At 36.1% G+C, this 144,179-nt stretch overlaps 5 protein-coding genes, 1 long non-coding RNA gene and 1 pseudogene across 10 annotated transcripts; 1 reads left to right on the top strand and 6 right to left on the bottom strand.

Annotated features, from left to right (window-relative positions):
• The first annotated feature begins 31,290 nt into the window (after positions 1–31,290).
• Positions 31,291–44,406, top strand: LOC139134138 (extracellular signal-regulated kinase 2-like; annotated as a pseudogene).
• Positions 44,407–51,146: 6,740 nt separating this feature from the next.
• On the bottom strand, positions 51,147–64,521 carry LOC139134137 (probable thiopurine S-methyltransferase). The gene is made up of 10 exons (XM_070701057.1): positions 64,431–64,521; positions 63,077–63,250; positions 62,738–62,861; positions 60,109–60,201; positions 59,218–59,350; positions 57,934–57,986; positions 55,806–55,880; positions 54,958–55,043; positions 54,247–54,291; positions 51,147–52,644 (listed from the first exon to the last, which is right to left on the bottom strand). Exons 2-10 carry the CDS (start codon positions 63,144–63,146, stop codon positions 52,574–52,576), a joined length of 750 nt encoding a protein of 249 aa, XP_070557158.1. The 5' UTR covers positions 63,147–63,250; positions 64,431–64,521; the 3' UTR covers positions 51,147–52,573.
• Positions 64,522–71,004: 6,483 nt separating this feature from the next.
• Positions 71,005–84,375, bottom strand: LOC139134136 (probable thiopurine S-methyltransferase). Of its 3 annotated transcripts, XM_070701054.1 has the most exons (10): positions 84,279–84,375; positions 80,523–80,698; positions 79,442–79,530; positions 78,931–79,023; positions 78,268–78,400; positions 77,136–77,188; positions 73,804–73,878; positions 73,317–73,402; positions 72,313–72,357; positions 71,005–71,749 (listed from the first exon to the last, which is right to left on the bottom strand). In XM_070701054.1, the coding sequence occupies exons 3-10, from the start codon at positions 79,513–79,515 to the stop codon at positions 71,637–71,639; spliced, it is 672 nt and encodes a 223-aa protein (XP_070557155.1). In that variant the 5' UTR covers positions 79,516–79,530; positions 80,523–80,698; positions 84,279–84,375; the 3' UTR covers positions 71,005–71,636. The 3 variants fall into 3 exon arrangements, with proteins under 3 accessions (XP_070557155.1, XP_070557156.1, XP_070557157.1); XM_070701055.1 differs by lacking the exon at positions 80,523–80,698 and having other exon boundaries at positions 71,553–71,749; positions 84,279–84,346; XM_070701056.1 differs by lacking the exons at positions 73,317–73,402; positions 84,279–84,375 and having other exon boundaries at positions 71,574–71,749; positions 80,523–80,614.
• An 8,744-nt stretch (positions 84,376–93,119) lies between these two features.
• Positions 93,120–108,749, bottom strand: LOC139134134 (thiopurine S-methyltransferase-like). 3 transcript variants are annotated; one of them, XM_070701053.1, is made up of 10 exons: positions 108,618–108,749; positions 102,693–102,744; positions 100,201–100,296; positions 99,218–99,310; positions 98,085–98,217; positions 96,535–96,587; positions 95,126–95,200; positions 94,678–94,763; positions 94,009–94,053; positions 93,536–93,734 (listed from the first exon to the last, which is right to left on the bottom strand). In XM_070701053.1, the coding sequence occupies exons 3-10, from the start codon at positions 100,287–100,289 to the stop codon at positions 93,622–93,624; spliced, it is 687 nt and encodes a 228-aa protein (XP_070557154.1). In that variant the 5' UTR covers positions 100,290–100,296; positions 102,693–102,744; positions 108,618–108,749; the 3' UTR covers positions 93,536–93,621. The 3 variants fall into 3 exon arrangements, with proteins under 3 accessions (XP_070557153.1, XP_070557154.1, XP_070557152.1); XM_070701052.1 differs by lacking the exon at positions 102,693–102,744 and having other exon boundaries at positions 93,120–93,734; positions 100,201–100,300; positions 108,618–108,746; XM_070701051.1 differs by lacking the exon at positions 108,618–108,749 and having other exon boundaries at positions 102,693–102,829.
• Positions 108,750–110,240: 1,491 nt separating this feature from the next.
• LOC139134133 (probable thiopurine S-methyltransferase) lies at positions 110,241–126,011 on the bottom strand. Its single transcript, XM_070701050.1, has 9 exons — positions 125,880–126,011; positions 124,762–124,872; positions 123,900–123,992; positions 114,587–114,719; positions 114,221–114,273; positions 113,609–113,683; positions 112,745–112,830; positions 112,008–112,052; positions 110,241–110,820 (listed from the first exon to the last, which is right to left on the bottom strand). Exons 2-9 carry the CDS (start codon positions 124,866–124,868, stop codon positions 110,705–110,707), a joined length of 708 nt encoding a protein of 235 aa, XP_070557151.1. The 5' UTR covers positions 124,869–124,872; positions 125,880–126,011; the 3' UTR covers positions 110,241–110,704.
• Positions 117,181–118,611, bottom strand: LOC139134132 (uncharacterized). Its single transcript, XR_011552736.1, has 2 exons — positions 117,781–118,611; positions 117,181–117,373 (listed from the first exon to the last, which is right to left on the bottom strand). It is a non-coding gene; the product is annotated as an uncharacterized lncRNA (long non-coding RNA).
• Positions 126,012–128,636: 2,625 nt separating the features above from the next.
• On the bottom strand, positions 128,637–137,587 carry LOC139133782 (probable thiopurine S-methyltransferase). Its single transcript, XM_070700548.1, has 8 exons — positions 137,555–137,587; positions 137,150–137,241; positions 136,482–136,614; positions 134,243–134,295; positions 133,530–133,604; positions 132,656–132,741; positions 131,301–131,345; positions 128,637–130,977 (listed from the first exon to the last, which is right to left on the bottom strand). The coding sequence occupies exons 1-8, from the start codon at positions 137,585–137,587 to the stop codon at positions 130,868–130,870; spliced, it is 627 nt and encodes a 208-aa protein (XP_070556649.1). The 3' UTR covers positions 128,637–130,867.
• Positions 137,588–144,179: the final 6,592 nt, after the last annotated feature.

Here is a 144,179-nt window from a genome sequence, read left to right as displayed (position 1 = left end):
ACGTAACTCAGCACTGCAGCGTATACAGTATTCACGGTACTGTACATATTGCCGGAAGATATGCGATAGAATTTTGCGTTTCACGTCGTTCAATCATTCAGATAGAAATGCCGCCCTTCTCCAAACTTTGAAAAAAACAGGGTGACAGACTTTGGAATGCTACACTACAGTTTTCGAGAACTCATGGACCGTGGTTTTATTCAACAATCGAGAGGGCTAGGGTGTGTCGAACTTTTTCCTATGTCCATGTAGCACTTGTGCAAAAATATGCGAATCCACAGGCCTTTGGCGAATGAATAAATGCGTTTTTCACCAAGCTGAAAGGTTGAAAGATGCGTCCGTCACTTTGGGACGAGCTAGATAAATGCAGTCAAACCAGGCTGGGCACAAAAATTTGCCATAATAATATGACTTTGTTCTGGAAATTACGAAGACAACCGGCCGTGCGGTGGAACTTTGCAACAAAGTTTCAATATCTGAACTGGCATACTTGAATGACAGACACAGGAAACGATGGCCAATAAAAACGCATTCTCGTAGCATTTTGATAATAATGTATCAATCACAATGACACAAAAATTATGCCTCCTCCTGACAGAAGGGCCATGGCCTATTTGTAGCCCTGCTACACTATGTCTTAGTGCTGAAAAGGCCATGTTGTTGTAAGGTTGTCATGGCGACTTTTAAAATTTGCATACAACTCTGAGGGTTGAACGGGTTGTTAATGGGTCACAAAACTTTGGAGTCCCACTGTCGTCCATTATGCCTGTTTCCTTGGGTATCAAAGGTGTGCAAGTATACACATCAAAAGACTAGAAAATTCACTTCATAGGCAGAATCTCGAAAAATAACCTTTTTTTTGTCTGGTTAACGAAAAAAATACCCCTGATCTAAAATATGCATGGGCTACAATCCACTGTCACTGGGCTACCAACTTCAGAAAATGGTAGCCCAAGTGGACTACCAGGAAAAAAAGTTAATTTCGAGCCCTGGGCAGTATTAAACATGAAACATTTAACTTGTAATATTTCCCCCTTGTCTTGGCCTGCTGGGTTTAAAAAAATGTTTAAAGGTATACAGGCACCATGTTCAAATTTAGCCGTTGCTACCATGGAAAGGGGGAGATCTAGCTAATCATAAAGTTTATGGCCAGGCCAGGTCACACAAAAAATAATGCACCACTACATGGTCATAATTTTACTTTAGTTAAACAATCAGAAATAATTTGTCTTCATTATTCTTCCTGGAATGAGGCAAAGAAATCAAAATAAATTATTATAACATGATATTAATACGTTGTTCATTATAATATATAAAATAAATAAGCACCAGTGAATTATGTTTTAAATAAAAAAACTGTGCGCTACTGTAACTGCCTGTGATAAATAATGGTACACTGGGTGATAAGGGGAATTGGGTTCATAAAATTAATTGAGATACTAGTAGAATTAATTTTAAGCACATAAAATTAATTTGAAGGCATAAACATAATTCGATGCATAATGAGTTAGTACTGCACTATATAACACTTAGCCTATTTGGGATGACTGCATTAAACAAAATAAAAAATACTTCAAAAATTATTTCTGGTCTATATAAAATTAATTCTAACACACTAAAATTAACGGAAAATATAATTTTGACCAGAATGGCCCCAATATACATTATGTTTACTATTCATCCTAGAATGAAGGCAAAGAAATTACAATTATTATTATTATTATTATAGAACAAATTTCTTAGTTGTTAAAAAACAGTGAATTATGTTTTAGCATAGATCCTCTCGAGGGGCTATGGTTTTCAAAAAAAAACTGTGGTTCCAAAATGGTTACCAAGGCAACATAAAACAAAAATGAACATGGAGTTCATGCTGTGATAAATACACTAAGGAGAGCATTTGCATATTAACTGGGATTACTTTTAATGGAATTTGGAAAAAAAAATTGAAATTTTAAAATGCAAATAGGTTACTATGGAAACACAGGGCAGTAAAAATTGATATCATATTTTGTCTTTCTAACCCAAAATAACCCTTTGGTATAATATTTCTGTTGATTACTGGATTTTTACACTGGATATTTGGTCTTTCTAACCCAAAATATCACTTTGATATTACACATTCTGTTGATTACTGGATTTTAGGTGAAATCTTTAAAAAACTGGTAATTTTTACTCCTGAATGGTTGCCATGGAAACATCTCACATTAAAATGAGTGTGATATTTTTTGGTGTGCAAACCAGAAAAACCCTTATGATCAAATTTTTACATCAATCAATCGTTCTTTAATAGGAATTAGGGAAAAAGTAACATTTTCAATCCCAAAATAGTTACCATGGCAACTCGAAACATTAAAATAATTCTGGTTTTTGTGTTCTCTGACCCGAACTCCCCCACTAGATAATTTTCATATAAAATCAAAGTAACTTTTCATGGGATATTAGAAAAACTGAAATTTTCAACCCCTAAAATGGTTACCATGGAAACATGGGGCAGTGAAATCGATATCATATTTGGTCTTTTCGACCCAAAATACCCTTATAGTGAAAATTTCACGGAAATTGAACCTATTATTATTCGCGTTATTATTTCTATATAATACTTATATTAATTATTATTATTATTATTATTATTATTATTATTATTATTATTATTGTAATCATCATCACCATCATTTTCATATTTCTTTATTATCATTGATGACTACTGAATCTTCTCTGTCCAGACTTGTTCGTGAACACAGCCTTACAATCTGTTGACTAGCCTTACGTCAGTTGCCTGATCCTCATTGTGCCAATTACATAAATTAGGGTCACTCCCGGTCACACCCATAAAGCCCGGCCCTGTTGGATATGTTTATGTCCAAACACAGTACCATAACCCATAACAGAGCTTTAGTCTTCAGTGTGTAAACATGGCGTCATCTCGTTATAGAGAAACAGAAAATTTTGGCATTCTTTCCTATCACCGCTGAAAATATCCACCTTCTGTGCGACAAGCGATCGACTACTACAACCATTGAGAGATACAGACTATTCACTTCCACCCGATGATACATTGGTAGTCCAGTCAAAATAGGGTTAGACCCACCACAAATTGCAACAGAATTTTTTTCTTCGGAATGCATTTCAGAGAGGTACCCAGAACAACATATTAAAAGTTTACTCGATTCCACCTTGGGGAAATATGTCTAATTTGCATAAATCAAATATGGCGGCCAACCGTCCAACAAAATAACATAATTTGCTATATATCGCATGTTAAACAAGCTATTTCAGTGATTTCAAAGTCTGACACTAGTAATTTGGCCCAGGGAATTATTTTGGAGGTATAATGTTCCTTATAGGTACTTTCCTAATTTGCATAATTCCAATATGGCGGCCAACATTCCTACAAGGGACATTTTCGGTCATATACCACATATTAAACAAACTATTTCAGTGATTTTAAAGTTAAAAGTATATTTCTTTGGCATGGATAAACGATTTTCGAGATGCTATGATTTGCATAGGTAATTTGTTAATTTGCATAAATCCAATATGGTGGCCAACATTCCTACAAAGGACATTGTCGGTCATGCATCACGCATTAAACAAGCTATTTCTTTGATTTTAAAGTTTTAATATTTTTCTTGGGTATGAAGAAACACTTTTAGTGGCTCAATTTTTACAAAGGCCCTTTGATAATTTGCATAAATTAAATATGGCTGCCATATTAATGCCCCGTGGCTTAATAGCTTCTAATATAAATAACGGTTTTGGTATAGTTTTTAGCACTAGGAAACTATCAAGAAGAAACTGTTAAGTCCTTGGACATTCATTTTTAATTTTTTTTTATTTTTCTGTATATGACGACTGTTAATGTTAATGAATGTTAGTCTTCTGAATGATATATTCTCTTTTTAAATATAACATTGAATTCATCTGTGTGTGGCATTTTCGTAATTTGTAAGGGTGTTTAACACTCTACAGTGTCAAAGCATGTAATCTGTAATGTTTACTGTTAAAAAAAGGGGTGTTCAAAATCTTTAGTTTTTAATTTAGACTGAACCCCCTTCTTATGGATGGGTGCATCTTTATAAGATCCCTTAGATGATAGGCAAGAAGTCATCACACATACCAGCAAAATACAATAAACACAACAAAGCTTAAAAAACAGAAAAAATGATATGACCAAAATAAAAAGTGTCGTAATACTCACAAATTGAAACTTAGCACTATTGCAAACAATGTCAGATTCACAAAATTTTTCTGGACACACAAACTCAAAAAAATCTTTAGCAAAGACTTACAATTAATCCAGACACAGAATTCAACTATTACACAATACAATGAAGTACATCTTGAGTCATTTTTCCAAGTGTCATTTTTGCAGATGTACATGTTTGTATCGTGTAACAGTTGGATTCTGTTGGGCTAATGAGTTGTTTGAATTAATTTTAAGTCTTTGCTAAGCATGCAATTTTCAATTTTTGTGAGTTCGTGTGTTGATCAAGTTTTTAAGAGTTTGACATTGTTTGCATCAGCGCTAAGTTTTAATTTGTTTCTATTGTGGCATGTGTTATTTTTGGTCACATTATTTTATTTTTTGCATTGTTATTATCTTTGTTGTGTTTATTGTATTTTTGCTGTTACATGTGATGACTTCTTGCCTATCATCTAGGGGGATGTACCAAAGATGCACTCGTCCATAAGGAAGGGGTTCAGTCTAAATTAGAAACTAAAGATTTTGTCCACGACTTTTTTAAAACAGTAAACATTAAAGATTACATGTTTTAACACTGTAGAGTATAAAGCACCTATAAAAATCACAAATAATGCCGTACACAGATGAATCCAATGTTATATTCAGAAAGAGATTATTATTAGATGACTAACAATCATTAACGGTTGTCATATTTAGAAAAATCACAAATAATTAAAATTGCATGACTTTCTTACAACTCATAGTAAACGCACATCAACATATACGTATTTTAATCCATTCGGAAGTCATATATGTAAGTCTACCAAATTTGCTTTAACATTCTTTTCAAAATACAATATATTCATGGGGTATTTTAACGAATTCAGGTATCACAGACACCTATTAAAATAAACTTTTATTCGTAAATGGATCGTTATTGTATGTAAATTTTCTATATTTTTAAAAATAAATGTTCAAGGCCTTAATGTGGAGCTGCACGTTGCCAACACAGTTTTTTCGAAGGAATATTTCTCATCTAAGATGACAAGGAAACCCTTACAAACTATTTTGTGAAATGTAATATTTCACTTGAAACAAGAGTATATCCTCATTCTAAAATGGCATGGGCTGAACGACTGACACTCAAAAAAGTGCTTAAAATCATGGTTAGCAAAATAAAAATGCCTCTAATTCAAAATGTAAGAATTTTATTGCAAAACAAAATAGTTGTTTTGTTATATAGCATTTAAAAACATAATGTGAAAATTTCAGAAAATATGACCCAGCTAGAACAGAGTTATATTCTTTGGAAATCTTGAAATTCGGATAAAAGGGAAGCAGGAATTCGGGTGATTTGCATACATTTGCATACATTAACCCTTCTATATCATGCTACTTACGACTGCTTGCCAAGCTAAAAGGTGAACCTAACCAATTTTTAATCTTGGGTTAACAAATTAATAAAAATTTGAAGAATATTTTCAAAATACAGTGCGTTGGGTGCTGTGCCCTCTTGACAGTGTTTTCTTGATATTCCTATTCCTAAAAACTCTACCATAACCTTATTTATATTAGAAGCTATTTGGCATCAATTTGGCAGCCATATTTAATTTCTGAAAATCATCAAAGTGTCTTTTAAAAACATGAACCACAAAAGGTGTTTCTTCTCATGCTCAAGAAATATAATTAAACTTCAAAATGGCTGAAATATATTGTTCAATACATTTTATGACAGAAAATTTCTTTTGTATTGGATTTATGCAAATTAACGAAGTGCCAACGCAAATCATTGCACCTCAAACATCATTTGTCCATGCCAAAGAAATATACTTTTAGCTTTGAAATCACAGAAATAGCTTGTTTTAACCCTTTGACTGCTGTAATTTTTTACACCAAAATTTTAATGCAATATTTTACCAATTTCTGTGAACATTTCTGTACGTTTTTTCATAATTTTGGACCAAATGGATATCATTTTTCAGCAGCTACAGATTTTAATCAAAATTTTGGCAAAAAGCAGAAAAATTGACTGTGGTACATTTTATAAAGTTGACAAAAATAGAGTTTGGCGCCAAAGGGTTAATACATGGTATATGATAGAAATGTCTTTTGTAGGTATGTTGGCAACCCTATTGGAGTTATGCAAATTAACGAAGTACCTAAGCAAATCATTGCATCTCGAAAATTGTTTGTCCATGCCAAAGATATACACTTTTAACTTCGAAATCACAGAAATGGCTTGTTTACCCTTTGACTGCTGTAATTTTTTACACCAAAATTTTAATGCAATATTTTACCAATTTCTGTGAACTTTTCTGTACGGTTTTTTCATAATTTTGGACCAAATGGATATCATTTTTCAGCAGCTACATATTTTTATCAAAATTTTGGCAAAAAGCAGAAAAAATTGACTGTGGTACATTTTATAAAGTTGACAAAAATAGACTTTGGCGCCAAAAGGGTTAATACGTGGTATATGACAGAAAATGTCTTTTGTAGGTATGTTGGCCACCATATTGGAATTATGCAAATTAACAAATTACCTATGCAAATCATAGTATCTCGAAAATCGTTTGTCCATGCCTAAGAAATATACTTTTAACTTTAAAATCACTGAAATAGCTTGTTTAGTACGTGGTATATGACCGAAAATGTCTTTTGTAGGAATGTTGGCCGCCATATTGGAATTATGCAAATTAACGAGGTGCCTATATGAAACATTATACCTCTAAAATGATTCCCTGAGCCAAATAACTAGTGTCAGTCTTTGAAATATCTGAAATAGCTTGTTTAATATGTGATATATAGCCAATTATGTTATTTTGTTGGATGGTTGGCCGCCATATTTGATTTATGCAAATTAGACATATTTCCCCAAGGTGGATTCGAGTAAACTTTTAATATGTTGTTCTGGGTACCTCATTAAAATGCATTCTGAAGAAAAAAATTCTGTTGCAATTTGTGGTGGGTTAGGTGCCAAAATCTCGTAGATTGACTGGACTATGGCGAGGCGTTTCATCAACGAAGTTGAGGAACCGAAAATAATGGCCGCCAACCTGTCAAAGAAACCTAAAACGCCCCGTTCTGGAGGTGAAGGGATCACAGCTGGAGATGGTGAGAGCGCTACCCCGTCCACCAGTGGCACACAAACTCTTACTGTAGACGATTCGTGTAATTTTGATTACGTTGAAAGGGACGAGACGTTATATGCATGGGCGAATATATCGGTAATGTAAAATTGGTTCGCCGGGAGTCCACAGATATTGGTGAGGCCCCAGCAAATCTGCCGGTTGCATATCATGATGACGAAAGAACCGATGACCCCACGCATGTAACAGGTAACGGCCGAGGCGAAAGGTCAGATGAGCGAAAATTTTCATCTCCCAAGAAGGCAACATCGAAAAGCGAGGACGACTCATCAAAACGCGAACGACAACGTAAACATGGCAACGAAATAACAAAGCCACGTCTTCAGAGCGAAAGTTCCATTGAAATCGAAAATATGTCGGTAAAAGAAAGAGTATCTGCATTGTCGAAGGGCAAGAAGACTCCTCGCAAGCGAAGTCTGGACAAGTTTGACATAGACAAACCCGCTTCCCAATGGACGCTTGATATGATTGCTAACTATTTTGGGGAAGACGATGTCTTTCACAGTTGCTTTTCTCCGAGACCACTGGAAATGAGTAGTCATGGAAATACTTTTGATGAGGTCAAGACGCGACTTAGTGAGGTTAGAGACGTCCTTGGCGTTCAACTTGATGACAGCGATTCAAGCACCACTGGGTTAGAGCTTATGTACAGTAATAAACTAAGCGAAGCAGACTGTAGGCTCATTTTAAATTCCATCATTTTTCTGTTGTGTAAATTTAATGATGTCAGAATCGCTACAGAACAAGGGCTTGATAGTAGTCTGGGTCCAAAGTGTAAGTATGATTACTGTTTCTATAAGGGAGATCGCTGCATTGGTATCATGGAGGCTAAATCCACTTCAGCGACAGGTATGGTTCCCAAAGCTGTAGCTCAGGTAATTATCCAGTTGTTTGGCCTAACATTGCAAGTTCAAAAGGGAGAAAACGAAAGTGAAAGAGAATGGTCCCATTCTCCTTTTGCTATACTGTCTAATGGTTTCCAATATGTGTTTATGCGTTTGTCAGAAAATTATCTACGATTTGAGTGTTCATCACCTAATGGAAGTTCAACGCGAAAAATACTAGTTAATGAGGCTAAAACGTGGGAGAATTTGAAAGAGATTGTTGAGAAAATCAACCATCTTTTGCAGATTGCTAATTTTTTAACAACAATTAACAGAGTTAACTTTGAATAACACCTGATTGCCATTTGATTGCCATGGTAGGGTCACAACTTCAGACTTTTTTCTTCACACACTGACAAAGGATTGCATCTGCATGAGGCTAAAACGTGGGAGAGTTTGAAAGAGATTGTGTTGAAAATCAACTATGTTTTTGCAGATTGTTAACGGCCTATTACCATTGGGGTCATCCTATGTTCACGACTTCCACAGCAGGTATTGAGTCTCTCATCGCACACTGACAAAAGGTTGCATCCGGAACGTCTGTTTTATTGATCCAAACTTCATGTTTTATCTCGATTTTAAGGTTTTCATCCAGAAAACCCAGTTTCTGTTTTCTTTTGCAGTAGTGCAGTGTTTTCACACCCTTTTAAGAGTGCTTCATTGTGTGATTTGAAAACTTAGCTACATCTATGTGATTTACAAGATGTATCAGATTACCAGGATGTTGTTGGTGAGAGCATGTTGATCATTTTTTCAGAGATACAGATACAGATACAAAATTAAGAAATGGTGTACATCAACTGATATGTTTGCTCCGCGATAGAAACGAGGTTGAAAATGAATATTGCTTTGTTTTACTGTGTACTATTTTTTCGATAGTTTAATCATAGACAGTAGAGAAACGACTCTCAAGTAAACCAAAATTTTCTGTTTGGGATGTCGGTAATTGGCAAAGATCACTCAAAACACTAAACTTGTAGTTTAATGAAAAATTAACTAACGAATTGAAAATAAAATGCCAGTTATCACAACGGCTTTAAACTAAGCGTGACCAGGTAACTAGAAGTGAACAAAAAAGGAGAGCACAGACCCGTCAGACATGTTCTCTGTTCTTGGATCGAGTTGAGGTTCTCTACGGCACGAGTCGAACAGACTAGACACAGTTCAGTTCTTGTACGACATTTGACGGAGAACTCGACGGCCGAGGGAGTACGCCGACCTCACGTGAGCGACAGTAAGGGTTTACAGTGATTGCCAAGTCCAAACATCTATCGTGTACGTTTACCACTTGATGTCCTACGATAATTTGAAAAGCGGTGCTGTTCAATAATTATAATATTTCTCCTTAACTGGTACCCAGCTGGCAAAAATACAGCTAGCTGCCGGATTCTAATGAAAACAATGAATGGCAGTAAGCGTACTTTCAGATGAATTTGGCTTTGGAATCAAGATAGTTAAGGTTGTAAACACCCTGAGAGTTAAAGACTTAAACTTCAGCTGAAACATTCCTCTAAACTTTCTCCCAGTCTCTTTCAAAATCACCGGTACCAGAGAAACAAATTTATTTTAACGTTACCGATATTTGAACTTCAAAATGGCTAAATCCGTCTGGTAAATCTATAAGGAAATCACATTTCTAATAAGCTAAAAATTTCACTTGGATAAAGAGCTTTGAAAAGATAATCTACAAGCGACTGATAAGAAAAGTACTGGAAAATTTGAGAGTCCGGATATCTGTCCAAGAGGCTTGTAAAAATAAAGAATCTGCTACTTTACCATTTGAAATTCAACCAGCTTTGTACTGAATAACGAGACAAAAAATCAAAAAAGACATTTATAAGATTCTAGTTTTCAATATAACAATGAAGTGCATTTCGATTTGGGAAATTTCTCCTATAATTATCTGTTCGACCCGGTCAAAAAATAATTGAAAAAGATTTGCGACCTAATGACTCTATTTCTTATAGGGGTGTTACAGGTTACAAACAATTACAGTTTTGAGCTGCTGGAATTTTAAGTTTTAGGACATAAGTTCATGGGATCGGAAGTTAGGTCCGAATTCGAAGTAGGTCAACTTTCGAGGATGTCAAGTTGTGAATGGAAGTTTCGAAGTAGGGCCAAAATCCTCGGTCAAATATTCAGGGGCATCGTCAGTCCAAGATTCTCAGCTCACTCTATCATTACATACAGTCCTGTGATTCCTTCATAAATGTCAATTATAGAGCTGTTCGTTGAACCGAACGCCTGTTCTTGCAGTAGCTTTCAACGCGTGGGCCTATTGCATCAAATATATAAACCTGTCAATTATGACGGCCACGGACCAAAGATGTTGACGCACGAAACCACAAAAAAATGACACGATTAGCTAAATTGCACTACTCGGACGCAGGAGAAAAAGGAATTCAACTTCCTTTATCACAATGCAGTATCACAATTTCCTTTATCACAATGCAGTATCACAATTGAGTACCTCTTATCACACTATAAATACAACCTGTAACCTAACATCTTCATTACCTATGCCACACTCGGCTGGTCTGATAAATGACACAAAAATTGAATACAGAGATAAGGCATTCGCCTTCGAACAGCTAACAAGAGAAGCAAAGACCAGGTAAGCTTTTAACGATGGACAAGCCGCCATCTCTACAGACGTCAGATTAAGTGTCTCTGTGTCCCTGGCAACCCATGCCGAAGGTTAGAGGTGAGGCTGAATTAAGCCACATGTTCGCACAAGTTAAAATTTTTAATCGGGGCTTGACAGTTGCCAAAAAGGGTCGTCTAATTTTTTAACAACAATAATGGTATCATACCAGATCAGCAAACATTTTGAAATACACCGATATTTCAAAACCTTAGTGGATGTGGTTGAGTCGCTGATATACGGTGACATCTTGATCCTACGATAATTAACGAAATCGGGTCGGTGATAATGGTACACTAAACCTAAAGTCGATCATACTAAAATTCGCTGTTCGTAAATTTTAACACAGTGACAAAATCAAAAAAGGCCATATAAACTTATCCAAGCAAGTGATGTGTTGGAAAAATTAAAGTGCGATCAACAATTAGTTTTCAAAAAGTTGGTAAACTATTTTATCAATACCTCCGAGTAACATAACACTTCTTGGTCTTCTAGCCAGAGGTCCATATATCTTTCTTTCATGAATATGACTTTGTTTGTGTACCGTCTATTTACTGTCTGTTCTGTGCTGTTTTTTGTCTATGTTTACAACTATTGTCTTACGAATTCTGACCTACTGTCATTGGATTATGGATTGGTATGATTGCGATTATTATAATAAATTTGTGTTGAATATGGAATGCTAATTATTCGCTTCAACTGGCCGTCACTATGAGCACTGGAGGGACCGTGATATGAACAAAACAACATACATTGAGATGGAGTAAAACCATGGATTCATTTCTTCTCAGCTTGGTATTATGTCATTATTCCAGCCAGCTCGACGTGTGCAGGACACATTGTTAGTCAGCGGTTCTATAATGTGTGTATTTCTCATCCAAATACTCTCAAAAGAGGTTACAGACTGGATTGAATATGAAGTCAAAATGTTGGCCTGTGATTGGGCGCATGAAAAATACTGAGCTCTAGGTGCTGCAAAATCTGATCTCTACTTAATTTAGAGTGAAACTTGTTATCTGCACACTAATTTTTCATAAAATACTTATTTGTCATGTTTTCATGGGTGTAGGCCCTAGTTGCTCTTTGTTCACTATCTCTTTTGGACAACTTCAATCAATTGGACCAAATCACGTGTTAAAACCCCAGTATTTCTAACTTTTAACAATTTTTTCATATTTTTGATTAAAATTGCATCCTCAGTATGTGAAAGTAGACCATAATTAATACTGAATCGCATAGTTTGCATACCCTGCCCGCCTCACAAACGTGTACGATTAACAGTAAAAGGAGTGTATGTATGTATGTATGTATGTATGTATGTATGTATGTATTGTAGGAAAAGTTACATTTACATCATTATCTTTCACAATGTTGACCAACCCATAAAACCCTTGATAAGTCCACGGATTAGCCTAGTTAGTTGTGTCGACTAACTAATTACAAGACGTGTATATGAGAGAAAAACGTCCTTGTAATGGGATGTAAAATAAAAAAAGAGTCAAGATACTATGTTAGGTTATATCATTATTTATTTTATTTACTTCAATCAGTCAGCGCATGAAGAAGAGGAGAGGAACTGATGCAGAAAACAGTAAAAAAAACTCAATACGTCTGGGCCGCCTGTGTTGTGAGGAGACGCATCGACAGTGATATGTTTTGTATTTCAAAAGCTTGGCGAGCTGCAAACTTTCTTTGCGCCCTCGCAAGACATATATGAGCGAACAGCATTTGTTTGCTTAGGCTGCGTTCGTGAAATGTGGAACGTTTTATTTTCTTTTCTCATATTAAACATCCCATCTGAAAGCCTCAAACCCGCAAGTATCCCCTTCAAAATCATAATTATGTTGAACATCCCCCCCCCCCCCCCCGCAATCGTTTCTGGTCCGCAAAGGTGACTTCCCCTTCGCTTGCCGAAATACTTTAAGCTTACATGCTTAAGCTTAAATGCACCTAAAACAAACATACATCTTTATTGAACTGGTAATATCTGTGAATGACAGAATGTCTAAATTCGATTTTGGACTGTCACCGTGAGTTACCTATTTGAGACGTCATAGAATTGTTTCGGGTTAGGGAGCCTTCAGAAATTACAGGGGGGTTGGGCCGGGGGGAATGGGGGGGATCACTTTTTAGAAAACAGTTCAAGGGGGAGGGTCACTTTTTATAAACCTATCTTGGGGGGAGGGTCAATTTTGACAGAAGCTGATTTTATGGCCAAAACTTTGATTGTCAGTGTGATATTTCCTGAATAGGAAATCACCAACAAAATACGTACATATTATTCACAAGTTTCACAAGCAAAGAAGATGCAGTGGTCTCCTACATTAAACACCTTGAACAGTTAAAACTGATAAAAGACAAGAGACAAAAACATATGCAACAGGTGGAAAAGTGTATACCAATTATCAAATGTACATAAATGCAAAGATATTGTCAGTTTTATATCGGAAAAAATTGTTCATAGTTCTCTCATAGACTACCATGTATAGTATATCAACTTTTCAATGAAATTCCAAAATTAAATTTCTTGCACAACCATGGACTTATAACCACTCTAGTTTAATCAAAAACATTAATATAAATAATCAAGCGCACATACATGCACATATTTACCTAGTTTTGTATTGGAAAAAAATTATTCATAGTTTCATCATAGACTGCAATGCATAGTGAATCAACATTTCAGTGAAATTCCAAAATCAAATTTCTTGCACAACCATGGACTTATAACCACTCTAGTTTAATCAAAAAACATTGATATAAATAATCAAGCGCACATAAATGAACAGATTTACCTAGTTTTGTATTGGAAAAAAAATATTCATACTTTCATCATAGACCGCCATGCATGGTGAATCAACATTTCGGTGAAATTCCTAAATCAAATTTCTTGCACAACCATAGACTTGTAACCACTGTAGTCTAATCAAGAACAATAATGTAAATAATCAAGCATACATAAATGCACAGATTTATCTAATTTGGTTCTGAAAATTTTTTTTCATAGTTTCATCATAGACTGCCATGCATAGTGAATAAACATTTCTGTGAAATTCCTAAATCAAATTTCTTGCACAACCATGGACTTGTAACCACTCTAGTCTAATCAAGTATACATAAATGCACAGATTTGTCTAATTTTGTACTAAAAAAAAAATTCATTGTTTCATCTAGACTGCCATGCATAGTGAATCAACATTTCGGTGAAATTCCAAACTCAAATTCTTACACAACCATAGACTTTAACCACTCTAGTCTACTCAAGAACATTAATATCAGTAATCAAGACTACACAAATGCAAAGATTTACTTATTTTTTGTATTGGAAAAAGCTATTCATAGTTTCATCATAGGCACCATGGATAGTGAACCAACTTTTTAGATTAAATTCAGAAATCAATTTCTTGTACACAAATGCACATTTCACTCCCCAATTCAAGCAAAGTACATTTAAATGCATTATCAAACATATATAATATACAGATATAGCATGTTTTGTGGGGGAAAATTGTCAATAATTTGCCTGATAGACTCCATGTATAATGATTTGATATTTTTGGATGAAGCACTAAATCAGCCATATCTTGCCTTTTTATATTTGCAAAAAAATATGGTGACCCTCCCTCAAATTATGGAATACCATATCTCTTCAAAAATTCTTGCATGATAAATTGCGACTGTCCCTCCAAAAACACCAGCCCTCCCCTCTGTAATTTGTCCCTAACATAACAATTGAACAAATTGTTATGAAAATTAGCTGATACTGTTTCAGTTATTCCTGGGGAGAATACCGCAGTGGTTGGGGGGATGGTCAAGTTTTCGAATGTCGGACAAGGGGAGGGTCACATTGAAGACAGGAGGATATGGGGAGGGTCACATTTTACGGTACAGGTGTGCCCAAAATTCCCCAGGCCCACCCCTCTGTAATTACTGAAGGCTCCCTTGCTCAGGCCTATGGGGAAGTATATATTCAGTTGATACATCATGGTAGTCAATTATAATGTGCATTAGCTCTGCGTGGCAGGGCTGTGTGTTACCGGCTTTATACGGCCTCTAACAACGCCGGTAAGACACAGGTCTGCCATACAGAGCTATATGTTACTGTTTCACTTTTCTGTCATCAAGTATGGATGTATAGCAATGGTGTCCTACGAGGTTTTTCAGTACCTACATGGTATTATGATCAGTCTTGTAAATTAACACGCGCTTTTGGTTCCATGTCTCTGCTGAAGAATATTGCAAAATATCTTGGTGTAAACTGTGAAATGAATTCCCAGACATTCTACACTCAGATTGGTCGAGAGGATACTATTTTGATTTAGATCACGACCTTTGTACCAACTGCTCTATTAAAAAATCAGAGTTTCTGTTGAACCCTAAAAATGAAGTTGTAGCAGTGCCATGTGATTTGTGCAAAGCTGTATCAGTGTCAGAAAGTATCTGTTTTTAATGAATATTTGAATAAATATAGATGTAAAAGCTTTTTCGTGACTCTAATTTTTACATGATATTTTGTTTAATAGTTATCCATTTCAAGTTCACATTCTGTCCTAATGTTTGCAAGTCCACGGTGCAAATGTGCCTTCAGTGTTTCAGGCCCCTCTGCAATTCTCCCCTCCAGACGTATTCGTGAACACAGCCTTACAGTCTGTTGACCTATTTATGTCTGTTCGTCTTATCCTCTTAACTTTATCTTTATTGAAGAAAATTTGAACTTATTTTTGTATCACACTTTTATTGCCACAAATGTGATGTAAATTCTATATTTACAAGCAAGCAATAAAAATATTATTATTATTATTATTATCCTCATATGCCAATTCCATGAATTAGTGTCACTCCGGTCATGTCACTCCCACATAGGATATGTTAGAATTTCTTGTCGAAACACACCACCATAACCGATCTCCAGTCTTTCATGTGCAATCATGGCTGTATCTTGTTATAAAGACAACAGAAAGTTTTGGGATTCTTTCCTATCACCTCTGAAAATATCAACCTTCTGTGCGACAAGCGATCGACTACTACAACCATTGCGGGATACAGACTATGCGCTTCCACCCGATGACACATTAGCGAGGCGTTTCATCGACAAAGTTGAGGAACCGAAAATAATGGCCGCCAACCTGTAAAAGAAACGTAAAACGCCCCGTTCTGGAGGTGAAGGGACCACTACTCCGTCCAGCAGTCACACACCCAGTCCTGCGTGTTGACAATTCATATACTAGTAAGCTTGGTGACAGGGATGATGACGTTATATATGTGGGCAAATATAGGAACTCTACAGATATTGATACGGGTCAAGCAAATCTGCCTGTTCCATCTGCTGACAAAAGAACCTATGTAAAAGGTAACAGCCGAGGCGAAAGATCGGACAAGCGAAAATTTTTATCTCCCAACACGGCCACATCAAAACGACAACGACAACATAAACATAGCTACAAAAGAACAAAACTGCTCCTTGAGAGCCAAAACTCCTCTGAAATCGAAAGAATGTCGGTTGAAGAAAGAAAATCTGCATTGTCGAAGGGCAAGAAAAATTCTCGCAAGCGAGGTCTGGACAAGTTTGACATAGACAAACCCTCGTCCCAATGGACGCTTGATATGATTGCAAAGTACTTTGGGGAAAGCGATGTCTTTGAAAGTTGCTTTTCTCAAAGACCAGTGGAAATGAGTAGTCATGGAAAAACCTTTGATGAGGTCAAGACGCGACTTAGTGAGGTTAGAGACGTCCTTGGCGTTCAACTTGATGACACCGATTCAAGCACCACTGGGTTAGAGCTTATGTACAGTAATAAACTAAGCGAAGCAGACTGTAGGCTCATTTTAAATTCCATAATTTTTCTGTTGTGTAAATTTAATGATGTCAGAATCGCCACAGAACAAGGGCTTGATAGTAATCTGGGTCCAAAGTGTAAGTATGATTACTGTTTCTATAAGGGAGATCGCTGCATTGGTATCATGGAGGCTAAATCCACTTCAGCGACAGGCATGGTTCCCAAAGCTGTAGCTCAGGTAATTATCCAGTTGTTTGGTCTAACATTGCAAGTTCAAAAAGGAGAAAACGAAAGTGAAAGAGAATGGTCCCATTCTCCATTTGCTATACTGTCTAATGGTTTCCAATATGTGTTTATGCGTTTGTCAGAAAATTATCTACGATTTGAGTGCGCACCTAATGGAAGTTCAACGCGAAAAATACTAGTTAATGAGGCTAAAACGTGGGAGAATTTGAAAGAGATTGTTGAGAAAATCAACCATCTTTTTGCAGATTGCTAATTTTTTAACAACAATTAACAGAGTTAACTTTGAATAACACCTGATTGCCATTTGATTGCCATGGTAGGGTCACAACTTCAGACTTTTTTCTTCACACACTGACAAAGGATTGCATCTGCATGAGGCTAAAACGTGGGAGAGTTTGAAAGAGATTGTGTTGAAAATCAACTATGTTTTTGCAGATTGTTAACGGCCTATTACCATTGGGGTCATCCTATGTTCACGACTTCCACAGCAGGTATTGAGTCTCTCATCGCACACTGACAAAAGGTTGCATCCGGAACGTCTGTTTTATTGATCCACACTTCATGTTTTATCTCGATTTTAAGGTTTTCATCCAGAAAACCCAGTTTCTGTTTTCTTTTGCAGTAGTGCAGTGTTTTCACACCCTTTTAAGAGTGCTTCATTGTGTGATTTGAAAACTTAGCTACATCTATGTGATTTACAAGATGTATCAGATTACCAGGATGTTGTTGGTGAGAGCATGTTGATCAATTTTTTCAGAGATACAGATACAGATACAAAATTAAGAAATGGTGTACATCAACTGATATGTTTGCTCCGCGATAGAAACGAGGTTGAAAATGAATATTGCTTTGTTTTACTGTGTACTATTTTTTCGATAGTTGAATCATAGACAGTAGAGAAACGACTGTCAAGTAAACCAAAATTTTCTGTTTGGGATGTCGGTAATTGGCAAAGATCACTCAAAACACTAAACTTGTAGTTTAATGAAAAATTAACTAACGAATTGAAAATAAAATGCCAGTTATCACAACGGCTTTAAACTAAGCGTGACCAGGTAACTAGAAGTGAACAGAAAAGGAGAGCACAGACCCGTCAGACATGTTCTCTGTTCTTGAACCGAGTTGAGGTTCTCTACGGCACGAGTCGAACAGACTAGACACAGTTCAGTTCTTGTACGACATTTGACGGAGAACTCGACGGCCGAGGGAGTACGCCGACCTCACGTGAGCGACAGTAAGGGTTTACAGTGATTGCCAAGTCCAAACATCTATCGTGTACGTTTACCACTTGATGTCCTACGATAATTTGCAAAGCGGTGCTGTTCAATAATTATAATATTTCTCCTTAACTGGTACCCAGCTGGCAAAAATACAGCTAGCTGCCGGATTCTAATGAAAACAATGAATGGCAGTAAGCGTACTTTCAGATGAATTTGGCTTTGGAATCAAGATAGTTAAGGTTGTAAACACCCTGAGAGTTAAAGACTTAAACTTCAGCTGAAACATTCCTCTAAACTTTCTCCCAGTCTCTTTCAAAATCACCGGTACCAGAGAAACAAATTTATTTTAACGTTACCGATATTTGAACTTCAAAATGGCTAAATCCGTCTGGTAAATCTATAAGGAAAATCACATTTCTAATAAGCTAAAGATGCTGAAAATTTCACTTGGATAAAGAGCTTTGAAAAGATAATCTACAAGCGACTGATAAGAAAAGTACTGGAAAATTTGAGAGTCCGGATATCTGTCCAAGAGGCGCATTCTACCTTAACTTGTAAAAATAAAGAATCTGCTACTTTACCATTTGAAATTCAACCAGCTTTGTACTGAATAACGAGACAAAAAATCAAAAAAGACATTTATAAGATTCTAGTTTTCAATATAACAATGAAGTGCATTTCGATTTGGGAAATTTCTCCTATAATTATCTGTTCGCCCGGTCAAAAAATAATTGAAAAAGATTTGCGACCTAATGACTCTATTTCTTATAGGGGTGTTACAGGTTACAAACAATTACAGTTTTGAGCTGCTGGAATTTTAAGTTTTAGGACATAAGTTCATGGGATCGGAAGTTAGGTCCGAATTCGAAGTAGGTCAACTTTCGAGGATGTCAAGTTGTGAATGGAAGTTTCGAAGTAGGGCCAAAATCCTCGGTCAAATATTCAGGGGCATCGTCAGTCCAAGATTCTCAGCTCACTCTATCATTAAATACAGTCCCGTGATTCCTTCATAAATGTCAATGATAGAGCTGTTCGTTGAACCGAAGGCCTGTTCTTGCAGTAGCTTTCAACGCGTGGGCCTATTGCATCAAATATATAAACCTGTCAATTATGACGGCCACGGACCAAAGATGTTGACGCACGAAACCACAAAAAAAATGACACGATTAGCTCAATTGCACTACTCGGACGCAGGAGAAAAAGGAATTCAACTTCCTTTATCACAATGCAGTATCACAATTGAGTACCTCTTATCACACTATAAATACAACCTGTAACCTAACATCTTCATTACCTATGCCACACTCGGCTGGTCTGATAAATGACACAAAAATTGAATACAGAGATAAGGCATTCGCCTTCGAACAGCTAACAAGAGAAGCAAAGACCAGGTAAGCTTATAACGATGGACACGCCGCCATCTCTACAGACGTCAGATTAAGTGTCTCTGTGTCCCTGGCAACCCATGCCGAAGGTTAGAGGTGAGGCTGAATTATGCCACATGTTCGCACAAGTTAAAATTTTTAATCGGGGCTTGACAGTTGCCAAAAAGGGTCGTCTAATTTTTTAATAACAATAATGGTATCATACCAGATCAGCAAACATTTTGAAATACACCGATATTTCAAAACCTTAGTGGATGTGGTTGAGTCGCTGATATACGGTGACGTCGACATCTTGATCCTACGATAATTAACGAAATCGGGTCGGTGATAATGGTACACTAAACCTAAAGTCGATCATACTAAAATTCGCTGTTCGTAAATTTTAACACAGTGACAAAATCAAAGAAGGCCATATAAACTTATCCAAGCAAGTGATGTGTTGGGAAATAATTAAAGTGCGATCCACAATCAGTTTTCAAAAAGTTGGTAAACTATTTTATCAATACCTCCGAGTAACATAATAAATTTGTGTTGAATATGGAAGGCTAATTATTCGCTTCAACTGGCTATCACTATGAGCATTGGAGGGACCGTGATATGAACAAAACAACATGCATTGAGATGGAGTAAAACCATGGATTCATTTCTTCTCAGCTTGGTATTATGTCATTATTCCAGCCAGTTCGACGTGTGCAGGACACATTGTAAGTCAGCGGTTCTATAATGTGTGTATTTCTCATCCAAATACTCTCAAAAGAGGTTACAGACTGGACTGAATATGAAGACTTAGTCAAAATGTTGTCCTGTGATTGGAAGCATGAAAAATACTGAGCTCTATCTAGGTGCTGCAAAATCTGATTTCTACATAATTTGGCGTGAAACTTGTTATCTGCAAAAATATTTTCTTAAAATTTTTATTTGTCATGTTTATAGGTGCAATTGGTCTTCGTTCATTATCCCTTTCGGACAACTACAATTAATTGGAGCAACTTAAATCTCCTTTAAAAATCGTGATATCACGTGGTAAAGCCTAATTTTTAACAATTTTTTAATATTTTTGATTCAAATTACATCCTCAGTATGTGCAAGTAGATCATAATTAATACTGAATCGCATGGTTTGCATACCCAGCCCGCCTCAAAAACGTGTACGATTAACAGTAAAAGGAGAGATATATGACTTGTTGTCCAGACCAGAATCGGGCTTTGTTGACACACGAAGCGAAACGTAATCACACAACCGCCCATGCTCAACCACTTCTACGAAAGTTTTACTGTTGCGTCCAGAGAAACCTATGCTCTTCCTAACGGTCTGGCCAATCACAGTCCCTCTGTGGATAGAGGGACTGTGGGTCAATCGAAACTATATATATATATATAATATATATATATATATATATATATATATATATATATATATATATGTTTATAGATTGTTCCGACTATAATGAGTTGTGCAAATAAAAGTCCTGAAAATCTAAACTAACGATCGAGGCAGTAGATTGCAAATGGACGCTTGACATGATTGCAAACTACTTTGGGAAATACAATGTCTTTGAAAGTTACTTTTCTCTGAGACCACTTGAAATGAGTAGTCATGGAAAAACCTTTGGTGAGGACAAGACGGTTCATTTTAAATTCCATAATATTTCTGCTGTGTAAATTCAGTAATGTCAGAATTGCCACAGAACAAAGGTTTGATAGTAATCTGGGTCCAAAGTGTAAGTATGATTACTGTTTCTATAAGGGAGATCGCTGCATTGGTATCATGGAGGCTAAATCCACTTCAGCGACAGGTATGGTTCCCAAAGCTGTAGCTCAGGTAATTATCCAGTTGTTTGGTCTAACATTGCAAGTTCAAAAGGGAGAAAACAAAAGTGAAAGACGATGGTCCCATTCTCCATTTGCTGTATTATCTAGTGGTTTCCAATATTTGTTTATGCGTTTCAGAGTACTCAATTCAGGGTGTTTTATCTACTCGTAAAGCTTGGTCACCAAATTCCAGAAACGAATGACAACGCCGTAGTAAAGTACTGTACAATCAAAAGTGAACATGTCATATTCTGTAGACATCTGGTACGTTTAATATTCAAATTTGGTAACACAGCGGAAACCAGCCTGCAACACAAAATCTGCTGTGGTACAAACATAAACTATTGTAACACACCTCATCCGCAGTCTGTGTTCTAATTCGCCAATTGACAGTCACGTGGGATGCGTTCTTTTTGTGCTGATCCACGTAAACGACGTCATCAGGCATCATTTGTCGGAACTGTTGCCTGCCAGGCATCAGTTCCGAAAAATGATGCCCGCTGACGTCAAAAAAAAACATTGGCGCATGCGCGAACTCGAATGTAAACAAAGATGCCGTCTGCGGACGAGCGAAACGATAGTCGAGAAATTTCTCGGTTTGTCCTACTTTCTGAAGAAGAACTGAATGCTCTGGTTTCAAACAAGGACTCGAAACGAACGAAGACGATAATCAAAGGTGCATTGAACGTTTTGCAGAAGTATTGCGACCCTGTCGGCAAAAACTTTTTCTTGCTGAACCACTCCAACATATTACATCATATAGCTTACATGCGACAACTTTTGTGTATGGTACGTTCTTATGTATGACTACGGATGAGGTGTGTTACAAAACACATATTGACTGGCCATTAGGGCAACAGCATACGTCTTTAACCCCTCGGGCCTGTGAGTCACCCCCAAAAACAGACTGTTTCCCTCGGCCTACGGCCTCGGGAAACAATCTGTTTTGGGGGGTGACTCACAGTCCCTCGGGGTACAGACGTATGCTGTTGCCCTCATGGCCAGTCAATATGTGTATAATGTGCCCTAGGGCATTTATAGGATGTTCCATTACATTGGAAGGCTATTTCACAAATAAAAGTTTAAATTCATATCCTAAACATGTTACATTGACAAGGTGTCGAGAGGAATACTATCTTGACGAGAAAAACTCAGCTGTAATTTTGAAATTTGTTATTGTTTCTACACAATTGTGTTTAAGGAAATTTTTGTTTAAATAAACAGAATTCTACACATTGACATACTCAGGCCTTATGTTTGGGGATATTACTGTAAATTTTCAAAGATCTACTTCACACACTTGCTCACGTTTTGTAGTTTAAATTATCAGAGCCCTTCAGACCAGAACGCATTGAATAATAACTAATATAGTATAGTGACCAACTTAAATCTACATATGCAAAATTGCTGAGACATTGTTGTCGACAACAAACCATCTTATCTACTGGAAAGTAACACACAGCTAAAAACTGATACAAGACATGCGTATGAGCTGTTTAATAGCGAGTTTCAAGTATAAATCGAGGAGATAATTCGATAATTCTCCACGTTTGTGGCATTCGTTAATGGAGGAGATTACAGTGGAGTGAGCTAGTGGATTGAGTATGTATGTATGTATGTATGTATGTATGTATGTATGTATGCATGCATGCATGCATGTATGTATGTATGTATGTATGTATGTATGTATGTATGTATGTATGTATGTATGTATGTATGTATGTATGTAGTATGTATGTATGTATGTATGTATGTATGTATGTATCTATGTATGTATGTATGTATGTATGTATGTATCTATGTATGTATGTATGTATGTATGTATGTAGGAAATGTTACATTTACGTCCCTATCTTTCAAAATGTTGACCAACCCATAAAACCCCTGATAAGTCCGTGGATTAGCATAGTTAGTTGTGTCGACTAACTAATTACAAGATTTGTATATGGGAGATAAACGTCCTTGTATTGGGGTGTAAAATGAAAAAAGAGTCAAGATACTAGGTTAGATTATATCATTATTTATTTTATTTACTCCAATCAATCAGAGCATGAAGAAAGGAGAGGAAAACTGAAAAAAAAACTCAATACGTCTGGGTCTTCTTTGTTGTGAGGAGATGCGTTGACAGTAATATGTTTTGTATTTCAAAAGCTTGGCGAGCTGCAAACTTTCTTTGCGCCCTCGCAAGACATATATGGGCGAACAGCATTTGTTTGCTTAAGCTGCATTCTCAAACACCCCTGTGCGGGAAATGTGGAACATTTCGTTTTCTCATTTTGAACATTCTCTGAAAGCCTCAAACCCTCAAGTGTCCCTTCAACATCATAATGATGTTGAACACCCCCCCCCCCCGAATCGTTTCTGGTCCACAATGATGACTTCCCCCTTCGCTTGCCGAAATACTGTAAGCTTACACAAATGCACCTAAAACAAACATACATATTTATTGAACTGGTAATATCTGTGAATGACAGAATGTCTAAATTCGATTTTGGACTGTCACCGTGAGTTACCTATTTGAGACCTCGTCATAGAATTGGTTCGGGTTAGGGAGCCTTCAGAAATTACAGGGGGTTGGGCAGGGGAATGGGGGGGGTCACTTTTTAGCAAACAGTTCAAGGGGGAGGGTCATGCACTTTTTATAAACCTATCTTGAGGAGAGGGTCACTTTTGACAGAAACTGATTTTACAATCGCGCGCAATTATCATGCTAGAATTTTTGAAGAGATATGGTATTTCATACCATGGATAGTGAACCAACTTTTTAGATGAAATTCAGAATATTCTTGTACACAAATGCACATTTTACTTTCCTATTCAAGCAAAGTACATTTAAATACATTATCAAACATATATAATATACAGATATAGCATGTTTTGTGGGGGGAAAATTGTCAATATTTGCCTGATAGACTCCATGTATTTTGATTTGATATTTTTGGATGAAGCACTAAATCAGCTACATCTTGCCTTCTCATAGTCGCACAAAATATGGTGGCCTCCCTCAAATTTTCATGAATACCATATCTCTTCAAAAATTCTTGCATGATAAATTGCGACTGTCCCTCCAAATTTAGATCACAACCTTTGTACCAAGTGCTCTATTAAAAAATCAGAGTTTCTGTTGAACCGCAAAAATGAAGTTGAAGCAGTGCCAAGTGATTTGTACAAAGCTGTATCAGTACCAGAAAGTATCTGTCTTTTAAAGTAAATATAACTGTGAAAGCTTTTTCGTGACTATAAATTTTGCATAATATTTTGTTTAATAGTTATCCATTTCAAGTTCACATTCTGTCCTAATGTTTGCAAGTCCACGGTGCAAATGTGCCTTCAGTGTTTCAGGCCCCTCTGCAATTCTCCCCTCCAGACGTATTCGTGAACACAGCCTTACAGTCTGTTGACCTATTTATGTCTGTTCGTCTTATCCTCATATGCCAATTCCATAAATTAGTGTCACTCCGGTCATGTCACTCTCATATTGGATATGTTAGAATTTCTTGTCGAAACACACCACCATAACCGATCTCCAGTTTTTCATGTGAAATCATGGCTGTATCTTGTTATAAAGACAGCAGAACGTTTTGGGATTCTTTTCTATCACCTCTGAAAATATCAACCTTCTGTGCGACAAGCGATCGACTACTACAACCATTGCGGGATACAGACTATGCGCTTCCACCCGATGACACATTAGCGAGGCGTTTCATCGACAAAGTTGAGGAACCGAAAATAATGGCCGCCAACCTGTCAAAGAAACGTAAAACGCCCCGTTCTGGAGGTGAAGGGACCACTACTCCGTCCAGCAGTCACACACCCAGTCCTGCTGTTGACGATTCATATACTAGTAAGCTTGGTGACAGGGATGATGACGTTATATATATGGGCGAATATAGGAACTCTACAGATATTGATACGGGTCAAGCAAATCTGCCTGTTCCACCTGCTGTCAAAAGAACCTATGTAAAAGGTAACAGCCGAGGCGAAAGATCGAACAAGCGAAATTTTTTATCTCCCAAGACGGCCACATCAAAACGGCAACGACAACATAAGCATAGCTACAAAAGAACAAAACCGCTCCTTGAGAGCCAAAGCTCCTCTGAAATCGAAAGAATGTCGGTTGAAGAAAGAAAACCTGCACTGTCGAAGGGCAAGAAAAATCCTTGCAAGCGAGGTCTGGACAAGTTTGACATAGACATACCCTCGTCCCAATGGACTACTGCTATGATTGCAAAGTACTTTGGGGAAAGCGATGTCTTTGAAAGTTGCTTTTCTCAAAGACCAGAGGAAATGAGTAGTCATGGAAAAACCTTTGATGAGGTCAAGACGCGACTTAGTGAGGTTAGAGACGTCCTTGGCGTTCAACTTGATGACACAGATTCAAGCACCACTGGATTAGAGCTTATGTACAGTAATAAACTAAGCGAAGCAGACTGTAGGCTCATTTTAAATTCCATCATTTTTCTGTTGTGTAAATTCAATGATGTCAGAATTGCCACAGAACAAGGGCTTGATAGTAATCTGGGTCCAAAGTGTAAGTATGATTACTGTTTCTATAAGGGAGATCGCTGCATTGGTATCATGGAGGCTAAATCCACTTCAGCGACAGGTATGGTTCCCAAAGCTGTAGCTCAGGTAATTATCCAGTTGTTTGGTCTAACATTGCAAGTTCAAAAGGGAGAAAACAAAAGTGAAAGAGAATGGTCCCATTCTCCATTTGCTATACTGTCTAATGGTTTCCAATATGTGTTTATGCGTTTGTCAGAAACTTATCTACGATTTGAGTGTTCATCACCTAATGGAAGTTCAACGCGAAAAATACTAGTTAATGAGGCTAAAACGTGGGAGAATTTGAAAGAGATTGTTGAGAAAATCAACTATCTATTTGCAGATTACTGCAATTTTACAATTAACAACAATTAACTCTGAGTTCACTTTGAATAACAGCTGATTGCAATTTGAAATGTGGCCATGGTAGGATCATAACTTCAGACTTCTTTCATCACACACTGACAAAGGATTGCATCTACATTGTGTTTTGTTGCACACTTCCTGTTTTATCCCGATTTTATGGTTTTCATCCAGAAAACCGGGTTTCTGTTTTTATTTACAATATTGTAGTGTTTTACCACCCGTTTAAGAAGTGTTTCATTGTGTCATTTGAAAGATTAGCTACATCTATGTGATTACAAGATGTAGCGGATAACCAGGATGTTGTTGATGAGAGCATTTTTATGAGTTCATTTGCAGGAATTTTAAAAGGCAGTGTAATATTGTAAGAATTGAAATATACAAAATTAAGAAATGGTGTACTTCAACAAATATGTTCGTTATGCGATAGGAACGATGTTGAAAACGAATACCGATTTATTTGATGAGATTATGATGAGAAAACTAAATTTGTAACCTTTTCTGCCATACCGGTAATCAGCCTGAGAACGGGATCAGAGAAACTAGGGTTAGTGACATTTTGATTCCTGTTCATTTTCAAGCCAAAAGCTTGGGAGCCACTCTCGACTCTAGCCTCACAATGAAGCCTAATGTTGCATGGTCAGATCTGCCGTTCAGTCATTTTCCATTTACGTCGAATTGCACTTATTCGCAAGTATCTTTCTAAATTTGCCACAGAGCAAATAATCCATGCATTTGTTACATCTCGTATTGATTCATGTAACTCTCTTTTATTAGAACTTCCCAAATACTTAATTAATCGTGTTCAACGTATTCAGAATATTGCTGCCAGAATTGTCACTCGTTCTAAACCCACTTCACATATCACTCCTGTACTTAAGCAATTACATTGGTTACCTGTTTCTCAACGCACAATTTTTAAGATTTTAATAGTCACTTACAAATGAAATGTATCCATTCCATTGCTTCATTATTATTATTATTTATTTTACTGTGTAATATTTTTGATAATTTAAATCATCCCCGGACAGGGAGAAAATTTACCTCTCCGATGTAATCAACTAATGAATAAATAACTCTACGTCTAGCAGCATATTTTGAAATTAAGAAATGAGATAAGTGAACAGCACTAAGAGCGTGGAGTAAGTGTTTATAGTATTTACCTCTCAATTGTATTATTTTGTCAATTTCACTGTAATGTTAATTTGTGTTTGGCCGATGGTCTTAAAACATTGGCTAAAGACCTTACAACAGCATTATGTCATTTTAGCTTGTTTTAAGCACAAGATTGTAACAAACACAAGATTAATAATTGAATAAAAAACTCAGAACAAAAATTCTGTCATCAGATAGGTATTATTTACTCCCTCGTTACTTCAGAAAATAAAATAATTCATATTTGTAAAGTGTACGAAAAAAGACATTCGGTAACAATCTTTGTACCAATTATTAAGATAATATGCTAGCAGTATAAAATGCTTTGAAAGCTTTCTTTTGATGTCAAATAGGATTCCTCCTTCCCTAAAAGTGCTAGAAAGTAATGGTTTTGAATTGTTGAACTAACTTTAGTTTGGCTGCCAAACGTGTGTTAACTTTTTTCGCCTTGTTGTACTATCCATTAACGTGAGAGAGAGAGAGAGAGAGAGAGAGAGAGAGAGAGAGAATAGCTTTAAGTTGTAATAACATTTTTACCTTTATGTCAACACATTCTTTTTCTACTCCCTAAAGAATGTTGCAAAATCCTCTATTCGGCATGTCAACACAACGTCTATATAAAATGCATCGTTAATGTTGAAAATTTGAATTTACCTTCAGACTTATTAGATGTTCACTTGTCAATAATAACGATGCAGTTTACACATCTACGGGCTGAGTTGACAAGCTGAATACAGTGCATCTCAACATGCTTGGAGAGTACAACCAGAAACTCTTGTTGACATTAAAAATACAAAAATCGTGAAAAATGATCACCAGGTACATCTTTTTCAAACAGTGTTATAGTTACCAGTTCTAACTGACGTCCGAAAAGGGACATAACCCTTGAACATTGAAAACTACAAATCATTTATATGGACATGGTTTTAGTGTTGTTTTGGAAACACAAAACGTACATATGTAGGTTACAAAAGTCTGTTCTCATCAAATTAAATCGAAAGTCTCTGGATACTTGATGGCAGAAGTGGTCGCAAGTTTCATTGAAGTTAAACACTTACGATACCTTTAAAAATACAGTAATTCTAGAGAAAGATTTTAGTGCAATGTGCAATCAGATATATAGAAGAGCTTTATGAAGGTTTAGAAAATCGAGCACTCGGTTACGAAGAGAAAACGGAAGACCCAGAAAAAATAAGAGAGAGAGAGAGAGAGAGAGAGAGAGAGAGAGAGAGAGAGAGAGAGAGAGAGAGAGTATAATAATATTTCAATTATGAATATTGAGCAAGTTAATAATGAATATAATAATATTTCAATTATGAATATTGAGCAAGTTAATAATGAATATGATAAAGTGGGGCCGGTAGATGTCATCTGCCAGTCTGATACGAAAAAGTTATACTGTAAAAGGTCATTATGCCATTATGCAAATTTCATATGTGGATTCGGGCCTTCTCCAACCAGTGGTTTTGAGTTTCCTGCTACTTGTACACCTCGCATGCATCTGTACGTAACATTATTTTTCAATGTTACCTATTAGAGGACTAGAGTCCATTGTACTGAATAAACGACGTTTTTATGATTACATCAATAGGAAAACAAAAGGCAGAATTTACGGTGAGTATCCAAACACTGAACTCAGGATGACGTCAGAGATGTAGAATACGTTTTCAATAAAGAAGAGTTAATTGTTAAATGTACTATCATGATTTGTTTCAAATTATTTGCACTGATCTTGTATGAACATACACTTGCCCCAAAATAAAAATTTGGAGGGGAAAACGGAAAACTAAAAGTTGTCTTTGCCTGCTGATTTGAAAAAGATTTCCCGATAGGATGGTTTGCGAGCATCCCTGCATTTGCTCTGATTTGATCACGGCTGACCATAAGTACGACTGTTCAAGTGACGACAGGTTTCGCCCAAATGCGAATAGAATGTTCACTCCTTGACAAGTGATGGGGTTGCAAATGGCAACAGTCGACAATACTGTAATAATAAGCGTTAGTATTTCGGGTGTTTTATAGACCCATACACATACCTGGAAGACAGACTGGTTGTTTGACAAATAGCTGCCGACTTGCACGTAGAACTGTTGGCATAGTAGCAGGAAAATGTCTGTGTTTCTGGTGGATGGCTGATTTGGCCGAAAACAGTCTATCCTTGTAAACTCATCACCCGAGGCTGTGCAGAATACATCGACTCCTCTTGTAGAAGTGGGTCACGAGATCCTGGCGAACAGTCTTCAATATAAATGTCTTCATTTGTTGGCTACTTTGGTGCCGTTGTTGAAAACCAGATGAATCACTCGCTATATGCAGATTAGTTGACCTTTCGTAAGTCGAGTAGAACAAAATGTTTGTCTCTGCATACGCTGCGATGTACACGAGCGATGTGCGTACTATGAGTCGTTTCATGTTGTGCGATAATGATGATGATGATGGAAATTAAAGTTATTCAAAATAATATTACAGCTTTTCAATATTTGTAAATTATGTGACTCCCTCAGTAAATTATCCAGTATTGTGGCCCAAACATCTGCAAAATCCCTGGCATTGCATAAAATAAAATATCAGGGCAATAATGTACCCTCGCCCGACCCACATCATAAACGTTGCACTCGTGTAGCTAAAGGCCCAATGCCTCCTCGTCTTCGCCTCATGATCACATGTTGTGCGAACTGTCTTTTCGTCCATGATTGGCCGAGAGGGGGTACATCATTCCGTAATCGATAGTCCACTTTGACCGTTAGAATGCATCATTTACCATCAAGGCTCACAAGACTTGAAAATTTACCGATACAATCTACAGCGTAATAATAATAATAATAATAATAATAATGATAATATTAGCTCTTCGACCCCTTTTGGGGTAAGATTTGAGATCACAGTAAAATTGCCAAAAAAATGAAAAAATAAATTGCTATAAAAAGCAAGCACATTTTAAAAGGCAAAAAAATGAGAAAATATGGTTCAAAAATACAGGAAAAAAGTACAAACATAATAAACATAATAAGTTTGGTGAATTTGGCTAGATTTAAAATTTCGGAGAAATTACTGCTGTTGAAAAGCTTCTCAACTTTAAAGTGATTGGCTTTTATAATAATAAGTCTCCGGTTGCCGTTTTCTCTCATCTTTTAGCTCTGAGCATACAAGAACATACTGCATTTCGTAATCTTTTTCGCCAGTTTTACAAAGCGAGCAGAAATTACGAGTGGCATAGATTTTCCTAACGAGCTGAAATAAAGAGCGTATGGTTTCCACAGCGGACAATCTCAGTGAAATAGGGAGATTATGGTTTCCACAGCGGAATTGGTGAGACTAATTGTAGTTATCAAAAATACATTCATTTTCAAAAATGCAATAGTTTTTACACAAATTATTATTTTTAAGCTCACTGGGCCAATTTTGTATGCTTATCTTTGATCATCAGCTCTAAACAAATTATTACTATGTAGGCCTATCAGCATTTCGTTTTTACCTTTTTATAGTCATACCAAATGTTTAAGAAACCACACTTGTCAAGAATGAGTTTGATTTGTACAATCCAGGCTGACTGAAAGGAGTTTTATATAGACTTTAGACGTCTAAACGTAGTACAGGATAATTTACTCTCCTTCAAGTTTGAACTTAATATTGGATATATCTGGAAGTCGCAGTGCGCACCGCCATGTATGACGCCCTCATCGGCAAGTCTCGCTTTTGAAATATCAAGATGGCGGCGCTCTGTGTTTGGCGGTTGACATTTGTTTTCAATTCGTGATTCTTCCGCGTAATAATGCAAGATGATAAATAACGCATAAGAACGTTATTTTTAAACCATTTGTGCATATAGTCTTCTCATTTCATAACACACGAGATCATAAACTGGTCAACATTGGAAAAAAGTAAATTTTTATACATTTATGGCACTATATTCGCGGACTCAGATAATAGATACATAACACGTAAACAAGTTTGGGGAAATACCTCAGTGCAGGGGGAATCCTGACGTACACGGATTTTGGCAAAAGAAGAGAATCCGAAGCAAAATGACGTCAGAGGTGGAAGAACATATATTGCGGAAATATGAAATAAAAACACGTCTTGGCAAAGGGGTAAGTATGGTATTTGTATATGCTTGAGTCTTTTTCCCACTGATCTGAGACTGAGCGAATTGAGAAATACAATAATATTTACGATATTGTACGATACCAATTACAATATTGTACGATACCAATACTACAATACTACAGCCAAAAAGGAACATCGTCATGTAACACGAAGGTCAAATAAATATTTTTAGTCCCTAGACCAGGCCGGCCTTGATTTAGGCCTTGGACCCAGCACCTATGCTTCCGGATCCACGTTCACCGGGGTGCAATACCATACGCTCCCTTTATTCATGGAGGTTGAGTAAGGCTGGCATCAACCATGGAGCTATGGTAGCCCCATGCATCAACAGTGACCACGGCACAATCATAGCTCTGCATGGCAGAGCTGTGTGTTACCGGCGTTATACGGCCTCCCACCACATTGTGGTGCACAATCATTGCTTGGTTGTTGCTGCCATTTGCAGTCACGTTACATCTCCCTTGACTAATCACACCAGTTTAACGCCGCCTTGGCTTAGAGGGATACAATTCTCAACTTGGTAGAGGTACACTGAATTACAACTGGCTTGGCAATGGGTTCAACCTGTACAACATTACTTTCTATTGATGTCACCATGGATGTACCAAAATAGACATCCATATAACACCATGGATGTACCAAAATAGACATCCATATAACACCATGGATGTACCAAAATAGACATCCATATAACACCATGGATGTACCAAAATAGACATCCATATAACACCATGGATGTACCAAAATAGACATCCATATAACACCATGGCTGTACCAAAATAGATATCCATATAACACCATGGATGTACCAAAATAGACATCCATATAACACCATGGATGTACCAAAATAGACATCCATATAACACCATGGATGTACCAAAATAGACATCCATATAACACCATGGATGTACCAAAATAGACATCCATATAACACCATGGATGTACCAAAATAGACATAATGTCACCATGGATGTACTAAAATAGACATCCATAGAACACCATGGATGTACCAAAATAGACATCCATATAACACCATGGATGTACCAAAATAGACATAATGTCACCATGGATGGACCAAAATAGACATCCATATAACACCATGGATGTACCAAAATAGACATCCATATAACACCATGGATGTACCAAAAGATGTCACTCAGACCCTACTTTGTGATTTTAGTCAGACCTCCTCTACCATTTAATTAAAGAGAAATTGGAGTTATTCTATGACGTTAATATATTAATTATATTACATACATCGCTTTCTGGCAAAAAATGCAAAACATGTAACACGAAGTCTGCCCGAGACCCATTGTCCAATACGTTTATAGCGGGTGTAGATTGGTAATATATATGTACAATTTTGAGCAGTATATAGGTTGTTGATAATAGTTTATAATTTGTATCTACAATTGATTGAGCATTGACTTGGAAATCCAAATTTTGCCTGTTTTTGTTTTGCTTTTTTGTTGCTTTTTTTCATTCTAGACATCAGAATTCTCTCAAATTGACTTTAAGATGACACCTGGTACAGTATTGATGGGATCACCAGTCACCAGAAAGTTCTGTTTCATGATGTTTCAAACACAGCAACGGATAACTTCAGAATACTGAATGTCCAATTGATATTCAATGAATGGCTTGTACAAACACAGGAAAAGAAGACTAAAGATCACATCTCATCGTACACAATTTTTTGTAAATTTAAATTGTTTGTTTAACTCACCGATGCTTTCATATCAAACACACATTTACAAGTATCTCTTACAGTGCACTTTTAGTCAAACTGTGCTACTGTCCTCACTTGACTCCAACCCTAACACCAATTTATTGTGGCATGTAAACTTAGCAGCCCATCAATACATTATTATTTCTATTACAGGCATATGGAATTGTTTGGAAAGCAATCGACAGAAAAACAGGAGAGTTAGTTGCTGTCAAGAAAGTATTTGATGCTTTCAGAAACAGGACAGATGCACAGGTAAAACTTTAATTCTTCTGATCATATTATTAAAAATGTTATTAATAAAATGTATGTGGTTATCCATATTATCCTTGTAAGATTGTAAATATGTACTCTTATATAAGGATTAAATACTACTCATAATGGATTAATACGTTTACTAGTGTTGATTGGAAATCTCCTGTCAAAGAGTTCTACTGACATGGATGAGATGTTTGCACATTATTGTAGATACAGTGTATTATTATACATCTACCATCGAGAACAATAGAATTTTGAGTGCGCTAAAAAAGCCGTACGGAACGCCTGTTCCGTAACACATACGGTTTCAAGGCGCCCCATTCCCTGCGGCTGTATCTGTGCGTTCACTGTAGAACGGTTTCAAGGGACCCCTTGGACGAGTGCCAGAACAAGTCTCGCGCGTGCTCCGTACGTATGTATGTGTGTAGTGCACACACTCCAAAACTTGCAGAAGCGCGTCCGAGGTAGTGTTCCACACTGGCGTGATAAAATCGGAAGAGAAATTGTTGACATTGCATGAAAACGGTCACTACTCTGACATTTTGATGCCCCAATCAGGAATGTAAGATGTATAATAATAACTTGGACATTGGCGCCGCCCATCGCCCTCTGCTTTGCGTCGGGTGATATGCTGCGCCAATGTTCTTGTGCATCCTTTGCAGTATTTTCGTAATAACCCCATAATATTCGCTGTAGTCTATACTATGACATCTCTAAAATATGTGTATACATATTTTGGTATTTTCTAATATACATAGATTGATATTCAGTTAGATGGGTATTGAACAGATGACATAGATGACACAGATGACAATCAAACGTGAGAACAGCTTGAACTAATTTACTCTTGTAATTCTGAACTGTGAACTAATAGTATACAATTTATTTACTTTGGTACACATTTTTAGCATACGTACATGCAAAATGCAAATTTGACAGAAGTGAGTGGGAAATTTAAACTTGAGATTTGATGAGTTTTCCAAGTACCATTAATATGGCAGATATACCTGAAATGAAGCTCCATCAAGGAATTCTGAAATTTTTTGTGAATTCTTACACTTGATTCGATTGGCACTGATGTTTTCTGCTGCATTGCTGATTTACCTATTTTTTATTTATTTCAGAGAACATTTAGAGAAATTATGTTTCTTCAGGTAAGTATCCAATTAAATATTTTAACTGAAATTAGCAGCTAGAAATTGATTGTAGGCTTGTCAAAATCTCAGCATGCTTGTGAAAAAGGATTAGACCACTCCACCCCTATCCTGCCTGTAAATACATGTAGTTCCACCCTCCCTATAGAAACCAATAGGGATGTACCATGGTATAAAGTGAAAGGTTGGAGCATTTTGCTTCCTGAACTTGTTCACCCCGATTCCCAGTTAACAGGTCCACACTCATCATTGATAACAATGAATTTGGGTCAAACCATGGTGGTGAAAGGGTTAATTTAATTTGACCTGACAGTTTTGAACTGTTACTGCTTGAGAGAACAAAGAATAAAATTCTTACCAGGTACTGTACATGTAATCATGAACTACTAGAGTTAGTTACTTGTTGAAAGTATTTTTTGTGATGTTAAGACAAGGATATCTCTAATTCTGGTGGGAGGAATTTTACTATCATGTGAGATGCACTGAATTATGTGAGATAAATCAAATTATGTGAAATACAGTGAATTATTCTTCAAACTACAAATGGCATTATTTATCACAGCCTTGTAATGTTCTCTTGCAGGAGTTTGGTGATCATCCAAACATCGTGAAATTACACAATGTAATCAAGGCAGAAAATGACAGGGATATATATTTAATATTTGAATTTATGGGTAAGTTGATACTGTTAGCACATAGAAATGTAACAAAATACTTAACCCTTTGAGTGCCAACATCAACTTTTGTTGTCTTTATAGACTATAACAAAGCCAGCAACTTTTTTCAGATCTAGACAGCTTTTCCAAGATTTTTCACAAAATTTTTGTCAAAAATTGTAGTCATTGAAAGGTTACGACCATTTGGTCCAAAATCATCAAAATATTACAGAAAAATTCATAACAATTAGTAAAATGTTACACTCAAATTTTGGCGGGAAAAATTACAGCACTCAAAGGGATAACACTGTCATACCGGTATACTCAAAAAGTTCACATCAAGATCAACATTATATAGGTATCTTAAAATATTCATCTTTCTATTTTGCTCAATGTTGTCTAGATATTGACTTGCATGTCGTCATAAAGAAAGGTAATATTCTAGAAGATATTCAGAAGAGATATATAATGTATCAAGTTTTAAAGCAATCAAGTACTTACACTCTGGCAATGTCATTCACAGAGATATGAAGGTGAGTGTATTGCAGTACTAGATGAAGTTATCATTTGAAATAAAATTTAAAGAAAAGTATCATAAATATTCAACATGGACGTGAAATAAATTCATTATTTTTGATGTGCTTTCAATGAGGAAGAACGTCCGGCAATACATTGTGTGTTCTTTTTCTGTGAGAAAGATATATCAATTATACTGATTCAAGGAATAGTTGATAAAGACAATTGACTGTTGAAAATCCCTTGATCTATTTGTTTGCAGTGTCATAACTGATTGTTTTGTTTTGTCATTGCATGATGAACTTTCAAGGCAAGGGTCTGAGGATTGAGTGCTAAAAATACATGAGATATATCAATTGTACAGATTCAAGTAACGTAGCAGTAATGTAACCCAGTCCATAATGGATGAAAGCAAAACTTGCACTCCATAATTTACTCAGCTTCACCTCGTACATTATGGGATGCAAATTTTCTATAATGGGACTGAACGGGAAACATTATTGCTATTATGCCTGTGAATTTGTTGATGTCAGAAAGCATGTAGGGCCACAATGATGGTTAATCCGATACATTATCAGTAACAATCTGAGGGTATGACTTTACAAAATTCACTGGTACAAAGCTGTATTATAATAATTAATACAGATAATTGATTGTCAAAAGTCCCTTGGCTCTATTTTGTTTCAGTATTGTAACTGTTTCTTTTTATGTAAATGGTCAATTCTTGAATGATGGAGTCCCAAGGCAAAGTCCTCAGGAATAAGTGCTGAATGTGGAGCCATTTCTAGTAATATGAAGACATCAAGTTGGACAAGAAAGCATTAATTAAACTATGAAATTTTGATTAAATTGTGTGATTGATGTTACTTTCAAATCTGTAAAAATGTATTCTATGCATGTCTTTCAACAGCCGTCCAATATTCTACTCGATAAAGATTGTTTTGTAAAAGTTGCTGATTTTGGTTTAGCAAGATCATTACACCAGTTGGAAGACATGGATACATCTGCAAACCCAGAATTGACAGATTATGTTGCAACCAGGTGGTATAGATCACCAGAGATTCTGTTAGCTTCTAAAAGGTTTGTGATTCAAAAATTGAATAACAGATATCATAGTTAAGGTTGTGATAGTGTCGTTGGCCATCAAAGTATAGGGAAGTAGAGTTTCTGAAGGTGAAATTAATGTTCATAGGGCCACTGTATGATGACATTTTACCATAGACACACTTCATGACTACCCAGGTATATCCCTCTGTATTCAACTACAGTACATTGCTAGTGTGGGTTGTTTACATGAAAATGAAAGTAGCGTGTGATGCAGCGCATAACAGCAAAGCTTGATAAACTGGGTTGAAAACTTTTGCAATCAAATAACATACTTACATGTAAGATGTAAGCTATTTTGGTCCTTTAATTTCCTTAACTTTTGATTTTGCATTTTACACAGAACTAGCACAAGCGTTCAGATCTTGTGATATTGCACTCAACCGTATAGAATGTACAACATACATGTAGAAGGCAGTCAATTACAGTATGACTGTTCATGACAAGATAACAAAAATAGACTGGAAAAGTGTTAAGTCATTATCATCCACCCACCCACTTAGTCTCTCATGATTGAAGTTTATAATAACACTAGACTGTTCATCTGTCATTTGATCAGAGTTTGTTGCAGACCAAAACATTAATATGAGAAGATAACAGAAATGTTTCCATTGTTTCATACCATTCACAGAAATGTAAAATATTTACCCAAAACAATGATATTGAGACATACACAAAGTATTTCGCCCTCATCATATTGAGTGATCATGGTAAAACAACTGGAGATCAACAAGCAACACAGCTAATGGTTTGTACAATGTAGTAATCTTGCTTTTTCTGTATTTTAACAATTAAAGTGAATTTTTTCACTATGTAGGTATACAAAGGGAGCTGATATGTGGAGTGTTGGTTGCATTCTTGGTGAAATGCTTCTAGGAAGGCCTCTCTTTGCCGGCTCATCGTCGTTTAATCAAGTTGAAAAGATTCTGAGTGCTATACCAAAACCCAGTCATCAAGACATTCTTGCTATCCAGTCACAGTATGCACAAGCTGTAATTGATAAGAATATTGTCAGGTATGTGACGTACAACATTTTATGCAGAGTCCTTAATTCATACACAAGTGATGGTATCTTTTAGAACCATCCTATGCTGAATCCATCACATAGATAATGATTCTACCATATTGTGGTCACTTTCAAGTTCTTGTTCTACTCCCCAGAGCATGTTGAAACACCAACTGTTTAGCTTGTCTACACAGTATCTCTACATGTAAAATGTTCTGTAATTGTTTCAATTTGAATTCTAGCCTGTACAAAAAAATCGTTTGTCAACAGTAACAACACAATTTACATGTGTACAAGCTGAGTTGACAAGCTTAATACTGTAGATGTCCTTATGTTTTAGGTGGTAGAACAAGAAACTGGTTGATATTAAAACCAAACATAGTGAAAAAACATCAAATATTACAGTTACTGGCCCTTATACCCTCCTAGAGAACGTATTGAACAGAAAAGTGATAACTTTGGACTAAAGCTTTACAGTGAACTGGTCACATGCATAGCTTCACTCTGGCAGATGTTTGCAGGAGAGAAACCGATTGTTTTAAAAGTGAAGTTAACATTTTCAATCAGCATATATGTAAAGCTACATGTACTTTACTGTTCCTAAATTACTAACCAAATTAAGTTTTGATTTTGTTGGTGAAAACTCCACTCCACGAGTATCAAAATGAGCTCCCATAAGTTGTAGACCAAGTACATATGGTAAAAGTTTTAGTATCTGAATATCTGTGCCCTTGGTGCATTCTGCCGTAGGAGTGATTAAAGTATATACAATATACATGTAGGAGTGAGGTTGAACAGAAGGTGTTGATAGGCGTAAAGCAGTTGTCTTGTTCTCAAGACACAAAGAAAATGACAATTTGTCTGTGAAAAGAGAGGTCAAATAGTGTATGTAATTCACCTTGTATCCCACCAAGTTCATATCTGTCACCATCAGGTCAAGTTGGTGAAACCAGTGAGACATCACATGTCTGTATGTCAACGACATGAATGTTTAAGGGCCCCTCAGGGTGTAAATATTGTCAACATGATTTTACTGACAAAATTAGATAAGGATGAAGGCAAAACAAGTTTCCCTGACATAGCTTAATTATGACTTCAGGCACAGACGTGATTTAGAAGACATGATTCCTACAGCGCCCTCAGATGCCATGGATCTTTTGAAGAGACTTCTACAGTTTAATCCTGACAAAAGAATATCTGTTGAAGAAGCTTTAAGACATCCCTATGTAGCAAGGTAAGGATTTTTAGACATCCCTATGTAGCAAGGTAAGGGTTTTTAGACATCCCTATGTAGCAAGGTAAGGGTTTTAGACATCCCTATGTAGCAAGGTAAGGGTTTTAGACATCCCTATGTAGCAAGGTAAGGATTTTTAGACATCCCTATGTAGCAAGGTAAGGGTTTTAGACATCCCTATGTAGCAAGGTAAGGATTTTTAGACATCCCTATGTAGCAAGGTAAGGATTTTAAGACATCCCTATGTAGCAAGGTAAGGATTTTTAGACATCCCTATGTACCAAGGTAAGGATTTTAGACAGCCCTATGTAGCAAGGTAAGGATTTTTAGACATCCTATGTAGCAAGGTAAGGATTTTTAGACAGCCCTATGTAGCAAGGTAAGGATTTTGAGACATCCCTATGTAGCAAGGTAAGGGTTTTTAGACAGCCCTATGTAGCAAGGTAAGGATTTTTAGACATCCCTATGTAGCAAGGTAAGGGTTTTTAGACATCCCTATGTAGCAAGGTAAGGGTTTTTAGACATCCCTATGTAGCAAGGTAAGGGTTTTTAGACATCCCTATGTAGCAAGGTAAGGGTTTTTAGACATCCCTATGTAGCAAGGTAAGGGTTTTTAGACATCCCTATGTAGCAAGGTAAGGGTTTTTAGACATCCCTATGTAGCAAGGTAAGGGTTTTTAGACATCCCTATGTAGCAAGGTAAGGATTTTTAGACAGCCCTATGTAGCAAGGTAAGGATTTTTAGACAGCCCTATGTAGCAAGGTAAGGTTTTACAGATATACTAGGTACATGTAGCAAGATACGGATTTTTAGACACCCTAGGTAGCAAGGTAAGGATTTTTAGACATCCTTGAGTAGCAAAAGCAAGGGTTAAATACATCATGATCTCTTTTTTGCAACGTAAGATGTGGAACACATTCATTCAAAGAAAAGTTTAGGGCTGTGCATGGATAATGTACCCCAACTACAGGATTATGTTATGAGCCATAGGCACTGAATTGTGGATAAGCTGTGATGACTTTATTCAATGAAAGTCAACATTAGTATTATTATCCTCCAGAGTACTTGTAAACAACAAGATAATTCTCCTAGCCACCAGACTGTTCAAATAGAGAGGACCATTATTTCAACCAATGATCTTGGTCTAAACTACAAAGCCTAGTAATCCTGAAAGCTGAAATGAATCTCTCAATTCTCTTTTTTTCAGGTTTTGTAATCCGTCCAAAGAGATCATTCTAGATTATGATGTTGTTCCACCATTAGATGATGACATCTTGCTAACTGTCAATGAATACAGAGATAAACTTTATGAGGTCAGTAAAAGCCTTTATGTGAAAATGCTGAAAGAAGAAAAACACGTTTATTCAGATGTCGACACTAACACAGACACACACTCAGACATTTGACACACACACAAGATTTTGGCTACTCTTTATCAAAGTCTAAGGACATTTGTAGTTCCTTCAATTTCGAGAATGGCACTAATCCTTTCCTGCCATCCTGAAAAAGCTGTATTGAGCCAAAATCTCCTTTGACTGACTTGTGTTATATACAAGAATATAACATGCATGTGCTCAGCTTGGCAGTTTGAGATACTAACCAATTTTATTGTGTACATGATCCAGTATACTATTGGATTAAAACAAGTCATGTAAAATAGTTTCCTATCTGTCATAATGTATGGTTGTCATGATAACCATATTTCAAAGGAGACAATGATATATGATATAAACAGTTTGACAGTTTAAAAACTAGAAATGTGTGGCAATTGATGAGAAAAATGAAAGAGACTTTATTTCCTGTTAACCGGAAATTTAGTCTATGAACTGCCACACATAAATAAATTCACTCAATTGAAAGCAAATGTGAGATATTTAACTCTTAATTGATATACCGTATTACAGCTCATAAAAGAAAAGAAATCCAAAATAAGAAGACAAAAGAAAGAAGTGATTGAAAAACACCGACAGTTCCAAGAACAGCAACAGCATGAAGAGGTAAAACAAAAATCACCAAGGAAACAGGAGACAAGGCAAGAGAGATCACCACGGTTACAAGCAGCAGATGCAGCGACAGTGTCAAATGATGGAGATGGGAAAGTGAAACAGAAACAGACAAGTGATGACGGAACACAACAAAACCAATTCTATGGTGAGGATTAATGGTGTTCTTTGTGAATAGATGAAGAGACACAGTCAGACAAATCATGTTTCAATGAATTCTTTTGAATGGAGGTAGTGACATGTGTCATAATTGTACTGTGAGACATGTATGCTTCTGTCAGCTGTCAAGTATGTACAGTAGATACATTGATAAACAGCTAAACTGAATGGCTAATGTATTTGTCTATTTGTCACATAGTGTGTCTACCTCAGTGATAAGATTTGCTGCTTTGCAATACTGAAAGTTACATAGTATCTAAATCAGTGAACACTTTTATTTTATTGTTTTATTGTACATACATGTGTTGGATTGAATACAAATCCTTTGCTGCTAACATACTGATATATTAACAGTGTGCAAAATTCCATGAGGCAGGTGCCCCGAAGACACTAAAATTTGCTCTCTTTGTATGCGCTCATGGAACAAGTCGTGGATGAAAAACAAATCACAAAGCCCTGTCCTGTTTGAAAATGCCCAGAGGTGATACTGGCTTGATTTCTGTCAAAATAAATTGTTTCACAAATACACGGTGTACATGTAGTTATGAATATTCACATCAACTTTGACTGACTGTTCAGATTAGCTACAATTGTCTGTATCTGGCATCACAGCATGATTTCATTGAACCCTTCTGTTGCCAGGCACAAAGATTGTAGAGTCTGGCTTCACATTGACATATTATCGGTATATTGATAGTTGTCAAAAGAGTGCTGATGCCACAAGTTTGCTAAATTTTGAACACTGTGTTGTTGTCCCTTAAACAGGTATCACAAAATTTACTTCTAGATTTATTTCTAGGTAACATGCATCATTTATCTGGAAATGCTTCCTTGCTGGTTGGTTTTTCTGTTCAACAGAGTACCGATACATAATGACTATTTCCTGCATTGTTATTCAGGTGTTGCGTTTGGTCGGACCACAAAGACGCCCCCTCCTCAAGTGAATCCTCAAGCCCAACCTCCAAGACACAAGAGTACATTTACAAGCAGTATGAGAGATGCCAGGACACAAATTACAAGAGATGTTGAGAAATCACCAGGACGACCACTCAGTGCAGTCAGAGCTGTAAGTATGGATCCTCAGTCTGTGTGTCTGTACATACCGGTACGTCTCTCAGCCTCGGTAGTCTGCACTCTTACTTTTATAAGATTTCTGAATTCTGTTAGTCTCCGCTAAGGAATTTCTTGAAATTTCCAGTATTACTTCATGTGTGTAAAATTTGTACATGCACAGTATTGTGTTACATGTACATGTATATTGGGAGATGCAGATTAGTTCAACACCCTCACGGATACAGAGAAGGCTTGATATTGTGTGCACTTTCAAAATGAAGGTGTGACTTGATAAAGGTTTGCTTGCACTTACCTAGGGGTCAGAGTGCAAATGCTTAGGTGAATGGCACTACATTACTAGTATGTTTAAGGTTTTGAAATCAGTCCCTGGGGTACATTCTGTTGTTTAGATTGCTTTGCCCAATCAATCTATAAGACTTATCGACAAAAATTAAATGTTGTGTGCTCCCATACCAAACAATAATTTTTTTTTCTCAGATAATATTTTCTCTCCTTTTCTTTGTGTGTAATTTTCCATGCAGACTCCAGAACCCCGCAAACCAGTGGCAGCTGAGCCAAGACCTGCTGTATCGTATGGTAGGAAGCAATTCCATGGAAGAGCTAACATGGAGACGGCAGGCACACCGACAGTAAAAGCTACAATGGGAAGTTATACTCAGTCACATGGCACCATCACTGCTACAGCCTTAGCTAACATCAAAAAAATGTGACATTATCATTATACAGTGCTGTTTTTGTTGTGGAAATGACAGTTCTATGATAACATATCATGTACCCATACAACTGCAGGCATGCTGATTTTAATATATAAATAGTCAGTATCGTGTTTGACCACAATGATCAAAGGATCATATACTGATTTTCTTGTCGTGGATTCTGGAAGGAGGGCGCCCTTCGGAACGGAAAAAACTGAGATCCAGGATCCATTCATTGCGAAGAATAAGCTGCATGAATATCTGATGGAACAGTTGAAATTTTGTACTTTGCCCTTTGACCTTTGACACTAGGTATATTTCATGTCATTTAGTTAGTTGTACTACATTACTAGATTCAGTCCAGAATTTTAGCTACAATGATTTTACTTATTCAGACATTAGATTATTTGTACCAAACTAGAGTGTTTTCACCAATTACAATGTACATGAAAATCTAGAGATGTATGAGACATCAGTCAGAGGTTGTGAGGACTGGTTGTCATTGAAATTAGGTCACAGAGTTAATTATCAGTATCTTATCCATGGTAAGGCATAATTCGTGGCAACTTTTTGTCAGAGGAGTGCCACACGTTCACTATTTTCAAAGCAATATTTAAAATTTTTTTTTTGTCATCAGTTGTTGCAGCTTGGAAAGTGGTCTTACTTGTAGGTCCCATCTTGTTGAAGAATTGGTACCGTCCTTAAAATATAGTAACCTTCAAATCAAATACATATATTCAATATAACAATATTAAATTCCTTGTCCAAGGGAGATATTAGAACTGCAAACACTGTTTCCAGTGTATGGTATCATTTGCTTGTATGCTGTATATATTTGAAAATTGACAAATTCTACAGATGCTGGTATACTGTATATGTTACTGGTCAGATACTAGCCAAGCAGCTACTAAGTTGATAACACTTCCACTGTTGTTATTATTTTGTACAACCTGTTTGTAGTGAAAAGAAGGGCTGGACCTCTTTGTAAGGAAATTATTATTTTTTTTTATTTGGATATACATTGTAACATGCCTCACAAGAGGACGGGAGAACAAAGAGCGCCCTCTAGCAACAGACATTCCAGTCCTACATGTGTATTATGGTAGTTGTAAATTTTGCACACTGTACTCAAATTGATAATATGCTATAAATAAGAGCATTGTGCATTTTCACCCAAAGAGTCATTATAACTTGTTATCACATGATGTCAAAACTCACACCTGATTGGTTAGCTGTAGCCTATACTTAATTTACATGTTGTTCATTTATTGTCCAGTATAAACCTGGTGTAAAATCAAGTGCTGATAAGATTGCAGATATATGCCACCATGAATAAACATCTTAAGAAATATCTTCTGCTGGACTTTCGTCTTCCTTTGTTGTCTTACCCTGCACATACCTGGTATACACTACCAAATTTGGTCATGTGTGGTAATTACCGGATTTTTCTGAGAGTACGCCCACTCGAAAAACCGCCCATGGGCGGTTATTTGGGGGGTGGGCCGTTATTAAGAATTTTAAATTTCATCTCAACCTTTGTCTACGGCATTTCAACTTGACTCCCCTTGAAAAAAATTACCTACGCAAAGGTCAAAAAGTTTTATATAGCGTACAAAATAAAATAAGTTACACTTCTAAGATAATTACTTCGGCGATATATGTCCGTATCCCCCTATTTATGCTACTAAAATGCAGGTGGAATGATCCAGAAGAACGCAAAGTCAACGTTAGAGTTTGCCACACAATGCCGACAATGATTGACAGATGAAGCAGGAGCCAGGAATTTTCCATTCTGCACGATGGGGATCATGAAATAAATAAATGACTATCATAAAAAATAACTCTGTTTCATTATTTTTTTATTTAATGTACATCATTATTTTTCAGGTTTTTTTCGCTTTGATACAAAAATCTGATGATTTTCTTCGCGTAAATTTGTTGCATTCACAAACGTAACAGTAGTAGTAATCCCTAGTAGAAATGGTATGATCCACAATTGTTTACGATTATTGACCTCTTTGCGTGCAACGAATGTGAAACACTGTATCTATTTTCACAAGTTCGACTACTTTGATTAACTTGTCACACTTACAAACTAGCGGGGCTATTAGCTGTAGCGGAACACACAGCATCGTACGCAGGGCTAAAACTAGGTCAACCTCAGAACACGTGCACACGTCAAAATCCGATCGATGATTTTCTTCGCTTAAATTTGAATGCGTTCGACAAACCATGGAGGCATATATAAAAAAAAATGTCTATATAAAAATTTAAAAAGTTTTTTCCTTTTTTGTTATTGGCAAGTAAAATCTAGCGTAAAACTGTTGGTCGAGGATCCCTACAGCACGTCACTACAGTGACGTAGGCGGTGACCTCTCAACTTCTGAACACGAACCAAGAGATTACGGCCAGCATCCGCGCGCCACGAATAATCATAGATCCTAGGACTGAACTTTCCCCCACCCCCCAAGTAAAAGTTTGGTTTCAGTTTTGTGAGACTGGAATGTCCATAAGACGAACGATGGTCATCGATGTCACACGAAGAATCTCTCAGTTTGTTTTAGAAGTTGAGAGGTCACCGCTACGTCACTGTAGTGACGTACTGCAGGGATCCTCGACCAGCAGTTTTACGCTAGCAAAATGGCGGTCTCCGTGTAGTCATGTCGGGCAAACTTAGAAAAAAGGCGATATTTCAGTGAATTTTGAGCGGACTTCTGGTCTGGTTAATCCCTAATAACCAAGCTGTCGATGAGTGTGGCAATTTGTAATTTGGAGGGAAAATATTTCGAAATATCGTCGAGCAAACTTCCGCAAAGGGTGCTTGCGGCGGAACATGGACGCTAGTCTATGGAATATCCCATAGCTGTGGTGGCGGGGTTAAAATCGTAAAAGTCAAAACCAGCCCGTAAAAGGCATGAATCCCGTCTGAAAAACACACAGCTATGGACCCACAGCTAAATGGGACCTTGTGTTGTCACGGTTGTGCGTTGATTATCCATGCGTTATTTTACCTGACTCGTAATTTATTTTTCCATGTGTGATTTATTTTCCAAAGAGATGTGTATAATTATTATTGCAATTTGTGTTGATATACTAGTACAAATAAAAGAAATCTTGATCGTATCTTGGGTTCAGTTTAGTTTTATGCGTGCGTGAATGAGTGCATGAGTTTCAGTTTATGTTATTGTATGATGCATCAGAAAATTGCAACATTGTGTCCTTTTTGTTGAAGATGGATCTGTTAGAATTTGTAGCGCACAATGACGAAAAAGAAAACAAAACTCTCGAGAAAAAAATGAGTGGATGTTTTGCAGCGTTCTACCGTCATTTATTTTTGGTTTTGTGATCAACAGTGATAAAATAACTCCTTTATTTTTTAGTTAATTGGCAGTAAATTTTTACCGAATTACGGCCCTGGGCCGTTATTTAGCTACAGGTGTGAAGCAGACAATGTAGCCATTTTCTGTTTAACGGCCCTGGGCGTACTCTCAGAAAAATCCGGTAGTCCCCACGGACACCGTCCGGGGGGACTTATAGGTTTGGTCATGTCCGTACGTCCGTCCGTCTGTCCGTCCGTCCGTCCGTCCGTCCGTCCGTTCACGCAGATATCTCAGAGACGCCTGGAGCGATTTCGTTCAAACTTGGTACAAGGATAGTGCTCTACCTCATACAGATGCACGTCCATTTGTTTCACAATGCGATCAAATTTGGCTGTGTTAGAGGACTTTTTAGTTTACACCTCCGATAGACTCCCATGTATAAGGCAGTCCATAGACTCCCATGTATAAGGCAGTCCATAGACTCCCATGTATAAGGCAGTCCATAGACTCCCATGTATAAGGCAGTCCGTAGACTCCGATAATATAAGGCCAAGAAAAATAAAAATTTAGTTTCTCATCGTATTCATATTGCAAACAGGATGCAGTGACACAATTTTTAGTCCCCACAGATAAAGTCCAGGGGCTCATAGATAAGGTCATGTCAGTCCGTGAGTCCATCTATGTGAGTTCATCCATTCACGCAGATATCTCAGACACTTTGACAAAATGTCATGTGACCTTGGTGACCTTTGACCTCGAATATACATATTTGTCCATAACTCAGTAACCACAAGTGCTAAACCTTTCATATATGGTATGATGGGACATCCTATGACGCCACATATTGTACCTCATTAATTATGTGCATATCTAATTTTGAGCGAGCCAATAGAGCTAGAGGTCTGATTTTTGGTATATATGGATAACTTAGCAATACAATTTTTTTGACAAAATGTCACGTGACCTTGGTGACCTTTGACCTCAAATATACATATTTGTCCATAACTCAGTAATCACTAATGCTACACCCTTCATATTTGGTATGATGGGACACCTTATGACGCCACATATTGTACCTCATTAATTATGTGCATATCTAATTTTGAGAGAGCCAATAGAGCCAGAGGTCTGATTTTTGGTATGTAGGGATAACTGAGCAATACAATTTTTTGACAAAATATCACGTGACCTAAATGACCTTTGACCTCAAATATGCATATTTTTGCATAACTCAGTAACCACAAGTGCTACACCCTTCATATTTGGTATGATGGGACACCTTATGACGCCACATATTGTACCTCATTAATTATGCACATATCTAATTTTGAGCAAGCCAATAGAGCTAGAGGTCTGATTTTTGGTATGTAGGGATAACTTAGCAATACAATTTTTTGACAAAATGTCACGTGACCTCAATGACCTTTGACCTCAAATATACATATTTGTCCAAAACTCAGTAACCACAAGTGCTACACCCTTCATATTTGGTATGATGGGACACCTTATGACGCCACATATTGAACCTTATTAATTATGCGCATATCTAATTTTGAGCAAGCCAATAAAGCTAGAGGTCTGATTTTTGGTATATAGGGATAACTTAGCAATACAATTTTTTTGACAAAATGTCATGTGACCTCGGTGACCTTTTACCTCAAATATACATATTTATCCATAACTCAGTAACCACAAGTGCTACACCCTTCATATTTGGTATGATGGGACACCTTATGACGCCACATATTGTACCTCATTAATTATGCACATATCTAATTTTGAGCGAGCAAATAGAGCTAGAGGTCTGATTTTGGTATATAGGGATAACTTAGCAATACAGTTTTTTTGACAAGATGTCACGTGACCTTGGGACCTTTGACCTCAAATATACATATTTGTCCTAACTCAGTAACCACAAGTGCTACACCCTTCATATTTGGTATGATGGGACACTTATGACGCCACATATTGTTCCTCATTAATTATGCACATATCTAATTTTGAGCGAGCCAATAGAGCTAGAGGTCTGATTTTTAGCTCACATTTGGTTTTACCAATGTGAGTTTATCGTATAGGCTGAAGTCGATGGCGTCTGTATGTATGTGTGTATGTATGTATGTACAGTATGTCCGTCAACATCAAAAACACGCAAACCGCTGCACGTTTCAGCTTGGTATTTGGTGTGTGGATGCATCCTGGGCTATAGATGGGATTTTGTTCAAATGAAGTCTGCATTGCCAAAATTATGCAAATGAGCTTACAAAATGTGAAAATGGTTAAGAATTAATAACTCAAGAACCGCTTTTTGATTGCTTTGAAAATTTGTGTGCAAGTACCTTAGGTTAACCTTATACAGTTTTATGAATATTGTGAAGATATCCTTAATTTTGTATTTTTGCTGAATTTTTTTGTGATTTTTCTCATTTTCAGTAAAAATCTTCTTCTCTGAAACTGCCGCCCCAATCGCTCTCAAATTTGGGTTGTCTCTTTGCAAGGGTGTTACTCTTCTAATTTGTTGAAATTATGACAAAATTTGGAAAATTACTATTTTTGTGCAATTTTGTCATTTTTGGTCAAAAATCTTAGACCGTGTTTCCTTTTTAAAACCCCTGGACAGACAGCTTTCATATTTCGTACACAGACGTACAGAGATGACAATAGTTAGATATGTGGAAATTGTCCAGAAATATAAAAAATTGTATATTTAAGACAATATTGTCATTTTTGGTCAAGAAAACTTTATCTCAACATTACTTGTTTGATAGCTTTGTAATTTGGTATAAAGTCCCTTGTTGATAGCTTTGTAATTTTGTATAAAGTCCCGAAAGATGTTAGTAGATAAATTTCTGCTCAAAGTGTTGGAAACCCTAACATTTTTATATTTTAGGTACTTTTCTCAGTTTGTGACCTTAAATGACCTATACTAACCAGGATATGTTGTGAGACAATTTTGAAGGCTGTGAACATAATTTTGTCATATTTAATACCAATTTGTACGATAATTTGATCCAGAAAACAAAGCTGAGGTGATTTTTTTCATTTTGGACCAACTTTGCAACTTTTCTATGTAAGACATACAAAAACTGATGAGAAATTTGGATCCAGGATAATTCCAGATGTTGTAATCACCACCCACAGTTGAAGGCATTTCACTATCTGTAACTAACTTAAGTGCTGTTACATTAGAATGATAACACTCATGGCAATTAATTAAAAATCTCCAAGGTTGTAAATGTACTTCCTGTCATTGGTCTTATGTAATACCAAGGGGTGGAACATTTGATATGCAGGAGGGGTAGGGTTAAGAAGATCAATGATGTAGCATTACTTTTTTACCAGATCCCTTGTGCATTTTTTGCCCACTCCCACCTTTCTTTTTATCAAGCCTTCTCTGTTTTTGTGTTGACATTTGCTTATGTATTTAGGATCTGCTTCTCCCATTGCTATAGAAGTTGATATGCATGTTCCTAAAGATGACCTCCAGTACCTAAGTTGGAGACCTTATTTGCTTTTGTCATTCTTGTTTTTCCTGGTTTAAATATTTCTCGAATGGACCAATTCAAACCGAATGTGAGCACATAGTGTCCTTGACGGTATTTTTGGTATATAGGGATAACTTAGCAATACAATTTTTTTGACAAAATGTCACGTGACCTTGGTGACCTTTGACCTCAAATATACATATTTGTCCATAACTCAGTAACCACAAGTGCTACACCCTTCATATTTGGTATGATGGGACACCTTATGACGCCACATATCGTTCCTCATTAATTATGCGCATATCTAATTTGAGCGAGCCAATAGAGCTAGAGGTCTGATTTTTTGTATGTAGGGATAACTTAGCAATACAATTTTTTTGACAAAATGTCACTTGACCTTCATGACATTTGACCTCAAATATACATATTTGTCCATAACTCAGTAACCACAAGTGCTACACCCTTCATATTTGGTATGATGGGACACCTTATGACGCCACATATTGTTCCTCATTAATTATGTGCATATCTAATTTTGAGCAAGCCAATAGAGGTAAATGTATGATTTTTAGTATATAGGGATAGACTATAGGATAGAAATTTTTGACAAAATGTCATGTGACCTTGATAACCTTTTACCTAAAATACACGATTATGTCAATAAATAAGTAACCACAAGTGCTATGTTATTTATATTTAGTAGGATGGGAGACCTTATGACAACACATGCTTTACCTCGTTAATTATGCCCATATATAATTGTGGGCAAGCCAATAGAGCTAGAGGTCTGAATTTTGGCATATATGGATTAATTAGCAATACAATGTTTTTTTTTCAAAATGTCACGTGACCTTGATGACCTTTGACCTTTAATATGCATATATATGCATAACTCAGTAACCACAAGTTCTTTACGCTTCAATTTTGATAGGATAATAGACCTTAAGATGTCACATCTTGTACCTCATTTATTATGCACATATGTATTTCTTGGCTGGCCAATACAGCTAGAGGTCTGATTTTTTTTCCCGGTTTAGAACCATAACTTAGACATGCCTCTTGTTTCAAATTGGGAACAATGACATAGACGTATGTGTCCATAGATCTGAACATATACACTCCAGTGATACTTCTTAATGACCTCATTTCCTGCCCCATCAAGACTAATACTCCTATTACAAGTGGGGACTATGTCATTGTTAATGACTTGTTGTCCATGTTCCCAGTCTAAGGCCTGTGGTTTCCGTTTAGAACTAAAACTGACGATTGCATGGAAAAGGGATTATTTTGTAAATGTCAGTTTTTATTGAATACCTGATATGAGGTGTTGGCTATTGTTACAGCTGTGTAAAGGTAATCTAAATCTGTGATAATGCATTGAAAGTTTTTGTTTTCAGACCAAATAATTTATTCCAGTCAGATCCTCATGAAGTGTCGCAGTGAAAAAACTTATAATTACGTTCAAGAGAGCCCTAGACGTTGGTCTCTGGAACTATGATCTTACTCATATCATTTTAAACTTCTTTGTTTACAGTTGTTTACTTGTGAATGATTCCAGATTTCTGACAATGTATTAACCCTGTGTGCCAGTATTGGTGTAACCCCACTGTCTTCAATAGGGTGGCTGAACCTATACGCTGGGAAGTAGGGTGAATTAGATTTGCTGCAAGTCTGTGGGCATATAAATATCAAACCCACATAAATTGGAGGAATATACTTCAGCAGACTGCTGCGTTTGTGGCAGGCTGTTGGGTACATTGTGAGGTTAACATGCTACTGCCAAGAAAAGCCAAACAAAAGGGTCCAGGTTAGTGGTGAGTGACACACAAAAAGAAGCAAGCATTTGTGAAAAATGAAGTTTTCTTTGTGAAAAACTGTACAACAACAGCTATGGGTAAAAATTCTAGACTACTGTAAGTGCAATGCCTTTCAATAAAAGCCATACAGCATAAAAACACCACTAGCTGCAGTGTTATGCATTATCCGATATTTTTGTTGTGCTTGCAAAATACAGTTTCTTGTTCTACAGCCAAAATCATGTTGAAATGTGTGAAGTTTAACTTGTCAAAACACCCTGTACATGTATGATGTCAAATGCTATTGTTGACTACTGAATTCTGGTCTAGACTAGAACATTTTTCAACAATAACCTTAGAAATTTACAAGTTACCGGTACATTGTGCTGATAATTAAAGCAGGTAGTTAGAGTTTCAACATTCTTCAGAGAGATGAATGAAAAGTGGTTTATCAAACAAGGAGAAATATTATCAAAAGTTGAAGCTGTGTACCATTGATGCAATGCTAGCATGATGGCATCAATTAAATTGGCGTAAAAACTTTGAAAAATGTGGTTTATCTCTCAAAATCAACCAAAAAACATGATAATTTTGAAGTGTTAGGTTGAAAGAGAAATTCCCTGAAGTGAGAAGAAATCAAATAGAGGCTTTGATCGGTATTAATTTGTTTGCTTTGTCAACAAAATAGAACTGGAGAAATTTAATTGTACATCAGCAAAACTTGTAATTGCTTTTAGTTTAAATATGTACTGGTAAGGAATGGTGCATATGTCACTATGGTCTTGACAGAAAGAGAATAAAAAAGAAATTGGTATTCAGGTTGTCAGTTTAAATTCCATAGAAAATATATTAAGCAACTGAACTGAAGTATTCAGAGAGACTATTTCAAAGTTAGATGGTGTAAGACCCAGTGAAACCATTTATGTCCTTTTCTTCCATCTGTCTTCCAATGAGTCTCCACGTTGAATGGTACGAATTTCACATCTGTCTCCTGGAAAAATGAGAATCAGAATGTGAGATCAGCAAGAATGAAAATCAATGTTGAATTGTTTTCAGGGGAATGTCTAGTCTCGCTTCCAGACCTCGTCGCTTCGCCAGTGCAAAGTGCGCCCGGCGGTAGGAACATGAAGTGATTTTTCCACTGGCTGGGCGACGGGGTCTGGAGACTACTGACTTCCGCATTCCAAGATATTTATACCCACCAATCACATGGCTCAATCGACAACCACGACAACAGGCAAACTTTCATGCATATTCAATAGAAGGAGGGGCTTGTAAAAATATCTACCAACAACTTTTAGGAACTTCTGTGACTGACAATGTCAATAAGCTCGTCACAAGTGACTACGCAATGATATTACATACATAAAAGGATTCCCTCGGATTCCCCAAACGACGTGACGCGTCCGCGCTGATAAAGAGCGCACTGGGCATTCACAGTACGCGGACGTGCGTAAATTCAACTGGCGAAAATGGGGCTGACAGCCGAACTTAGGAAGGCAAACGATTGTGGCAAAGAAAAATTAGCCATAGAATGCCTGAAAAACGAGTAAATTGAAGCAATCGCAGCTTTTCTACGGGGGAATGACGTCTTCGTAAACTTGCCAAATGGGTACAGGAAGTCTGTTGGCTGTTGTCTTCACATGCTTTACGTATATTTTCACTGGAGTTTCAGCATGGTCACTGTCTACAGAGTACATTTGCCCCGGACATTTATTGAAAACACATGCATTTGTCTTGGTTTTTCGGAATGAACATTCAAGTAGGTCAAGAGTCATATTTAAATTTTGTTCTCCGCCTGTCCTGATGCGTCATCACAGTGGAATGCAGTGGTAGTCACCAGACTCTAATCGCTTTGCGACTCGGCGCTCGTCGCTCCGCGACTCGCCATGTCCTACCGCCAGCGGCGCACTTTGCTGTGGCGAAGCGACGAGGTCTGGTAAAACGAGACTAGGGAATGTCTTCCTTCAGGTCCCGATCATTTCATTACAGGTATAACATTACAACATTACTGGTATAATAAAACCTCATTTGTATGTGATATCTGAAGTAGTACACATCCATGTCAAAGAGTTAATAATGATTTTCACTATTCTATAAATAAAGTATTCCTATTATTATGTAAATGGAAATATTACTTTGTCACTGCTCTGTAGTGAAGTATGTGTAATTTAAAGACTGTTTCTTTATGCAGAGTGGCATAGCTTTTACAATAAATAGCAAAAGAAATATCATTTTTGTGCTGAATAAAACATTTCGCACAAACCATCAACATTTTCTTGAAAGTCAAATTCAATTTTGTTTCAACAAATTGAAATATTTTTTTTTTACGAAACTCAATCATACACCCATGAAAGTCTTTACTAAAACTCAAAATTGTTCCTGAAACCCAAGGATTACATGTGAGTTTTTTCACAACAACGACAATTATGATTTTTGAGTGAAACACTATTTCAGGGAATCTTAAATAATCTTAGAATTCCAATGCAACGCTGACTTGCCTTTACAAAAATGTAATATTATATAAATCATAACATTCATCTCACTGAACATGATATTTAATTGCCGAACAAATTCATATATCATTGCTTACCAAAGAATTCTTGTATGTTTTCAATTGGAACATGGTATGGTGGCCCTATTTGGAGAAACAATCAAATTGATCATTGTTAATGAATGAATGGATGCAGTGATTATAGTCTCTTGAACCTGTGATATTTATTTAGATTATCTGGCTTCTTTACAGGAACATCTTTATACCTTGCACTGCTACTCATACAGTGCACTATGTCAAAACTGCAGCAGATATTCTCATGGCAAGAAGCTCTAACTTTTGATGACCCTTTCGTTACTTTTGTCTTCAATGTTTACTACATGTTTATTGTACAGTTCTACTTCCAATCCTAAAGTATGTTGAGATATCCAGCTTGTCAATTCAGTCTGTGCATTGCATGTAGACTGAATGTTATTGTTGACAAGTGAACTCTCAGTGGTCCAGACTAGAATTCAATTGTGAACAGTGACAGTGCATATTATACTATAAGATGCTGTGTCTACAAAGTAAATATTGTGTGTTTTAACAATGCTTTTGGGAATAAAACAAGAGTTTGACATTTTGCAACTGGAAATTTTATGCTTCTACACACTTCTTTTATTTTTGCCACCTGTAATCATATTTTTCTACATCCCTGCTACATGCCATGGGTTTGTGTCAATAATCATGACAGAGAGATTGTGTTTACCTGTATAAAGTGCATGATTGCCATCAGTTAAGTTTGCATTTTCATGCTAATTTGTGACATACCTTCCATCACAGTGGGGTCATACTCATTGTTCAGCATCAAACACTGCGCCCCAGGTTTCATCAGAGAAACCAAAATATCACTGTATCTGATTGAAGTGTGAAATTGGAAAGAATGAGAAACTAATGTGAGATATGACAAACATATGTTCAAAAATATACATTTTTCAAAATGTTCAAAAATATTTAATCTTCAGTTTGATTTATGGTTTTTAGCCATAATGGATAGCATAGCAAAATGTATGACAAGGTAAGGTATTAATTGAAAAAATAAACTTTCCATTTCACGTGACAATGGTAACAGCTTTTTCCCAGCATGCAGTTCCCCTCATCCTCATGTTATTGTTTTTTTTGTTCAATAATTATACAAACATGAATAATAGAAGGATCTTAGGTTTTGTGTTAAGGTAGAACGCGCCTTGGGGACAGAGAGACAGACTCAAATTTCTACAATTCTTTTCTGATCTACCACTTGTGGGGGCTCATTTTAAAGCCCTTGGAGAAAGAAAAACTTTCACTGACTCAGTTTTTCGAAAATCAAAAGCTTTATTTTTCCCCATAGAGTTAACAAAGGAATGGCAGCCAAAATTTGAATTGCAAAATGTTCGGTAATTTTATTTCGCTAGTTCCAAACTTTGCACCGTGACCCCTGATTTTTATTGTGATTTGGTAAGAGAATGGTTGAAAGTTTCATTCAGGAAATTTTGAGCAAACGTTTAAGTCTTTCACTTTTGAGGCGCATACTACCTTCCATGTAATAATCTAAATCTTAACCTGTTGTTTTATATCAGTTATAGACAGTTGGTATTGAATAAGTAAAAGTCTGGGAATGAGAATAACTGCGTGCTTACTGTTTTCGTTTGCACGGTGGCATTGCCCCAAAGGCAAGTCTGTCCCACACTGCATCAAATTGACCTGCAATAGAACTAGATAAACAAAAAATAACAAATGATACAATATCATAATTTTTTCAGTAGATAACATCAACAGCACATCAGAACCTAACATACCACTATACATGTACATATTCTTTCAATTGCAATGATCAATCACAAGATATTGGCATTGAATGGTGTGTGCACCCTATGCTAACATTTAACCCTTTCAACCCCAGTTCCCTGTATACAGGTCCAACTTTACCATTGAAAACAATGAATTTGGGACAAACCATGGTGGTGAAAGGGTTAAACATCATTAACTCCAGTCTATTCTCTCTGATACATATTATAAATTCACATATTACACATAATGTGAAATTTCAAAGAAATTTCAAGCAATTCTTATTTTTACTCAAAGAGATCATGCATAAGAGTAAATTAAGGTAGCATGCACCCCAAGGACAGACATTCATACTCTACAAATTTCTTCGCTCCGCTGTCAGCGACGTGGACCTTATCTGATTGGTGGATGTGCGGTGGCATATAGGCTATTTGGTGTCCGTCAGCTTTTTACATTCAAAGCTTCTTCTTCAAAACGGCCAGTCAGATTCCTTTAATTTTTGGAGTACAGGTCTTCAGGGATAATCTTAATCAGATTTGTTCAAATTGTCATGAAATATGGATATTTGCATTTTTGAGGCTAATTTTGCTTTTTTGGGCAAAAAATACCTTTATCTCTTTAAAGAGGCACTCCCACTTTGTAACATTTTTAAAACACATTTTTTTAATGCCAACGGTCGATATTTCACGTGGCGACTCCGCGCGGATCGCGAGATATCGATAAAAACATGTCATTTCCCAAGCGTATTTTTCACATCCCGAAGTGTTACGATCGTTTCTAGTTATGACCCGAAATCCCCCGAAAGTGTTGTTGTGCTGATTGATGATGTTCTAAGGAGTCCAAAAACGTTCGAATGACGCAATTAATTTACCTCATACTGTGATGACTTTATATACATCATTATCAATGCCTTTACCTCTGGTAATTCTTTTTAAAACTTCTCCTTAGTTTTTGTCGCTTTCATTATTCTCAATCAGTTGTATTAAATTTTTAAACAATACCACATAGATATCAGTTTTTACGTGTAAAATATTAGTTGGCTCTGATGACTACATTTTGTCGTCTGCCGCACAGTTACGCGTGGTTCGATACATAGCGGCCGCCGCGTGTGGTATGCGCGCATACCACGCGGCGGCCACAATGCATACTATGTATCAACCGCATCTATCTCTGCTAGTCACCTATGCGAATTCTGGTGGAATCAGCAAACTTTGTTTTTCGTTTTTTTGCCGCGTCAGTAGGACTTGGCTTACTTCCATGGGACATGACTGCTCACCGACGTGAGTGGTACTGCTGTGGCGTAAAGCAGCGTCAGCGTAGACTCGTACTCCATAGCTTAGTTGACAACGGCCCCAGTGCCGAACGTTCTATGTTCGGAAGCTGAATTCAGGTGGGCCACCGGAATTCAAACTTTAACTTTTTTGAGGACATGTTTTTATCGATGTCTCGCGATCCGCGCGCAGTCGCCACGTCAAATATCGACCGTTGGCATTTAAAAAATGTGTTTTAAAAATGTTACCAAGTGGGAGTGCCTCTTTAATAGCTTGGAGTAAGAAAAATTTCCACTTTCTTAGTTTTTAAAAAATCAAAAATGACATTTGTCTCCTAAGACTTCGCATATGGATGGCAGTCATTTTGAATTTCAAATATCAGTAAGTGTTAGGCAATTTTTTTCTTAGTCCCTAACTTTGCACTGTGACCCCTGACTTCTATTCTCAATTTGGTAAGAGAATGATTGAAAGTTTCATTGAGGAAAGTTTTCAGCTCTTTTGCCTTCAAGGTGCACAGTTTTTCTATCTTAACATTGATTATTGCAAGGTGCCAATGCTACACAGTGCCATCTATCATCCGTGGTGCTCCTGCTTTTGTTTTTATGAAAAAAAGTTGAGGACAACCAGTGAAGCCGACAATACAATCAGTTTTGTTAAATGTGTCATAAGAGCCAAGAAGTATAGTCAGTTAATATCATTTACAACTTACCTGGAAAAGTCAAAGAAATCACAGCAATAAACTTGGATGTTGTGATCTTTGCTCTGAAACAGAATCAAAATAAGTTTTAATGAGAGACAAATATATTTGTCCTCAATAAACTATTGTGACAATTCAAATACAACACATTGATAGACTCAAGAAACAAACCTTCAAGCCAAACTTATCAAAAGCTTTTGTTTTTATAGAGGACAAGATCATGGAAATGTCAATATGAGATAACAATTGTGTTTCAACAGTATTTTGGGTTATTATGTGGCTGATATCTCAATTTGCATGTTAAAGAATTTTTATGTAAAATGGAAGAATGGGATGTTGGGAATGGCTTAAAACTCAAACTAAGATATGACTGCCAACATTAATAACCTGTTCGCCCCCATTCCCACTAAACTGGTCCAGAATCACTATTAATAACAATGGATTTGGGCCAAACCATAAGTGGTGAAAGGGTATGACCTTGGGTTATTTTCTCTTTGCTTTCAAGTTATTTAATCACTTTTGCAGTTCCTTAAGTATTGTACAAAATGACAGAATAATAACAAATAAGGAAACACATGTGAGAGCAATAGTAAATAGCATGATTTCACAGTTTGACTCATATTGATCAATGTGTATCTAAGTAATAGGATAATACAATTTATCGTGATAAAGTGACTGTAAATCAACAGTATTGGATCAGATCTTGAAACAAATTGATGATCATAAGTATGCTATACTCTAGTTTGAATGAAACTGATTCTGCAGATCTGCCATATCTGAGAAATGGCTCTGAAAACATGCACAGATGCACAGATGCATGGACAGACTGAATTCAAAATGTACAAGTTCACTTCCAGACTTCATCCAGCGAGGAATGATTTATATCCTCAAATTTGTAAAGACTTGAACAGAGGGGATTTTTCCAGATTTTTGTGAAGTGAGTGGTGACTGCGTAAACAGCCTAAAAGTTTTAGTGATTGTCTAACGGGATGGCTCAGAAGATTTTCTTAGCTAAGAGTGAACTCTGTATAGTGGTACACTCCTTCATTCTTATGGACTCCCTGTGATGGACTCCCTAGAACAGCAGCAATCAGCATGATAGCACACCAGAGCATGTTGCTTAAATTTGGAAATGGTAAAAAAACGTTGCATTCTGAAGATAGCACATGAAGACTGGTTTTTTTTCCTGAATTTTGCACAATTCATGCGTAATTGTAAGGTCAAATACTGACTACTGACATAAAACTAAAAAGTACCATTCAAAGGACTGAGCAATAATGCATCAATCAAGCTTACTTTGAAGATTGTTCCACTTTTCAGATTTTCCATCGGTGATACGGTATAATCCATTTGTTGTTCTTCAAATAAAGTCTTTATTGCAACATCAGAAAACTCAAGTCCAGTGACATCATGGCCAAGATTTGCAAACCTGTACACAGGATCCAATGACAGATGTTATTAATCATTTTGATGCCATTATTAATTACAACCTTGATGATTACAGAAATCAAAATGTTAGTGTATGACAGCTTCAATTCATTATATTGACAGTGTCTTTGACGTTATTAACCCTTTGAGGGCTGTAATTTCTCCCGCCAAAATTTCAGTGCAATATTTTACCAATTTTTATGATTTTGTTTGTAATTTTTTTATAATTTTGGATCAAATGGACATCACATTCCATTGGCTACAGTTTTTTCTCAAAATTTTGGCAAAAATCTGAGAAAAATTGACTGGGGTTTATTTTATAAGGGAACAAAAACAGACTTAAGGCACTCAAAGGGTTAAAAATAATATTTTTACAGGACAGTGTTGTTTGAACTGTGCTCAAAGGTTGTATTGGAATATACAACCAAGGCAAACACTGTATCCAAGGTACATTAGTGAGTGATGAAGTTTAAAACGTTTGTCATGATGTAAATAGTAAAACTTACATGTTGCATCTATGTTGACATCATGCATCTAGATATTGTGCATGAAATACATATGAATCCCTCTATTTAAAAACATTATCATACCAACTGTCGATATTTGACCCATCACTTTTACAAGCTTAGTGTTATACATAATTTTATGTGAACTTCAATCGATAAAGTGATGGCAAGATCAGCACACAACAGTAAACCTCTAGGAAAGACACTTTTGTGATACAATTTGCAGTTACATCACCACATCAATTTTACTCACCATTTTAGGTCAAGAGATTTTCCGCAGAGAGAGACAAATATTTTGATCCCTTTCTTTCCTCCAGTAAGCAGATCAATATTATCTATAAGATAACTTCATGCAAAAAACAAAAAATAGCGCCAATGGCACTTGATCACAACTGGCACATTGTGAAACTACTCATAATTAATGAGGTACAATATGTGGCGTCATGCGGTGTCCCATCATACCATATATGAAGGGTGTAGCACTTGTGGTTACTGAGTTATGGACAAATATGTATATTTCAGGTCAAACGTCACTGAGGTCATGTGACATTTTGTCAAAAAAAATTGAATTGCTATCCCTATATACCAAAAATCAGACCTAGCTCTATTGGCTCGCTCAAAATTAGATATGCACATAATTAATGAGGTACAATATGTGGCGTCATAAGGTGTCCCATCATACCATATATGAAGGGTGTAGCACTTGTGGTTACTGAGTTATGGACAAATATGTATTTTGAGGTCAAAGGTCACCGAGGTCACGGGAGATTTTGTCAAAATATTTTATATATCTGCGTGAACGGAGGGACATGACCCAATCTATAAGGCCCTGGACTTCATCCATGGGGACTAAAAACTGTGTCACTGAATCCTTTTTGCAATATGAATATGATGACAAACTAAATTTTTATTTTACTTGCCCTTATACATGGGATTTTATAGACAGCAGACTTATACATAGTAGTCTATGGTGGTGTAAACTAAAAAGTCCTCTAACATGGCCAAATCGACGTGCATCTGTATGGGGTAGGGTAATATCCTTGTGCAAAGTTGACCTGGGCATGTCTGAGATATCTGCGTGAACAGACGGACGGATGCACACACGGACGCAGGCACGCACACACGGACATGACCAAACCTATAAGTCCCCCCGGACGGTGTCCGTGGAGACTTATTAGACAGACCACGAAGTCAATGAGCAACATACAGCTGAAAGACTATTTTTCACATTGCAATTTTAAGCCCATTTTTATGAGAAAAGGGACATGTATATGTATATGGAGAAAACAGCAGAAGACATATTTGTAAATTGTTTGTTAAGTGACAATCACATATGCATCTCTTGAAATTTTGTGGTTATAAGGTATAACAGTAGTGTAAGAATAATGAGGTTAGAATAAGTTAGTAAAGCTAAGTTGACAGTAATTAAGATTACAAAATTATACACTAAGCTGAGGAAATCTGAATGAAATAAATGTTGAAAAGTAGCAAAGTCATGGTCATCTTTTGTCTAATACCTTGTGTAAGTTCATGAACTTTACATAAATCTTGCTATAGATTTGTTGCTAATGGGCAATAACTGTGTTTCAGATCATTTGAGAGCAATCCATCCATGACAGGTTTAAATTGTAATATACTCCTATTTAAAGGAGAGAAACATCTCAAATAATTTTTTCCCTGTAATTTCCTGTGAGAACACATGGACATACGTAGGACTCTATGCTGGTGCTACCTTGCGACTTGTCATGGCATTGTATAACCTGTTCACCCCAATTTCCTGTACACAGGTCCACACTCACCATTGATAACAATGGGTTTGGGCCTTACACAGTCCCTCTATCTATGGATAGAGGGACTGTGGGCCATACCATGGTAGTGAAAGACTGTAACATGTGAGGTCATGGATACTTAATCTCAGGAATGTCAAAGTCTGTATATTGACTCAAGGATGTTACATAACAAATGCTTAGGGTCATCTCAAAAGTGAGAATCTAAACTATGAAATATGGTTTTTTTTATTGCTTTTGATACCCAAAAGAGCATAGAAATCTCTTATACTTTGAATCAGCCATCCTGCATATTTCTAACATTCATCAAAACCTCATTTCTGTTCCACAACTCATAAAACAGTCCACAATGCAGGATTGGTGTACATTCCAAAACTACATATATGAAAGACCCCTAAAATCAATTAGTTAAAAAGGGGGTTAGAAATTTCCCAAAACTATATAACCTCCGCTCCGTTTGGCTCCATTTTTCCGAATTGGAACCTTGGAACCAGTCTATGTATCGGTACCAAATATCAACGCAGTCTGTTCAGCAGTTTTTGACTTTTGTCGTTTACGGAAATGGACGACATCAAACACCGGTTGAAACCACCTCTATATCACAACTTCCAGTTGTGATAAAAAATTGACTCGATGATATGGATACTATAGGACATTATCAGTGAGAGGGTTTTCAAATCTTTTTAAAATCAATTTAGGGAACAATATTTTAATCTATTTTTCAGGAAGAATAGTGTTTTCTTTCTTGTATACTCAGGACTATTTTAAAATGTGAAATTGTCACATTGCCAGTTTTACAACAATTTTGGTATGATCTGTAATTTTAATAGAGTACCAGGGAGTCAGGGTGCCAAGGGTTAAAGGCCAAACCAATGGACCTCTACATTGGAAAGCAGGGGAAGGGGTAAAAATTCAACATCAAACACTGCTTATTGTGACCTCATAGGTTTCTTTCTGTGTGACGTATTTCTCTATAACTTTTTTTCACATGCAAGGAAGGATTTTTTGTGTGCATGTAAAGAGATAGCCTGTTTTTATTTTGAACTATTATACTTGTTACCCAATTGCGTACAGTAACTGAACTGTTATACTCACTCATTTATTTGTTTTTTATGAAATCCTATTTGGCCCGTCAACCATCTATTCTGCCAGTATTCTTGCCCACCCATTTTAAGTTGACTATCGTCTGTACACAGTGTCTGAGCTGTAGCAAACCAAAGTGCAACGAGAAAAAGGAGGTGAATCCTTATACTGGTAATGTTTGCAAACGAGTGGAATTTTGACTGCACAAGCTTGTGGAAAACCAAGTCAACCAAGTCAAGTGTTCGTCATCATCAAATTACATCAGATACTTTCAATAAATGACCTCTTTCTGTCATATTTTGTTTATATTGACACATGCTTTTCAAATGTCACTCTCCTGTGAAATCTTACCTCTACTCTGCAACGTCCATTGAGACGATCTTACTAAAAATTTGCTCAAAGTCTTGGCAAGGTTCAGCATGAGCTTTCACTGCATTTGCCACAACACAAGGTGAATATTGAGTTTTACCAGTACTGTACCAGTCAATGACCTTTGACCTGGGTTTTCAAGCAAACAGCAGTATTCTGTGCATAACAAAAATATAAAAGTGCATATGTGACTGAGGTATTACATTCATTCAAACCAGTCTCAATCATTGCTTAGAGACCAAGTCCTAAACCCCTGGTTTTTGCATTTTTGCATCTTGCTGTAAACTCCTCCACTGCACCATTCACATAACTATTTTGTGTATTATTGTAGATCCATGTCAAAAATCGTCATTAATGAAAGAGGGGTCTTGCCAAAACACATGGCATTGCACATTTCATGGGAAAATGGGTGTCGTTTGTGAAATAAACAATTAATCGCTCCGTATTCTGTCATAATCTTAAACAGTTGTGTGGCCACTCTGTCACATTTTCAAAATCGCAAACCATTTTTATTCTGGCTCAGACCATAGGGTCATAATTGGCGTTATCAGTCATAGCAAGAGTGTAAAAATATTAATAAATTTATCATTATGAATACTGTTCATAAAAATTATATATTTCTGTCGTTATTGTATACTTTCAAAAGAACCCTACTGCACTCGAATCCTGAATGCCGATTAGTTTTCATGCAAAATTCAAGCAGTTGTATTACAGACCCGTTATAATATATTTATGCTTACGAATATTCAAAATAAAAAAAAATGTTTCTGTCAGTATTGTACAGTTACAAAAGTAAAAGTACCCTAAACTAAAGCACTCAAATCCTGAATGATGATAAGTATTTATGCCAAACTCACTCAGCCATAGCATAGACCCTCAGAAATATGGTCAATATAGTAGCAGCAGTAGCATTGCATGGTAACTTGATGCGCGGTCACTGTACTGCCTGGACAGACTCTTACTGTTCAAAGAGTCTGCCGAGGCAGTACTGTGACCCCAGGACTGTGACCTTGCATCACTGTTACTGCGCAATGCTGCTGCAACTATTATTTGAGGGTCTGTGCTACAACAGTGTGAATTTGGCATAAATACTTATCATCATTTAGGATTCGAGTGTTGTAGAGTACTTTTGTAAGTGTACAATAATGACAAGTACTGACAGTTTTTGGATGACCTCATTTCAGTTTTCGGATATTTAATGACATGCTGTTCGTTGTACTCACTCACTTAACTCTGTATTGATAGCATTTTACAAGTAATTTGTTTCTCGCCCCTTCTCCCCACCTTGCCCTGGATATCATATGGTCTGCCTGGTGCACAAGCGATTGTCACCTACCTTTAGTAGAATACAGAACAGCGCCTACCGTAAACGGACAACACGAGCAGATACAGATAGATAGATAAATATAGTTTTGACCAGAGCTGACCTTTTGAAGACAAACACCTGCAGAGATCGTTGAGGGCGCTATGCACAAGAGGATAAAGCAATATGCAACAATGTTGCACATTTTTACATGTAGCGTCGTCTAACCTTGTTGAAACAGTATCCTCTCGCTTTAATTCAGGGAATTGACAATAGTAAGAAACTTTGTTTAGTTTTATTTTTATAAATGGGGAGATAAGGTAGATGAAACAATGTGAGACCACTATTAAGTCTCCTCAATGAGGACTACAAGATTCAAAAGATTTTTCGCCAATCGGGTACGGAAGGCAATTGGGAAAATATGCGACCCAGATCAGTGTGGTTATATCGCCGGGCGGGATATAGGAGATATTATATTGTCTTCACGAAAAATTATTGACTATGCAAAAATTACCGATAAACCTCTTATTGTCAGTCTAGACCAAACAAGAGCTTTTGTAAAACAGCTTTAAAGCTTTTGTAAGTTTGATATTTTCTTTTCCAAGTCCTTCCTTGACAAATAGTCAACTTCAGCTATCAGCTATGACTTCATCAAGTAGATAAAATAGTTCTTTTATAACAATACTATATGTAAAATTAAATGAAATGGCTTTCTTTCTTGCAGTATCCAACCACGGTTCCTCAACAAAACCGATTTGTGGAGGGACCTAGAGGGACCGTGATCCAACTTCATAAGGGTGAGAGACACTGTATATTATGACAGAACTTGAAGTGCTAGCCGAAAATATTCGTAAAAGATGGCAGCATAGTAGGTTTCATGCTACCGGACAAACAAGAAATTAAGAGTATGTAGATGATACAACTTTATACTTGATAAATGTTGAAACCATTACAAAGTCTTTAAAAATGTTCAACAAATATGAAAAAGCAAGAGGTGCGACTTCAAGCCGCGAAAAGAAAAGGGGCATTTTCATACAAAGACAGGACGATTGTGGCAAAAAGTTGTCGACATTGAAGAAAAGATTTATGCTCTCCAAGTGATAATGTGGCTTATGAAATTATTTGAGAAAAATCCGGATAAAGATACCCGTAAATGGGCCAGCTTATCAAAGTTTTTTCATGGCGAATATTGACAATAAACTGAAGAGCGATTATTACTCTCTCCATTTTAATTGCAAAGTCAGAAATATGGTGTATGGGAATATGTTGGATAACTCGAAGTCATGCACTGAGACTTACAGGAGTGAATTTACAAACACCAAAACATAATCTTCTCAGTGAAGTTTTGTGGTACAATGAAAATATAAAGAATGAAAGAAGTGTCCTTTTTATGAAAAATTGTCAAAGAGTGGAATCTGATGATACAAAATCAAAACATATTGATTTTCTGATCACATTAGTCAGCGATGATTTCACGTTGTACACAGGCGTGTTCGGGAGGCCGTTTTGCAGTCCGCAGACCGTGTTACAGCATAAAATTCAACAAGGTTACTATTTTACTATGACGACCTCAAATGTACTCATGACCTACTTGAGAAATGTGCAATCACTAGAAATCACCGGTTATATCTACGCGGGTGTAAACGGAAAACTTTATACGAGACAATCGTCCATGAAAATAGTAGGCCTACCGTAAAATGCAAGCGAATATGTAATGAGCAAAAGTCGAAAACATAACTTTTTTGAAGGACTGAATTTCCCGATTTTGAAATTGTGGCGACCGATTTTTTCACTATTCTTTTGTAAATATACCAACTGCTATTTGTCTTTCATTAGTCGCTAAAGCTGCTAGTTGAACCTTATAAACCGATTCGTAAGGCTGAGACGAAACCCTAGACTAAGTTACGAACAGCGGGTATGCAAGGCGTTGGTCACGTGACCTTGGGCTTTCCATTCACTCACTGTCAACAGTACTCTATCGCAAAACTGCCTGAACACACGTCATCTCTAAACAAACTCAAAAGCAGAAACCCAGGAACTTTACCTGACTTTCTTCTGTTCTTTGGCTAAATGTTAAACGGATATTCTGCCGATTTTCAACAAAGTGTCCGTCACAGCTTGCAGTACAAAATCGATGCAACCTTTGATAATTTTCATATCCAGCGTCGATTTCAATAGACGCACCAGTGTCTATGGATCAATCACGGATCCCATCATTACAATCATGTAGAATCAGATCGTACGCAACTTAGAAATCCTTGCGTTGAACTTTTAACTCCAGTGAACTTGTAAGGTCTATGACGCTATGTGGCCCCATATCAATCCCAAGTGCAGAAAAGTGTTTGTTATTTGCTTGTTTTGTCTTGTTTTGTTTTTCTAGCTTTTTTTGCGATTTCTAAACTTGTTTTTTAATGTCACTTGAACGTTTGTGGAGATTAGTTCACTGGCAGGCGGAGTGCTTAAATCGGTTAGCCACGAAGAAAATAATACCCGAGTTTGATTTTTCGTACATGCTGCTATGCTTGTTTAACGCCCCAATGAAAAAAGTAAACTTTTCTCATAATTCCCTCAAGGAATATTTCAATCATTCTCTTTCCAAATCAAGAATAAAAATTTGGGGTCAGCGTGTAAATTTTTGTATTAGGGAAATTTATAATTTACCCAAGATTTACCGATTTCAATTCAAACTGCAGCCCCAGAGGCAGGTCAACTTTAAGATAGTACGCGCCTTAATGAAAGACTAAAACTTTTGCTCAAAATTGCCTCAAGAAATATTTCAACCATTCTTTCTGAATCAAGAATTAAAGTTGCAGGTCACCGTGCAAATTTTGATTCCAGAGAAACAAATTATCCAAGATTTCTCGATATGTTAACTTTAAACTGGCCGCCAACGCTGTGCTTACTTTACGGAGAAAACTTAAATTTTCGATTTTCAAAAAACAAAGACGGTGAAAAACTTTATACAGCAAGAGCTTTAAAATTAACACGCCCCAACCAAGTGGTACATCAGAAAGAATTGAAAAAGTTTGAGAGTCCGACTATCTCTTCCCGAGGCGCATTCTTCCTTATAATTAATCCAAACAAAAAAACTCAGAGTGTAACATGCTTTGTAGTAAACTATCGGGCATCCGACACGGGGACGCTTGTAAATCACACTACCACGTTGCGGTCTCTCTCCTCAGACTAATATTAAAGTGGGTTTTCATTTTTCCAACTGGAAACGGTCGAAATCTCAGCTCAAACTAAAGAAAGTATGGCGTGTGTAGGACTCAAAACTCGAATATCAACTCCTTTCTTTGGAACTATCTTCATATTTTTCATGCGATTTAAGGTTTCTTTGTTACTCAGCTAAAATGCTTGTCCGCTGTTTTATATTGCAAATGTCGGGCTAATATCGTTAGACCGTTGTCGTCGGGCAGGCGGTTCACACCTCGAATTGATGATTATCACACGGTTTGGAAGGACAAGAAATAAAGATATTTTACCATTTCGTTTACCAATCATTGGAAATTTTTGGTCAAAATCATAATAGATTTCTCCGGAGCCAAAATAGTCCAAAAAGGTTGATGACCTCGGTTCAACCCGGATCATCAACTCACAACTTTGCCAAAATTTTGCGTCTTTAGAAAAAGAGAGACCGGCCCAACGTTATTTCAATGATTTTATTCCATCGATCCATATCACGCACCAAAACATATTGATTTTCCGACCATTATATTAGTAAGCGATGATATGGTTTCACGGTGTACTCAGGTGTGTTCGGAAGGCCGTTTTGAAGACCGTAAACCGTTTTACATCATAGAATTCAACGAAGTTACCATATATTACTATGACAACCTCAAATATAGCCATGGCGTACTTGAGAAATGTTCAATCGCTAGAATTTACCGATTATATCCACGCGGATGTCAACGGAAAACTTTATAGGAGACCATCGTCAATGACAATAGTATCGTTATAGTAAAATGTCAGCGAATATGTAATGAGCAAAAGTCGAAAAGATACTTGTTGGCGGACTGAATTTCCCGAATTTGACAATTTTGGCAACCGATTCTGTCACAATTCTTTCCTAAATATACCACTGCTGTTCGTGTTTCATTTATCGCTAAATGTGCTAGTTGAGCCTTATAACTGATTCTTAAGGCTGCGGCGAAACCATAGACTAAGTTATGGACAGCAGATGTTTCAAGAAGTGGCCTGAAAAAGTGCCAATGTGTTTGCAAAGCGGTTGGACTTTAAACTTTTAGGCAGTGAGTCCGTCCTTTATAACAGCCAGTTTTCAATTTTGATGATCAACAGTAAAAATTTGGTGGTCCAAACTTGACAGGCCAGACATAAAACAAACCAGGTACAAAACATGCAATATAAATACGGCAAGTTTCAATCAGCTTCGAACTCACAACATATGGTAACCTTGCGGTCGCCTTGCGGAGAAGCCACAGACACAACCCCTCAGACAAATCCCCACTCTCAAACTGTCATGTAAACCGAATAAACTGATAAGAATGAAACTAACAACAGCTTCACTAACTTTCCAATGTTGGACATCAGTGAAAAACAGAAAGATTTCAATCATTTCCCAGATGTGTGAGAAGTATATGTAACATTAAATGTGAATACTTGTTGGTTTCAGATAAAAATGTACAACTATGGTATATTTTGACAATTACTGTTAGCAAAATATGTAGGAAGTCATTATTGTCCAAGTCAGTTGAAAACTGTGATTGATAGCAGAAAACCACGGGTCATTTGTCCAATGATCACTGATACATGTAAATTTCGAACCTGATGGAAGGAGCGACATATCATCCTTAATTGCTCATCTTATCCATTCTGTGTGTGAGTTGCATTTGGCTGGTCCCCATGCTGTGATTGTCTACTTAATTAAGCAATGACCTGACAGTTATGTGTATGTTTATTTAATGCAATGGTTGGAACTGAGACAAATATGCTGGAGTGTATATTCACAATAGGTGCATCTTGCCATATGGCTCCAAATTACTTATCAGTGTTAGGGCTTCCTCCATGAATATCTGCTAAAGTTGGTCAAGTTAAAAAAGTCTCCGATTTTTTTATCGAATTTTACAAAAAATTGAGAAAAATATGACTATATTACTGTCACAGTTTTCAAAACTCTTTTACAAGGTAAACATTAGCTCCAAATATACAAAATTATCCCCTACTTTGAACAAAGTATAAGGCTTAGATCATCCCTGGTACTTGTATACCCAACTGCATAGCTATAAGACACGTAGATTTTGAGAAGACGTTTATTTTACTAAAACTGGCAAAAATTGCCCCAAAACGACAAAATTAAGTATTTCCTTACTACACGGACTTATCTCCTGTTCATAAAGAACGTGGCTATTTTTGACAGCTCATTTTAGGATAACCTGACCAAAAATAGCAAAAAAATAGCTGCAAAAATACTACATTGAAGATTCCATCGTTTAAGATAAACCCTAGGAACCTGTACAATATCTAGTTATCAGGTGAGTAGTTTTTGAGAAAAGGTTTTTGACCGAGAATGGCAAAAAATGCCCCAAAATACAAAATTTAAGCGGGCGCTGCACCCAATACAGCGTATTTTGCTCCAAACTCACTTGTTTTTGCAAATATTTATTAATTTTTAATTAATTTGTTGACCCGAGATTAAAATATTGGTTTGGTTCTAGCTAAGTAGTCGTAAGTTAGGGATAAAGAAGTGTTAATTCATTCAAATGTATACAAATCACATGATTTCCGAGCTTCGCATTTCTCCCAATTTCAATATTTCCAAAGAATGTAACTCCACTCTGGCTGGGTCAAATTTTCTGAAATTATGTTCTTTAAATGCTGTATAACATAACGACTATTTTGTTTGGCAATAAAGTTCTTACATTTTGAATAAGAGGCATTTGAATTTTGCTAATCATGTTTTAATCACTTTTTTGTGTGTCAGTCTTTTAACCCATGCCATTTTAGAATGAGGATAGATATGCAAAATAGAATAGTTGTTTTTTCCTGCATATACTCTTCTTTCAAGTGAAATATTATATTTCAGAAAATAGTGTCAAGTTTTTCACTTAATTTTTTTTCATCAGTACCAAAATTCAGATTTACCCTAAATATACATCCACTTCATCCTTTGAGAAAACTGTTGCTACCATATTAAACTTTAGATTCTCTGCTTTTTGAAATAGTATAGAATGAGATTGCTTTCTTGTCTTCTAAGATGAAAAATATTCCTTTGAAAAAACATGCAGCTCCACCTTAACATTTCATCACAATTTCAATATATCACAGTTAATCTGTAAGAACCTGTATACAATAATATCAAAGCTGTCAGACAAATAGTTTTCGAAGATCAACTTTTTTTTAAAGGCAAAAACTGCCCCATTTTGTAGATGTCATCATAATTTGAATATAGCATATATCATATATCAACCTATATACCAAATATCAAAGCTATAAGACAAGTGGTTTTTGTGAAAAAAAGTTTGACCAAAAATGACAAAATTTGTCTTTAAAATACAAATTTGCATATTTCTACACAATTTGAACTAATCTGACATAGGTCAACCCTCGCCAACAATCGTCTGCAGTCACGTGACAATGGCCACCATAATGGATTTTCGAAAAATATCAATTTAATCTTTAAAAATCTTCTTCTCCAGAACCAACACGTCAATTAAACTGAAATTTTACACTTATTGTCCCTCGTGTAAGCTCTTCCAATTGGATCGGTCACTTTGTTTGGCCGTCATATTGGATATTGTGAAAATCGCAATATAATCTTTTTAGAAATCTTCTTCTCCAAAACCAATTGTTGCACCACTTTGTTAGAAATTTCACTTGGTTCGGCGGCCATATTGGTTTTTGCAAAAAACCTATGATTACCATTGGATAATAGTCATAAATCTTCTTCTCAAAAACCATTACATTATTTGCACTGAAATTTTGCTCACGTCATCATTAGTCTAAGTACTTTCAAGTTTGCGAAAGGCATATGGATCGGGTACGTGGTTTGGCGGCCAAATCGGATTTTCAAAACATATCAACTAAACATTTAAAAATCTTCGTCTCCAGAACCAACACACTATTTGAACTGAAATTTGACTCATATTATACTTAGTGTGAGCACTTTGAAGTGTGTGAAAAACATTTCAAAGAAAAAGAACTGCATCAAGTTGAAGCATTCAGAAGGTTCAGGTTCATGTAATATAGCAAACAGTCTCATTATTTGCTATCATCGACAGACTATTTCAAAGTTAGATGGTGTAAGACCCAGTGAAACCATTTATGCCCCTTTTTCTTCCATCTGTCTTCCATTGAGTCTCCTCGTTGAATGGTGCGAATTACACATCTGTCTCCTGGAAAATGAGAATCAGAATGTGACTCAGCAAGAATGAAAATCACTGTTGAATTGTTTCAAGCAGAACGTCTTCTTACAGTTCCTGATCATTCCATTATAGGCATGTTATCACAGATATAACATTACAACATTACAGGCATGACATTATAACATTATAGGTATAAATCAAAAAATTTCATGCATAACATTAGAACATTTCAGGTATAGCATTACAAATTTACAGGTTTAACATTACAGGTATATACATATTTCTTTCTTTCATGAATTTGACTTTGTTTGTGCACGTGTACTGTCTATTTACTGTCTGTTCTGTGCTGTTTTGTGTCTATGTTTACAACTATTGTCTTACGAATTCTGACCTAGTGTTATTGGATTATGGACTGGTATGATTGCGATTATATAATTTTGAATGAACAATATTTCAAAGAATCTCAAATAATTCAAGAATTCCAATGCTATATCAACTTTGCCTTTATAAAAATGTGACTTTATTTTAATCAGGTATATATCTCTCTGCAAAGGATTTTTAATTGCAGAACAAATTCAAATACTATAGCTTACCAAAGATTTCCTTCATGTATTCTATTGGAACATGGTATGGTGCCCCTATTTGTAGAATAAAGTCAAATTATGTCAATGTTAATGAATTGCTGATGCAGTGATTATAGTCTCTTGAACCCATTATTTAGCAGTTTACAAATGCATGAGTACGCACTCGCTCTGTCAAAACTACAGCAGATTCTTATGGCTTTGCTGTTATTGTAAGAAGCTTTTAACTTTAAAGACTTTTTACCATTTTGTCTTTAACACCAATTACACTTTATTGTTCTACTCCTCAAAGCATGTTGAGATACACAGTATTCAGCTTGTCAACTTGGCCTGTCATGTATAAACTGCATTATAGTAAAGTGCATTATAGTGTTCTTGACAGGTGAATTCTCAGTGATCTAGACGAGAAATCAAATGTAAACAGTAACAGTGCATATTACACTAACAGACGCTGTGTCGATAAAACTAAATATTACGTGTTTCAACATGCTTTTGGGAGAAAAACACGAGCTTGGAGTTGACATACAAAACAATATTAGAAATCGAAGGTTACGGAGGCCGGCCCTTCAAAGACGAAGAAGTCTATCGATGCTTGACGTCAAAAAAAATAACGTGAGTATACGTGATATTGTTTCAGGTGAACTGTTTGATGGTCTTTTACTGAGCAGCACCTGTGCAGCTAGGCAGATTACATTTACATTTCAAAGAATAACATTTATTTCACTTTTTACTAATTTCACTTTTACATCGAAGTTTTATTCCACAAAATTTCTTCAAGAAATAACGCATACTATTTTACATCTGTATGATGCACACTATTTCCTTTTGTCTGCTGGTTAAACTTTGGTGTGAAACAAAATAGAGCACACTGATCGAGTACCTGAACACTGAGCATTATACCTCTTCAAGTTCAAGGGTTGTCATTCTTTTGATATGTAATTCTGTTTGCAGTCAGATGTTTGTTAACTCCATTGTAGGTAGTGAAGATTGCATTTTCGTGCTAATTTGTGACATACCTTCCATCACAGTGGGGTCATTCTCATTGTTTAGCATCAAACACTGTGCCCCAGGTTTCATCAGAGAAACCAAAATATCACTGTATCTGATCGAAGTGTGAATGAAATTAGAATATGTGTGAAACTCGTGAGATACGACAAACATATCTATATTTGATCAATACATATATTTTTCGAAATTTAATTCAAAGATGGTACATCTCTACTTTGATTTATGGTTGTTTCATATGGTTAGAATAGCAAAACATAATTGAAAAATAAGAGAGGCAGAATGTAACTGTCAACTTTGCATTTCACTCGATGGTAACAGCTCTTTTAACAGAGCCCCATCCCACCCCCGATGAATTTATAGCCTTTTTGTTTTCATCAACTGGTCAGCTAGTATTGAATAATTTAAAGTCTGGGAATGAGAATGGTTATGTACAGTTCATCTGTATGTAGATTGAACATTCTGTGAAACCATCTATAAGTATATAACTGTGCTTACTGTTTATGTTTGCATGGCGGCAAACCTCCAAAGGCAAGTCTGTCCCACACAGCATCAAACTGACCTGCAATAGAACTGGATGAACAATAAATGACAAATAATATATTTGTAATTATGCCAGTGAACACAACATCGACTGCATTATCAGAACCTAACGTACCACTATACACTTTCCTGTACAATTTGCACAAAAATGCTACGATTTATGTCCGAGTACATCGTACAGCGGAGATACACCCGAGACATGTAGCATCGAGGATAAAACCAAAGTGTATGATGTACAAGTACATCAATAAATCCTGGCATTTTGGAATTAAAATATACTAGTAACCATTTTCAGTCAAATTTTCTGAGAAGACTAAAATGTAAAGCGTTAACCATTCAAAATGACCTGTAAAACATTGCCTTACATGATAGCCTAATTTTTCTGTACAATTGCGTAAAGTAACATTATAGGTTAACTGACCATCTGTCTAGATGTTTAACTGTAATCGCAGTTTTACATAATATTGTTGAATCTACTTTAGCTGACAAACGAATTCTGGTCTGGAGTATGATGTGAATATAAACAATCAATGACTGCATAGATGCCGTGTTGACAAACTGAGTATAATATGTTTTAGAGAGTACAACAAGAACTTGCAAATTGGCATACAAAATAAAAAATGAACAAAATCATCACAACTTACAGCTACATACTGGCTCTTTATATGTACTAGAGCCTATAAATTTACATCTTAAAGGGACAAGTCTCAATCCCTGGTTATTGTGGTTCATGTTGACATTGAGTATTTACATGCATGCCGGATTACGCCCTTTGATTTCCATTTTCAATTTGCTTTTAGATAAAGTTGATAAATGACCTGCCCATTTTCAATTTGCTTTTAGATAAAGTTGATAAATGACCTGCCCTTTTACCAACCAAGTTAATAGAAACAGCTGCTGGAATGAAAACTAAGTCAATAATGCTAGGTTTTTTAGTCCCCACGGACATCCTCCGAGGGTACTTATGGGCTTGGTCATGCCTGTGGGTCCATACGTCCCTTCAAGCAAATTGCTCAGAAATGCGATGAGCGATTTCATTCAAACTTGGTACAAGGATCACCACTTATGTCATACATATAGGCCGTGGGCTAGAGGGGATCTACGTGCACCCCAAAGGATAACAAACCTGTATTTTTCAGAACCCTTGGGATCCCTAGAATACGAAATGCAATTTTAACAGAAAAAATATAGGGATGCAATAGGTGTTACAGTCATGTTTTGAAGGGTACCACAAAATCACGATTTTGCAACCCACATGCATTTTCGTTAAATCTGTCTTCTTGTAAGTCATCTGCTAAGCTTATGTTTTAACATAACCTCACTTGTTTGGTATCATTAGAAAGGCAATTTATTTTTCTTTAAGAGGACATATTGCACTATGCAATATCTTCTAATATTTTGTGAAATATGACCAAACCTTACCCAATACCCCAAAGTTTAACATCGCAAATTACAGTAAATCTCAAATTCTACCAATTTTTTAGCTAGACATAATACAAAATGCAATGTTTTGTATGGAATCTTTTTTAGTTGGTACAGGAACATGTAAGAAATATGAAATAGACTTTTAACAGAAAAAATGTTGGGGCTCTACAGCTGTAACAGTCATATTTTGAAAGGTACCGCAAAATCACAGTGTTGCCGACTTGCATGCATTTTTGTTAAAGCTGTCTTCCTATAAGTCATCTGCTGAGCTTATTTTTGAATATAACCTCACTTGTTAAGTATCATTAATAAGATAATTTATTAGTCTTTAAAATGACATATTGTAATATTCAATATCTTGTACACTTTTCATGAAATATGACCAAAACTCACCCCATACCCCAAAGTTTACATTGAAAATTGCAGTCATAGCTAAAATCAAATTCTACCAATTTTTTAGCTAGACATAACAAATAAGGCAATGCTTTATATAAAATCTTTTTATTTTGTACTGGGGAATGTCAGAAATATGAAATAGACTTTTAACAGAAAATATATTGGGACTCTACAGCTGTAACGGTCATATTTTGAAGGGTCCCGCAAAATCACAATATTGCCAACTCGCATACTTTTTTGTTAAATCTGTCTTCTTATAAGTCATCTGCTGAGCTTGATTTTTGACATAACCTGGCTTATTAGGTATCAATAGAAAGGTAATTTACTGAAACCACTTGTCTGATAGCTTCGGCATACTGGTTTGAGATGACAGGTGCCTTGGAATTGTCTTAACCTGATATATTTAAATTATGATGAAATCTGCAATTTTGTATTTTGGAGGGAATTTTTGCCGTTTTAGTCAAACGTTTTATTTCTCAAAAACAACAACACTGATAGCTTTGATAATTGGTAGACTTGTTCCCTGGAATGATCTTAATATGATAATATGATACATTAAATTATGATGAAATCTGCAATTTTGTATTGTTGGGGCAACTTTTGCCATTTTTTAACTTTTTTTTCCACAAAATTCGCTTGTCTGATAGCTTTGACATTTGGTAAATAGGTTCCTAGGAATTATCTGAATGTGATATATTGAAATCTGAAAGTTTGTATTTTAGGGCAATTTTTACCATATTTGGCCAAATCATGTGTTTCTAAAAAACTGATCGTCTGATTGCTTTGGTATTTGGTAGACATGTACCTATGGATGATCTTTATTTGATATGTTCAAATTATGATGAAATCTCCGATTGTGTATGTTTACAGCTTTTTTTGCAACTTTGGGCCATGCCCTCTTAAAGAGTCGGCGATCAAAGATTTCCACCTTCTTTATCAACACACATGTGTCAAAAATAGTCTCTACATAATACAGCAAGCTCTATTGGCCGCTAGATCCCTTGTTCAATATGTTTCTGGTCTACCACTTATGAAACTTATTTATAAGCTCTTGGAGAAAGACAAAAATCACTTTCTTAGTCTTTCGAAAATCGAAAATAACATTTTTCTCCATAGACTTCACATATGGATGGCAGTCATTTTGAATTCCAAATATCAGTAAGTGTCAAGCAATTTTTTCTTTAGTGCCAAACTTTGCACAGTGACCCCTGACTTCTATTCTCAATTTGGTAAGAGAATGAATGAAAGTTTCACTGAGGAAAGTTTTCAGCTCTTTTACTTCAAGGTGCACACTTTTTAACCTTTATCGTTTGTGCCGATGGTACACAACATCTATCATCTGTAGTAGTCCTGCTTTTGTTTTTTATCAAAAAAGTTGAGGACAGTGAAAGTTGAAAATAAAATCAGTTTTTTTAAATATATCATCAGAGTCAATGAGTAATCCGTTAGTATCATTTACAACTTACCTGGAAAAGTCAAAGAAATCACAACAATAAACTTGTATGTTGTGTTCTTTGCTCTGAAACACAAACAAAATAATTTTTAGTGAGAGTCAAATATATTTGCACTCGATAAACTATTATGACAATTCAAGATATAACACACTGATACACTCAAGAGAAAACCTTCAAGCCAAACTTATCAAAAGGTTTTGATTAAGAGGACAAGATAATGGAAATGTCAGTATGACTTAAACAGGATGGCGCTTGAACAGTGTTTTGGGTTTATTACGTGGCTGATATCTCAATTGGAATTAATACATGCATGGTAAAGAATTTATATCCATGGAAGAATGGGATCTTTGGAACGGCGTAAGAAGACATGACTGCCATCATTAATAACCTGTTCATCCCCATTCCCACTAAACTGGTCCAGAATCACTATTGATAACAATGAATTTTGGCCAAACCATATGTGGTGAAAGGGTATGACCTTGAGTTATTTTCTCTTTGTTTTCAAGTTATTTAATCACTTTGGCAGTGCCTAAAGTATTGTACAAAATGACAGAATAATAACAAATAAGAAAAACGCACATGAGAGCAATATAAATCGCATGTTTTCACAGTTTGAGTCACATTGATCAACGTGTGTCTGAGTAATATAACAGCTCTTATTTTACAATTTATCGTGATAAAATGACTGTTGGATCAGATCTTGAAACAAATATGAGATAGTATACTCATGGAAATTAAGTATGAATGAAATCGATTTGGGCATATCTGAGAAATGGCTCTGGAAGCATGCACAGATGCACAGATGCATGGACAGACTAACGGGATGGCTCAGATGATTTTCTTAGCTAAGAGTGAACCCTGTCTTGTGGTACACTCCTTCATTCTTATGGACTCCCACGAAGAGCAGCAATCAGTGTGATAGCATACCACAGGATGTTGCTAAAATTTGGACATGGTCAAAGAAACGTTGCATTCTGAAGATAGCACAGAAACCGTTCTTTTTTTTCTAAAATTTCGTACGATCCATGCATGATTGCAAGGTCAGATACTGACCACTGGCATGAAATTAAGATGGATAATATCGTGACAAACCGAAAGTCAATTAAAGGACTGAGCTTGAACATGGCATCGATGTATAGCTTACTTTGAAGATTGTTCCGCCTTTCAGATTTTCCATCTGTGATACTGCATAATCCATTTGCTGTTCTTCAAAAAATGTCTTTATTGCAACATCACAAAACTCAAGTCCAGTGACATCATGACCAAGATCTGCAAACCTATAAACAGGATCCAATGACAGATGTTATTAATCATCTTGATGTCATCATTACTTGGACATTTCATGATTGCAGAAATCAAATGTTAGTCTAATGGCAGCTTCTTCATTAAAATAATATTTTCACAGGAGGGGGGGTTGCCGGAACTATGCTCAAAGGTGGAATGGGAACATATAACCAATGCAAACACTCAATCCCTAAGGTACTCTAGAGAGTGATGAAGTTTAAAAGGTTTGTCGTGCAGTAAATCGTAAAATTTACATGTTCCAGCTATGTTTACATCATGCATCTAGATATCCTGTGTGTATGCATGCAGACCCCCTCCCATTGAAAATATTATTTTCATACCGACTGTTGATATTTGACCTATTAATTTTATCAGCTTAGTGTTGACATCTATAATTTTATGTGAACTTTGTAACGATTATAAGTGATGGCAAGATCTAACACATTCAACAGTAAATTTACCTCTAGGGAAGGTGTAAGTTTTTAATGCCATGGTGTTGCATCAACATAGCAATTTTACTCACCATTTTAGGTCAATAGATTTTCCACAAAGGGGTACAAATATTTTGATCCCTTTCTTTCCTCCAGTAAGCAGATCAATATTATCTATAAGATAACTTCATGCAATAATTGATTATAGATACCAGTATTATAGGAGATCTCAGTAATAGGGCTTTCAAATCTTTTTAAAATGAACTGAATAAATATTTAATATGCTTTCAGAGAAGAATTGTGTTTCTTTCTCGTCATAAACTCAGGGGGAGCACTTTAAAATCCACAAATGTCACTAGTTTAAAACACAATTTTGGTATGAACCTCTAATTTACTATACCAAATGTGGACCTCTACATTTGAGAGAGGGGGTGAAGGATTAAAAATTCCACATTAAATACTAACACTGCGAATTGTGACGTCACAGGTTCCTTTCCGTGTATTTCTCTTGGAATTTTTGTGTGTGCGTGTCAAGGATAATAGACTGTTTTTATTTTGAATAGTCACAAACAACAACTCTTGTAACAGAGCTTTTTTACTTACTCATTTACATAATTTTTATGAAATCCTATTTTGCCCATCAACCATCTATTCTGCCACTTTTCTTGCTCATCCATTTAAAAGTGTCTAAGCTGTAGACCAAACAACAACAATAAAAGTGGATAATCTCTATATGACTACACTACACAAGTACATGTAGTTTTATTGACTGATATGAAAAGCTTGAAGGGAAACCAAGTCAAGTATTCATCATAATCAATGTCAAGAGATGATTTTTGTCAAACAATTCCTGAACTGTTCCGTTGGCAATATTGATTTGCCTGTCGCTAGATCTTATTTTAATCAGATTGTATCTGAACTAGCCCTGCGTACAGGTCTGTGTGTTACCGGCGTTATACGGCCTCCAGCAGGTAGGCAGGGAAAGGATTTTGCCCCGATAGAGTAGAATTTCGGCCAAAAAGACCGTTTTTCGTTGCGGCCCGGATCCGGACCGCAGAGTCGCCAGTTATCTCCATAGACCGTTGCAGGGCTGTGGTGGAGGCCGTATAACGCCGGGAACACACAGACATGTACGCAGGGCTATATCTGAACCAGCTAGTTTTCTCACATAAACCGGACACTGACACTACAAGTGTTGCAACGAACTTTCTATAGCTACCGGGCTTTCCGTGGTCATCTTTGCAGCAGTCTACAAGCACGTCTCCTCTGCTAAGGTACTCGCCGATATCACTCATACTCCAAGATTAAAAGACTGCACTTCGAATAGCTTTGTGTTGTGAGTACACCCTTGTCATCGCTGAGAGTCACAATTGTCTAAGTGATTTTTTGTGTGTAGTTCAACTTCTGTACTTCAAGTAATTTTTGTAATTATATTTACTTAATATTATAGGTCTTTTGAGCATTTCAGACATAACCTACTCGTGTCTGTCTTTCCTATGCTCACTACTCAGACCACTATCCCCGCACATTTTCGGCCAGTTCGAAATTACGTCAGAGTGGTTGACCATCTCCCGAGTATGGTACTTTCAATTCATGGCCACTTCCATGTGTGGCTTTAAATATCAAATGATACACTATCCAAAAATGGTAAACAATTAATTGTTTCTCTCCTGTGAAAACTTACCTCTGCTTTGCAACGTCCACTGAGATGATCTTACTAAATATTTGCTGAAATTCTTGGCAAAGTTCAGCCTCAGATTTCACTTCATTTGTCAAGACAAGGTGAATACTGAGTTTTACCAGTACATATACCACCAATCAATGACCTTTGACCCGTGTTTTCAAGCAAACAGCTGTATTCTGTATGTGCATAGCAAAGACAGTCCATAGTGACTGAGGTATTGCATTCATTGAAACCAGTCTAAATCAATGCTATGAGACCTAGTCCTAAACCCCTGGTTCTTCCATTAGTTCTTTTGACATTTACTACATAGTACTGGTATACAGGTATTTCAGCTTGACTGCAATTGCAAGTTCATCACACGCGTTGTCTCCTAAAGTACACACAGATGTGTTGATAAGCCAGACATTTTAAAGTCGGCCATTTTTCATGAATTTTGTTTGATACGAAACACTGTTTATATTGTTTGACATGTTGAAAGATAATGAATGAATGGGTGACCATGGATATATTCGACCGTGGTTTTAGACACAATACCTGAAACCAACGCGAGAAAGAATAAATGGTCATAACCATCTATTCTTTCTCGGGATGGTTTTATTTAATTTGTCTCAAACCGGGGTCGAATATGTGCATGGTCACCCATTCATTATCTTTCAACATGTCAAACAATATAAATAGTGTCTCGTATCAAACAAAATTAATGAAAAATGGCCGACTTTGTTCGTTTAAAGTTGCCGGCTCATTTAATTCATTGGTTATAGAAAAACACGAAAGTATTTCTGGTCTTAAGAAAGACAGCAGTCAATTACCTTTCTCTTAACTTGCGAGAGGTCATTAACTGGCACCCTGTGTTCTGACATTGTGGCGTCTCTGCCGAGACCATAATCTCTTGGTATGTTTTTCTTACAAATTTGGGATATATGTCTTCCCTAAGATCCGAGAGACTTAGTTCATGTTTTTCTAATTAGTGATTAAATGATTCGGTAACTTTTAATGTCTGGCTTATCAACACATTCTGTGTATACTTTAGAAGAAAACGTGCATGTGAGATGAACATGCAATTGTTAACAGTCAAGCTGAAAGACATGCATATTTACTACTTACGTTATTGTGATTTCGTTACAGATTTTTACAATTATGTTACTGATTTTGAAGGTGAGGTACACTGAGCTGTACTATGTCTGTCAATTACTAAATTAGGTTTGTAACCTTGTTTCCAAATATTCCCCTTTTGTTGTAATCATTAATTACTTTGCCGCAACATTTGACTCTCAAAAACAACATTGGATTCAGCAAGTTTTCTGCTGGAAACTTCTTTATCTTATGACCAGCTATCATGAACTAGTGAGACTCTTTACAATTTAGCTTGAACCTTGGACTATATGTTTACATCTTTGCTTGCCAACTTAAAGGTCTGTTGTCCGGGCAGCTGAATGCTCCCCGAAATCAACGGACCCGTGCGAGCGGAGGATGTATATTCAGGACTCAGCTCCTATCAGACCAGGGAGGGAATTATACGAGTTCGGGAGAGCAAGAAGATAGCACCATGCCATGTGCCTGTGAGCTGGAGGAAAACCCAAGACAGAACCAGATATGAACTGTAAATGCTCACGTGTTTCATTATATATTGCAGTTATGTGTAAATTTGAACCTTTGCCGCATGTTTGCAACTTCATTGAAAGTATTATGATCAACATAATGAACAATATTCACCACAGATTAACTCTATAGGTCATTAAGTATTCAAATATGTAATTAGCTGATATAAAATAATTAATTTCTTTGACTGCTGTCATTGTATCATCACTTTATTTTGGAAGTATAATTGCCTTTGGTCAAGTCCTTCAAACTATATATTCCAAACTTTGAAAGTTAATTAGATATGCAAACTATTTATTAGCTGACATGAAAACTTAAGTGCGAAATGACTTCCAATATTGGTATAACCTGGTATAATCATCAATGTACATAGCATGTTATGCCAACTTTGATCAAATAAATCCTAGAACATATCCCTAATTAGGAAAGTTCATTTAATACACAAATCAGGAATTGGCTGAAGCAAAATGCTGAATGCTTTCAATAATGTTAGCCTACATAATAGTATCTTTAATGTACATAGCAAGTGTCATCAGTTTTGGTCATGTAAATTCAAATATATATCCCTAATTTCAAAAATTCATTAAATATGCAAATTAGGCTTTGGATGAAGTAAAAATGCTTAATGACTTTCAATAATGTCGTTTCATATATCTTTCATGTACATAGCAAGTTTCGTCAACTTTGGTCGAGTCAATACAGATAAATATCCCTGATTATGAAAGTTCATTAAATATGCAAATAAGGAATTGGCTAAAGTTCAAATGCTTAATGACTTTCAATAATGTTCTATTATAGTATCTTTAATATACATAGCCAGTTTCATCAACTTTGGTCACGTCAATTCAGATAAATACCCCTTATTAGGAAAGTTCATAAAATATGCAAATTAGGAATTGGCTGATGTAAAAATGCTTAATGACACTTAATAAGGTTTTATCATATTATCTTTAATGTACATAGCAAGTTTCATCAATTTTGGTCATGTAACGTCAAATATATATCCTTAATTTCAAAAGGTCATTAAATATGCAAATTAGGATTTGGATGAAGTAAAATGCTTAATGACTTTCAGTAATGTTAAATCATAGTATCTTCAATATGCATACCAAGTTTCGTCAATTTTGATTGAGTACATTCAGATATATACTCCTAATTAGGAAATTTCATTAAACATGCAAATTAGTAATTATCTTTCACGTCACCCCTTAATATCTTTCACAGCTGATATATTGTGGTGTGATCAACATTTGTAGCGAATATCATCAAATTGTGTGCAGTCGTTGTCAATATATATCAGTTTTTTTCTAAAATCATTAATTATGCAAATGAGCAAAAAGTAAGCAAGCCACACCCACAAAAAACTAATCAGTTCTTGCCAGTTGCAAACTAAATCTATGTACCAGATTTGATTCTGATCTGATGAGCCGTTTTTGATAAATTGAGTACACAGACAGACAGACAGACAGACAGACACACAGAGAGACACACAGACAGACAGACATCGCTGCAACATATGCTCACGTGTGTCAACACGTGAGCAAAAAAGCACGTAGGTTAATGCACGCTTATAATTGTTGGGTAGAATGTCCCACCCTCGGGGGACACTGTCACAATAATATATACCACACTATCAACCCGTTGTGCGTCATCAGCGTCATGTCTTTTTGACTTGTAATTTTGTAGAAAATAAAGAGTATTTGGGTAAAGTGTAGAATTTTAACCTTGGTTTAACTGAAAATTGTAGGTACCTCCATGATTGAACCGATCAAGGTACGGTCCGAACACAAGCTCTGCGTTCCATGCTGTCACTGTGTTCCAGGTGTCCCCAGCATTGTACGGTCTCCCTCAGCATGGTGGGAGGCCGTACAACACCTGAAACACACAGCAGGATCGTACCCATGGCTAACGTATTCCAGCTGCAGTACTGTTGCTCGAGAGTTTGCCTGGGTATTTGGGTCGGACGTTTGTCATCTGACCCGAATAAAATACCCAGGCAAAACCTGGAGCTATGTACAGTTACTACTACTGCAGCTATTTGAACACACATTGCAGGCTGTACCAAATATATTTGGGTGTCAGTGTCTCGCCCCTTCTCCCCACCCTGGGGCATGAATGTCATCTACTCTGTCTGGTGCACAAGCGATTGTGACCTACCTGTAGTAGAATACAGAACAGCACGTACCCTAAACGAACAACACGAGCAGGTAGATATCATAGTTTTGACCTGACTGACGAAAGTTCAGTAGCTCGAATTGTTTCCCTTAAATAAACACTTTACATCGTCAAGTAATGAATCAAATTTGAGTACTAACCGCCGTCAGTATGACACGAACGAGTTGGAAATGCAGGGTACCGTGCCAAAAAAATACAGTTTGTTTGTGTGTGTGTTTGTGCGTGTGTGTATGTGTGTGTGTGTATATATATATACCGTACGCTCTGTGCCCAAGTTCAGAGGTTGCCATAAAGCCATTATGGTGATAACCGGGAGGGCACATTGTATACATTTTGTGTGTGTGTATATATATATATATATATATATATATATATATATATATATATATAATAATAATAATTATATAAATATATATGTGTGCGTGCGTGCGTGTGTGTGTGTGACTAGCTTGACCGTTGAACACTCGTTTCTTGTGATTTTAAACGATAGATATTATGAGCTGAGCAAGCATTGATAAGATGTCCCGAGTAGTAAAATTTGTATAGGCATTACTAGCTCTGCATGGCAAGGTTGTGTGTTACCGGCGTTATACGTCCTCCGTATAACGCCGGTAACATTCAGCCCCGGGCACACAGCCCTGCCATGCAGAGCTAAGGCATTACCCGCGAAAAGCTCACATATGTAAATTATAACTGCTAAAACTTTTTAAAGCTTGATTTCCGTTCCAGGCTTTCTCACTTGCATGAATGTCTGGACTTTCTTTGAATTCTAGAAGCATGTTACACATATTCTGCATATTGGAGGACAAGAGTGGATCAACAAAAGAGAGAAACAAATAGTAAATTGGCGATTCATCGACGCAGAGTTTGTCGTCATGAAAGACTAAAAAGAGTAAGGGAAGCTTTTTTATCTTCCCCTTTATCTTATCTCGCAATATTTCATTCATTTAATATGTGTCTGATATATTTTACTTCTGTACACTATATAGTTTTATGCAATATTTTGAGCAATAAGCGCATTTCTCTATAGTTCTAAAATAGTATACTACAACATTCATGTTACAGAAACTGAAATGTCGGGAAGAAGCCCCGCTGGAAAAAGCAGACTGGCGTGATAAAAAGAAAAACAAATACAAATCAAACTACTAAAAACTCTAATGTTCAAGGTTTCCTTCATCACTTCATATCTTCTGAGCCTGAAAATTCAGCTTGAATGGCCCATACGGGGGCCTCTTCATATATGATTGTGTTAGTAGAAAAAACAATTCTAAGATCTTGTGAGACTAGCTAAAGATACACGGCGTCTCTGTGACGCATGCTTCAAAAACATGTTATCCAGGTGCTTCTTAAAACTGGTTAATTTTTCCGTTCCCATCGTAGTTCCTTACTTTACGAGGAGGTGGACCGCCTCCCTTTTCTGGTTGCTGGGCATCTGCCTCAGCATCTTCTTCCTCAGAAGACATGTACGGTAAAAAGTCTGCATCTACCATACATGTTTTCTGAGGAAGAAGATGCTGAGGCAGCTGCCCGACAACCACAAGGGGAGGCGGTCCACCTCCTCGTAAAGTAAGGAACTACGATGGGAACGGAAAAATTAACCAGTTTTAAGAAGCACCTGGATAACATGTTTTTGAAGCATGCGTCACAGAGACGCCGTGCATCTTTAGCTAGTCTCACAAGATCTTAGAATTGTTTTTTCTACTAACACAATCATATATGAAGAGGCCCCCGTATGGGCTATTCAAGCTGAGTTTCAGGCTCAGAAGATATGAAGTGATGAAGGAAACCTTGAACATTAGAGTTTTTAGCAGTTTGATTTGTATATTGACTTAGGACATGCAGTTAAGCTTTTCCAGTGCGCTATATCGTAATTTTAAGCAGTCTACAAACAATGAAGGCTGCGGTTGGCCTCTGTTGCACCATAGACGGTAGTTTCTCTACTGTCTATGGTTGCACTCGGAATTTATAATTATATTTTGCTACATTTCTGGTGCACGTGTAGTCCGCCTGAATGAAGCAGTGTGAACTGAGTTGTTACAACCACCAGGACAGTTTAGATACGTTTTTATGCCTCTGAAAGGAGAAACCTGGACTGTATTGTTGTTCTTGTTTATTCATTGATAAACTTCAAGTTTGTTGTTAGTATGTTGTATTCAAATTGGATGAAACACAAAGTTGAAGTGTGTCCCCCATGTTAAGCCCCACTAGCTGTATCTTTTAGCATTATTTTTATGATTTTTCTTTCAAACTAAAATAAGTTGGTGACAATGTAGTCATTTAGGTGTGTGTATGCACTTATTGTTAACTACCTGCTGGGGCTATATATGCAATTTTGAACAAGATAAAGATTACACTGCGATTAAATGTTTGCCCAAACGTTAAATCACAGTCCCATGCAGAAAAGCTAAAACCCTTGATACTATGCATATCTGCACTGAAATCTTCATATAAACTGCACAGAGTAGTCCAATGTAATGCATAGGGGTGAATGTTTTCAACTATGACATTGTATGTTCTGATTCATTTGTAATATTACCAAATTTTGAAAATGGCTGGAAATCAAAATGACCGTCAAAATTTGAATTTACATGTCAAATGTTTCTGAAAGGAATGGTTTCCTAATGCAGTAAAAGCTCATATCTCTTCAGAGGGTAGATTTCGGAGAGGAGAGAATAGGTAGATAATTTGAGGTCAACAAATTTCAAGAGTTGCAGCTAGTGGGGCCTTAACGATGCATTACTTTATTTCACCCCTACATTGACTGATCCTTAGCTACGTTTTACATAGAAAGAGCCCGGCAACAGGTTCAAAATAAGTGAATTAAGTTTCTAGGCGGGGGTGGGGGGGAAACTAAGGGAATTAAGTTTCTTATCCTACAGTGAACTTTTGACGTCGTCCCTATGTGCTGCGGTTCTCAAAATATTTGAGTGGATGGACATCCTCACAAACGGACATACATATACCGTACATACATACAGACTGACGACGTACACTGGACAGATACCCATCCCAATAGCTTCTATATGGAAGCTAAAAATTAAGAGTATGCAGATGATACAACTTTATACTTGATAAATGTTGAAAGCATTACACAGTCTTTGAAAATGTTCAACAAATATTAAAAAGCAACTGGTGAGAAGCTGAACAAGAAGAATATATCTAAAAGTTTATGGGCAGTGAGTTTTAAAAACTGCACTGATTCAATGGAAGGGATCGATTTTTCAAGCAAGGTTTTGCAGATCTTGGAGGTCGGGTTTGCAAACAGTAACACAACTACAGAAAACTGGAAAATAGTGATGGAAAAATTTACAAATTGCCTTAAGATCTAGAATGCTAGAAATCCGTCCTTCAAAGGCAGGGCAATTATAGTGTGCTGGCTGCATCAAAATTGTGGTACCTGGCATCACTTGGCCACGTACCTAAAGAATTAATGAAGCCAATGGGGAATTATGGAATTTTATTCGGAGAGGTAAACAAGATCTAGATTCGAAGTTACACGAGGGGCATTTTCATTCAAAGATATGACAATTGTGGCAGAAAAATTGTCGACATTAAAGAAAAAATTTATGCACACCAATTGAAGTGGATTACGAAATTATTGAGAAAAATCTAAATAAAGAGACCCCTAAATAGGCTTGCTTATCAAAGTATTTCATACTGAATTTTGCCGATAAATCGAATATTGATTATCTTAATTTCAAAGTCAATAACAACCCCGAGTCCTAATGGTGGATGGGGACTGGAAGTCACTGAGAATTACAAGAGTGAATTTACCAATAAATATCAAAATACAATCTTCTCAGTGAAGTACTGTGGTACAATGAAAATATAAAGAATGAAAGAAGTATCATCCTTTATGAAAAATGGTCAAAGAGTATAATTTTAAGGCTTAAAGATTTCTGGGATGATAACAGAAATAACTGGATTCAACAATGAGAAATAATTGCAAAAATTAGAGGAGGTACAAGTAGACATGTGCAAGAGGAAATTAAGACAGAGTTTGAAACACTCCTCAAGTCAATTCCATAAGAAGATAAAAGGCACTTACGCACAAACATACAATCAAATAGTGTCCTACGCAAGAACAAAGGTGGAATTTTAAATAAATGTTTGAACACATCTTATTTGAGTGTATTAAGTACAGGAAATAAGCAGAAATGTCTTTCTTTCTTTGTCAGAAAACAAAACTTTGATACCAATATCAAAAGATTAGCAATTGCAAGAATTGAAATAATAATAATGCAAGATCAGACATTATATACTGTCACACTTCCTTTGTAAAATACACAGTCAGTTCTGAATATTAGAAATTCAGCTACTCTTGATAGGATTACCCTCGAATCCTATGTTGTGCAATTAAAATGTTGCCTTTCTTCATGGATGATACGTTCTATTTCACTTATAAGATGATGAACAAAGATGAGGATATTATCACAGTTTTCAAGCCTTGAATTGAAAGACTTGAAGAAGATGGATGTGTCCTAGGCGCATTTATATAATTACATGGTTTTTCATATTTCTTTATCTCTTCTTTTCAGTTAAATGACTGATTTTTTTCAGACAAGTTGCTTTGTAATTTTGTTCATTCGCAATTATGTAGATTCGTTTTATATGCCACTAATGTTAGAATAAATTTCTCTTTTTCAAAATAAATGTTTGTTGCGCTATTGATTTTTCGCTCACAAGTGGGCCTATATCGACGGTTGGCATGCATTAGTATGTATATGTGTCTATACTATGTCTGAATGTTTTTGTGTGTATGTTTGTGTACATGTACGTGTGTGAGTGTTATGGATTTTGTGTTCGATATTTCTCAGACTACTTCACCAAATGGCTAGTAATTTAGTATATGGAAATCAATCTTCCGGGTTCAAACTAGATCAGTGAGCAGGTTAAGAAGAGTGTGGGTTGCATAATCAAGCGTAAACTAATTTTTGAAGTAATATTTTAACTCACTTTAACGAATATTCTTTATTTGCATAGCAAGGGAGGGGTGCACTAAATTACAAGAAGTGGGGCACAGATGACTTGAACATGTGATTATGTACATGTAGATGTAACTATAGGGCTTTTAGCTCACATATTCATTCACATGAGATAGTGTCTTACCAATGTCTGTCACTCTCTGTGTATGTCTGTCTTTGTGTCCGTCTGTTTGTACAATATCTTTAAACATCTGGTACAAAGACTTCAAGAATAGCAAGACCTGATTGGCTTTAGGTAGGTGTTAATTGCATATTAGTCGTTCAGAAATCAGATATTCTTAGAAGGGCATTATCGTATCCAATGCCTCTTCCTCAAAATGTTAATCAGGAATCATGTATGACAAATTTCAAGATCAAGTACATTGTTTTATGAAGATGACATTGTTAATTTTATGTAGGATGAACTTGACCGTAATACAGATATATCTCTGGATTGACACTACCCGCAGTTGACAAAACTTACAGTGCCCATCGAAAAGACTAATATATAACTTTAGTGACATTATGAAGTTTCATCATGAAGGTGATCTGATAATCAGAATTTGATGGCGAGATATGACATTTGAGCACACTCCAGTCCTCCCAACTCTAACAGTGACTACAAAACACTACACTTCTCAGAATGATTGATTACATCTTCTCAAGTACATTTTTTTGGATTTTATTAGATCAGTGCTGTCAAAATCCACATAAAATATATGGGTAGCATGCAACTAATATGACGTACCATACAGAATGGACAACACAGAAATTTAATAGTTTCACATAAAAAATACCGCAATTATACGGTGTCGCTCACATTTTATCAGAATTGGTACATACCAGTATGGGTACCATTGAAGATCAACCAGAAAAACAAGAATGACAAAAGCAAGTAAGGTCTGCAACTTAGGTACTGGAGGTAAACTTTAGAAACATGCATACCAACTTCTATAGCAATGGGACAAGCAGATCCTACATACATAAGCAAATGTCAACAAAAAATTAGCTAGAGAAGCTTGACAAAAAGAAAAGGTTGGAGAGGGGGGGGAAAGAGTGGGAAAAAGTATAAAGGGATCTTTTAAAAAGGAATGCTACCTCATCAATCTTCTATCCCTACCCCCTCCTGAATATCAAATTTTCCACCCCTTGGTTGACCATGTTTACATAAGACCAGCTGGCAGTATATTTACAACTTGGGGATGTTTTAATTAATGCTATGAGTGCTATCATTCAAATGTAAACAGCACTTAAATCAGTTAAAGATAGTGAAATTCACTTCCACTGTGGGGGGGGGGGGGGGATTATGACATCTGGAATTATCCTGGATCCATAATTTCCTGGATCCAAATTTCTCATCAGTTCTTGTGTGTCTTACATGCGAAAGTTGCAAAAATTGGTCCGCAAATAAAAAATTTACCTCAGCTTTGTTTTCAGGATCAAATTTTACTTCAAATTGATATTAAACAAGACAAAATTATGTTCACAGCCTTTGAAACTGTCTCACAACAAATCCTTGGTAGGTGTAGGTCATTTAAGGTCACAAAAGAAAATTACCTAAAATATAAAATATTTGGGGGTTTCCCAACACTTTAAGCAGAAAATTTATCTTATAACATCCCTCGGGACTTTTGTACCAAATTACAAAGCTATCAGACAAGTAATTTTGAGAACAAGTTTTCTTGACCAAATATGACAAAATTGTCTTAAAAATACAAATTTGTATATTTCAGGACAATTTCCACATATCTGACTATTGTCATCCCTGGACATCTGTACACCAAATATAAAAGCCGTCTGTCCAGGGGCTTTAAAATGAAAATATTTTTTACGATTTTTTGACCAAAAATGACAAAAATTGCCCCAAAACAGTAATATTTCCAATTTTGTCGTAATTTCAACAATTAGAAGGGTAACACCCTTGCAAACGTCCAATCCAAATTTGAGACGATTGGGCTAGCGGTTTTAGAGGAGAAGAAATTTTACTTAAAATGAGAAAAATAACCAAAAAATTCAGCAAAAATATAAAATTCAAGATATCTTCACGATATTCATCAAACTGATTTTGATCAACCTTAGTAACCTGTATACCAAATATCAAAGCTATCAGATTAGTTATTCTTGAATAAAAAAAAATTTGGACCAAAAATTCGGAAAATTGCCCCAAAATTACAAATATGAAAATTTCAATTCAATTTGTATACACTTGACTGAGGTCATCCTGAGGAACATGTATACCAACTTTCAAAGTAATCAGATGAGTGGTTTCAGATTTAAACATTTTTTGACTAAAAACTGAAAAAATTACCTGAAAAATAGAAATATGCAAATTTCACCCCAAATTTTAAACACCTACTTTAGAATACCTAAAGGAACCTGCACACCAAGTTTCAACCCTATCTGACCAACGGTTACAGAGTTTTAGCAATTTGCAGGGTTTTTCCTTTTCTCCCTTCATTTGAATATTTTTGACACTGACAAGTTTCATTTGAACAAATTCTACATCTCCACCCCTAGGTGCGCCTGTACACCAAATACTAAGACAGTAGGTTTTGCCGTTTAGCTGTTTTTGACGTGGACGGACATACATACATGCAGACATACATACATACATACAGACATGCAAATGGCATGCAAATGAACTGATTCAGCTTATACGATTACCTCACATTGGTATACCAAATGTGAGCTAAAAAGTATTGTGTTAGTCGTTTTTGTCTAAAGTACACACATATATAGATGATCCTCTATACTAGAAGTTCAATATATTTGAAATTCCGAACAGATAAAATTATCATGTAAGCCATTTTTGTCTAACCTGTTCACATATCTTAGATGTACTATATAAAGTTTATGCTATGCTAGAAGTAGAGAATGGTTTCAAATAACTAAAACGTATCAAAACATCAATCTTGCAACAGAAATAACAGAATGGTTAAATATGTCGCATTTCATTTTTTCTTTTCTGCCATCTTTCTGAAATGTCATTTTCAAGGTATTCCTGTACAAATGTTGATTTGATTTGCGTATAATCAAAACAAATGGTAAAAGTAACACATCTTTGGAATATTTTTCTTTTTTGCATTATTTGAAAGTCAGTGACATTGGTGCATTGGAACCTTAGGGAATGGTGAAAGCGGGGTTGACAAACATGCTTTCTAATAAGCTTACAAAACAGTAGTAATATAATTTCAGACATCTTCTGCACCAGTAGCACTTTGGACTGAAGGACTTCTGACCCTGACTATGACTGACAGGGAAGTATAGGCTAATTATCACAGTGTAAGTATACTGCCCAAAACTGACATAACAGGGAAAATGAGGTTTAAGCTGATTAACGTAATATCATGCTCAGTTACAGAGTAAAACATAGTTTTCATCATGCATTCTGGGAGAAAATGGGCTGTCTTACAGTGCCCGGCCTCATTGCACTGTCAGCTAACTAGATTGTACAAACAAATACTGATAAAGTTGTTGTTGGAGAAGAGATATTTAACAGACATTGCACCTTCAGTCTTGGTTAGAGTCAAGATTGAGTTGGTGGAGCCCCTGGGAGCTGGCACACAAGACTTGACCTTTCAGTCTACTATACACAGGATGAGATGGTGGCTGTTTCACAAACTTCAAGTCTTGGCATATATACAGTACAGCAAGAACACTGAGATCAACATGATTATGATCTTTGAGCTAGTCTATTGCTGATTTTCAAAGGGTATTTTCATCAGATCAAAATCATTAAAATGGACATTAAAGAGATGAAATCTCACTTTTCCTTCTTTTTGGTCAAACAGAAGTTCTTCTACTCAAAATTTTGTCGAAATGCATACAGAGTTGAAACATTTGAATAAAGACAGTTAACTGTTGTGTGGAATAGCCTGTTGTTCAGACTGCATTCATTTATCAACAACAACAACACTTCAAGTTGTACGTAATGCTTTGTGTTTGCAATGTTAATACATTGTATTTCAACATTACACCCAGTTCATTAACTTTTTTCAATTCCAAAGTCAATTTCTGTTGCCTGAAATACAGAAAAAAATACCAAGGACTCTTTTTAGATCTTTACATTTTTTTCAGATTTTTCCAAAAATTTGGTCAAAAAATGTACCCAATGAAAAGTCATGTCATTTTGGTCCAAAACCATCAGAAAAATTACAGAAAAATTTCATAAAAATTGGTAAAATGTTACACTGAAATTTTGGCGAGAAAAATTACAACACTCAAAGGGTTAAAGAAATTAAAAGAGGGAAATATTACACACTTCTCTGGTTAAAAATAATGAAAACATCACAAAAGTTGCAATCGTCCCTTTCAAGAATTCAAGATCTGAGACACCCTGGTTCATTGATCAAAAAGAAGTTTCACTTTTGTTTCAACAAAGACACAATTTCATGAAAATATTCAATGCATACAATCTTCTTCCATTCTGCAGTAACATCATTTTCTTCTAGGAACTCAACATTACAGGTTTTTCCTGGTGAAAACAAGAAAAGATAATATAGTACAAATTAGTACAAGGTTTCTTTGTACAAAGAAATTATTGTCTGAATGTTTGGTTTCTTTTCTTCTCTTTTAAGGAAAGACATTAAAATCACACTGCAAATTTGCACCGACACTTCTCCCCTTCTAAAATATGCCCCAACTTTCCCTTTAAAATAAGTGCATGACTGTATGGTAAAAGGCACTAGTATATCAGATAGATATAAGAAAAGTTTTATGAGTCAGTTCAGATTTTTATGTATACTTACCATACAGACTTTGAACAGCTTTGAAAGGCACTGGGTGGGGAGGGGCTGAATGAGGAAAAAAGGAAATAAACATTATAATAATCTTCTCAGCCTGTTGGAATAGCAAGAAAAAAATTATCAAATTGAAAATATGTAAAAAACTGCATCGTGAGAAATGCTTTCATTACAAATCAAAATAAATATATCGAAATTCTTAAATATATATCAATAAATGCACAAATTATCCTTTCTTGAAGTTTGGTGAGGACTGACTGACACAACTCAAATCTTATGTGCTCTGTTGGGCCATTTCCAGCCCTCTCCCTCCAAAGCAAAGCCTTGATGTTGACAAATATGAGGAATGTGCTGTTCCATATAAACTTTTGCAGACAATACTCAATACAGGACTGTTTGTGGTGGTCCGATTCCTATCTCTTTCAATTCAAAACAGTTCACAAGATTTCCATCAAATCCTAACAAAACAATGGGACAAGTATGAGAATCTGTTCTAAGTAAAAATTCCAGAGATCCTACAAATATCCACGAGAAGTCCAAAGTGACAGCCATATATGAGAAATGTTTGAAATTTCTTCCAAAATCCTGCAAAGTTCCCATAGAATTCTAAAGAGATCCCCATGCGATGTTTATCTAACTGTTGCTTGCTAATGATTTCAAGTATAAGAATCCTACCTTGAAAAGTGCCTTGGTTAAAATCAAAAGTGTTGAGTAGATAGGCACCATCTGGCTTCAGAAGTGAAATCACTTTTTCAGCATATCTTAATGGAATATTGGCATAAATGGAAATGATAATGCGTCATTTAATTAATCATAACATTACTGTATTTCTCTTCTGGTCTTTTTCATTTTTAGTCCCTGCGGTTGTACCAGGGAAACTTATGATTTGGGCTCTGTAGTGCTTTCCTCAATCTGTCTGTGCATCCCTCTGTACACCGGAGTCATTTCTCTGACATTGTCCAAAGCAAACTCTTTCAAACCTGGCCAAAAGTAATGATACCCTCTATGACATATGGGTGGACCTTAATTTGTTTTACAACCTAATCCAATATGGCCCACAGGCAGCCGTACTGAAATTAGTAAAAAATTAGCGAAAGTTAAAGTTACTGACCCTTAAACTTACTTTGTCTGGTCTGCTAAATTGATAGCAACAAGTGAAGCTCTGTCCCAGATGATGTCATACTTCCCAGCATACTCTCTGTTGAGAGACACAGTCTACATGTAAATTAGAAGTTATCAATTAGTTCCTGCATGTGTTCTTGCTTCAGCAAATCAGTGAAATGAAAGATTTTGCAACTTTGTTGACTTAGTTGTTTAAACAATTTTTTTTAAAACTTAGTCCTTTAAAGTTTAAATGCTCAAAGCTTTCCTTATACTTGAAGCCTTTTATACTTCTACAAAAGTGCAGTACACTACCCTATGGTGCAAACAGCACTTCATTGGGAAAATTGGCATATAGTATGACTGAACATGATCAATGAATTTAAGTTTATAGATTGTCCAAAATATGGAGTCTAATTTGGAACAACTTATGACGTTTCTCATGTCATAGGACATGAATCATAAATAAATTCAGAAAATATGGTCGGAAAGCTTTATTTGAGGATATATGTAAGTTCCTTTTGAAATGTGCCGTTTGGTAGTTTATTTGATGAAACACCTTGTTTTTATTCAAAAACTTGCGACAAAAATAGAAAGTAAACTTTTAATGATTACTAGAAAGCAATAAATGTGATGATGGCTGATTTCGCATCATATCATGGAAGATCCCAAAATGGAAAGATACCCTGCATACGCTTGAAGAAAAGAATTTGCCATGGACAGATAAATTTCCTTGCTTAATAACTACAATGCTCTATACTAAGCTTAGTATAGCAAAATTGCAACAGCGCCCTCTTTGACCAGCAATGTCAGATGAAAATAAGAAAATTCACTTACATCAAATGTGTTTATGCAGTGATGTTATGTAAACATTAAGATGACATGGAAAACCTCCATGAATATACTATATTAAAGGGACAAAGTCACTCTCTTTTTTGAACTTGTTCTATCAAGAAGAAATGGAAAACTTTGATCTGATGGCAATGCATTTTCTTAAACTTCAGCAGTGTACAACATTAGCATTTTAAAGGATGCAAACCAATGATTTTGTTCATAATTTTTACACAAATGCACTTCTATTGCCACTTGGTTTCCTCTTGCAAATAAACATTGTCACAATTATGGACGTGAAAGCTTATCTTTATCTATGTGAATATCGTAGCAAGATCTCAATACAAAATCTTGCATACGGTCAAAGCTTTATGTGGCAGTGCAATCCCTATATTGTGAGAGTTTTACACTTATTTTATTGTAGAAATCCTTAATTACATCTTTTGATGAAAGTTTCATCTGGCTGCTAGCAAAGTGGAAGTAATAAGTACAATTTCCCTGTATTTTCAGTGTTTCAAGTAGTCAATACAAACAACTTTTCGTTTTGAACAAAACTCATTAAAAAACTGAAAAAAATGTGAATTTGTCCCTTTAACTTACTCAGTAAAGGAATAGAAATCACACTGAAACAACTTGATTTTTCCATCTTTACTCTGAAAAAGTGCAAATTAAAAAGTAACTCCATCACTTTAGGACACTTTTCATGTCTGTTTTACACGTTCCAAGTTCTTAATATAATAATAATAATAATATTTTTATTGCTTGCTTGTAAATATAGGATTTACATCACATTTGTGGCAATAAAAGTGTGATACAAAAATAAGTTCAAATTTTCTTCAATAAAGATAAAGTATTACAGTATAATAATATTAGCTAGTAATAAATATAACTAGGTATTTCTTTGTTTATATAAAGTAAAAATATATGTTAGTAGAGAAATAAGCTTATTTTCAGTATTGTCATTTGGGAAATTGATTTTACTGAAAAAGTTCTTTCTTTGGACTTTGTATTTCTGATAGACTAATGAAAAGTGTGTTTCATCTTCAATACTGTTGGTGTTGCACTGATTGCAGTATCTTTCAGTAATTGGGGTTTTTGGAACAGTGTGGATGAGGATGTAGGGAGACCTATCATATAAACTATAATTTGACAATCATATGGCTTATTAATGACACAGTCCCTCAGTCACAAAGGGTGGGGGGACTGTGGTAATAACAATGCATGGGGTGGAATGTTGTTTAGTGATGAACCATTTGATATATTTGAGGGGGAGGAGAGAGGAGAGCTAGAAATAGGTCTGAACATGTTTATCCAGACATTGTTTTTCAGCAGTTTTACTCCTGTCAATGGAACACAAGTTTCTCTGAAAGTAAAACAAATAATTCAAGCAAAGACAATCACACCATAATGAGCTTCTAAATATTCAATGCTGTTTTTCATGTAAACTGAATATGTAAGTTACAACTTTCAATGAACATGTGTATAGATGTGTAAACATAGAGCTGACTTGAAAAAGCGTGGCTTTTCAGGAAATGTGTTTAGAAATTATGCCATGGCATTGTGCAAGACCCTTGACTGAAGCTAATATGTACTAGCCATGTTTAGTTCATTGAATGTATCACATACACTAAGTTTTTGAAGCCCGTCTTAAGATCACTTCTTTTATGCTGTACTGTTGAGGTAAAATGTTTTTTTAAACAATTGGTCAGCAACAGTTTCAAGTTCCTCCCCCATTATTGCATGGGGCACACCTAGGCAAACATACTTTGATTGATTCAGAAGAACATCTACACAAAACTTAATGCACAGTGTCAATTAAGCCCCTTCAGTATTTACTTTTCTTTTGTTGCTTAAGGTTAAAACATTATTTACGCTAGCAAAGGATGTAACAAGTCCAATATATCAATGGATTCTCACAGACTTGATAATTTGGAGAACTTCAAACATGCATGAATATGATTTAAACTGACTTGTCTTATAAGCTAAATGTTAGACATGAACAAACAAAATTTTGTTGACTCAACCTTATACATTCAATTTAAGCGTCTGTGCCTGAAATATTTCAGGGGTAATTTATGCTGTTTTTACTGATTTGAACTTAAAAGGGTTACAGTAATATGGGAAAACCAAAAAAATTTAAAATTCCTTACAGTATGGACCATTCCATTTGGCATATCTTCCATGGGGGTGGTTGTGTATTCTATCTTCTGTTCTGAAAAGAATGATCTGATTGGAAGTTCCGAGAATTCCACACCAACTACTCGATGACCCTGGTCAGCTATCCTGTGATAAATTAAAAAAATATTAATGCAAAAAAGTTATGATGATGTCAAATAGTCTCCACTGGTTCAAGCATTTTGGAAACCACTGATCCATGTTGCTGCTGATTTGGTGAAATATCTTTAATGAAATGAAGGACTTGATAAATGCACAGCACAATAGTAACCTTGATAATGGCCTGTATATGGCTGCATCTTGACAGACAGGTAAATGATGGGGGGGGGGGGGGCCCTGTACGAACAATACTTGTGTCTTACATCATTTTCCCTATTCAACTTATGATCTGCTTTCCAAGAAATGCATATAATTATAACTTCCAGTGGTCTCCTTTCCCTTTACTCAATATTTTACTTGAAACTTTTGACCACTTGATGCCACTTCCTTTTTCAGTCAACAATCACACTGCCTATAAAACCATCTATACTTTGTTGACTTTATCAGAGGATTAACTCCACCATCAACATATCACTTGATATTCTGAGGAGGTAAAATGATTTTTTCTCTTTGAAGCTAAAACTTGTAAAATGGAAGTTTTTGGAAGCATCTTGCGAATAAAATTTCCCTGTGACATTAGCTTGGATACGATCTGAATTTGTACATCTTCATATTTTAATGTATGAGTGAAACAATACTCATCCGTCTATTCACAGTCATTTACAACAGTTACTCTTTCAGAGCAAACACAAACAAGTACTGTTTTTAGAAAAATGACCAATTAAATTATCTATAAGGGGCAACATCAAAAGTTCAATGTCTGATAGAAATTTAGTGTAATATCATTCTTGTCATGGTAAACTTTTTGGGGTAAAAATCCCCACCTCCAAACTAAAAGAAGTAACATTTTCATCCGACATTGATCTGTTGATGTAGATCCTAAATGACTTTACGATTTTTGGATGACAGATGGGTATGATGCTATAAATTTATGAACAATATTGCCCACAGATACTGTGAGTTAATGATCACAAAATATTTAATCAATGAAATGTTATTTTCTAATTACCATTTCAAGTCATGGGATTTACCACAGAGTGGCAGGAAAACATTCAAGTCACTCCGTCCATCAACCAGTTTACTGAAGTGCTTCAACAGTGTGCTGTAAAGTATTGGATAAAAAGTACACAAGTTATATTATTCATTACAGATCAGACCAACATTTTGCTACAAATGCTACAAATTGAATGTTTACTTGTTTGGGTTAATTTCTCTACGTATCTTGCCCTGTGACATACTGCATGAAGGATTGCACGGTGATTTGTGACTAGATGCATATTGGGTATATGCATACATGTGTATGAATATCATTAATATTTTTTTGGGGGGGGGGAAGGATTAATTGGGTTGGGGTCGCTGAAACATAATCCAAACATGCAGAGAATACTCCCTTCTGCACAAGGAAATATCCAGTATTTAATTTATCAACACTACTTATACATTTGTTAAGGTGTTTACTCTCTCTATTTGTTGACAATTGAGTCGACAGTTTTTATGAAAATTTGAACTATCAGTGATAACAATGACCCTGATACACATGGAACAAGTCATTGACAATGACAATTGTAATTTGGGAATTTGCCAGTGGAAGTAACTAAATTGAAGTGTACGCATGCATGAAGTGTATGCATATAAATGCCATGGTGCATTACCATTGTACCAAGTTTGAAAGGAATTGGCTCAGGCATGTCTGAGATAGCTGCCTGGACAGATGCTGGGATGGAGCCCATTGGCAATCCATAAGTCTCCTGGATTCGTCTATGGGGACTCATAAATCAATCAATAAAATCAAAGCTATATAGAAACAGAATGAAACATCACAAATTTTACTAACTTTTCTAAAGTATCAACTTACTGGACTTTAGGTGATACGTACTGGGTACGTTACCATTTTATCATTTTGCATTAAAGTTCTTGAACCATTACAGTCTAGGAAACAGCTTTAATTAACAAAAGACAACAAACTCTGGCAGCTGTGGAGAAATAACTTACCTATGGACTTCTGATTTATGGAATGCAGTTCTTCCTACCGCCCAACCTTCATCCCAATGCTCGATAGTTAAGTTTTCTCCAGAGAACATTTTATCTCTATCTGAAAGAAATGAAGGAAAAACACCAAAGCTTAAATTTAAGTGGATATATATATATATATATATATATATATATATATATATATATATATATATATATATATATATTAGAACTCTACTTAACACAGTTACAAGGTGAGAAAAGAAAATTATTCACCAAACTTCGCATTAGCAATCATGATCTAATAATTGAAAAAGGGATACACACTGTTCCAAAAACCCCAATTACTGAAAGATACTGCAATCAGTGTAACACCAACAGTATTGAAAATGTAACACACTTTTTATTAGTCTGTCAGAAAAACCAAGTCCAAAGAAAGAACTTTTTCAGTAAAATCAATTTCCCAAACGACAATACTGAAAATCAGCTTATTTCTCTACTTACAAAACAAGAGTTATCTTTTAATGAACAACTTGCAGATTATATTTTTACTTTATATAAACAAAGAAATACCTAGTTATATTTATTATTAGCTACTATTATTATACTGTAATACTTTATCTTTATTAGAGAAAAATTTGAACTTATTTTTTGTATACACTTTTATTGCCACAAATGTGATGTAAATCCTGTATTTACAAGCAAGCAATAAATAAATATAAATAATATATACATAGAAGAGAGAGAGAGAGAGAGAGAGAGAGAGAGAGAGAGAGAGAGAGAGATCATGTCCGATATCTACAGAGTTTTCTATTCTGACTTGCCTTCCTATGACAAACAAAATTGCCAAAACGTAAGGCAGGGAATCAGAGTTTCAAGGTTGTGATATTCATTTCAGCATGTTTCAAGAAATTAAACAGCACAAACTACTTTTATATCAAATAAATGCATGAAAAAGCCAAAAAAGAGTGACTTTGTCCACAAAGTACCATATCAATTTTTCCTTAACCCTTTGACTGCTTGTAATTTTTCCAACCAAAATTTTATGCGATATTTTACCAATTTTTGTGAACTTTTCTGTAGGATTTTTTTATAATTTTGGACCAAATTATAATATCTTCCAATACTCCAAAATGGTACCCATTGCAGGTGGTTCCTGAAACCACTAATAGTATGTGGTACAGTTAACCAATGGTTATACTGTGCTAGCAATGTACCGTTAGGATAGTCCACATTGTCAAATTTGTGAGAAATGCAGTTTATAATTACAGTTACGTATAGTCACTAATCATTTTGAGAGTTTAAATTACTGGATACGTCTGCACTCACTATTGAAAAATGGTGAGATATCATTCGAGACCTGATTATGGCAGGAGTAGGGGACCAATGCATGTACATGTACCGGTACTAGCATGGTAATTTGCTCCAAGGCACACTCTATCTGTATGGGTTCCTGCGGTTGGGCATCTCATCCATCGGATGATGGAGGAAAAGAATTGGGCAAACAACGATCTTTGCCCAAAAACCAATTGACCCAGTATTTGATTGGATTGACCGATTTAGAGTATTTCACACCTGTAGATTGTTAACCTTTTATGTATAGATTGTAGAACATCACTCAGAACATGTTGGCTGACACGCTTACATGGACAATACGTGCCAGTTTCGAGTGTGGCAATCGATAATAAATTCTGATACTGGGCCAATGTCCTTTTTGGGGGTGGGAGTAGCAGCTTATTTTTTGTGTGCAATAAAATCATTTAAGGATTTTCATAATTTTTTCTACACTCAAGCCACGTGGCAATTATTGGACTAAGAGCAGAATTGCTAGACAAGGACTAAAAATAAGTTGAAAACAATGATAATAAATGATAGACATATCAAATTTATCTTTGGATTAAAATTGGTTGCAATGACTGAGAGGAGCAGTGCAGACTGGCACGTACAATCAACAGACATTTCAAGAATCACCCTTGGTGTGAAAACATGATGCAAGACATGGGAAACTCTTCAGGTAAACTTCTGCTACAGTGGAACCATATTCGCAGACGAGACACTATCACTGGAGATAAGGCCTTCAATTCAAAGAAGTATGACTTCATAATTTTTATCAAGTAAGAACAAAACAAAGACATATTAACAAGTGAGACAATCCTGACTTTGACACCATGCAAGTGTCATTTTGTAGTCATCAGCTGTATGATGGTATTACTGTAATATTTTGCTGTCAGAACCCTTGCAATCATCAAGATAGGAAAAGATCGAAAGACAAAAAAAACATGCAGACAAAAAAAGACAAAGGGCCACTGAAAAGAAATATTAAATGAGAACTACCATACTAATGCAATATGTCAAGAATTCCACATGTATATACATTAAAACTGTTCTATCACCATGAAAAATGAATTTCTCATGAGTTCGTTAGAATATTATGCAGGTTGGGTATTTTTTGCATGACAGTTATATGAACTATACAAGCAGTGCAAATGCACTTTGATAAAATTTATACATACCTTAGTCAACCGATTGTTTATCTTTCAAAACCTCTTCAATACAGCTGCAAAACTGCAATGAATATTATCATCTGACTTGGCTCAGAGAAAATCTGCCACAGCCAATTTTAGTCCTATATATATGTCATAGAGACCCTTCTCAGACTGTATTGAGGTAGTACTCCGCACATACACATTATGGATAAAAATGTTCACTGTTTGTGTGCCATATTTTCCTTTTTATTACCTCTATCTTAGTAACTTTTCATTTCTATATAAGCCTAAGTGTAAAAAGTATGTCGAGAACGAATGGAATCAAATATGCAACTATCCCAGGAACTTTTTGGTCTTGCGCAAGGAAACAAAATACCAATCCACCATTCTCCACTCAATAACGTAATCCCATCTCAGGGTTTCACGTAATACATTAGTTTCAAAATTGTAATTTATAACATACGGAGTTATACAACTGCCACAACTCATCCATTAAATATTTTACTGACAGCCTCCCTCCGTAAAGTTCACTTATTGCATTCATCCCTATTAGCACAGCCTGCATTTCCAGAAGGATGACCTGTCATCTGATGTAACGGCCATCTCTGACTCGTCTCTAAGTGATCCTAACATGCTCCTTTACTGTTAGGTAACAGGCGCAAAAACCCCACCAATCATATGTCGTCATTGCTGGTATTGAAGCTGGGTGACCCATGTGTCCCAGAACCACTCATTGACTTTAATTTGGTGTCATGATATAATTTCACATATTACGTGACGGTTGACAATCTTTTAACCTCCATGATGCAATTTTTACAACTCATCCATGATGCGTACCGGTATGTAATTCCAAAAAGTCTTAACATTCATATTTTTAGTCAGAATACCTGACAGATGCTGTAGTTTGTTTATCTTTCAACAATATAGCACTCTCTGCACGTGACAATGCACGTCTGTTTGTGATGGTAGGTATGCATGTATAGGACACCTCCATGACATGTATTAAAGACTTTTTTCTATTCATATATCCACGCATGTAACGAGTGTGTGTGATATGAGACATGGAGGTACAGCAGTGACCTCTGTGGACAAATGAACCACATGAGCTTGGCACGCTCAACCTACGGCCCTGTGCTTGCTCTTGAAAAGACATGATCAAAAACTTTATTGCTTAACAACACACTTATGGAGTGGGGTAAGGCAAAAATAACAAAGCTCCCAGAAACATTGACAGAGATTTATGGAAGAAGAAAGTCATCTGATTGGAGGAGAAAGTAAAGTGTCAGAAATATATTTCACAAAGGGTAGTTTATCCTTATGAATAAAGATTTGGATAAACTTCTCTTTTTCATTCAAATAAAAACAATATAGAGCCCAGGGGAAATGCAGTCTTTTGGACTTCCCAGGTCTAATCTAAGACAAGTGCCCATAAAAAAGTTGTGCGATTCAGAAAACTCAGTGGCTGCTGTTACATAGGAAAAGGTCAAAGGTCACCCTAATATTGGACATAAATTATGACGACCCATAGTGGTCCATGGCAAACAGGAACCCAATCACCAGACCTACCAGTACCTAGAATTATTTACACAAGTTATAAAATGGGTACTCCTCTCGATGGTATATTATTAAACTTTAAGCTGACCTTGTGCTGGCCAAAATGCCTTAAATGTGTATCTATTGTCTGACATACTGAAAATCAAATTTGGGGTATTGTTGAAAACAAATTTGATCAGTCCTTTGCTTTTGTTATGCACAATGTACCTTTACTTTGTTGTATACTTGGCAGGTGTTTGTTTGCCAAATAGTCCAGTCAAAATAACATAAAAAGTTGCATGACCTCAAAGAAATTGCAATACAAATTATTCATATGTATTTGAACTCTGGAGATACTACTTAGTGACTGACTAAAAGTAGAAGAAAATTAGTAGATGTAAAATTTGATTTTTTTTCTAGAGGTGATTATTTATAACTTTATTTATGAGTAAAAGGTGAGATATGTTCAGTTATTTGGAGTGCAGGAGTCCTTTGCCCTTTGTGCCTACTTTTTTTTCAACATGATGGTATTGCCAACCTTTTCGTTTGCTCTATATCATGGTATCATTTTTCAATTTTATGTCTGTAAAATCATAAGTTGTTACCGAAATAGCCAGTCTTTCATTTGCAATTTCAAGATAAAACAAAAAAAAAGCATAAAGATAGTGTCAATGACATGCTCCAATTTGATCAGCACAGAAGCAAGTTGGACATATAAAAACTATCAAGAAGCCTCAATACTGAAATATTTTTGCTGAAAATGAGAAATACTGTATCAGAGAAAATTATGTATGCAAATTTCAGGATAAATCATTGTGATAGAAAAGGGAAATTTGACTTCAATTATTGGGTGAGAACAATTACAATTGGACATGTCACATACCATAACCCTTCATGCATGACCACATTTGATAATCAAACACATACCTTACACTGTTTCTGTTATATACATGTAGAAGGTCCACTCATCAGTCTTTCATTGTTTAAAAAGTGTAATTATTATATTGGTTAGTTGATCTTAACTAAAAACATGAACAAAGTTTATGATCAATGACTTCCAGTCAGACAATTTTCAGGAACCTAATTGGAAAATTTCAAAAACACCACCATTAATTCATGAAAAAATTATTTTTTGTACATAATTTACAAAATTAGAATATCACTAATTTCTCAGTGAATGAGAATATTCAAAGTCACCTGCCAATCAAGTTTTACACCAATCCTGTGACTGCTTTGTGAGAAAATAACATTTTTACCTTAACCTGGAAAAACAATAAAAATCAATGTGAGACTTGAGTGGACACCGTGGGTCATCAGTATGTATTAGGGAGATGGTGCAGTGGCAAGAATGTGAAATTTTCAGAAGAGTTACTTTCAGAATGTGCTTAGGAATACAATTCAGAATAACATTCAGACACTCACTATGTGAGATAATATTCTGTATATTCCAGAAGAGTCCTTTCAGAATGTGCTTTGGAATACATCAATATTCAGACACTCACTATGTGAGATAATATTCTGTATAGAAGTAACAAGTCATTGACATTGACATAGTCCCCACTTGTAATAGGAGTATTAGTCTTGATGGGGCAGGGAAATGAGGTCATTAAGAAGTATCACTGGAGTGTATATGTTCAGATCTATGGACACATAGGTCGATGTCATTGTTCCCATTTTGAAACAAGAGGCATGTCTAAGTTATGGTTCTAAATCGGGAAAAAAGATCAGACCTCTAGCTGTATTGGCCAGCCAAGAAATACATATGTGCATAATAAATGAGGTACAAGATGTGACATCTTAAGGTCTACTATCTATCAAAATTGAAGCGTAAAGAACTTGTGGTTACTGAGTTATGCATATATATGCATATTCAAGGTCAAAGGTCATCAAGGTCACGTGACATTTTGAAAAAAAAAACCCATTGTATTGCTAATTAATCCATATATGCCAAAATTCAGACCTCTAGCTCTATTGGCTTGCCCACAATTATATATGGGCATAATTAACGAGGTAAAGCATGTGTTGTCATAAGGTCTCCCATCCTACTAAATATAAAGGACATAGCACTTGTGGTTACTTATTTATTGACATAATCGTGTATTTTACGTAAAAGGTTATCGAGGTCACATGACATTTTGTCAAAAAATTTCTATCCTATAGTCTGTCCCTATATACTAAAAATCATACATTTACCTCTATTGGCTTGCTCAAAATTAGATATGCACATAATTAATGAGGTACAATATGTGGCGTCATAAGGTGTCCCATCATACCAATATGAAGGGTGTAGCACTTGTGGTTCCTGAGTTATGGACAAATATGTATATTTGAGGTCAAAGGTCATGAGGTCACGTGACATTTTTTCAAAAAAATTGTATTGCTAAGTTATCCCTACATACCAAAAATCAGACCTCTAGCTCTATTGGCTCGCTCAAAATTAGATATGTGCATAATTAATGAGGAACAATATGTGGCGTCATAAGGTGTCCCATCATACCAAATATGAAGGGTGTAGCACTTGTGGTTACTGAGTTTTGGACAAATATGTATATTTGAGGTCAAAGGTCACCGAGGTCACATGACATTTTGTCAAAAAAATTGTATTGCTAACTTATCCCTATATACCAAAAATCAGACCTCTAGCTCTATTGGCTCGCTCAAAATTAGATATGTGCATAATTAATGAGGTACAATATGTGGCATCATAAGGTGTCCCATCATACCAAATATGAAGGGTGTAGCATTTGTGGTTACTGAGTTATGGACAAATATGTATATTTGAGGTCAAAGGTCACGTGACATTTTGTCAAAGCGTCTGAGATATCTGCGTGAACGGATGGACTCACATGGATGGACTGACTGACTGACATGACCCAATCTATGAGCCCCTGGACTTATCTGTGGGGACTAAAAACTGTGTCACTGCATCCTTTTTGCAATATGAATACGATGAGAAACTAAATTTTTATTTTTCTTGGCCTTATACATGGGAGTCTATGGACTGCCTTATACATGGGAGTCTATGGACTGCCTTATACATGGGAGTCTATGGACTGCCTTATACATGGGAGTCTATGGACTGCCTTATACATGGGAGTCTATGGATTGCCTTATACATGGGAGTCTATGGATTGCCTTATACATGGGAGTCTATGGACTTCCTTATACATGGGAGTCTATGGACTGCCTTATACATGGGAGTCTATGGACTGCCTTATACATGGGAGTCTATGGACTGCCTTATACATGGGAGTCTATGGATTGCCTTATACATGGGAGTCTATGGATTGCCTTATACATGGGAGTCTATGGATTGCCTTATACAGGGGAGTCTATGGAGGCGAAAACTAAAAAGTCCTCTAACACGGCCAAATTTGATCACATTGTGAAACAAATCAACGTGCATCTGTATGAGGTAGAGTACTATCCTTTTACCAAGTTTGAACGAAATCGCTCCAGGCGTCTCTGAGATATCTGCGTGAACGAAAAAAGTCATAAATATGCAAATGAGCAATTAATTAATAAGCCACACCCACCAAAATCTAATCAGATCTAAGTCTCATCATGATAATACCAAATACCAAATTGCATGACATTGGACCTAAGGGTTCTTAAGTTATGAGTGGAACAAAATCTGTCTATGGACGGACGGACGGACGGACAGACGGACAGACGGACGGACAGACGGACACACACAGAGACATTGTAGCGACATAGGACACCTTTAGTGCGTCGCACCACGGTGTCCAAAAATCACTGAAAATGACAAAATTCAAGTTGAACTCTAGTAGGCTGACACTACTTGCCAAGATATCTCAACAATTTGATTTGTGGTGGTAGAGAGATTTCCAACTCATAGGAACAAGTATCATTCATCTGAATAATATTCACGGTTCATCACATGACTGTGCAGTCTCCCAATTTAACCAAATACCATGACAATTTCTGTGAAACAAATAAGTACAAAACAACTGTGGAAACCTTGGTACATTTTCAAACTGACCATGAAAACCTAGTACACAAAGAACAAGATTGTACATAAAGAGCCTTTTACACATATGAACCCTGTGCCATGTAGTCTTAGTGTCCTGTATTCATCCTTGTGCAACAGTGTATTTGTGTACCGTACAATAGGAACTATTTTTTGTCTGAGATCCTTTGCCTGCTTGACATAGACTAGCTCAATTAGTAAGTTGGTAGTGGATATGGCTTTCTCATAGGGTTTGTCACTTAAATAGTCTTTACAAATCTATATGCTGAAGTATGAGGAATGTGACTTATTGATGATTAGCTCATTATATAATTAACATCAATTTTCTGTAATCAGGTCATAAATCAATAATGAATGCAGTGATTTTTTTCTAGAAATCTGAATACCTTGACGGTGTTGTGTCCACCTTGCAAAGCCTGTAAACTTACATGTATTATATGAGGCGCCGGCTATCTATTTAAACTACTTTGTTGAGTGCATATGCAATGGTGTTCTGTCACTGCTCAGGATACAAGCACTGCACAAGCTCCTTTGCTAAACCAATTAACTGAATAGTGTACGTTGCTCCTCAATATATTACCTTCAAAGCTGTGTGAAATTGACAAAGAGACACAACAATTGAATTCACTTCTAAGCCATGCAAAGCTGAAGCATATAAAGCTTTGTGAAGGTCATTCACTCAAAGGTCATGGTCAACCTCTTAGGTCATGGGGATGGTCGCAGAGGTTCAGTAAGATTTTCCACAAGCAAAATGTGGCATTCTGATTGCCTGTATATGCACAGAACAAGGTATACATGTTTGTGTAGCAGGAATTTTAAGATACTCTTCAAAGCATTAAAAATAACTTTAAATATTTGACGCTACATTAAACACTATGTGGTCACATTGTCATGGAGTCATGGAATTCACCATTGTCTAGCCCAATTTTGATATTAAAACTAAAAATGTACATACATGCTTTCAGATTAGAAATATATAAACCCATTCAATAAACCCATTGAAATATATAAACCCATTCAACCGTTACAAAATATTATGTACATGATACATACATTAGTTGGCATTCAAGGACTTACATATCAGGATATAGATGAAGTTGCCATTCATATCATATTTACATTTTGCCACTCAAATACTGCAATATCCTTCACATGAAAAATATAAGTACAGATTTCAAATACTTCAGTCAGGAAATTAAAGCAACAGTCTGCCATCCCAAATCCTTGCATTAGTGGTTGATGACATTAAGTGATTTTAGTGATTGTTTTCTCCTTTCAAAGTTGTGTACAGTTCATAGTTTGTTAAGAAATAAAGCTGATAGAACACCATGTAATCATAAAAACAGAGCAGTGAACTCCAATTCTGTTAAGGTAGAATGCGCCTCGGGGACAGGATATTCAGACTTTAAAACTTTTTCAATTCTTTTCTGATCTACCACTTGTGGGGGTTTGAATTAGAGCTCTTGGCGTCACCGGCTTAGTTTTTCGTAAATGGAAAATTTTATTTTTTCTCCATAGAGTTAACACAGGGATTGCGGCCAGTTTGAATTTCAAATATCGGTAAATCTTGAGTCATTTGTTTCTCTTGTTCCAAAATTTGCATGGTGACCCCCGATTTTTATTCTTGATTTGAAAGAGAATGGTTGAAATATTCTTTGAGGAAAGTTTGAGCAAAAGTTTAAGTCTTTCACTTCGAGGTGCATACTACCTTAACAAGCCACTGAGAGATGGTCTGCAGCATGAAGAGCGCCACCAGTGTCCACATGTTCTTGGATTTGTACAGCCATCAGCTGAGGATCACTACCTCACTGGGAATGATGTTGATGATACGTACATGGAAGTGTACATGTGTACTCATCTCTCATGATAAATATATTTCTCACAAGGAGTAATCCAAACATTTCAACTTAAAAGGGACACTTGCATTCTAGAGAAGTTTTTGATCCCTTCTGTCTCCTTCAGAAAGTTAAGGGTATGTGGAGAATTATTCAGATGTTCATCACCGTTGAACAGACATAGAAAGTACTGGTAAGTAGACGATATTCAAAGGCTTTGGTGTATAATTAAAATTAATTTTTATTAATTTCATAAAAAAGTATTAAAACCACAATTCTGGGATCACAGAATTTCAAAATCTTTGATAATCTGGCAGTAAATATATTTTCATGATAACATTAACAATATTTTTCAATAATTTTGTCCATTATTTTATGTCTCTCATTTTTTTTAAACATATTGTCATAGCAGGTTACAAATATTAATGTCTTTGTATTTACATAGACTATCTTACTTCATGTTATGTATTCTTTGACAAAATTGCTTCAAAAGCACGGCTAAAATAGACAAATCCTCTGCACACTACAAAAAATGCAACAAAAGATATGTGTGAAAATGTTTTGAATTGGTACCAGCTTTGGAGTAGCATTTACTCATTTTCCTCTTCTATGCTAAATTCCCCCCCCCCCCCCCCCCCCCCTCTTTTCTCTGACACCATCATGCAAAGGTTGGAATTTCATTACTTAAATGTCAACAGGATCACCTGCTCAAACATATACTTTGTCTTGGGTCCCAGCTCTTCATCAATAGCCTTGATGTCATTTTCTTCCAAGAAGTCAACATTACAAGCATTCCCTGAAATAAAACATAAACAAGAAAATATAATGACTCATGTTTACACAACATAGAGTTATTCCATTGTAACTTCAATCTTGTGAATATTATTAAGATTATTTCTATCACAAAAAAGTAACAAATAAATCACTGATCATTTTCTTATCCTGTTAGGAAATGTACAAGTATTCAACTTAATTAACACAGTTTTTTGATTGATATCTTACAGAAGGCAAAAAATTAGTATTATACAGTTTATACACATCATATCTACATCTCTACCATGACTTGGTAGAAAAACTCTTTGCATAATTATAGGTCTCTCTATTCCTTCATCATCAGGTTAATCCTCTTTCTACCAGACTCCATGGACAAACCATAGAAATAAATACAACTTGGGAGAAAGAGGATTAAGTTTGTATTGCAGTGATAAATGACGTCGACAGTCAACTTTTGTGCATACCATTTAACTGTTAATTAGGTCCTTCTTGATATAAATTGAAATTCTGTACACAATGAAATCAAAATCAGTGATGCTTGGGTTATTCTATCTCTCGCATCCAATGGTCAAAACAGAGATATGATTGTACTTGAATAATGTAAGTACATTGTATTATGATTTATATCAATCTTGATTAGGTCCGGTACTGATTGTAAAATATGTGACACTTAAATTATACCGGTTTAGTACATGTATGTGAGAGCGAAAGACTTCAACTTTTGATCAAACTTTCCTACATGAAACTTTCAACCATTCCCCTACCAAATCAACAATTAAAAGCGGGTCAATGTGCAAAGTGTGGAACAAGAGGAATAATTACCCAATATTTACTGATGATTGAAATTTTTTATTTTTTGAAAATCTACAACACTGAACATTTCCTTAGACCAAGAGCCTTAAATGAGTCCCTACAAGTGGTAGACTACAACAGTATTGAATAATGTGAAAGCCTGAAAATTAGTGCTACCAAAACATTCCTGTTTAAGTCAGAAATCTTAAAAAATAATTAGCATTCCAAGTCATAATCATTTGAGAAAACATGTAATTCGAACTCTATTATAAAACTTCACACAGCATCATTCAGAGACAGTTGTGGAAAGGATTTGTTAAAAATACTGATATTTTAGAGAAGCAGCTATAATGTGATGCTTTGAGACCAAGAATGTACAAATTTTGTTAATATCATTAGATAACGGTATTTACTCACCAAAAAGACTCTTCACAACTTCTAGAGGAATAGGGAAGGGTGGACCTGGATACAATTACAAACATCACGGAAGGGGAAATTATGAACAAAACTGTGTCAAGACTCAGTGGATATATTTTTAACAAAATTTGGCACTGGTATTAAATTAATACAATAGGCTGTATTCTTGACAAACTGTGGTATATATAGTTTCATGACCTATTCTTGTTACTTTTCCTTTCATCCAAATTATCTCCTCTGACATTTCAAACATGCATGTGTGCTGCATCACATATTTGCTATTATTAGTTTAGTTTTATTATTTGTCTTTAACTCAAACTTCAGGCTGAATATTGATGCAAATGTAATACATGCCAGCTTGGCAGCACATTTGTGATATATGTAAAAGGCATTGTTTTTGTTCTGGATGACAAATTATATGTTCCTGATTTCCCTCAGCAAAGACACAATGCTATCATATAAGAACAATGATCAAAGACAATACATGTAGATGATAAGCAAATACCAAAATTTACATCTATTCTAAGCACTGACAGCCTTAAACTTTCAACAACAGTGTACAACAATAAGCTGAAAGATATTTTCCATTGAAAATAAGTTATCAATTCCTTTGCTTCGGCATAATACTCATTAGTACACTTTGCATAAATTAAATCATTAATTTTGATCATCCTACATGAGATGTACAATAAACATCTTTGGATCTTAGTACTACAATAGCTGAGAATATTTCTCACCTTTGAAAGCATCTTCATTGAAGTTTAAAGAACTCAAAAGATAGGATCCATCTGGCTTCAGCAGTGATGTCATTTTATCAACATACCTGAGAGAGAATCAAGTAAACTGATCAGTAAATGTTACTCTGGTGTTAAGAACAAACATGGCACATATAAAGGGTTGTTGGGGCGGTGCATGTAACACAGCATATATTGATCATCTTTCCAGCTAAGATTCATTCAATTCTTAGTAATTTGTTCATTTGTAGAGTTCACCTTTCAGCATGAAATGAGTTGTATGTTGGGAGAGAAATATATGTAAATTTATGCAGATGTACGCAAATCACCAAATTTCCTCCCTTTTTTTCTCGCATCACAGTCTTTAAATACTGTACAACAAAACAACAATTTTATTTCGCAAGTACCGGTAAATGTCTACATTTCAAATAAGAGTCATTTCAATTTTGCTTATCATGATTTTAATCGATTTTTTGGATGTCAGTTTCACTTCCTGATGCAAAAACAAATCATTTTTCTGCAAAACCCAGTTTCAGATGAGATATCAAATTCTATAAAGTAGTAATGTTTTTGACTTAATTTCTTTTATTATTGTTATTCAATTGAGTTTTTACCCGAAATATGTATGTCCTTCACATTCTTTCTTAATACTGTTTATTTCAAGCTGGACAGATCCTTTACATATTATTATCATACAAAACATTCATTAGAAAATAGTTTTATTCACTTGAACCTTGGTTGGGAAAATAAATAAGTAGAATACTTTTATACTCACTGAAAAAACCAGCCACATTCAGAACACTGCAAACTGTCCACTGGATATTTTTTGTATTTAATGAGTTAATTACAGAAAATATGAAAACTAACCTTGTTCTGTCAGATGGATTGATTGCAACAAGTGATCCTCTGTCCCACATGATGTCAAATTTCCCAGCATGCATTCTGTTCAAAACAAGTTTGCAATTTTCAAATAGCACATACTCCACTAATCAATCAACATTAATACAAATAATAAACAAGTTGATTTATGAGTAAATAAACAAATAAGTAAATGATTGGCCAGTATAACTGATGTTGCAAATTTCACAAAAACAGCAACTAATAATGACGCACACATCAAAGCACTGCAATTAATGGGAGGTCGGTGGACTTCAAGGCATAAGTATGTAAGCAACAGCCTATCGTTTTTGCAGGCTACCAGGCCATATACAAAAGAATTACACAACAATGCGCAAAAAATTATGGCACTCCATTGATGTCTAATCACTATTCTGAGAAGGATGTGTACATATCCACTTCAGTACCAGATATCTACTGGTTTGACCCTCACTATTGATTGATAATTTCTGAAAACAAATGAGATTCTAGGGAGCATAACACAATTGACTATGAAGTGTACTGAGATCAGGCAGTGATACAACAGACAAATGGTTATCTTTGAAATTTGAAATGACATATCTTTGAAAACAATTCACTTACTCAGTAAATAGATAGAAATCACACTGAAACAATTTGATTTTGCCATCTTTACTCTGAAAATTCAATCAAACAAAAATTGATATCATTATGAAAAAATGAAATCACTAATAAACAAAAAACAATATTATTGTGCAAAGTCTGCCTATGATGACAATATTTTTATATACACATAAAAAAGAAACTCCATGGAAAAAAAAAAACTATTAGTACATTCTTTTTGAAATGTTCATTGAAGTTGTAAAGTAAAATATATCGATATCATAAAATGACAGTCCAAATGCCATATATTTCCTCTGAAACATTATGTTCCATGGAGTGCAGTGTGTGTGGAATTAGCAATAAATTATGGAATGTAAGTTTTCTTACAGTATAGACAGTTCCATTGGGCACACCTTCCATAGGGGTGGAGCTGTATTCTATCTTGTGCTCTGAAAAGAATGACTTTATTGCTAATTCTGAGAACTCCACACCAACAGCTCTGTGACCCTGGTCAGCTATCCTATAATAGAAATCACACAAGATGAACTGAAATGAACTATAACCACTTAGGATATTTCTAACCTCTATCTGTGATTCACATAGGAAGTTTTGCATGAAGTAAACAGTTGATATTTTTGAAGTACAATTTCAAGACTTCTGAAGATTAGTGGATACATCTTTGGTTGTGAATAAAAGTGATATTTTAGGGGGCTCTAAATAATTTATGGTGTGAGTTGACTCCCTAACAATTCAAACAAAATTTCTTTGTGTCCAGTGATCTTGTCTTGCCACATTTTCAAAGATGGCTTACGAAAAGTCAGTAAAGAAAACATCTGATGCAATCCTCTTTTAACTCGTGCATCTACACTATTCTGTTCCACTTATCTTCTCTTTCTATCTATTCCACTACTTTAGCTGGGAACAGTTTTAGTCTCTGCCTGGTACTTGCATGGGTCCTCAATTAAATCAGCAATACACTGAAATCTCATTGATGATCGATACTTGCACATGAACCAAGCCAAGTTATTGATCAATTACATCATATCAGTGTGTCAAGTATGCCAATAGTCCAGTCAAAATAGGGTTAGACCCACCACAAATTGCAACAGATTTTTTTTCTTCAGAATGCAGAATGGAGAGGTACCCAGAACAACATACTAAAAGTTGACTTGAATCTGCCTTGGGGAAATATGTCTAATTTACATAAATCAAATATGGCTGCCAGCTGTCTGACAAAAAACATTATAATTTACAATACATCACATTTTTAAACAAGCTATTTCAGTGATTTTTAAGGTGTACAGTCACCTGTAATCTAAATATGCCCATATATGGTCAAAGGGGCATTCCTTGGTATTCAAAATGCCCATGTGAGGGCGCTGTTTTGAAAAAGCGGCCACCCACTTAACACTTTCACCGCGGAGAGGGCGCATTCTGCGCCAACGGCCAGACTGCGGGAGGCGCGTAAACGCGCCAAGAATGTACGCGTGTATATGCGTTCGATATACGTTGGCTTTGTCTGATCTACATCACGTTAGTTGACTATTTCCTGAAGCCTAGCGTGGCGTATGAGGTTAAGGTCAAACCTAAATGAGCATGCGCGCCAAATTTGTAAACAAATGCCGCTACCCTTGCCAAAGATATCATCTTGTAACAAACTTTAGACAAGTTATGTTTTCAACTTTGTGACAAGTGTACAGACCATATGACTCTCCACCTTGTCACATCCGTGTTAACAAGCTTGTCAACACGCTTGACATGAAACTTACACAAGCGTGGGACAAGTTTGAATCTTACAAGCTTGTAACAATTCAAAAGGTTCAGGAAAGTGGAAGGTTGAGAATTACAAGCTTTTAACAAGGTTGTGGAACACTATGTGTGTCTGCTGGTATATTCATCTATCAAAGGTTGTATCAAGGTTGTATATTACCCATAAGCCTTTGCTTCATTGCCATTTGCCAGCATTATTGCTGCCCGTTGCCATAGGCAACTATATTGAGCCCAGTTGGGGTCATCATGCCACAGGCACTCAGTGCCACATTTGCGGGATATTAACCAGATTTGACTGATTTGATAACACAGTGACTTCATTATTTATTAAAAGAACCAATATTGTATGTGTTACGAGTGTAGGTTTGGCAATCAAGAATGAGACAACAACATGCTAGAGAGTGGCTGGAATATGGCTCTCATCACCAAACCTCTATTTGAACTACCCTACCCAAAATCCAAAGTACATCGTTGGACTTAAAACTTACCTCTTACATCAACAGATCTCAATTTCAATTACCTTACCAAAATTTTAGGCCTCTCGCAAACTATTACTTCAAATTTGCCGCAAGCTTTGCAGTAAATTTGCAGCAAACTTTTTTCTGCAAATAAGCCGGCGATTCATTTTTCAGATGCAAATTAGGTTTCTTGTGAACTTGCTGCAAATATGCAGCAAACTCCCTGCTGCAATGTTGCTGCAAACTCTTTGCAGCAAATTTGCGGCACAATCCTTGCAGCAACTTCCGCCAAATTAATTTCAATGTTACTGAAATTTCCCGCAAACTCCATACAGCACATTATTTTCCATGTTACTGCAAATTTGCTGCAAATTACACATGCAAAATTGCCTTCAAAAGTTGGTATAATTCCACAACAGTCAGCTCTGGATCAGTAATAGTAAGAAAACTGAATACATATTGAAAACCAAAGAAGCGACACAATTAAGAGGCAGCAAAATTTCTTGTATTGTACCACAAGTTCCAAATTTTTATCTTCTCCAAAAATATAATAAGTTCAGCTCAGATGTGTACACACAGTTGTAAAATTACTTGTAGACATGGCCAATGAAAACCTGACAAATCTTAAGACAGACTGTGGACAGCACAAGATGTGTTTTATCCAACTAAGCTCTGAAATACCAGTTTCACGAGAAACAATGGTCAGCGCAAATAGTTATTATTTAATAAAAAGACAACAGAGAAATAAAAAGGTTAATTCAAATTGTGGTACAATTTATTTTATATGCCATGTTCATTTCATGCCACATAAGTGTCTTCAAGATATTTTCTTTTGGCTTGAGAAGTTTCATTATATTTACATTACTGTCAAACGCTGCGATTTGGCTTTCTGTTTTCTGAATTTCTTGTCCCTTTTAGGCTTTAATCAGAGAACCAGCAATGCATTCTGAAAAATAAAAATCGTTCAGGGAAGAGTGTAAGTCTTTTACCGTTTGACCAAACGTAAATTTCATGAAAGAAATCAATAATTATTTGAAAATGAGACAGAGTCAAGTTGAAAAATTGATGCAGAAAAATGCATAAATATTCACGATCGTTTAATGATTTAATGTCCGACAACCGACAACTCGCCGAATGTTGTTTACATACACGACGGCGACAATCTGCAAAAATCTCAGCACTTAGTTACTGCATGGAGGTAGTACCACCTCCATGGTTACTGTAACTGTTGTGAAACGAAAGTGAATTCAGTATGAATCAGTTCTCAACGAAAATTTATCTGTAGGTAAACATAGGAATACAAGGATTACAGAACATAATAGCGATGTACAGACGGACGGTACATTGACTTACATTTGTGAACGGCTCGCAGACGCTGGAAGATTTTCGGTTGCAGGTCTCCCGTCTCCGTGCTGTACCACGGTCCCTCCACGACGACCGTGGCTGTACGTACATACAAATATAGTCAGCAACTTTACTGCTTTTCGCGTTCACAAAATTAGAACTCCGTCTGTCCCTGGTACTGTACACACGTTTTTCCAACACTGTGATATCATTTGGCTGGCGATTCCATAGAAAGATCACGAAATGTCCACTAGATAACTCCCTGATCACAAGTACACAGCCGATGGTACCAAAATCTAACTTCGCGCCGATCAAGCCTGATGACGTTAACGGAAGTGATATCTATATATCATTACGCGATTGATAATGTAGTTCCGATTTTAAACGCTGGAATTGACTCTACATCTGCACCAATCCGTTATATATCATACTTAATATAGCATTTAATTTATTAGTTTAATGAAAATGGTTATTTTTACCACAGAAAGACTAAAAAGAGAGTACAAATTCTTTCAGCACGAAGAATCAATATCAATACGCGAACTGAACTTGATGAACCGTGACCTCAGAATGTAAACATGTCGGCTGGGCTCCTCGTCGCTAGCGCGCTGGATACACAGGACGTGTTTGACGTTGCAAGTAGCGCATTTGATTTGCGTACAGCGGCTCGGGATGGAGTGTAATCCTAAACCTCAAATTTGTGCTCGGCAATATAATTCTAACGCTGAACACATGGACAAAAGCCTTTTACCTCAATTCATGTCATCAGAAGGCGAGATTTTGTTAGCGAAATCGATGGGACACACACTGTGGATAGAGCCTAGAGCCTAGAGGGACTGAATGTACATACCATGGCATAGGCCTACTATGATGTGATATTTAGCTTTATAGCTTGGAGTTGGAGCACAGCCGCCACTCTGCTTGGAGTTAGTAGCGGGTCCTTGCTTTTACCAAACATTGAATGCATTGGCATTTACTTGTCTGTTTCTACGATGAAAAGTTCTCAGCAGTCGATATTTTTAAGGTACAGATTTGCAGTAACAAAAATTTACGACGTGTCCATACAGACCATAACAGACGCACATTTCGTTCGAAACTGCTTGCATTTTGGTATCATTCGTAGAACATACAAGACAAGGTGTAACTTGCAAGACAGACAAGTCCCTGTTTTAAAAATTTGTTTTCCAAAAAATTCAGTTGTCGATCCAACCATGATTTACCCAATCGGATTGTCAAAGGTTACTATTATTAATGTCACTACGGTATACTATAGATGCGCTCTTATATCCATGCAATGTTGCCGAGTTATGCCAGCTTAACTGAAGTGTCAATTATATACCAGTTATTATTATTTTAACAAGAGGATTGTCTGTTACGAAAATAAATGAATATAAAATACAAATGAAAGATCAATTTTGTGTTGCTTGCATATGACAGGTCACGAAGTGCAATGGTACACACTATACTCCCTGGTAATGAAATAGTGGGCAATCTGTCAATCATGTGTTGCTGCATATTTGCAGCAATAACCTGGCTTGACTGAAGTGCTTGTGAAGTGCTTGTGACAAACTTGAAGTTACAAACCTTGCAATTTAATTATCACAAGCGTGGTACAAGATTGTAAGTTTTCACTGTGATGTCTTACAACCTTGTCAAACCTTGAAACAAGTTAAGGTATTGCCTTTAAAACTTGTGTGAAGGTTGTCGCAAAGTTGTACAAGCATGGCACAAGATGATATCTTTGGCAAGGGCATACTCGGTCATTTCTCCGCCGTGATTTGTAAGGATCGTGTGATCGGCTGTTGTTTTCTGTTAGAGAGTATTTAAAAATGGTGACGAAGGCACAGTTTAACACCGACTAAGCCCTTGAGCATGTTTTTCTAGTAAGTGATAGGGGAATTGTCACTGATCGTGAAACTGAACTCGACGGAGATAGCGGAAGTCAAATTTCAAAGACAACGCTAATACCAAACTTGAATATGTTACTGAACCAGGTGAGCAAAGACAGAGATTGCAAGCAAGACAGAAAGGTAGGCCAGCTGAGCATGCTGAGAGAAAAGTGCAACAAAGGGCCGGTGAACGACGTCACAAACGTTGATTGGGTATTCTGTAAATGTTGTACGACATCAATCTATCAATGACAATTACACATCGGACTAGCTACCAGTAAACAAGTCATCGTAGATGACACAGTCCCCACTTGTTTGATTACAAGTCCTCAGAGAGGATAGAGTCCTCTTCATGAATTGGTCTGTGATGTCCTTTTACTAGGTTTGAATAAATCGGTGAATAAAATCGGTTGAGACGTGCCCTAGTTTTGGCTAAGGACATGAAAAAACAAAATGGCTGCCATGCAGCCATATTGGATCATATCATGAAACAAATTGACTTACATATGTATGACATAGGTTAATGTCCTTGTACCAACTTTGAATAAAATCGGTTGAGATATGCCTGAGTTATGGCTCTGTACATGAAAAAATCATAACAAAATGGCCACACGGCAGCCATATTGGATCGTATCACAAAACAAATTGACGTGCATATGTATGACATAAGTCAATCTCCTTGTACCAACTTTGAATAAATTTGCTTGATACATGTCTGTGTTATGGTTCTGTACATGAAAAAAACGTAACAAAATGGCCACACAGCGACCATATTGGATCGTTTCACAAAACAAATCAATGTGCATATATATTACATAGGTCGATGTCCTTGTACCAACTTTGAATAAAATCGGTTGAGATATGCCTGAGTTATGGCTCTGTACATGAAAAAATCATAACAAAATGGCCGCCTGGCGGCCATATTGGATCGTTTCACAAAACAGATCAACGTGCATATGTATTACATAGGTCAATGTCCTTGTACCAACTTTGAATAAAATCAGTTGAGATATGCCTGAGTTATGGCTCTATACATGAAAAAATCGTAATAAAATGGCCGCCTGGCAGCCATATTGGATCGTATCACAGAACAAATCGACGTGCATATGTATGACATAGGTCAATGTCCTTGTACCAAATTTGAATAAAATCGGTTTAGATATGCCTGAGTTATGGCTCTGTACATGAAAAAATCGTAATAAAATGGCCGCCTGGCGGCCATATTGGATCGTATCAAAAAACAAATCGACGTGCATATGTATGACATATGAAGTAATCTATGTACCAAGTTTGAATGAAATCGCTCCAGGCGTATCTGAGATATCTGCGTGAACGGACGGACGGACGGACGCACAGACGGACGCACGCACGGACGGACATGACCAAACCTATAAGTCCCCCCGGACGGTGTCCGTGGGGACTAATAAGCTTATATATTATATAGCTCTCTTTTGAATGCCAGACGATACCTTTAGTCCGAAGATGAACTTGTAATAAATATGCATATAACCTCATTTATGTGGAATATGTTTAGAGTATGTGTTCCCCCACTGAATTTGAGTAAATGGAACATAAGTAGTAATTTTTAAAGTGTTACGCTGAAAAAATACATTTATATATTGAAGTAACAAAAAATGTAACATTTTTTGAATTTTTTTTGTAAAATCCAATATGGCCGCCATGATCACGTGACCTTCTAGGTGTATCACATGACCTTTTGTTCATTTTTATGATGCTCTGTCATATTGCAATACTCACTGAAAAAATTGTCCAGTATACTCTAAAGACTTATAATTACAAAGATACAGCTAATGTATGTAAATCAATATTTATAGGCTATATTTCCATAGAAAACTACGACAGGAATGCATGTATAAAATTAATTACGCAGTGAAAGTGTTAAAGTCGGTGATTGGTTAGATTTTCTCTTTCCATGGTAACTGTGGCAAAATTGGAAAAGGTGACAGTAAACCTTTAAAGTCTGACATTACTTATTTGGCACACACAATCATTTTGAGATATAATGTTTAACATAGGAACTTTGATGATTTGCATAAATAAAATATGGCTTATTACATTCCCGTAAAATAACTTTTCCCCCTTAACAAAACAAGCTATTTCTGGGATTTTTATGTCAAAGTACATTATTTCTTTGGCATGTGCAAACGATTTTGGAGGCACAATGTTTTATACAGACACTTTGTTAATATGCATAAAAACAATATGGCAGCCCAAATTCCTACAAATGACATTTTCACTCATACACCAAATATTAAAACAAGCTATTTCAGTGACTTTGAATTTTAAATCTTTAAAGAAAAACCTTTGAGGTTCAATGTTTTACAAAAGCACGACGATAATTTGCACAAATCCAACATGGCTGCCAAATTAATGCCCCATTGCTTAATAGTTTCTCATATGAATAAGTTTCTGGTATATTTTTAGAACTAAAAATCTATCAAAAAGGAACTGAAGTCCTTGGACATTTATTTTTAAAAATAAATATGGAAAATATCCTATAAACCTATTTATAATTACGACCCATTTAATACTGAAAGTCAATTTTTAATAGGTTTGTGGGGCATCTGAAAGTGTTAAAATACTTCATGTATTTTGTAAAGAACATTTTGGGTGATTTTAGAGACTTCCATAAATGACTTACAAACAGATTAAAACAAGTTATCTAATCATATGCTTTTACTATTAAAATATTAGAAAGTCATGCGATTTTAATTACATTGTAATGTTTCTATATATGACACCTGTTGATCATTGTAAGTCATCTAAATCATTTATTTTGGTGGGGAAAATCTTCTTTGTTGTATCACTAACCTTTAAAGATAATTAGGCCTAAATATTAGATTTGTTTATCAGAGTTTCAAACAAAAATTTGAAAGTTGGATGGTTTTGTGTGCGAAGAAATAATTTTATTTCTTTCAGTGGGCGGGGAGAAAATTTTTGACAGTGGTACCGAAAAATGTGGAGAGGGAGGGGAATGCTGTGGTTGATAAAACGGGGGGGGAGGAGATAAAGCACCTAACTTAGAGGGGAGCAATGTTCCAAAGGAATACGTACATCTAATAGGCAATGAAGAATTTCAGTAATGGGGAGAGGGCCAGTGGGGAGCATAAATTGTTGTGGGGGAGGGGAGCGGGGAGACCATAGATACTGGATGGCAGTGGGCATCAAAATTCAGTGGGAGGGCATATTTTCTGTATATGCCAGTGAGAGGGCAGTTACGAACAGCTCTACTTTCCCCTCCAAATTTTAGGTCAAGGTCAAAAATAAGTAAAATCGGTATTTCAGCCTTCAAAACATGTTTTGTGATGAGGCACGGTTTTGCGTTTGCAGTTGATCTGGGTTGCCTAGTGGGCATCTAGTGGAAAATGGGGAATTTAAGTGGTGGGGAGTAGCAGTGGGGAGCTTGAATTGTTGTGGGGAGTGGGCAGACCATAGACACTGGAGGGCAGTGGGCATCAAAATTCAGTGGGAGGGCATATTTTCCATATATGCCATTGGGAGGGCAGTTACGAACAGCTCGACCTGCCCCTCCAAATTTTAGGTCAAGGTCAAAAATAAGTAAAATCGGTATATCAGCCTTAAAAACATTTTCTGTAATGATTTTGGGAAATTGATGAAATTTACCAGATGGCATCACCTGATACGTCATCTCAGTTTTCCAGATGTATTTGTTTGTAATGTTTAAAAGTTTGATTCTATTGGGATGAATAGGTGTTTGAATAATTTTTAAAGCCATTTTTAAGTACATTTATGCAGTTTTCAATCTTTGTGAGTTTGTGTGGTGGTAAGGTTGGTATGAATCTGACATTGTCTGCAAAAGTGCTAAGGTTTACTCTGTGTGCATTGTGGCATTTTGTTGTTTTTGTCATATTATTTTTTTGTTTCTGTGTATACATTTATAATAGCTTTGTTGTGTTCATTCTCTTTTTGCTGTAATGTATAACTCCTTGCCTATCATCTAGGATCTAGGGTGGGTCTACTACTGTGGTACAATAGTAAAACATTAATATTAATATTTCAACAATAAACATCTTTACTGAGACCTTCAATTGACATTCAATAGATGACATATCAAATGAAACGCAACTTATAGCTGCAAATACTTGCAGTTTGCTGTGAAAGGTTAATGAATGTATGTAGACATTAAAAAAATTCTGCCCAGTGACTGTAACTGTAATTTCTCGGGACAGAGAAAAAAAATTACCCAAATCAGCTTACCATTTCAAATCCAGCGATTTACCACAGAGTGGCAGGAAAACATTCAAGTCACTCCGTCCAGCAACCAGTTTACTGAAGTGCTTCAACAGTGTGCTGTAGAACAATATCGCAATGGTGGTCAACATTCTTTTAAAATCAATGTTGATAAAAGTAAAATGATGTATTTATCAATTCATTCATTCATTCATGACTGTTTCCAAATTAATGTTATTCAGAGTTAATTCAATCAGTGACATTTCACGGCAAAACAATATACATTGTATGTACATATATTTCAAATAGACATATCAACATAGATTTATTGCTAAACATGTCATTTTCCTTTCTGTCAAGTACTGTACGTCACAACAACATGCTTTTTCAAATTTGCAACATGCCGTTCTTTTTTTGCCATACACAATGCAGCCATTCCTTTATTTCATTCATTCTGTTTGAATTTGATAAATGCACATAAATCATTTACTTCAATGATAGTGTTTATCTGGTATTTTGTTTTTTGCCCGATAGATTATCATTGCAGGATTGTCACACTTGATTTGGTGGGAATTAGCCGAGGGGTGTCGAGGGCTACATTTGTTGCTAGGTACTTGGTGACAGGTTAAAATTGGACAAAAAAGCAGACATCATAATATTGCTAACACAAATTTTTGGCAACTAAGCTTATTTCATAAAAGAAAACAAATATTCACATAAAAGCTGACAGACAAAAAAATTATATACTTTGAAAAAAGTACCATACATGGTACACAAAATCTGAAATCCATTATTTGCAAAATTTTGGAAAACACAGGATGTAATTGTATGAAAAGCCTTTTCCAAGATTTGATGATGCATCCCTAACATTTCAAGCAAATATAGCCACCTGTTGACTTCAGACAAATGGAAACCAATGTCACCCATCTGCCATGCATTTTTCCATTTCTCTTCTGTTAAGTAGTTCTCTTGATCGCCACTGGAAGATTTTGACATCCTTCTGAGAAAATAAACCATTACAAACATCAAATTCGTGGCTGAAAAATCTAAATATATGTGAATAGCGAAAGCACATATTAAAACATTAAAAATACAAACGTAATGATTGAAGGTTTATACTCAAGGGTCAAGCATTTATTAGAGGGCATCTCAAAAGGTCCAAAGGTCATGGTGTACTAGTTTGCCAGCACAACAAGTTACCAGTGTCATCAACATTAACTTGACACCCCCCCCAAAAAAAACAAAACAAAAACAAAAACAAAAAACAAAAAAAACACGGCATTCTGACATACTGATCATTTCTTATGGCTATCGTGACAGTATCTTTAAATAAGCGTGTTAACAAACAAAACTAAACAAATCTACTGAACGATCTTCACTAAATATGCGTCATTTAAGAAAACATGTTTGTTCGGTTTATCACAGTCCTCCACAGGCTCCAGCAGCTCTTGGGCCTCTGAGCTGCGAAACGGTCCCATGAAGCATCACGCTTGGTTGGACATATATGCATGACAGCCAGCGCAGCTGACCGTGGATTCGGAAAAAAAGCAAGAATAAGACTTCAATTGACGTGTATCCTTTACGAATTGTCAACTTCCGTGTTGCATGTTCTGTCGGTATCTCTCCAAAGTACGCCTTCATGCTCTTGGGGTCCATGTTCTATCAATACCGGCGCAAGGACTGTTGCATTTACGAATTCTGACTGGCAGATTACTAAAATTACTAAAATTAGTAGCAGTACCGTAGCTTCATGTAGCTTGAAGCCTTACCGGGAGTAGAATGGCGAAACTAAATTGATTAAATTGCCTTTGAGCAAGGTACATATACTGACATGACAGTAGGATATCGCGATACAAACTGTCGTACTGGCAGTATCATCATCTTCTCGTCGCTTCGGACTGATCATTAATTGAGCGTTCACGGTCACTGGACAAACTCTCACTCATAGCTACGAAAAACGATGGTAGACAGACATAATGAACAATACGCCCTGATGTTGAGAAATACCTTATTAAAACTGCGTCCGTGTAAAAATCTGTTGCCGCCAACAACGTTCAGATGCCCCTACTCAGTACTAGCAGCAATAACTGTAACTCGGTGACCCACATGCAGGACAAGGGCGAGGTATACGCGTTCTAATTCTGCACTCGAGAGGTACGGGTCAAACTATTAGGTCAGGGGGTGGTTGCAAAGTAAGAGGAGGAGGCTGAAAGAGTTGTCAAGCAGCAAGCGGAAGCGGCCTAGACAGTGTTGCCATGCCGACTTCGTGCACCACTTAATGCACTGCTGGCGTGTCGCTAGTTGGCGACTATGTCTGTTACCATAGACCCTCGAGGGTCTATGCTGTTACCAGACTGTGCACCTACATGGTGAACTCAAGTGTTAAAGAACCCTTCTAAAGAATAGCCACCACCACGGGCACTCGCCATCCTGGGTACAGTAGTTGCCAGCTTGCGTACCGTGCACTTCTCTACATGCTCTATATACTTCGGCATACTTCACCCTGGGGTTTTACATGTAAATCGGCCAATTGTGCAAATATGTTTTATTTTCTCTCTCCCGGAACTTTTTCCTTTTCTTTCTTTTTGCACTCCTTACTGCTATAATATTCCCTTTCCTTTGAGAATTTTGTTCTTCACATGACACAATGAGAGCAAAATAGGAGATGTTTACCTGCACTATGATATCTAGCTTGAAAAGCTAGCTAAATTTTAACCTTTTTCAATGGTCATGACCCTTAATTCATTTTCGCGATATGATGGTTTCGTTTATCTTGTGTAAAACAGGGGTAGAATATATGCATGGTCATCCATTCTTTCATTATCTTCCGACATGTCAAACGATATGAGTAGTATCTCGCATCAAACAAAATTCATGAAAAATGGCCGACTTTGTCCCTTTAAATATCAAACCAGAATAAATTGAACGACTAAACTTCAGATGACTGTCGCTCGAACTGGCATGATGTTGCGCAGATAGTGGAGTTAACGCCTTGGCCCATAGTTTGTGACTGTATAAACTCAGTTGCCGATAAACGCCAGGCGACTTGGGTCCAGTCTAGGAAAAACTTAAGGCTTAAGCGTCCACAACTCACGATCAGGGATGGGTACGTAACTTTTTTTTTTTGCATCACAAACACTGGTGATATGCAAATGGAGTCAATACAACAGTTGTCTCTTTATTAAAGACGATTCTGACTTCCCTCCTTGAGGAACTGAAAGATGGCCACCATCAAATCCAAAGAAGGGAATAGAAACTATAAGAGCAACCCCGATTTAGAGAAAAAATGCCGAAGTGTCAAAACCCACGTTAAAAGACGAATCTTAAAAAAGTATTATTTACAGATGACCAAGGCAAGTCAATGCCAAATCACTATGAAGGCGCGTCGACTTTCTAGTATCGAAATTTGACGTGCATGGTTCCCAACTATTTCTGTGAATTAGAAACAAAATACACAACAATATAAATGGCTTTATCACGTCATGATCTCTAAGCTTTTTTGGAAAACGGTTTTTATGTTTTGGATTATCGATATTAAGTTGGTGACAAATTTCACTATCTTAAGCGTTGCATGTAAATCCCGAAAGATACCCGATCATCATCGCCAAGGCACTTCAGCAAAATTTGGATCTGGCCCTTCGCTTCTCAATCATTTTGGTAGTGCAGAAAGCTCTTACACAACATAATCGGGAACTCTTTCATTCATCAGGTTCTGCATGCAGTTCCTATTGAAAATAGAAGGGAATACCAAATTTACAAAAATAGTATGAATAAATTCTGTAGTAAATCTTTCCGACATGCACGGTTTTGATCTCATTTCTTATTTTGGCGCAGACTAAGACTTGCTATAGGTTGAAGAATGACGTGATTTTGGGGCTCCAGGTTTTCTGGGGTAAAGAATTATGTGATAAAAACTCCGAAATGTGACTAAAAATGCAAGTTTTATAAACTCTCGTTTCAGTCTCGCAAGACAGATGAAAGTTTAAAAATTCTATTACCCTGTTAGAAGTACTTGAAGTGAATGTTTGAATAAAGCCCGACATGTTACGAGTGTGTCGGGTGTAACCCCCTGGCGTTGGAGTCATCGAACTCTCAGTAAAGTTTGCGCGCGGAAATTTACAAATTTTCATTTTTGAGGCGCAATACTACCTTAAATAGAAGCGTGCGCAAAGGACTGTGGGATTAACCGTCAAATTTTACGATTACAAAAAATTAATTCTGCTACTACGTAAAATTAATTGGAGGTACTAGTAAAATTATTTCAGCACGATAGATTAAATGGAATTTACAAAATTATTTCGATATACGGATAAAATTAATTCTACACCACATAAAATTAATTTTAAGAGAAAATCCCCACAAAGAAAGGAAATTTAAAATTAATTCAAAATAGCAGGGAAAATCAATTCTATGATACATAATATCACTTTCAGTATGTATGATAAATTTAAAATATGTTTAATTATTTCAAGGAATATAAAAAATTAATTGCCAGTATTAGTTAAATTAATTCGAGACTAAATTATTTAAACACATAATAATTAATGTAACATAATTTTGACCAGAACGGGCCTCCGTATCTTTTATCTATGATTTGTGTAAAGATTTTTAACGTAAAGTTTGATGTTATTACTACTTACAGGTGAATATGATTGAACTCACAGAGTTACGTTAATTTTTTAATTTTTTTTTGATATGTCACTTTGTGAACATTGCTATACATGTAATGGTATATGTCTTTTCATTAAACAACAGACAATGATATCACACTTAAATATGCCTTTATTTGATTTAAAATTCATGTCCATATTACAGAGTAAATAAAATTCAGAGAAATTTGATAATCTGGAATGGTCATGTTACAGCAATTTGATTTACAATCCAGTACAGAAGCAAGTCTTGGTAATAAAGAATGCACTTCAAGTCTTTCTGATATCAGTTTTTCTGCTGAAATCACAGTTGTTTACGAATTAAAGAATGTAATACTGAACCAAACACTACTGCAAACTTTTCCTCCCTTTTAGGACATAAACATTTAACACTTTCAGTCTGTAAAAAGGAGAAGATTAAACACACAAACACCTTTTGAAGTACAACCATACAAAACGAACTTTCCCTGATTATAGTTTCTTGAAAATAAAAGCACTGGTGACTTGTATTACGTTAATGCAGAAATGAAACCACAGAAATTACACTGTACAGGACAAAATGTTTGATCTTTAAAATCCACTGCTTAAAATATTGCAACTTTCAAGAAAATATTTTTTAAAAGAGAGATCAGTATTGCTACAATAAAATCTTTCAATTCAGGTACATTTGAAGTTATTCTGTAAAACAACAATAATAGTGCTAATAGTACTCAGTTGTGTTGATTTCAAAATATGTTTGTTTACATTACAAAAGCAAGCATGTTTTATCTACCATGTAATATTTGGAATAAATAAGAAAATCTATCTAACTAGTTAAATTGAATTCATAAAAGGTTGAGAATAATCAGAGTGCAAATTCCTGAGAGTTGAAGTTCACGCCAATACATGGCATTCCAAAAAAGCAACTGACGGAAAAATGAAAACACAAATTTATTCTTCACTAGGTCATAAATGATCTACTTCTGCTGCAGTCAGTGTCAACCCCACCCCACCTCGGGGCATGATGGGATGTTTGACATGTTGAAAGATACTGAATGAATAGGTGACTAAACATATATTTGAACCCTGTTTTAGACAAATTAAATGAAGCCATGGCAAAAATGAATTAAAGGTCATGACCATTAATTCATTTTCGCGATGGTTTCATAAATTGTCTCTAAAACCAGGGTCGAATATACGCATGGTCACCCATTTATTCAGTATCTTTCAACATGTCAAACAATACAGTAGTATCTCATATCAAACAAAATTCATGGAAAATGGGCAACTTTGTCCCTTTAATTGAATTACACATACTTTTTTTCACATGTGGTAAATTTCACATTTTATCTAAGACTTTTATTGCGAAGGTTACCTGAGGCTGATAAATATTAAAAAGACTGCAAGATCCAAATATTTCTGAGCACTCACGTCTGATGCAAATGGTTACAGCACATATCTACCAGGCAATTCTCAGTGGTTATATTTTCTCTTTTATTATTATTTTTTTGATTTTCTGTTGTGTGATTTTTTGATTGTGTACAATGAATGATCAAATCTGACCTCAAATATGAGGACTACTATATGCAATTTAAGATTGTACAGAATGAACAACAGATTAATATTACTTTGTTTGTTCTCTGTCTACCCTGTACACATTTCCTCAGATGTGCCACAACAAGGCTTGTCATACAGTAGAAGTTAAAAACAGATTTAAAATCCTACAAAGTCTAAAAATATAAATTTCATGAAGATAGCACACTTGTTGAAAAATGTCACATTTTTTCCTGATATATTTCAGCAATGCATTTTTGAGGAGTCACACTCTGTTTGATTTTCAATTTGTAATTTCATTAGAGAGAAAAATCACAACTTTGTCTAAGAGGATGAAATTTTTGAAGTATTATCCATGATTTCTGTTGTTTTCAAAGAGAGATTCTTGTTCTACTGTAAAAATAACCTTGATATGCCTAGAGTTCAACCGTTCAATAAATACTGTATGTTTGGAATGGACACTGTTGTTGTTTACAACTGAATTTCAGTATGGAGTAGAATTTATTTGTAAACAATAACAAGGCATATCCTAGAGAAGGAATTGTGTTTACAAGGCTAATATTGTGTAATTCAACACACCTGGTTCTTTAGAAATAAGAAGGAAATACTACATGCCAGTTTTCTCGACAATAAATCATGAATACATTATCAAAAAACACAGCTACAGTCCCTGGTTCTTTAGAAATAAGAAAGAAATACTACATGCCAGTTTTCTCGATAAAAAATTATGAATACATTATCAAAAAATACAGCTACAGTCCCTATACAAATCTACGATCTAAAAGACCCTGGTTCATTGATCAAAATGAAGTTTCACTTTTGTTTCAACAAAGACACAATTTCATGAAAATATTTAACACCCATCCTCTTCCACCCTGCAGTCACATCATTGTCTTCCAGCAACTCAATATTACAGGATTTTTCTGGTGAAAACAGGAAAAGAGGACACAGGAAATATTAGTGCAATGTTTCTTTGTGCATTGTTCAAAGAATACTGTTGCGTGCAGGTTCAACTTCTTGGTTTTTCTTTTCTTTTATCTCTCTCCATGTCAAAAATGCCTTCCTATCACCCTTCAAAATTAGAAACATGACTATACATGGTACAAGGCACCAATAATACAGATATAATGAATAGAGAACACAGATTAGAGACTTTTGAGAAATTACTTTCGTTGAAAAAAGGAGAAACAAGAGAAGAGAGCTGATCTAGTATGAAGAAAAATGTTTTAATTTTGTATTGACTTACCATACAGACTTTGAATAATTTTGAAAGGCACTGAGTGGGGAGGACCTGAATGAGGAGAAAACAAACTAAAACTTAGAATACTATCTTCTCAGCTTGTTGGAATAACATGATATAAAGACTAGACCACAAATTCAGAATACATGAAAAACAGCATCAAACTAAACTGCTTGGTACATGTTCTTCAGATCAAAGTCGATTAAGGCAGCATTGCACTCAACCAACACACTTTTTTTTTCAAAGCAATATTTCTTATCAAAGATGATACAACACCCCCTCATACTATACATTTTAAAAAAGCAGTGAATCTAAAGTTTAGTATGGTAGCAAAGAGTACTAGAAGAATGAGAGGGTACACGTTGGGGAGAAAATCTAAATTTTGGTATTCACAATAAAATTTGATACTTCTTTAAAAGTTGAATATCTCATTTTTAACTACAGTTTATGCAATAATACCAGACAATTTTGTTTTTCACTATTTAATCTCATTCACAAATGGCAGGGGTTAAGAGAATGACATTCAAAAAAGTGACTGAAATAATGGTGAGCAAAATTGAAATTCAAAATTATTAAAGTGTAAGGACTTTATTGCAAAACAAAACTGTTATCTTGTTACACAGCATTTTATATCATTTTAAAAGATCTTAATGTGAAAATTTCACAAAATTTGACCCAACCTGAGTGGAGTTAAATTTTTTTTGAAATGTTGAAAATGGGAGAAACAGAAGGTAGAAAATAAGCTTGTTTGCATAAATTTATACTTCTTTCTCACCAAACTTACGACTGTTGCACAGTCATGCTAAAAGGTGAGCCCAACAAAGATTTTAACCTTGGGTAAACATTTCAATGGAAATTTCATAAATCTTTGTTGAAAAGTGATTTCAAGCATAATAGGCGGTGTTATGTGCAACGCCACCTCAACTTACAACTCATTGCATACACACATTATCCTATCTTTCAGTTTGGTACGGTAAGACAAGCACTACTCATGTAGCCTCTGTATTCACTCACCCTCTATGTGAAAACTATCAAGCAAGTTAGAGTACTTTACTCATACAGTAAGTAGTATGGTAGTTGGCTACTAGTAACTCTTTGGATATCAATGATTCTCAAAAGATTGCTAAGGATTTTCAACAAGACAATTTGACACACATGGAACGTGTTCAAATTCTTGCTGCAGTTCCTGAGAACATCAAAAGGGAATCCTGTAGGATTACCAGGAATTTTTAGTAGACGACAGGACACATATGAGAGTTTGTTCAAAACTGCTGCAAAATTCCTGCAAAAATCAAGGAGGCATTCCTATAGGGGTTTTCCTAACTGTACTTGTTAAATGATTGGAAATACCGGAATCTCACCACTAAATGCATCTTGATTATAATCAAAGGTGTTTAGTAGATAGGCTCCATCTGGCTTCAGAAGTGAAATCACTTTTTCAGCATATCTGTAATTAGATATTATAGATATTATTGATATTATTATTATTGAAAATTGAATATGATATTGAATAAACAGAAAAGCTAATAACTCTTCTCTAAAATCATAACGTTGTTACATTTCCATTTTGATCTTTCTGCTTCTATGATTTCTCTTGTGTCCTTAACCTATCTCATTTTCTAAAAAGACATCATCTGTAACTTGATTAGATATCTTCCCATAGACATCGTGAGGTATCTGCTGAAAATTAAGAATTGTTTTTAATAAAATTCAATCTTAGAAATAATTGTATTCCATTTTATAATCCGCTATAATTCATTGTAGATATTTACCATTTAATGTACCATATATCAGTTATTGTTTACATTGAATATGTATAAGTCTGCTTTTGTGGCATTTATTCATCTGTTTCTTTCCATTAAAAAGCTGAAACATAGCCAGGTAACTGAACTTTAGATCTGATGAGATCAATGTCAATCAAATCTGAAAATAAATGACAAAGTACGACAATGCAAAACATAGAGTCCCATGATTTAAGATATGGTGACACTGGGTGAGTGTGCTTTCCATAAACTCAGCTGATTTTTAAGGGCATGTAATAGTCTGAAATACACAAGTTGGGCAACTGTGGTCAAAAGGGATTACTGTTCATGTGTTACTCTGAATTGTGTTGGGATAATCATTACTGGACTACAAGAATAAATTGCAAAGTGTTATGTAAGATTCTTCTGTAAAAATTACTGACAAAGAATGAGTTAACACAGTGTCAAAGCTAAATTAATGTCTTTAACTTACTTTGTCCTGTCAGATATGTTGACAGCAACAAGTGATGCTCTGTCCCAGATGATGTCATACTTCCCAGCATGCTTTCTGTTGGGAGACAAAGTTTGTATGTAAATTAAGTTATCAATGAAGTTCATGCACTTGTCATCGCCAAAGAAAATCAGAGAAGTTAGTAAACAGTTCTGTTACATTTTGCAACCTTGTTGGTTTTATCTCTTATTTCTGATCAAAACCTTTGATCATAAAGAATATGCACACTGCATTGTTTTCACCTTTTTACAGGCAATGGTTTTCCACGGCCAGCAGCTGTAATTTCGGATGATTTTTCACCATTATTGATATTCTACTGTCAAATGCATAGCTTGTCAACACAGCATTTGTACTTTTAAAATACACCGTTATTGTTCACATTTTAATTCTAGTCCAAACTACCAGACTAAAATTCACTTGTCAACAATTACTACTACAGTTTATACATGTACGGACTGAGTTAACAAGATGGATCTATTGTATGTACCTCAATATACTTTTGGAGAATAGAACTAGAAAATATACTTGACATTTAAGGTAAAATAGTGAAAAAATCATCAAAATTACAGCTTCTAACATGGGGGGGTGGGGGGGCGCTAATTATGCTTCAGGACAAAACAGCAAATACCATTGACATAAAAACTTTCCTTTTGTTACATGGCCGACAATCTAATAGAACTGAATTGTGAACTTACTCGGTAAACAAATAGAAATCACACTGAAATAACTTGATTTTTCCATCTTTACTCTGAAAAGGAAAAATTATTAAAAATAATTCCATTAATGTTTGTGACATTTCTGTTTGACAAGTTGGAAATCACTAGTACATGTATGATGAGAGACTAGGGAAATCCCGAGTAGTGTGTTTTAACAAGGATGTATGGTCATATGTTTGTTGCTAGTGATCCTCTTTCAACAGAAATTCTTTTTTGGGGGAACTTGAGGCAATGCTTTAAAGGCAAATATTTTCCCAAATTTCATTGTAGTAATTTTTTTTCATCTAGTTAATGTAGAGCAGACTTTTTTGTCACAAACACAAACATGTCAAACACACACAATAAAGGTAAAGTAAACATCTACAATGTTCAATATGAGAGTATCATTAGGTATATTTCAGACCTCTTACTTTGGTTGTTCTGTTGTTGCTGAACATGACTTAAAAGTGCAAAATACTGCATCTCTTAATCTTATCGATGATTTTAACATACATGACAATAAGAAGACCCTTTCAAACATACATATAGGTAAATTTCATGATTTTAACCGATTAATCTTGCAAGATGAAAGACAGACACAGGGCTTGACGCAAGGTCAAATCATCCACTAGCCCGGACGACTAGTAGCAGTTCATTTTAGTAGTCCTAAATGCTCTTGCTCAAGCAAAGCCAAATGTTGCTCTCGTGTTGTACATTGGTGTATATGACCATTCTCATACTTTTTTGTCACAAAGGTTTTTAAACCCAATAACTAACTTTCATGCAAGACTATAGCACATTTGCTTACTGCAAAGTGTTTAACTCTGAATCATATATAAACCACTAAAATAACCTGAATGAAATGTCCTGTGTAGGAGGAGAGGTCATGAAAATAGCCTATTGCCGTCAAGAATAAAATCAGACGTAGGGATGAATTTGTTGGAAAATTCTTCATAGCTCAGGTAGTGCACCATTAATTTGCAAAGAACATGTTTGTTCATGGTGAGGACAGATTTGTTTCTCAAGAACTAAAATTCGTACAGCCAGTCACCACAAATGTTCCTGTGGAGTGCCTTCATATTTTTGACAAATATATCACAAAAAATTAACCAGCTTGTGGGGAGGACCTCTCATTTATAATAATGGTTTGTAAAAATTTAGTTTTTAATAGTAAAAAAGTTGCATATTACCATTTCATGTGCTTGTGTCTTTTATGAGTTGATGCCAGTTACCGGTAACAAAATGTGATTAGCACAAAAATAGCCAATGACTACCAGAAATGATTGGATACAACAGTCTGATACACCCATTTCATGCATTTTTTTTCACTACTGTCATAAGGTTCACTTCACTATTATTGCCCCAATAATTTACACTTTTCCACTAAAATGGCAAAACAATCAGTTGCAAGCACCAAGTTAGTATCTGAGAGGAACTCCCTCACTTGTACAAGCAGTAGCAACTTGCCATATCACTGTTTTGGCAAGCTAGATGGCTCTTTTTAAGATCAGCTTCAATCAAGCTAGAGGGTCTTGACTATATATGGAGGTCAGCTTGTCTCTCTAGACATTCTAAAGCAGGGTCAAGCTGGCTACAAACTATCGGAGGTGCTGTTTGGGAATGCGCCTGAAGAAATCTTGAGAAAAATGCTTCTTTGAAAGGCAAGGATACAGTGCTTGAACAAAATTGTGGGGTTCCGTGTTTCTAGGCAAAGTGATGAGCGGCGGAGTGATGAGCTTCAAGCAAACCAAAACACATGTGCAGGCAATTCTGTTTGATGCTCAGTGTAGTGTGGCATGTTCAGTGCAATTTGATTCTCCGTAGCAGGTCATCTGTAAGTTGGTGATCAATAAAGTTTGCTTCACTGTTTCACTGTCCAATTTGTTTGGTAAAAGTTAGTTTATTTTAAAATGATCGAGGCTTGGTTCATTCTTATCAAATTAGTGGCCCGGCATTTGATTTGTGTAATAATCGTGTTTCAGAAGGATTTGCCGAGTCTTAATTGGCGAGAGGACAGTTGCAATCTCGGATTGAACTATCTACAACGTATGGAAAAATTGCACAGTCCACAGGACTACCTCCGAAGACAGTTTTACTAGTCCTCTTGAAAATTTACTAGCCTGGGGAAAGTGGGCTATTGCTTTATATGTCGAGCCGTGTAGACATGGTGACTTTTGCTGACTTGACTTGAATGATTACTGTGAGATGGGAAAACCAATATTATGTTTAAGTTCCTCACCGTATGGACCATTCCATTTGGTACATCTTCCATGGGGGTGGATGTGTATTCTACCTTCTGTTCTGAGAAGAATGATCTACACGCAAGCTCTGAGAATTCTACACCAACTGCTCTGTGACCCTGGTCAGCTATCCTGTCACAAAATAAATATATCAGAAAATTAAAACAATTCTTTGTAAATTAACTGGGGATTTTTCCAGATGAATTTGTCATGACTCAAGTCTCATATTTGATTTGCAATTTTACAGTCTCTAAATCATCATACACATTAGAAAGTCCTTTACGTTACTAGTCATAGTAAAGTTGCACCTTTCCTCATATGGTAAATCTGACATTCCTTCAAGCACAGATGTCAATAATTGGATACATTATTATGCATGAAGGATTCCTGGAATGCAATTCCTTTTTAGTACTGCATGGAAAAAAATACAAATTAATGGCAATATCTGTCACCCATTGGAATATCCTTGTGCCAGTACACATACATACAGAACAGATTGCATTATGTGTATTCAGTCTCATGTACTTGACTCAAAATCTGACAGTTTGCTCTACATCACAAGAATTTACAAAACGCAGTGTTTGCCACATTTCCAAAGTTCACAAATGCCTGGCTTCACAGCTTACAAAAGATACTTATCAATGACATGTAACTGCTTTCTAATTACCATTTCAAATCCAGGGTTTTGCCACAAAGGGGCAGGAAGACATTCAAGTCACTCCGTCCATCAACCAATTTACTGAAGTGCTTCAGAGAGTGCTGTAAAGTATTGGATTCAAAAGTATACCAGTTACAGATAAGCTACAGATTCACCTGTAGTACTGCTAAAAATAATATGACTTCAAACTTTGTGATTGCTGTTTGCTGAATCCCATTAGTACTTACTTACTTACTTACTTTCTTATTTACTTACTATCTATCTATCTATCTATCTATCTATCTATCTATCTATCTAAGTTTGAGGTTGCTGTTTGCTGACATTTAAATCCCAGGTACCTATTACATATCATCAACACTTGCAGACTTCTATAAATTTCTATTCAATTGGGAGATCCCAAGTATACCTGCTCACCAACACTGCCTTCGTGTTTGTTAGGGTGACCATGTGTTGTTATTGTTGACAATTGATTACCTAATATTTCAGACAGTGTACCAATCACCACCAAAATACAGAATACAAACAATCCAAAAATGTCAAAGGATTACAAAAGCTGTACTTTGACTTATGAAGTATCACATCATACTGAAATTCCAGAGATTTATCATGTTTGTCCTTTCTATGATTTCCAAACACATCATGACACATATATGATGCAAGTGGTAAAACGCTTTCACTTTAAGAATACTGAATTTTCTACAAGCACTTACGCAGACTGATTAAACTTTGACGGACAAAACCAAACAGAAAACTACCGGTATACTTTCAAGCCAAAACAAAGAATTGTTTTTTATTGTCAGCATGTGCCATCACTTCAAAGCCTTGACTTTTTTGAAATGTTGAACAACGATCTGAGATGGAGAAAATCAGGACTTATCATGGACACAAGATGATTTACTTATACAAACTACCTTTTCAAGCTTTCTAATAACAAAAATACAATACATGAAAATTAACTGTTATCTTTATGTTTGGGGAGCAGACTTGTTTGACTGGATCTAAAAACATACATACATACATACATACACGCATACATACATATAACATACATACATATGTACATACATATACATACATTTAGATGATGGACATTTTTCTTGGCTTTATTTATAACTTCTACAACCGTATATACATACATACATGGCAAACTTTAAGCAAAAAGCTAACACTAAATGGATATGTGCCATTGCCCAAATTCAAGAAAGAAGAAATATCAGAAAGAATTGGGGGAGGGGGCTTTGTAGTGCACTTGCCCACTCTTTTCCTGAGAGAGTAGCATATAATTTCTTTTTGTTACCAAGTCTTGAACCAAATCAGTCTTTGAAATATTTTACTTGTAAAAGGGCTTAACCCTTTCACCCCAGTTCCCTGTATACAGGTCCAACTCTACCATAGAAAACAATGGATTTGGGACAAACCATGGTGGTGAAAGGGTTAAACCACAATAAACCAGCAGCTGTGGAAAAATATCTTACCCATGGACTTCTGATTTATGGAATCCAGTTCTTCCTGCTGCCCAACTTTGATCCCATTGTTCAACAGAAACATCTCTTCCTGCTCCTTGAAAGTTCATTTTATTTCCTTCTGAAGAAAGAGAAGTGAGTACAAAAGCAAAAATTTAAATGGATATGATCTTAATTCAATAATAGTTGAACGTGACAATTGTTATCTCAGAAACTTTGTGATTCGAGTGTATATATATATATATATATATATATATATATATATATATATATATATGTGAGAATCTTGCAACTTTTAGTTGTCATTCTGAAGCCTGTTTTATGCACTAAGCAATCATTAGGAGTCATGATGATTGCATGAAACAGCCTGTAGAGTGACAACTACAAGTTGCTAGATTCTCAGTATTTAACTGCCTGCAGAAATGCATTGAACACTATACTTTGCCTGCATTGACAAACATTCGCTTAACACATACATATATGTATATATATACACACACACGATATATATATATATATATATATATATATATATATATATATATATATATATATATAAGAAACTTGGATTGATGACCTTGATGAATGATGAATTCCTACAGTTTCTTATATATATATATATATATATATATATATATATATATATATATATAAATATATATATATATATATATATATATAAGAAACTAAGGTTGATGACCTTGATGAATAATGAATTCCTACAGTTTCTTATATATATATATATATATATATATATATATATATATATATATATATAGATAGATATATATATATATATATATATATATATATATATATATATATATGAGGTTCAAGATCATCCGGAGTAGGATGCTCAATTATTATGCCCAAGCAGAGGTGGATAATACTACTAAATAATTTTACCAGCGTAAACCAGCAAGGCTGCCTTCACATGCTTCACTTGTCAGGTTGTTGTGGTGGTGACACAACCACCCAATGAAACACTTGGATACTAAGTTTACTATTAGTGTTGGTTTCATTTGTAGAAATGAAAGCTGGTCATCAAACTATGTTACCAAACCTCCATGCAGCACCACTGCAAGCTGAGTAGTAAGGTGTTTTTCTTTCAGGCAAAAACCACCATCCATTGCATGCCTCTTGGAGATCATGGAGGCTGAACTGAGAAGCTCTGGCCATGGAGGTAGCAGAGACTTTCTTTCATGAATTTGACTTTGTTGTGTGTACCGTTGCTTTACTGTCTGTTCTATGCTCTTTTGTGTCTATACGTTTATTAACAAATTTTGACCTAGTGTTATGGATTCTGGATGGGTATGCTTTTTGATGAGGGAGAGTTAAACATACACAAATACAACAACTAGGGCAGATGAACGCTGGCTGCCCTCACTGATGTGTAATTCAACTAATACAAGTAATGCAAGTCATTAGACAGAAAAATGTCAAGTCATTCCACTATTGATGATTAAATAAAGCTGCTGGTACTGTGGGTGCACTGAGTGGGGGACTGTGAAAGGAACTGGGCTAAAGCACCTACTAACTTGCCGTACAAAATAACACATTCAAGGCTTAGATATGTGCCATTTGCATGATTTGTCCGGTAGGCAGAAATGTATACAACTACAATCATATACCCTATGGTTACAATCTTACATAACGAACCTGTACTATTTAAAGCAGTAATAGCGCTTGTGGTAGTACTGAGAGTGAAGAGGCCGGTCAATTTCAAACCGTGGCCTGATGGTCAAGCTCAACCTGAGCTTGCCGCAGTATGCAGGCTGGCCAATAGGATAGGACCAGAGCGCTAAATGTTTAAATGTTTAATATTCCTACATTGATAGCCAAATGCAGCATGCAGTAATTTGTTTCAGAAAGTGGTTTGTGTCATCGGTACTCGCTGAAGTTCCTATGACGGCGAAGTATAGTGGATGATAGGCTAATCTGATATACAACTGTGGTTTCTCGATGTGTGATGTAGCCTTTCGAATTCAATACATCACAGTCCCTATAGAGGGACTGTGAATACATGAATGCTAGCCCTACGAGTATGGCGAGAGTGTCCGGCTTTGGATACGCCGCCTCCGGAGGTGGGAGGCGGCGTAGCCAAAGCCGGACACTCTCGCCATACTCGTAGGGCTAACATGAATGCATGATTTAGCTGCCACACACGGAACAGTAGAAATTGTTTCGCATGCTGAAAACATGGATGTCCATGTTGAAAGCAAAGGCCAACTGTTTACTAACATTGGATTCTGACGGCGTCAATTTATGGAAAACGAAAGTCATACCTGCGATTCCTTTCCAGAGAGGCCTGGTGCAGTGGTGGTGCAATACTGGGGGAGGTGACTCAGCAGTACATGCAGTGGGACGGGAGGCGTTGGTAATGGTACTCTCCCTTGTTTTATGGTGTAGGCCTATAATACTATATGGTGTTATGTAACCTGCTTACGAAACGAGTTGTGCGCCGCACTTGTATTACGCCACTTCACAACTTCAAGTTCACACATATACTGAGGAGTCCAGTTGTTCCTGACCTTTCAATAAACACGCTACGTTACTTGTTGTACGTGACGTGTCATCGGGGCTTCGCGAAGCGACGACCGGAACGACTTTGGGGTGACAATAACATGACGCACACACTTCAACACACTTCAAGGTGCACGACAATTTCACCACCAAGCGTACATATTTATATTTCTTTCGTTTTTTATATCTGATAACTTCTCGAAACAAACGACAGTTTTTCCAGTATCTTACAAACAGAAGAGAATATAAAAAAGGTGATGTATTGTAATTATCGAAAACTTGTTCTTTTCTTGACAAAGATGTGAAATGTACGAGAGAAGTATATCTTCTGGTAAGTTAATTTTGAAAAATAATCATTTTTGCGACACAAAGGTGCAGTCAATGAAAGGCAGCTACTGACAAAAGGAGTTATATTTTCGCATACACAACAATGGTATTTTATTTTGGCCGAGTAACACTTTTGCCGAAGTGTCACGATTCGCTTTTCTTGTCACAATGCACAGCGAACGATATTCGTGAAGGCTGCAGATTAGTCCCGCAATCTTCTGTCATTGAGTATCTTGTCTTGAGTGTCTTACGACAAATAAATGATATTCGAAAACTGAGAGCACGGTTGAGGACTTTGCTGATTTGCACTAGGGTGTAAATTTTACGTGCCTGCCTTAGCCCCTTCCAGGGCTCGAACTTAACGGTTGCCCGCTTGCCCGGGCAAGTAAAACCTGACATCGGGCTGGTAAAAATAAATTACACTTGCCCGGTCGGGCAAGTGATAGACTTTCATAAAATTTACATGTTCTGGGAATAAAAAACTCAAGAAATTTTGTCAAACAATGTTCGCTGTTTCAAGCCACTGAAGCGGGCATCACAACCGACAAGCTAGACGTCAACATTCAGCGAGTGATATTCAGCTGTTGTCTTTCCTCCCTCGGGAAGTCTAATCTCACTTGCTTGTCGCTTGTGACTCCAAGGGGGTGTTGGTCAGTAATTTCAACAGCCACCTTGCACGCGGTGACCTGACTGAGACAACGCTGACTGTACGTCATAGCGAAGCAAACCACCCTGTTTTCATGTAAATCTTTTAAATCTACGCCCGACAAAGTCACAGATTCCGGAACAGGATCTGTGTCAGGGGATACAGTACACTTTCAACCGGCCGGCCACTCAAAAATCGACGGTGATAAAGCTAATGGCGCGGTCGCAGCATCGAGTTCAGTGGAAAGTTAAGTGAAGAAGCAGAAGAGCGACATATATGAAAGGAAACGACAACGGAAGTTTCAAAACTTCTGGAAAAGAGATTTGCTGATGCGAATATCGATTAATGGGCCACCCCTTCAACTGTATGACCCCAATCCTGCACAAGAATATTGGTGGACGAGTGGGCAGAGATCATCTCACGAAGACCAACACTAATGGATCGTAACAATTAACACGATTATCAATACAGACAAAACAGAACCTGCATTGATATGATGCCGTCAGCCACATTTTGAGATTGCTTGGTCTTCGTGATCTCTGCCCAAACAATGTAAACAGACAAAAAAATCGGGCAAGTAGGTTTGTTCCTCGGGCAAGTAAAATTTCTGGAAACTTGCCCGCAGGGCAAGTAGGTAAAAAAGTAAAGTTCGAGCCCTGCCCTTCCCTCTATTTCATAATGTTTATCACCATCTGGAGGAAAAGTCTATCGCATTTTGTGGTCAAGTTGCCCAAGACCTTGGACTCATTCCATGCACACGTGATGATCTTGGGTAAAGATAAAATACACATTACGCCCAGTCTGCTATAGCCTAATAAAAATACACTTTTCTATAACAGTAACTGCATGTAGAATAATACCAATGTACTTGACTTTCTGTGATCACATTACTATTAAGGTAGAACGCACCTCGGGGACAGACATTCGGACTCTCAAACTTTTACAGTTCTCTGCTGATATACCACATGTGGGGTTCATTTTTAAGCTCTTGGTGAAAGAAAACTTTTCACCGGTTTAGTTTTTTGAAATTCGAAAATTTTTATTTTTCGCCATAGATTTAACACAGGGATGGCAGCCATTTTGAATTTCTAATATCGGTAAATCTTGGGTAATTTGTTTCTCTAGTACCAAAATTTGCACGGTGACCCCCCATTTTTATTCTTGATTTTGAAAGAGAATGATTGAAAGATTCCTTGAGGAAAGTTAGAGCAAAAGTTTAAGACTTTCACTTTCGAGGTGCATACTACCTTAAGTCTAAAGTCGTCTATCTTATAGAGACGGCATTGTAAGAAGGCTGAGGTATGAATTACATTAAATCGTAAACGTGAAAATGAAATAAAAATCTTCCCGAGAAGCGAACCCGATCATGTCTACAAACATCTCCTTTGCATATTTCGTACCATGGTTTTTATTTTGTGTTTCTCTTTCTGTCGAAAACGAAACAACTGTCTCTGTTACCGTGGTAACTAAGCTTACTTTTGTTTATTATGGACTGGGACAAACAATTTTAGTTCAATGTGTATGTTGCTTCGCTATGAAGAGTTAACACACACAGGAATAGAACGCTTTGCGGAAATTTAAGCCTGGTATTAGTCTTTGTGTTTATAAAAATACCCGTTCAAGTAACATTTCGTCATCTGTCCCCTGTTTACAACTAAGAGCCTATGTACCGCGATATTTTACATTTCTATCGAAATAACTCACGAATGTAAAGTTTGTTGTTATTTTATCGTATCAGGTAAAAAAAGTATCCGAGATACTGCAGGCAGAGCTTATACAAGTTCTAAATATGACCGACGCTCTGAGCCGGACTTTCTATCAGAAATTTTGTAAAATTTCCAGATATAAATGTAAGCTTTTATTCACCTTGAAACATCTCAAAATTATATATATTCTGATGTTATAAAGACGACATATTTTGATCTTGCAGACGTTTTTTCCTTCCCTGTGTCTGTGGAAATTTCCCTTGACGTTTTTTTCAAGTCTCTTTGAACATTTTGTTTTGAAGACCACAAAGCAAGATAAATGAAATTCCGGACTGTATAACCCCAAATCACTATTTTAAATATATATTACAATA

The sequence above is a fragment of the Ptychodera flava genome, chromosome 5, assembly GCF_041260155.1.
Source record: "Ptychodera flava strain L36383 chromosome 5, AS_Pfla_20210202, whole genome shotgun sequence".
NCBI classification, from domain to species: domain Eukaryota; kingdom Metazoa; phylum Hemichordata; class Enteropneusta; family Ptychoderidae; genus Ptychodera; species Ptychodera flava.
This window is presented reverse-complemented; position numbering and strand designations above follow the sequence as displayed.

Excerpts from the sequence above, each read along its gene's own strand:
- LOC139133782 (XM_070700548.1), bottom strand. The coding sequence starts at position 137,587 with ATGGTCACCCTAACAAACACGAAGGCAGTGTTG. Across the intron at positions 136,615-137,149 it reads AAAACCCTGGATTTGAAATG|GATAGCTGACCAGGGTCACA; the intron begins GTAATTAGAAAG and ends ATTTTGTGACAG. Across the intron at positions 130,978-131,300 it reads AATTATTCAAAGTCTGTATG|AAAAATCCTGTAATATTGAG; the intron begins GTAAGTCAATAC and ends TGTTTTCACCAG.
- LOC139134134 (XM_070701053.1), bottom strand. The coding sequence starts at position 100,289 with ATGTTCTCTGGAGAAAACTTAACTATCGAGCATTGGGATGAAGGTTGG. Across the intron at positions 94,054-94,677 it reads TAACCAAGGCACTTTTCAAG|CCCCTCCCCACCCAGTGCCT; the intron begins GTAGGATTCTTA and ends TTCCTCATTCAG. Across the intron at positions 93,735-94,008 it reads AGCTGTTCAAAGTCTGTATG|GAAAAACCTGTAATGTTGAG; the intron begins GTAAGTATACAT and ends TGTTTTCACCAG.
- LOC139134136 (XM_070701054.1), bottom strand. The coding sequence starts at position 79,515 with ATGGATGAGCAAGAAAAGTGGCAGAATAGATGGTTGATGGGCAAAATA. Across the intron at positions 77,189-78,267 it reads AAGGCGGAACAATCTTCAAA|AGCAAAGAACACAACATACA; the intron begins GTAAGCTATACA and ends TTTGTGTTTCAG. Across the intron at positions 73,879-77,135 it reads GATTTCTTTGACTTTTCCAG|TTCTATTGCAGGTCAGTTTG; the intron begins GTAAGTTGTAAA and ends TTGTTCATCCAG.
- LOC139134133 (XM_070701050.1), bottom strand. The coding sequence starts at position 124,868 with ATGTCAAAATCTTCCAGTGGCGATCAAGAGAACTACTTAACAGAAGAG. Across the intron at positions 123,993-124,761 it reads CATTTGTCTGAAGTCAACAG|CACACTGTTGAAGCACTTCA; the intron begins GTGGCTATATTT and ends ATTGTTCTACAG. Across the intron at positions 110,821-112,007 it reads AGTTGTGAAGAGTCTTTTTG|GGAATGCTTGTAATGTTGAC; the intron begins GTGAGTAAATAC and ends GTTTTATTTCAG.
- LOC139134137 (XM_070701057.1), bottom strand. The coding sequence starts at position 63,146 with ATGCTGAACCTTGCCAAGACTTTGAGCAAATTTTTAGTAAGATCGTCT. Across the intron at positions 59,351-60,108 it reads AAATCTCTTGACCTAAAATG|GTTTGCAAATCTTGGCCATG; the intron begins GTGAGTAAAATT and ends TCCTGTGTACAG. Across the intron at positions 55,881-57,933 it reads GATTTCTTTGACTTTTCCAG|TTCTATTGCAGGTCAATTTG; the intron begins GTAAGTTGTAAA and ends TTGTTTATCTAG.